At 40.6% G+C, this 105768-nt stretch overlaps 3 protein-coding genes and 1 long non-coding RNA gene across 5 annotated transcripts; 2 read left to right on the top strand and 2 right to left on the bottom strand.

The window, feature by feature from the left end:
• Nucleotides 1-6240: 6240 nt before the first annotated feature.
• CTXN2 (cortexin 2) lies at nucleotides 6241-11703 on the bottom strand. Of its 2 annotated transcripts, XM_049812437.1 has the most exons (3): nucleotides 11420-11703; nucleotides 8466-8521; nucleotides 6241-6639 (listed from the first exon to the last, which is right to left on the bottom strand). In XM_049812437.1, the coding sequence occupies exon 3, from the start codon at nucleotides 6583-6585 to the stop codon at nucleotides 6337-6339; it is 249 nt and encodes an 82-aa protein (XP_049668394.1). In that variant the 5' UTR covers nucleotides 6586-6639; nucleotides 8466-8521; nucleotides 11420-11703; the 3' UTR covers nucleotides 6241-6336. The 2 variants fall into 2 exon arrangements, with proteins under 2 accessions (XP_049668394.1, XP_049668393.1); XM_049812436.1 differs by lacking the exon at nucleotides 8466-8521.
• An 8588-nt stretch (nucleotides 11704-20291) lies between these two features.
• On the top strand, nucleotides 20292-38894 carry MYEF2 (myelin expression factor 2). The gene is made up of 17 exons (XM_049812300.1): nucleotides 20292-20599; nucleotides 25133-25362; nucleotides 26578-26630; nucleotides 27909-27916; nucleotides 28022-28115; nucleotides 28981-29172; nucleotides 29852-30005; nucleotides 30425-30474; nucleotides 30561-30624; nucleotides 30775-30876; nucleotides 31076-31126; nucleotides 31202-31270; nucleotides 31546-31644; nucleotides 34608-34679; nucleotides 35897-36105; nucleotides 36216-36267; nucleotides 38077-38894. Exons 1-17 carry the CDS (start codon nucleotides 20367-20369, stop codon nucleotides 38238-38240), a joined length of 1896 nt encoding a protein of 631 aa, XP_049668257.1. The 5' UTR covers nucleotides 20292-20366; the 3' UTR covers nucleotides 38241-38894.
• Nucleotides 38895-38962: 68 nt separating this feature from the next.
• Nucleotides 38963-47614, bottom strand: SLC24A5 (solute carrier family 24 member 5). The gene is made up of 9 exons (XM_049812301.1): nucleotides 47515-47614; nucleotides 46967-47146; nucleotides 45464-45547; nucleotides 45276-45379; nucleotides 44854-44954; nucleotides 43776-44059; nucleotides 42823-43029; nucleotides 39844-39945; nucleotides 38963-39285 (listed from the first exon to the last, which is right to left on the bottom strand). The coding sequence occupies exons 1-9, from the start codon at nucleotides 47612-47614 to the stop codon at nucleotides 38963-38965; spliced, it is 1485 nt and encodes a 494-aa protein (XP_049668258.1).
• On the top strand, nucleotides 45294-46222 carry LOC126043615 (uncharacterized). The gene is made up of 2 exons (XR_007507483.1): nucleotides 45294-45401; nucleotides 45946-46222. It is a non-coding gene; the product is annotated as an uncharacterized LOC126043615 (long non-coding RNA).
• Nucleotides 47615-105768: the final 58154 nt, after the last annotated feature.

The raw sequence follows: 105768 nt of genomic DNA, 5'->3' as shown, positions 1-105768 counted from the left end.
AGTTAGATAAATTTTCCACCATAAGCTCTCCCCCACGTCACCAATTTTCCATGAGACTGTCATCCTATGACTTGTTGAGTAAAAAGAAATAGTTGATTCAGAAAATGAGTTTGTGGGGATGTTTCTTTCCATATGTGATGGATGCACTCAGCCCCTTAACCAAACTAGCGGTTAGTTTGGTACAGGCTCCAAAGGAGGTAGAGACCTAAGCCATAAATGGGCTAACAACTCCTCTGGTTTCAATCTGTTCTCTGAAAACCCACAAAGGAGCAGAGTGACACAGTGAGCATCGATGCATTTGAGCTTGGAACACCAATCATGCGATTAACACATGAATAGCGGGTGGCTTTTCCAAGACACATTTATCAAGGAACAAAGAAAGTTGTGGGTACAAGGAGTCTCATGCATACCTTTTCCATCGCATGTAATTTGACTACAAGCCAACCACTTTATTCCATAAATATGACAGCCTAAGTGAGCCTTCTTTGAGCTCTCCTGGCTAGGTAGACTGGCTGCATGGCGGTGATCTCCCCTTGAGCCGGGACACCTCTCAAGGTTGCTCCTCAAGGCAGAGAGACGTTTTACCAGCAGCAGATCTTTGGTAAGCGACCAATATCATGCATAACCTTGTAGTATGTTAACTTTGATTTGTGCCTTGGTAGTTTTTAATCATTGTTCAAATGATTGTGCTGCACAGTAATAGAGTGCACCTTGCCGTCGAACTTTGTTAAGTTGCACTTTTACATGTTAAAACCACTTTTACTAATACCTTTGACAGTGATTCTTTAAGTGATCTAAATCACACATTCACTACAAATTGGTGTAGTCGGTAGGATCCTAAATCAGGATTCGCAACACCGTCTATATAAAATGGACTTTGGATCAGATTCTAAGTATCTAAAATTGGTTTTCAAATATAGTATTTCTCTTAATAATGCAATGTTTAATTGAAGCCAGTGAAAGTGTAGGCAGTACAAGGGATATGACACAAGATTCCATGAAGTCCATTTACTGTTTATGTTCCACTTAAGTATTATGATACCATGTATATTTCTCTCATAGTCTAGAATTAAATTTGTATTAAAAGCTTGAGTCAAATACATTTTTTTAAAATAACTACAAAAGCTAGGCTTTAAATTGTCAGTAGTTCCAGGACGGCAACAATTTATGAGCAGGAAATTAAGATACAGCAAATTATTCTTTTTTTTTTTATGTAAATAAAATTAATGTAATATGAAGGAATAAATAGACAACTGAAACAGATCCAAAACCAGCATTGGGTTTCCTAAATTATAATGGAGGACATAAATGACTATGGTAAAGTAGCAATTATTGAGAAATATTAACAATAGTCCTAGGCATTGGAAGGTTCATAGAATTTTACTCTCAATTTTACATTTGTGCACTCAAAACACCCTTTAAGATGATTGAAAGAAATTGTTGTAAGTCATAGAATCACGCAGGTTGGAAGGATCCTTAGGAGCTTATCTAGTCCAACCTCCCACTCAAAGCAGAGGGAACATTGAATGTAAATCAGGTTACATAGGGCTCTTACCAGTCAGGTCTTGACATCCTTCAAGGGCAGATTCCACAGCCTGCCTTGTCAGCCTATTCTAATACTTATTTGTCAAAGTGGGTTTTTTTCCTGTATACCCAGTTGGAACCTTCTGTGTGTCACTCTATGACCATCGCCTCTCACTCTCCTGCTGTGTACTTCAGTAAAGAGCGTGGCTCTGCCTTGTCAGTAACCTCCTCGTGAGTATTGGGGGGCTGCTTAGGTTCCTCTAATGCCTTTTCTTCTTCTCATTAAACAAGCCCTGTTCCCTTATAGGGCAGATGGTCCTACCCTTCACCATCTTGGTGGCCCTCCATCAGACACACAAGTTTATCAACATCTTTCTTACATGGGCAGATGTGGGGGGGGGACCAGTAGACAAGCTTAGAAACTGGGTTCCAGGTGCAGTCTGATGAGTGCTGAATAGGGGGGAATGATCACTTTGCTTGATCTACTGGCTATGGTCCTGTTAACACAGCCCAGGACACTGTTCACCTTCATTGCTCCTAGGGCATGGTGCTGACTCCTCCGTGGCCTGCTCTTCACCAGGTCGCTTCCAGGAGAGTTGCTCCCTGCCAGTGAGGCCCCAGCCTGTATGGTGCAGGGGTTTATTCTGTCTGAGCTACAGGATTTGCATTTGTCCTTGTTCAATGTCATGAGATTCCTGTTGGCCTGTTCCTCTAGCATGTCTAGGTCCTTCTGAGTGGCAGCTCATAGAGAGATGAACGGATAGCTGTACAATCTGCTTCCAACCTCCACTTTCCCACACAGACTCCCTCAAAAAAACCAAACAAGCGGACAAAAACCCCAAGAGCAAAAGGGGTACTTGTATTTAAGGCCTTTAGTGGGTTAAGTACCTTTGCAGCAACTTACAGGATGGCCTATATGGCCCTGAAATGAGTCATTGACACAACGGCAATCCATATGTCTCGAAACATACTTCTAAGGAGATAAGGGAGTGTGATTGTATAGACCTGTATAATTCAGTAGGAGTCCAGGTCTTTTCAAACTGACTAAAACAGAGCATGCTTAGACATTGAAACTCTGCAAGTGTATGTAAAAGCAGAAAGTTTTAGAAACAAAATATATCTTTATAAAGAAATATATGAACTGAAAATCTGCGTAAATAAGCCCATTAGAGGCATTTTTTCAAGTTTTGTGCTTTCATAAGAAGTTGCACTAGATGATCTCCAGAGATTTTTTCCAATTTAAATTTCTCAATGATTTTGTGAAATGCATTTGGCCCTTTGGCACTGAAAGATAAAATACTGCATCAATATTTATACCTCAGCAATGTAAATTTTCTCTAAAATCACATATCAAAATTATAATTTGAAGAGCTAATAATCAAATGTCCTCCATCTTCAGTATGAGATATAGCTAAAGCTATTTTCTTGCTTCTTTCATCAGCTATAGATTATACTCTGCTATCACCTCTCTTCTATGATACCACTTTATAACCCTCTTATATTTATGTTGGTTTTCCTGCTTAATGTTTTCTAAGCCTCACAGCAACATGTTACATTTACTCAGTTCATTTTACTTCTGCTGGGTTTGGATGATCAATATTATTATTATTATTATTATTATTATTATTATTACTAATACTACACATTTCTGATCATAATAGTGTTCTGCTTCATTCAGCCTTTTAAAGTTGTAAGGAAGTGTTTCATCTTCAGGCATGAAGGAGCAAAAATCTTTTGTCATTAAGGTCAGTGAAACTAGGGTTGTTTCCATCCCTGTGACTGAGTGAAATCCCAATTCTTTGATGGCAGTGAGACTTTTGCTACCAAGTAAAATGATTCTGTAATTTCACTGTCTTATTTCCATAACATTACTATTTTGCTATGAAGAGAAAAGTCTCTTACCTTTCTGCTGTTCTTGAAAATAATGCTTTGATTTTCACAGTGTATTTCCAGAGGTCTCTCCACTGTTATTTGCTATTAATTTTGTGTTTAGTATTCAAGCATTACATATAAATGATCAAGTTTACCTTATTCAGGATAATTTAACTTACCATTCAGTCCTGTGTTTTTAGGGAAGGACAATCTGCCTCTTTTATTCATGCATGTAGTGTGTCCCTCTCTTTGAGGCATTACAGACTCTACCTTATTGGCCAGATTTTTCTCCTGCTTAATATACTGAACAGGCCATCCAATCCCTCTCTTTCAAAACATTTCTAGATGGTGATTTAGAAAGGCATTCTAGCTTGTTAACTATTAACCAGCAAATGTACCTATCCATTACAATTACTGGGTTTATGGCATTGCAAAATTTCTAAAGGGGCCTGAAATACTTTTGTTATCTCCATTTCCCTCCCAGCTATGCCTCTGTGCATGGATCATGATCTCCCTATTTTTCAGTTCTGCATATATAGTAACAGAGATAATGAGAGTTTAGGCTTCTGCTCAGTGCATTTTATGCAGAAGAGATTCCAGTGAAGTCAGCGGCATCAGTCATTGGTGGGTCCTCTTGTCCCACCTGTGTTTTTGAACCATTTGCTCCTAACCCCATTCAAAGTTTTACTCTGTATATTTAAGGAAAACCTTTGAAAAATTATGTTCTGTGTATTCTTTCTGGGAAGGCCGACTCCCTTATCTTTTGGAGGTGCAGAGAAGGGCAGGCAGGAAATGATGAAGATTTGTAATCATAAGGGAATTTGATAATTGCTTCCAGCGATAGATTGGGTCAAGAACAAAAGTTGTAAGACAGTATTGGGGTTCTTTGGGTATGTTTGCTGTGTTTGCTGTGTAGTTTAGAGATAACTGAACTATATTTAACTCAGATAACTTAAGTACCTTCAGCACTCTAACCTGACAGCACGTTGCTCAGCTGTGCTGATTAGGTGTACATAAAAAGAATGGCAGTGTCAGGTCTCTGCAGTGGATGATCCTATCCAGCAATAACAGATCACATGAATCAGCGTACTGATAATCTACCTTTGATTTTGTGGCTAAGTTAACTAGGATAAATGCAATATAATGAATCTTTGAGGGTCTGGCATCTTTTATTATGCAGAATCTGAAGCAGTTTGAAAGCTCTTACATTCACAAAATTGTTTATGTTTTATCATTCAACTGGACCAGTGTAGATTAGTGTTGGCTGTTCCTCGCTTATATTCTTCAGACAGGAGATTCATGTCCTTCCCTGTACAATCAAGTATTTTGTGTTCCAAATGGTACTTGAGGTCTGCTGTTCCGCTGGCTGCTTATGCCTAGTACGTAGGGCAAAAGGGACAATATGTATTTTTCAGAATACATGCAAAAGAAACCAACTGCTGTAACTGATCTCCTTGTCTTTGCTCCTCGTTGCAAACAGAGCTGTTTAGCAAAAGTGACAGTGCTTAAAATTCTAATGCCAACCTTCTTAAAAACTGAATTGAATTTCTGTCAAGTACTGTCACACTTGCTAAACAGCTGTGTACATGAAGGTCACCTTGAATACCCAGATTTGAGTCTCTGCTTTAACTGTTCTTCTGCCTTGATAGGATCTCCTATGACCAATTCTTCAGTTTGACAGTCCAGATCATACACTGTGCAGAGTTGTAGGAGCACAAACAGAAGAACCAGCTATGGAGAAGGGCTGGAGAGTACAGAGATCTCCAGTCAGCTCTGGCCCTGTGTCCCTTTCAGGGGCTGGGTACAAATGGGTATGCAGCATGACTGTCTCTGCTTTGGCCTTGCCAAGCTGGTGTAATTACTGCAGGGAGCTGTTAATCAGAGAGTTTAAGTTCCAGTTTAAACTGAATCATCTTCCCTAACCAAGTGGAGTAAAAAACTGACATGCCTTGACCAATTCAGCTAGACTGTAAGATTGGTTACTTAACATTCACTTTTTCTCTTTCACCTAAAATCTTTAATGATATGGGAGACATTGGTGGACTGGGACTGTGGTGGTGTTGGTTCAGGCTGGAGTTCTGAGCAGGTAATATGTTTTGTATTGTTGAATGTTTGTAGAATCAAAAATTTCCTTAATGGTGTTTGTTTCCCTTCCACTAATTCTGTTTGACTTTCTGTCACTGTAGAGCAGGAGAAGGGAGACCTATCAAAAAAATACTCTCATATGAGCTACACACTGTTTGCAGAGGACCACATCAAGTTCCACACAGGAGAAGCAATGTACGCTTTCCTTGTAAAGTCAGTAGTACAGCACCTGCTCTTCTTGGAAGGTGAGAGCTGAGTTAGCAATTGACGTGATCTTTAGCTTTCCTGTTATTTCTTATTGGTAGTGCATGGACCAACCCTTGTTCCTCTCATCTCAGCAACATGGACACACACCTCTTGTAGGCACCTCCTCTGAGCCACAACCATTTGTTGTCCTCCACTTTTGCATTCTCAGTATACAAGTACAGTCTCTGATTTTCAGAAAATGGTGTCAGAGGAGGGAGGGAGGGAGTTACCACTTAAGCATTCACCACCATTCATGAGCCTATCTTTTGTCCTTCACTTTTCTCTCCAGCCTATCATGAGATACAGTAGAAATGAGATCCTCCCCTGAAGAGGCAGATATCATCTGATTCTTAAAATACTTTTTGGCTATGATAACTTTCCAGTGAATTGTTTATTGTAGTATTTCTTTGCTGTTAACCACCTACCATTCCACTGTTCCTCAAATAAAAGCAACATGAAGTACCTTTTGAGTTTGCAACAAATATTTATTTAACAAAATGGATGCCACCAACATATCTCCAAAATGCAGGTATGTATAACAAATATAACAACAGTTGGTTTCCAAAATGAAATCAACATCAAATTTAAGGCAGGATATTCTGTGAATTTTCATGCAAGAGCATATTCAAATGTTCCTTTATCCAACCCCTCAACTTCATCTTCCCACGTAGAAGAAGGCATACTACTGTAGGGGTCTAGCAAGATTTTGAAGCATCTGATAATTAGAAGTCCCAAGAAAACACACAAAATCCCCACAAAGGCAAAGCCAGTTTTTTGCTCTAAAGTCAGAGGGAAGGCAGACATTTCGTTGACACTCATGCTGGCTGAAGTGTTGCTGCAGTAATTACTGCTCATCATTGGGTATCACATCCTGGTGACTCTGTGGGATTTTCACCTCTATTGCTTCTTTGCCTGCATAGAAAAGTAGAATCGGTTTGGTTAGGTCTAAATAGGGTGTGTATATCTGAGCTGCAACACACCAACTTTTGGAAATGAAAACCAGCTTGGATTTTAGTAGCATGCTGTTGTTTTTTCACATGTAAATTAATGTCATAAAATTGCGACTTTTAGCCTCTACACACCATCCACTTACTGGCATCTGTGATGAGACAGCAAAGTCATAATTTTCTGGCTTTCTGTCTCCTCAAAACAGAGCAATTTCAGCACATGGCTGTCGCAAACAGTGTTTTGTCAGACTGGGCACAATCCTACAGATTCTGATTTGGCAATACTCACCAAGGTCTCCAACTGGAGAAACCAGTATGTTTTGTGAAATGGCTTTACACCTCAGTCCTTAAACTAGTTAAACTCGCACTGACCTCAAAGGGAGTGTCAGCCAAATAATGTGGATTTTGCTCATGTAATTTAGCTTATAAATCTAAATAAATAGATACAACTTGTAAAATAAAACACTGTGTGTGCAATTTTAGTGAAGTCTTGGGCTCCATTTTCAGAAAAATGCTGTATGCATTTTGAGCTTGTAAGAAAGTGAGCATATTGGTAAAATTGTCCCTTCACCTTCCTCTATACATGTCCACTCTTGTGTACTTGAGGAAGGATTGGTGGGAGAAGAGATGTAACAGAAGTAAATTCCCTTCCCTAAAGCTTGCTTTCATTTGTTTCTTCTACGTGGTCTTCCCCATTAAATACATACATATCCTGCCATTTTTACAGGCCTAGCAAACACCAGGACTGACCATGCTCCTCGTGGAACTTAGGGGACTGACCCTGATCTGTGTCCTATGGAGGCAGGATGCTTGAGCATCTCCAGCCTGCTGTTGCCACCAGGAGACCTCTCTGTGTTTCCAGCCAGGAGAGACTTTTATTTTTGTCATTTTAAGATCTTATGTATAGATTTTAGTTGGCGGTGGGAATCGTTTCGCTTTATTTTAGGTTTTCCATCAGATATTGAAATCGCATCTTTCTTTTGTCTTTATAGACAGCAGGAGAACTGGAAGGACTGGGATATCAGAAGTGCCAAAGGACAAAGGCATTTTCATTCTAAGGTTGCAGCCTGAGGTTTTTTGGCTCTTGCTAACACCTATTTAACTAAGGCACCTTGGGAAAACTCTTTGTTAACAATTCAACCGTCTTTCCCCCCAGGGAATTCCCAGTATCCATTTATTTCTTGGCAGGGTAATTAGGCCACTCAGAGCTCTGTGCTGCCATGGCTACACTGCTTCAGGTACCTGCACTGCTAGCCAGTTTAAAGGGAGCTCCAGTATCTCTATACTGCAGTCATGGCTGAAAGTAGCTGTATCCTGACATAGCCTACAATTAATAACAACAGGGAAAGTAAAAATAAGATTTGGTATTCCTGAGAAGACAGAAATGGACAGAACTTTTATCCTGTTCAGTGTCTCCTTTCTCACTTCAGAATTTGTGGGATTTTTGAATATTATCCTAAAGAACGAAAATTTTAAAACAAGGATTAAAAGGGCAAGGCACAAGTCGCTTTCTTTTTGCAATAACCCTCAATATAGTAGGTATTAAATAATATGGTTTCTTATCACAGTCTTTACACGTTTGCCAGAGCATAACAACCAACATTCTGTTTATTCTATAGAGCTGCGTATGAGATCCTTCCTTGTTTTGAATGATATTCTGCTCTTTGGGTCATGCTGTTTTAACTCCTGTTAAGTTGGAGAAAAGATTAAGATACAGCCTATGGGAATTAGAAGTAATGTCAACAACAATCAATATTTATTTTCTGAAAATATATCATAGATAAAGCCCACCTGCTGTACAGATTTTCATTGGGCATACTTCCAATTTTTCTATTAAGTTTGACCTTCTGTAGGAAAAAAAAAAAAATCACAGAAAGTTCAATATCACAAATTTATGTCACAAATCAGTTGATTTGAACAAGAGCCAGTCAAGCAAAAAAATTACCTTCCAAAAGTCCTAGGACACTGGGTTATAAAAATTAAATTAAAGGCTTATACTAGAAAATGATATCTTGACACTACCTGGGAAAGCCAGACCCAAACCCCCAATTTCTATCTTGAAAGACACAGAGAGAAATCATAGGGATAGGCTAGCCATGGAGAACCCTGCATTTGAGCTGAGTCCAGCAAAATATGTATGTGTTTGAGGTGACGTTTCTTCACGATAGATAGTCATATTCTAAGAATATGACTTCCAGTCTTACTAATTTTGCAGGTTACACACTGGAATTAGTGGGATTTGTTTGTAGAATTTGTGCTTGTCAGGAGACGTTATGGGACAGATCTCTGTGCAAGGCTTGACTGATGCTGAAACAGGGAGTGGTAAGAAATGGATATCTTGGTCTTATTTGGCAAGAGTTTGGCTGAAAGAGCTGCATGAGAAAACAGTAGGCATTTTGCTGGGGGGGGGGTGGGGGGAGAGGGGCGGGATTCATTCTGGGAAACTCTAATATGCAGCTTTGTGTTCTCTTCCTTGTCCTGAATTTCGGAAATTGTAACTGAAGCCTTAAAGTTCACAGAACATTTGCTCTAATTATGTATTACCAAAACTGCGGTACCAAGACTGACCTTGAGCGCCTTTTTATTGTTTTCATATTTTAGTGCTGCATACCGGTTAGATGTCCTCTCCCAGTTAGTCAGATATCCTTTCATCTGCTGCAGTGTATGTGTCAAGTCATGAGTCAGAAGACTATGAATACTAACGAACATGGCCTGGATCCAAAAATCCTTGAAAATAACCTTTAGGGCAGTATGATGGGGACAGGCATTATATCAGTTAGAATCTGCAGAGTCATTTTATAGGGGCTGGCCTCAGACTGATCTCTCCTGACTTTTCTTATAGGTGAAGACTCTACTCATCCTTTGATTCATTGCCAATATAAAAACACTGGCATAAAGAAAGGCTCCTTAACATCCTGCTGTGAAGTGAAAGGCCATTGGAGGCCCTTGTGAGGCCAAAAGAAACAATTGGAGTCCTAGAGAAAATAGAAATGGGGAAAATTGCTTAGCACGTAGACCACTGAGGTAAGGAAAATGGACATATGAGCTGGGGATGCTGGCTGCACCTATGGAGGGTGAAGGGGAACACCATGGCCACTAAGTATTGTGGGGCAGGTGGAAAAAAGGTGTTGAAACTCTTAGGCTAGCAGCATCACCAGGCCAACTCTGCTAATATTTGGTGTGGATTGAAGATCCCAGCCCCAGCTCTTTGGTGGTTTGGGTCTCTCTTTTTTTCAGACCCAGCCTTTACCCTCATGTTTTCAGAGATACTAAGAAGATTAAGAAAGTAGCCAGTAAGTGTTAAATAAAGACTTACTCGATAATCTTCCTTGCATTTTGGGTTTCAGTCCTTCCCTCACTGAACCCCCTGTAGTTTTTTGGGTTTTTTTGTAATGGCTCAGTACTGGAAATGAGTACCTTTAACATCTGCTCAAGCTGGGAGCATTCATCCTCTTGACATGATTAAGTCTCAGGTGCCTGAAAACTCACTTCGTAAACGATAGCGTGTAACAAAATGGACTAAATCAGTTGCCATCTGTTCTCCCCTTGGATGTCTGCAGCCCAACTGCTGGCTCGTGGATCTAGTCATTCTGAAGGTACTTCAAACGGCTTCAGTCCTGAGCTTGTGTTTGAGTGACAGCAACCCTGACTTGAAAAGGTGTTAGTGTGGTTAGGGACATAAACAGGCATCTTCTGTGAGTTTCAGAAGCACCTCATTTGCACTTAACTATCTGGTCAAGGAAACTGAACTGTATTCCAGGAATGCTATTGCAGGAATTGGGCATAGGAGGTGGTAGGGTGAAAAGATTAGCAATGGAGACGACCTAATGAAATAGAAATCGGCATGAATTTGGAATTCTCCAAAGGGTCTGAGCTATCTGAGTTAACAACACATGGCCAGAAATGCTGCAAAACCAGCGCTATGATCACACAGCCAACCTGTCATGCTCATGTGCACATGGCATGCCTGTATTCTCTAAATTGCTAGGGAGAAGACGGTCTCTTCAGGGTAAGGTTTATAAAACAACATACAGGGAGGTGTAAGGTAGGAAGGCCAGGGCATGGATGCCCAGCAAACGAAGGCATGGCTAACTGTTCCGCAAGGAGAGCAAAGCCCCACAAAACCAGGCAGTGTTTTTGCAGCACAGTAACTCAGGGTGCAGGCAACACTTCTTCACATAAACGGCACTCCCCTGCAAAGAAGCAGCAGCCGGGCAGTGACACTTCCAGCCTTCAGACAAGCAATGAATTGCAAAAATGAGATTTTCTCGTTAGTAAATACACAAGCCTGGAGTCTGCATTGGATAAGAGCTCGTGTGCCGTGAATTCGCATGTGTGGTCTAGATTCGGATACTATAGGGAGGCAGGAAAATAAAACGTTCACTGGCATCATCCTTAACTTGTGGACGTGGGAAAGCGTTGCCTGCTTCCCCGGGGACGGAGGCTGCGAGAGACCGAGCACCTGCAAAGCAATTGTTGCTGTAGGATTGCGCGCACAGCCTGCGCTTGCATCGGCCCCGCTCTCCCTGGGAGGGCAGATTTACGCGCTCGCCCTCCCTCTGCCCCTCGGCCGACCGCCCCCCGTGCCTCCCCACCGCCCCAGGGGTGCCCCTCGCCCGCAGGGAGGTGCGGGCCGGGCGGTGCCGCAAGATCAGCCCCGCCGCGCCTCCCCCCCCACCCCCCGCCTTGCCCGGCCCGGCCCGGCCCGGCCCGGCCCGGCTCTCCGCGCCGCCCGCGCTACGAACCCTTCTCCTCCGCGCCCGCGCTGCCCATGGTGGCGGAGCGCGGAGCCTTCCGCGGCTCCGGGCCCGCTTCGCCGGCTGTCGACAGCCCGGGCTGGAGCCCCGACGGCTCGCACGGCTCCGGCTCCGGCCCCGGGGGACGGGCGGTGGTCCCGGGCGGCGGGGGCGACTCGCCCGGCCCCCCCTCGCCGCCCGGCGATGCGACCCCGCCGGGAGAGGCTCAAAGCGCCCTAATTAAAAAATTAAACACGGGCGCTGCTGCTGCTGCCACCGCCTCCTCCTCCTCCTCCTCCTCCTCCTCCTCCCCGCCCGCCCCCTTCCACCGCTATTCAGCCGCGCTCCTCTCCAGCCCCCCTTTGCACGGATTAAACTGAGGAGCGTGGAAACTTCCTGCAAAACACTACGTGCGGCGCATCGGTAAGGGCCCGGCCCCGGGCCGCTGCGGAGCGGTGCGGGAGCAGCCCTCCCCCTCCCCGCTCCCCCGCCGCCCAGGCCGGGTATCGGGGCCTCAGAGGCTGGGTGGTCCCTGCAGCCACGGAGGACCGGGCTGCGGTACCCGCAGGAGCGGGGCGGCCGCCCTCCCGGAGCCGGGAGCCCCGGTACCGGCGGGCGGCGGGGCGCCGTTGACCGAGCGGCGCAGCGCTGCCGCCGCTGCGGGAGCGGGACCTGTAGAGCCGCGCTGGGCGCGGCGGGGCTGAGCTGCTCGCCGTGGAAGAGCCACCGTGCCATCGGCCAGCAGGGCTTTACGCGCTGATGCCCGGTTGCTTTGCGTGGTGAGCGAAAAGCCTCTCGGGCTGCAGTTGCAGCGTGGCCTCGGGTCCTCCCAGTAGCTCTAAGAGTAATAATAGTTAACGGATAGGACATGTGGCGACGTATAGCTGGGAGGTGCTGTTGGTGCAGAAGCCTAGACCTCGCTCGATGCCCTTTCATTAGCTGCGTTTAGCCGATGCTCGTTGTATATTAGAGAGGCTTCCGTTTGCCACAACAGCAGGTGTTTAAGGCGGAGAAGGAAAGAGGATTTCTTTTCCCAAAGCTGCATCTGTATATTGCACTAATAAACAGCAAATCTGTTTCAAATGGTAGTGGTTCCATACTTGTATGCCACCCCGGTGAACACGCCCCTGCAGGGGTGCACGTGGGTCAGTGGGACAGGACTGGATCATAGTGCCACGCATCACGAGATTTTTGAGGCTACTGCAGAGCTACTAGCAGAATTTGTTCTCTACAAAATAATTTTAAAACTCCACCTGTTTGTTGCTGCATGCAATAACGCTAGGATAGGTTAAACCTTTTTTCCTCCTATTGCGAGCTGGGGTTTTGCGCTGCCAGCCATTTTAATGCCCGATTCTTCTGCTGTGTCTGCAGTGGGCTTCTGAGCACTGGGTAGTCTCAAAAAAAAGCTTTCTCCTGCTAACAGAACTCATGGTTAAACTGATGGTTAACCGTGCACTCGCTAATGGTTAGTAGTTTGATCTTCTAATGTTGCAGCATCAGGCATGTGGTAAACAATGCCTGTTGCTGAAATTATAAGTCAAGCTAATTTTTGAAGTGCGTCTCATACTTAAAGATCCCTGAAAACTTTATAAATAGATTGTTTTAAATAGTATAAGATTGTGCTTTCAGAATATGTATTTAAAGAGCCTCTTCTCTTCCTAAGGAGCTCTAGTTTTCTTTTTTAGCCCTGTCCCTGATTTACTTGGGGTCCCATCAAGGTCTCTCGCTAGCGGGAAACAGCTATGGCTTGGGATTTTGGGATGAACAAACACACAAGGGCTCAGAATTACATGATGCCCCCTCAACATAGCACAACTGTTTTGGGAGAGTGACGTAAATTCAGACTTCTCTGATAGTTGTTGAGCATTGCTCTACTTGGAGAACCTTACTGTAAGTAGGTCTTTGGAGTAGCCAGAACCACTATGTCTGCTCTGGCTGGGAACGAGGGGCAATATTAACAGTAGAAACTCATAACCTCTGAGTGGATGCGTCTTGCCTCTTTTGTCAGATTTTGGGCATGGATGCTGGGTCTTTCACTACCATTTCTCCTGGAAAAGGTTTACTTGTGGGATCTTCCTCTCTATAGATATGATATCCTTTCCTCTCATTATTCTGGTAGGAGTGAATGTTAAGAGGTTTTGGTTTTTTAATCGTGAAATAATTGCCCCTCTTGTACTATGGGGTGGCAGAGGTTGCTGAAATCAAGAGATTATTTCTAGGAATCTGACACTCATGTTCTATTTTAAAGACTTTACTTTTGGTTTTATGTGTTGGAGATCCACTTTTCATGGAAATGAAACTGGAAAAGAAACTGGCACCAGCAACAGGGAATAAGCCTCCTTCTTCAGCTACCAGTAATCAGCAGACAAGTAACACTGTTTGTTTCTGTTCGAAAGGTTATATTTTAAAATGGAAAAGTGATGGAATGAATTAATCTTTTCCTGTATTTCATTGCTTTTTCACTTGAAAGTCGCTAGTTTTGCTCTTGCACAGGAACAGTGATTTTCTGTAAGGCAAATGGGATAGCAGTGTATATACAACGGTTCTGGATAAATGGAAAACGGAGCATTCACTGCTCTTTCAGTTTCTTTATCAGGCTCCATCTTCTTTGTATTCAACAGAACAATAACTGTTACTTCCATCTGACTTCAATCATATTTGCTATTGGTTCAATCCTTATTTTGAGGAGTGTTGTGTGTCCTCAAAGGAGAGCCCATGAACAGAAACAGAGATTTTATAATCATCTAATAATTCGGTACATGGACCTTGCAAATTCAACTGGCCTAATTTAAGGTTGGGTAGTACGCTTAAAGCCAAGTGGGGGGGGGGGGCAATGAGTGAAAGGCAATAGGGAACTCTTAGAGCTATTAGCTGGTTAATAGTTTTCGATGTTTAAGGATCATTTGAGTGGTGTAAGTGTCAAGAAATTGTAACTATTGTAAGGGATAACCACCTCCATTGTAACTTGCTTTTCAGTTTAGCTTTAAACAGCTCTTTGATTGCCCCTTCACAAGCAAACTCTCCCTTTCTTTAGTTCCTAGAAATTTCAAATGGGCTGACGAGGGTAGAGTCAGCGAAGAATAGTGTGCACAGAAGAAACAGATCAAGTTGAAACTCCCCTCCTAAGCAAATTTAAGCAAGTCTAAGCAAGTTCATGAGAACATGCGTCATCAGAAGGCAATAGTATATGGGGGAGGTAAAAGCAGTAATAGAGGGGGCACAGTGAAAGAGAGAGGCTTATATATTAATTTATGTATTGATCAGAATTGCAAGTGGGAATTATTTTATGTAGTTTAATTCAGGGTATTTAACGTTTTAAAAAGGATAAACACCTCTGTTCTACCATGGTTTTTTCTGTAGTCTTAAAAGAGCTAAATCTCTCTTTGTGCTTGTCCAAAGGCCATGCTTTTACTAGCTGTTGCCTTCGCTGGTGGCTTAAACGTGTTGGTCTACAGTCCCGGAGGTCCGTAGGGTACTCCTCTGATGACTGCCAGGAACGAGACAGAAAAACAAGTTCTACAAATCAATCTCCCCATGGTAATAACTGAACAGGCCCACTCTTCACATAGGCAAAGCTTAGGGATTCAGAAACTGAAGAAGGTTGAAAATCATGGCTTTCAAGTCTGGCACACATCCGTGTTAGTGTTGGGGAAGGTGGAAGAGTGCATGCATAGAGTGAAAACCAACACTGCCACCTGGTGTGAGTGGGACAGGAGAGTTGGTCCGTGAGGAGGGCAAATGTCCCCAGGTGTGTCCCCAGCTCCTCCACCTCGGGGTTGGGGCAAACCCCTGGCCAACAGGGAGAGGGCAAGGGGCTTCTTAAGGCCTTAGACGGGATGGGTTCTCTTTAGATCTGCAGGAGGGAGGTGTTTACTGCCTCACTGTGAAAGGGGGAGGTGGTGGGTGTGTTAGGGACACTCAGCCTATCTTTAGGGACCACATGTGTTGTGGAAGGAAGGAAGGACCAAAATGCAAGCAGGTTGCTCGGTTTTTTTCTTTTGTAACTTCAGCAGCTAGAGTAATGATCTGGGGGAAGAGGGGACAAGGTGAATTGTTTCCATATAGGACCAGTAAAAGTGCTACCAAAAGTCTGGTGTTATGCAGCCTTTTAGGGGTAAAAAAATATATGATTAAGTTTTAGGCTCTTAAGCTGTGGTCAAGAGTTGCATGACACTGCAAAAAAAATTTTTTTAATGAGAATTAGGGAGATTTAAGTCTTCAGTAGGGGAAAGAGGTTAGATGCCTGCAGATCAAGTAGAGCAGGTCTCCTGTGTGACTGATCCTACGCTGTGGGTATAGGATGCTGCACAGTTTTTCTGGTTATAAATATACAACACACAGAGCAAAAGCCTCAGCACAAAGTTTCATTGCTGTAGCAGGCATCTGTACTATCTTTTGTCTGGAGCGGGGGTGGGGTGGGGGTGGGTGGGTCTGAGCCAGTTAGTGTTATTGAAGACTTATTCGGGATGGGGGAGGGGGAGCAAGAAAGTCAGAGAAGGCAAACTGGAAAGGTGTCGGAAGGACATTGGGAGCGATGGAAGAAGCAATCAGCACCGCAGCTGCAGGTGTGAAGGTCTGTGCACTAGGTGGGCTCTAGCTGCGAAATGGCTGTGCTCTGCTCTGCTGCAGCGAGTCTGGAAGATGCCTGCCGGCAGACAGGCTGTTGCATTTGATAGTTTGCCCTTTTGAAGTGTCAAATGTTTTGTCTTCCAAAGTAAAAAAAAAAAACAAACCAACAACGCGTTTCTCAGACTGGAAAGATCATGTTTAATTGCAAAAAGAGCGTTTGGGGAAGATAATATTTGCTTTACTTCAGGTCCATTATAGCTACGCAAAAGAGGGTGTCAGTTGCAGAGTAGGGTTAATTTTTTTTTTTTAGCACAAAGTAAAGTAGTGTAGGTTGGGTGCAGCCTTAGGCAATGCAGACTGGTTTGGAAATACTTGTGGCTGTGCAAAAAGGAATCTTTTAATGAGCTGCAAAAGTCAAATGACTTACAAAACAAATCTGTTGTTAAAGCAACACTTCTCCAGCTGTACTCAGGGCTTTCTGGAGCAGGGACAGGGTCTAGAAAATGCTAATCGTGTTTAGGTGCCATAGCAAACAAAACAAGAAAAAAATATTTGCAACATATTCGCCGTGCGGGCATCATATAGACGAGAACAATGTCTGACTGAAAACAGTCATTTACAAAAAAAGTCAAAGGATTTAAAATGTATGAGGCTCAGAAGTCCCATTCTCTGAAGTTCCATGCAAACTGACTTTCAGGAATATAGACCTTTTTACAAGTCCTACCTGATGAAAGTGTTCATGAACTGCTTTTGATCGTGACTTAACTGGAAACAAAATTAACACCAATATTGAGGTAAACCAAAGACCAATTAAAATGATCCTTTCAAAAAGGATGGTGATACATATTTGGTCATTAGCAAGTTGAGAGCAATGACTTATTTGTCAGTGAGGACTTGAGACTTGAATTTACTGGAGAGTTACCGTATTGAAAAGAATGGTGAGACTTGGAACACATTTAATTATTTTAGCTCCGTAACTACTACTTTTACAAGAGAATTCTAAGAGTAGTTCCTTTACAGTTGCTTATATTTAGATATATATATGCAAGAACACTAATAATATTCCATTATCCTCAGCTCCCTGTGTAAATTAGTGCTGTCAGCTCTCTGCTTGCCAAGAATATACAGCCATAATGCCTTACACCCTACTCGTAACTGAGAAACACTATTTACATTAGGAGACAACGAGAGGAATTTGTTAGACAGCAGATCAGAACACTTTTAACAGTTTTGTACTAAATGAGGGATCCCCTTGTAACAGGAACATTCCTCAGAGACCACGTCTCTCTTCTGTAAGGACATGAACAGGTTGTTCATGTTCCTGTCATGAAAAGAGGTGGAAGAGATGGTGGAAGCCCATGTATCAAAAGATAATTTTAAAATATTCTCAGGAGGGATCGGTAGTGTGTAACAAAGGAAACTTTCTTAGCACAAATACAAGCATAGAAAGATACTCTTTTTCCTTTTTTCACTTACTATGCCAAGTAGCTTTTTACATTGTTATTTCAATCCTTTCCTAGGGAAAAACTTCAACTTTTTTCAACACAGTTTTGTAGACCAGAGAAATCCCACTTTTTAATCCCAATTCACCCATCAGCTCCCTAACAGCTCTTTGTGGCATTGCTCTCCCATTCTTATTATTGTTCTTTGAAGACAGAAATACTGAGTGATTACCTGTGAGACTTCTAGAAAAGGATGCAAGACTCCCATAAAAAACCTGAAACAGGCAACTGAGGTAAACAGAATGCTATAAATAGGAGTTCTGGTGTGAGGGGGACAGGGCAAAGCTAGTAGCACTCCCCCAGGCTTTAAGTTAAACTGTGCCCCTATGCAAATCTAACACAAAACACCTCTACATTTAGAGATGTGTATCACTGTATGGATTACACAGTTATCAGTATTTATTACAAAACACATTGAGTGACAACTAATTTTACTGGTACAAAACTGTGTGCGTGCTGGGTGAAAAAGGCATACAAACTTGAGAAGGTAGCAGCTGAAATACCCAGCAGATGATTCGGAACAAGTAGGCAAACCGTGTGTAAGAAAGTTGATAATTCTTCCTGTTACTAGCATCCACAGGCCCATGAGCATAGGAATTCAGCGTCAGCTGCTTGGTGCCATAATGCTGGGTTAGGGTGTATAGGATTCCAACACCTGAGATGCTCTGTGCAAAACACAGTCAAACAGAGGTCTGGTAACAGGGTTTAGTAACCTGAACACGGGAATTACTTCCTTTCATCCTGTAGAAGTGAGAGCTGTAAAATGTAATGACAGCAATTTCGAGTAAACATTAACTATTTCAGTGATTATTATTATCACAAATAGCAACTTATTTATCTAACTGAGGTTAATGTGTGAACAGAATTACACCTTTTATCAATCCTCTAGACATGCCTTTCTACCTTCATCTGGGACGTAGGTTATTAGAGTGTTTCATAGTATCTTTGAGCTTTCTCCAAAAATCTCAGGTGTTACTAACACCTGGTGTGACAGTCATGAGGACAGACAGACAAGAGAGTCCCAGCAGCTCATAAGGAGTTTACTTCCAAAACTTAACTTTTGTCTAGGTCAGTGATTCTTGCCAGAAATGCACTCCAATAAAGATGTGGAACCTCTGTACTGCTCAGCTTTTCTTAACCTTCATTTACGGTTTCCTTGAAAGAAGTGCATGGATTCCAGTGGGTCAGGAACCAGGAGCCCCTAATCTAAATTCACTGCAGAGGACTGAATGGTTTTCCTTATATAGTAGGTGTTGATGTACCATTTGGTGACCCCTTTAGAAATACTTTGGTACTTGTGGTTCGTGAAAGGATTAAACTTTGTCCAAATGATATAAATTCTTTTTTTTCCTTTAAAAATATTGTTTAAAACCCTATTTTTTTCCCCCAAGTGATAGAAAGAAATTGGGATTGAAGCTGAGAGAAATACGTTGCAGATTCTACCTCGTAAATAAATGAAGGTCTTCCAGGATGAAAGAATGCAAAATGTTTAGTAGTGTGTGTGTGTGTGTGTGGCATGGACCTATGTAATTTTGAAATTTTATATTGGAATTACAACTATTCTGATTAAATTGTTATTTATATTTAAGAATAAAACAAATGTCCATCTAGAAGCTTCCAATGCTCTAATTATAACTGGACTTGCAGCTTAACCAGCCCAGTAGTTTTATACGTTCAGACATATAATCTGAACATCCACAGATGTGTGTCCTCAATCACATCGACAGTTGGAGTAGAATTTAGGTGCAAGCTGATAGCTTTTTAGCCAATACTAGAAGAGTGTCCCAGCACCCCTAAGCAGGCGAGGGATAAGGGTCGTCCGTATATTTGGTCTGCAAATTGTCTCAACACAGGTTAAGGGGTGATTCAGGAGCCTTCATTTCCTCATGAATGCGGGGATCTTCTTACCACTGGAAGTACTGAAATGTTTGGAAAAGGACCATACAACATCTTGTAGGCAGGACTGCTTTACTTGTGCCTACGCTGATTTTTGAAGGAACAAGGAGACTATAAGCGTAGGAAACATGCAAGGCAAATTTTGTTTTAAGAGATCATGACTTCAATTCGTTGAGTGTTCCTGGCATCAAATTTGAATAAGAAGTTACGGTCTATTTTCTGAAGTAGAGAGAAAGCAGTGACCGCGGTGACCGGCTTTGGAACGCAGATGGTCCCCAAACAACTGGCACGGCGCTCCTCGGTTAAATTAAGGGTCAAGCAGGCATTTGCCGGGGTGGACGGCATTATTGGATACGTAGAGGTGAAGAGCTGAGAGCGTGCAGTAGCTTCTTTATTGTCAGCGCCCTACAGCTCTGCAGATATTCCTGAGCTTTACGAAACTGGCGTTTGTGAGGTGCCTGCGCTCCCGCCAAGCGCTTGTCCGGGGGCTCAGTCATCCCGGGCGGGGTCACGGGCCACTGCGAGCGGCGGTTGGTTTCGAATTAGGGGAATTTGCAGATGGCGGGTAGCGCCGTTTCGGGAGATGGCCCGGCCTGGGGTGGGAACGACTAAATACCGGGGAGCTTCGGGCAGAGCTGCCCGGCGGCGAGCGGTCCGCGGCAGCACCCGAGGCTCACTCGCGGCCGCTGGGCCACGCACTCTCGCGTGGGACGCGGCCGCGCTGTGCCGCTCCTGAGGCGGAGGCGCCCGCCGCGGCTGCGGGGCGGCCATGGCGACCGCGGGCCCGGCGGCCCAGCGGCGTCGCCATGGCAACCCGTAAAGCCTCCTGGCGCGTCCCCTCCTCCTCCTCCTCCTCCCCCCCGCCCGCCGCCGCCGCCGCCGCTGCAAGCCCCGTTCTCGCGAGACTTGTCCGGCCCGGCGCGGCGAGGCCGAGGCGCTCCGGGCCCTTTTCAAACCCAGCGGTAGCGGGGCCGCGGCCCGGCTACGAAATGGCGGAGAACGACAAGCCGGAGGCTGCGGCCGCCGCGCCGCAGCGCGGAGCCGAGGAGGCCGCCGCCGCCGTCGCCAGCCAGCCGCCGGCACAGCAACAGCAACCGCAGCAGCAACAGCCGCCGCCGCAACAGCAGCCGCCACAACAGCCTCCGCGGGACGAGGAGGCGGCGGCGGCGGCGACAGCGGCAGCAACCGAGAGCGGCGGGGGCAGCGCTAATGGCGTCAAAATGTGTGTGCAGGGCCGGGCCGGGCGGAGGCGGGGGGTCAGCGCGGCCGGGGAAGCGCGGGGCTGCGGCGGGCCCGCCTAGGCCGCGGCGGGGGGAAGGCGGCCGGCCCCCTCCTCCCCCGCGCCCCGCCGGGCTCCTCCCCCGCCGGGGACCGGAGTCGCCCCCGGCGCTGCGCCGCCCGAGCGCGGAGCCGGCGGTGGGTGTGCAGTGAGAGGCGGACGGGGCCGGGGCCGGGGCCGAAGCCGAAGCGGTGGGGCGGCGAGGGAGGCATTTCCCGCCGCGGTGAGCTCCGGCAGGGTGTGCGGAGGAAGCCTAGCTTGGGTGCGGGGGAAGGTGAAGTTTCTTGGTGAACTCGCCGAGGGCTGGGCGTCTGCCTGGGGAGCTGCAGGTGCCGGCGGTGTGACACCGCGCCGGCCGGCGGGAGGCTGAGCCCCAGCCGCCCCGCCGGCGTGAGCCTCCGGGCCGCTCTGACGGGCTCTGCTCGGGCCGGTTCTCACAGAAGCGTTCTGGGTCGCTCCTGGTTTTGTTTACGTTTCCACTTCTCACCGTAGTGGTGTGTTGCGCAAAGCCTTTGAACTAGTCTTTGTTCACGTGGGAGAGGTAAGGCGGCCCTGTATGGATTTAATTTTTATATACAAACGAACAAACAAAGCCCCCCACGTACGTGCACAAGCTTTTCTTGGCCTGAAAGGAACGTAGTATAAGGGAGCCAGAAGTACCGGCTCTCTAGAACAATACCGTGAATAACCTTTTACGGGTTTGGTTGTTCTTGATGTTAGGCTTCGACGACGGTCGTCATTCTTTACATGGACTAGGTTTTGGCCTCGTATCATTGGAATTTCAGTATCTCTTCTAATCTCATTCACGTCTTGGAGGGAAGATAAATTGATAGGAGTCTCACTGTTGCAGTACATCAAAGCTGTTGAGATCTGTGAAGTTTTGACATGTTCTAAGCAGCCCAGGTCTGATACTGTTGTGTTTAAAAAAATGCACGTGGGCTCAAGTTCAGTATAAAGCTGGTGGAATAAAGGCATACTTCATGCCTCTGCTTGACTCCCTGTGAAATTCAAATAGTTTACAAGTTATAAATTTCACATTACCATAAAACAGCAGTTTGTTTTGGGTTTTGGTGTTGGTTTTTTTTTATTTTTTATTCCCTGAGCCTGGCCCTCAGCTTCCAAACTACAGAAATTGTGTTTGAATTTTCGCAGGAAGATTGTGACCCTTTTGCACCTTTGAGGTATATAACATTTTCTTGCCTTTTGGGGTTGCTACTGTTAAAATAATGACTTAATTTCTCTGTATCCCACCTATGTCAGCAATTTTCTTCTTTTCCCTCCAAAAGTAATTAGAAGCAAATGAAAAATCCCAGCCATTCTGCAAGGTAGAAATCACAACTTCAAGTTTGAAAATAATGCAGAGTTCTTGGTAACAGAGTTTCAAATCTTATTCTTTCACATACAGTTTCCAGTCTTCCCCAAAACACGTGTACAAGGGATTAAGCAGTCAGTGTGCAGGTGAAACGTGCTACTTAAAGTATTTTGGTAACCAGGTTTGCTTAGCACTCAGATTAAATTGGAGAGGAAACCTGGTCTGAACTTCCACGCTTCCCTAAGTTTATTGTGTTGAGCAGTGGAACTGTTCAGTGCAATGAAGTTAAACTGATCTATGTCCTTTAGAATTGCATGTTGTGGACTTCTTGCATTTCTGTCTCTGCTGATCATCTTATTTGTATGGACACTTGTGAGCAGAGGAGTAGAAGTTTGTTTTAAAAAAAATCAGCTCGTAGGGCTTTCATGTTGATTTATCTTGTGCTTATTTTTTAGGCTTCTAGTTTTGTATATGGAAAACTTGTCTTTTGTTTCCAAAACTTTACAGAAGTTCAAAGGCATTATTTTTCAAAAGGTAAAAATTGCTCTTTCTAATCAATGAGGACATGCTGTTTTTTAAGAAATTATTGCAGACACCTGTTTTTCAACCCTAGAAATCTGCTAGTGATTTCACATGCAAATATTAGTTAAATGTATCAAATGATCAGTTCATACAAAAGGTAAAGAGTAGAAATTACTATTGTTTTTACCCCAAGGAAATGCCATTTCCTAATTTCTGAGGCTGGCTTTTCTGTGATCTGTAGGTGACTAACGTGGCATTGCTTTGAATGTATTATTTGATTGAAATGATTTTTAATATTGAAGGAGGGGGGTAAGAGCTACATCTACAAAAGGATCTCTGCCTCCAGCTTGTTCACTGGCCTGGGTTGGTTTTGGCAGATGAGTTTTGCAAGAAGGATTTTTTTTTTTTTTTAATTAATCCTCTATTTTCAGGAGACTGGCTGTGATCCCCAGACTAAGTGAAGTGTCTTCTTTTTCCCAGATTTAAGAGTATGCCAGACTCGCATCCTCTGTGCTCTTTACTGGTTTGTACAGCCAGGTCTTCTAGAGCCTGTGGATTCCATATGTGGAGACCTGGCTCTTCCTGTGCACTACACTGAGCACCCAGGGGCTGTTCCATAATCCTTTAAGCAGAAAAGAGCTTAAAAGGCTAAAGAGAATCCATTGCTCTAATCTTAAAACTTAAGGAAGAACTCGGATTTTTAGTGGGCGTCTCATTGGGCAGGAGTTTTGCATTTGCAAATGGGACTGGATTGGAAGGAACTGATCTGACTGGAAAACCTGATACTCTGCTCTTTCCCTACCCTCTCCCTCCAGTTCCCTACATTGTTCCCTCCATTTCACTTCATTACACAGCCACAGAAGAATGATATTGCCAGAACAGACAGGATGGTGTGGAGGAGGGATGATGCAGAGGGAAGCTGGAGGATGCTTGAACCAGATAACTCTTGTTTTAAATTTTACAAATACTTAGCCCAGAGGAGTGTCCAGTTGCTAATCTTCTTTTAATCCACTTGTAAACAAACACAAGGACTGTGGAGTTCATATCATATCAGTACTTCAAAATTTGGGAAAAAGTCATGGGAGAAATATGGATGTATTTTAATTTATTCCTCCCTGAAGAGTGCCCATGCCTGAGTAGATAATACGTTTTGCTTCCTGAAAGGCTACTTGCATGTGCTCTTGAGTGCAAGACTGCCACTTACTCACTGTTTTGTTAATAACTGTGCAGAGAGCTGAAAATACTAATTTCAATTACTCAAAATCAGTGATCTTGACATATGTTGTGGTTGTAAAACTGAAATGCCTGTTTTGGCCAATATTACTCCAGAAACCTTCCAAAGAGTCAAAATGAGGTGAAAAACTAAGCTTTCTGAAATGTAGGAAAAATTGTAAAGATAGCAAAGTAATTTAAGAAGGAGGTGACAGTCCTGTAGGACATTTCTGTAATTGTTCTAACCAAAATAAACATTTGTGTAAAATACTTTTAAAGTTTCTCATTAACTGTGGTGAGATTTGAACTCGACATTGATGTGTATCTCTAAGTAGCATCTGTTCAGTGGATCACATTTGTGTGGGTTTATCACTTCAGTTGATTCTTTCAGTTCAGCGGTTCACCTTTTTTAAAGCAACAATTCAGGCACCTTAATCCTCTGTTAGCATGCTAAATCACCTTGTGATAGTAACACTATCAAGAGTGCTAAAGAGTTTTGGATATTTCTTCTAATTCTGTTCAAAGTGTATAGTTTCATCAAAGTTGAGATTTGATCTGCTTTAAAAGAGAGGAAGCAAATTTTTCCTGCATTTTTATCTAAAAATAAAAGATTTTAAAAGGAGAGCAGCTGCTGTTGCTAAATTTTGGAAAGCGTGAGGGCCAGAACTCTATTTTGTTGTTGTTTCTAGTGGATGATACCTGGTGACTTAATTAGTCTTAGATGCAGAGCATGTCTCAATGCAGCTATTTCCTATGCATTTAGCAAGTTTTCAGACTCTAGTAGTGTTAAGCAGTGAAAGAGCATTTGTTGTTCTTAATTGAACTTCAATTTCTGTCTAAAAGCAGTCTGGCATAAATTGTGAATAAAAATAATTTATGTGGTAAATAAAATGTAATTTGATTTACAACCTATTAGAGTTGATTTTTGTATATTATTGTTGCATTGAATGAAGTATACCAGGCTGTTCCATAAGTTAGACCATTTCAACACTCACTTCTGTAGTGAATATCGTGTAACTTAGGCAAGTCTGATGTGAAAATTATTGAAGCACCAAAGCCTGGATGCTGTAGCTTATTTTTCAGCTGAGTCGTTGTATTTTGATATTTGTAGTCGTTTCATAGTACCACCTTGCTGAATCTTGACAGACATAGCGGCAGTGGAGTGCAACTGGAGTAGCAATATGTGCTTGCTTTACTTACTGTAGTGAATAAATCTATTATATTATTTTTGTTCTAGATAAGACAACTTGTTTTGGCATTAGGCTGGTAACATGAGTTTATTTTTCCTAATTTGAAAAGCAGCATTTGAGTTCTAATAGCATAGGAGGTATACCGTTATATATAGGAGGTATAATAGTCTAGTGATCCAACACAAGACTAATATTTTTTTGTTTGGTGTTTTTTTTTTGTTTGTTTGTTTTTTACTGTAGGGATAATGATGAGACAGCAAAAGATGAGAAAGCACTTGTGAAAGAGAAGTACGTTGCAAAACCGAAGGCAATCCCTTCTCTTGGAAACAAGAATAGATTCCACCCCTATTCAAAGGACAAGAATGCAGGCACTGGAGAGAAGAAGGCTATTAATCGTAATAGAGTTTTTATTAGCAACATCCCGTATGACATGAAGTGGCAAGCTATTAAAGATCTTATGAGAGAGAAAGGTAACTTATTCCTTATAATACACTTCACATAGAAAGGGGTAGAACTTAAATGCAATGTATATGTCCTTTGAGCCACACAGATTTGATTTGACTTCTTTTTGGTTTTTTTGGCCTTTACTTGGTACATCTATCTCCCTTCCCCCTCTTTCATCTGAGACAATTGCATTGCAGGGTAGGATGGGTAAATGAAGTGCTTACAATCTTCTGCCATTCTAGTGTGACAGTAGAGAGTATATGCATGACCTCATGACTTCTTAAAGAGATTGTGTTTTGTCTAGTTGTAGTCTTTGTAGTTTTTTTTTTTAAGGGCTATTGTATTTAAGCAACACATTTAGTGTGTTAACATGAATAATAAAGGACGTCTTTCAAAAGTTGTTTTGTATTTCTTTGGTGGAATCTGGCTGTGGAATTAACTTTGTCTGCATTGTCACTACTGCCATGACTGTTTGTCTGGAGATTTGTATTAAAAGCTTGTTACTATTGTTGCAGTTCTGATAGAGTAATCTTACTACCCCAAATGCTTTATTTTAAGTTTGGGGTAAAATAATGCTAATACATGAATTCTGTAAAAAGTTAGTTTTGTGTTTTCCTTGAAAAAAAATTGATTCTTCAAAAGTAATGCAAAGCACACTTGGCTTTTAGGCTGTGAAAAATGCCAAAACCCCCCTTCTGTAACTGCTGGTTTATCTGTTGTAAGGTGACATGACTATTTGATTGGTTTATTTACTGAAACTTCCTACTTTAGAAAGTGAGTGGCTTGCTGTGAAATATTTGATGTGTAAATTTGGTTATTATTGAAGGCAAACTTATGATTGAAGACATTCAGGTAGAAAGTCACCTTAAAACAGGTGTTGTGAGTAGGATGATAAATGTAACACTTTCCAGTGAACGTTGATGTTTCATTTGTCAGGTTAAGGGACTGTGTATATCTGAATTTGTTCACCAACTATATCATACTGGCCAAAATATGATCTGTAGTATGAATTAGGTTAAATATAGTTGTTTGTTTTTAGCTTTTGAGAATGTGGCTGCTGCATATTTCTGAAAACTAGCTAAATTATATAGCCTTTGACAGGAGGTATGCTGGTCTGGTTTTGATTGTTGGTGAATAATAGGTGCTTCTCTGTAGAGTTGTGCACAGGGGCACAGTAAAGAAAGATACTGGTGTTTAAATGCATTGTCTCTTGGTATTTTCCCTTTGTATGTCTTATGTAGTTGGTGAGGTTACATACGTGGAGCTGTTTAAGGATGCTGAAGGAAAATCAAGGGTAAGTGCCGTGGGCAACAATCTGCTAGAGGTTTAAAAGTTCCTCAGCAGTTTTATTTTTGTATAATACCTGTACCAGTTATTGGAAAGTAAGTTTCATTTTTACACTGATTTTCATTAAGATAGCCTTGAGGATTTTGTATTAGAAGTAGTCTGACCCTTTCATGCAACTCAAACTAGCTGGCTGTAAAGGACAAAATACTTCTGTAAACGTTAACAAGTGGCATTTACTTAATTCTTCTTTTTAGCCAACATCTGTGTTTTGGTACAAATCTGTTTCATATAAAGGACGTTCAATAAACCACTGATTTTATTTAAGTTTTGTTAGCATAGTATTCTCTGCTTAGGGCAAATGAGTATAAAACGTTAGTTAAGAATATACTGTTTGAATTGCCTGATTTGACAGCTTTGCAGGGTTGGTACTCTAAACACTGGATTAATGTATTTGCTTTCTTAAAACTAAATGGATGGATATGGTTGGTAGCCAACAGAGTGCCAGCAATGAGGCACTAAGAGTGAAGATTGTTAAAGCTCCTTTGTCTTCTTAAAAGTAGTCAAAAGTTTGGCCAATAGTAGCTCTGAACCTGCAGTGAGAACATGAGAAATGCAGGTTTGAGTCTTAACTGAGGTTGTATTAATTGTTGTAAATTACTTTCTTTAATGCTTGTTAAAACTAAAACATGCTGTTAGCTTTGCTTTACTTAAAGCAATCCTCAACTCTTTGCTTTATTAGAAGGATTCTGGTGCAGTCAATAAGGTTATTTTCTTACAAAGTAATTTCTCAATTATGCTAGTAATACTGAAGAGGTATGTAGACTCCTTGTTCATTGTACTGGTATACTTGATGTAGGTAGATTTGAATTTTGTAGTCAGTGGGCAGCTTTTAATGACACGATGAGTGTCTTGATTGGTTTTTGGTTATGTTTTTGTTTTTTGGGTTTTTTTTTCTTTCCACCCTTTCCGCCCCACCTCCTCTTCCCAGTTGTCCTTACATAGATCTGTGTGGCATTTTTCTAATTCTGGTTTGGCTCAAAGAGAATAAAAGATAATATATTCTCTTGCATTTGAAAGGTTTGTATGTGGAGAAAGTAGGAGAAATTCAGCTTGCCTACCAGTAAAGAGCATGTATTATGGATTTTGAAGCTGAAAATAACTTGAATAGTTATTTAACAGTGAACTGGGATCTTTAACTGGAATCTTAAATGCTCTATCGTATGTGCTGATTGACTTTTTTTTTATTTTTCTCTTTACATATGATGACAAATCATCATGGATGTAGGGTTGTGGGTAAGTTTCTTTTTCTATGTCTGTAGAAACACTATCCAAACATTCTTTTAATTTTAACATTTTAAACTTTTATTTTAATACTCTAAATGTTTTGTTCCCTCTAAGTGTCGTTGAATTCAAAGATGAAGAATTTGTTAAGAAAGCATTAGAGACTATGAACAAATATGATCTTAGTGGAAGACCCCTGAATATTAAAGAGGTATGGTTATTGCTGCTGTTTTTATTTTGAAATAGTGAAGATACTATAACTGCTGAGATGACAATACAGTGTTTAGAGCATCTTAGTTGTGTAATTTCCAGTTTAATTTTTTTATGACACTTTCTAAACGGGCTAAAATGCCTCTTGGCTTGCGGAAGGTCTTGATACTATTCCAGCTGAACTCAGAAAGTGTGTCCTAATGTCTAAATAATCTAATACTGTTTTTCTTTAAAAAAACTTTAACTTCATATTCTTACCTTAGTGTCATCAGGTCTTTTCCAACCTAAATGATTCTATGTTTACATTGCTTACCTGCTTCAAAATATGAGGCAGAATGAGCTGAGTATCAGACCACTACATATGTGCAAAAATGGGGCTGGAAGTAGAGAACTTGTGCTGACTGGCAAGTGAAATTAATGTCAACATTTCTGTTGTAGTTTTGTAGTATATGACAGTGTCTGATGCAGTTCTTTTTGTCCTGTTACAACTTTAATAATGGTATTAATAAATAAGTAAAAAAAATAATTAAATTAATTCAGTTCTTGGAAGAAGGTGCTAGACTGACAGTCCTTTAGATTGAAATCTTTTCTACTTGTCCATAGGCTAGGTACAGCATGTGAAGTGGCAGTGCACGCTTCCTCAACAAGTGCTTTGCCAATATGCCTCAACCCTCATCTGAAAGGACCCACCTCTAGAGGTGAGGGAATTAGGTCTCCATGCTAATTCAGTTCTTGATCCCTCTGACATGGACAAGGATATTAGTTGATAATGTTGATGGGTTTATGTAGAATTTCAAATAGTACCTTTTTGTTTGTTGCCAGTCCTCTTGATGATTAAGTTGGCTTTATTTTTGCCCGTGTTTCAGGACCCTGAAGGTGAACATGCTCGTAGGGCATTGCAGCGTGTAGGAGGACAGTTTCCAGGAGGACATGGACCTGATGTGGCACCTGGAATAATGAACTTACCACCTTCTATTCTCAATAATCCAAACATTCCTCCTGAGGTTATCAGTAACTTGCAGGCAGGCAGGCTTGGGTCCACTATTTTTGTTGCTAATGTAAGTTTAAAACTGTATTTTGTAACTGTAATATTTGATCTTTGTAAACAGTCTTGTATTACTGCATAATTCAGTTTTTATATAAAGAGGAAATAGGAAATGTTAGTTCACAGTTAGTATATTCAACTAAAAATGCTGGCTAGGTATTCAGATTTTGGACATGAAAGATACGTTAAACTCTTGAAGCTGACAGGCACTTTTAATTATTGCACAGTCGTCTGGTGATTCAAAAAAATAATACCTCTTTTCGCTATCTATTTCCAATTGCATTTCTTTTTTTAATTAAATATACGCTTCAGTTTATCTTGCTAGTTACTTTAGACTAAATTAAACTGTTAACATTTGTTGGAAGTACTTCATAAGTTCGGTATTTGCACAAAAGACTACTATGTCTGCAAGGGCACTTGTGGGAATACAGCTGCTCTTAACAAGAACCCATCCATTTCTCAATGTTAATATGTTAATTAAAGTAAAATATATATAAGCAGTATGAACTGTTGGTTTTAGTTGACATTTTTTTACTTGGTTGCAGTGTGTGTATATTACAAAATCCTGGCTATTTACATATATCAAGCATTTTGTGAAGCTGAAGAGTTAAAACAATCTAGAAAATCTCTTCCAAATGTAATGGCAGAACAGAAATGTGCACTGAAATCACTAATGTATTTCTGTGTGTAAGCTTGACTTTAAAGTTGGCTGGAAGAAACTGAAGGAGGTATTCAGCATTGCTGGAACCGTAAAGCGTGCAGACATCAAAGAAGATAAAGATGGCAAGAGTCGAGGAATGGGAACAGTTACCTTTGAACAAGCAATTGAAGCTGTTCAAGCAATATGTATCCTTGGTTTTGAAAAATAATTGATCAAATATAGTTCAGCCTTGAATGGCCTCTGATTGATAGCATAGTTTTGCAAGTGGAGCTTATTTATCTTGTAGCTAGTATATAGGGACTAGAGTGTAATACTGTGCAGATTACATTTTTAATAGTGACTGAGTTTACTGCTAGAGTCTAAAAAGGTGTTCCTGATAATGTTGAACAAGCTTAAAATGTGTGGGAATGTGACGTGTGAAACTAACTTTTATATACCTAACAGCTTGTATAGTTTATTTTGGCCTTTGAATTGGCATTCTGAAGATTAGGTAAGGAAAGATAAGACTCCTAAAAATGGTACAGAAATAAAATAAGTTTTTACAGTGATTCTTCTGAAATAAATTGTCTTCTGTAGTTGGATTCCTTGACTTGCATTTCTTCAGCTATGTTCAATGGACAATTCCTGTTTGATAGGCCCATGCATGTAAAAATGGTAAGTTGCTTACATTCCTTTCTACCTTAAATGTCTCTGCCAAAACATTGAAAGGATCATAGCATAACATCCTTGTTTTTTATCAGGATGACAAATCAATTCCTCATGAAGATTTCCGTGTTGCAGACAGCAAAACCTCACAATTACCTCGTGAGTGCACACGCTCTTTTCTACTCCTTGCACTTAATATATGTTGATATAGAGTCTTGGAACAGCTTAGTAGTACTTTTGCTTACTGTAGTCTCTTCATGATAACAGGAGAAAATCTTCCTCCTGGTGATACTTCTTTTTGTTTTCAAGGTGGTCTTGGTGGCATTGGTATGGGACTTGGACCAGGTGGACAGCCCATCAGTGCAACACAATTGAGCATGGGTGGTGGAATGGGGAGCATGGGTCCAGGAGGTAAATCTCTGTTCTTCATTTGTAAGTTTTACAGAGCTTTAGGTTTAAAATTGTCATTTCTGTGTTTGGAAGATTGACATACTCTTGACAAAGCAAGCCTTGTGTAATGTGCTTTTGAGATGTTAACTGTCTTTGTGTTTCCTAAATCCCTTAGGATCTTACCTGTCTTCTAAATGGTGTTTGTCTTTTTGGTTTAAAGGTATGGGAATAGACGGTCCAGGATTTGGCGGAATGAATAGAATGGGAGGCGGTACGTGCAGTGAAGTTCTTCGCATTAAGTATTTTTTTTAATATTATATAGAAAACACTCTTCCTTATTTTACAGGACTTCCTGGATTTCGTGGAATGGAAGGAATGCCTAACATGGGAGGATTTGGAGTCAGCCGAATGGGAGGTAGGTAAACACTGTTTCCCGTACACTTAGTAAGTTTGCTAATGCTTATTTATTAAAAGCTCTTCCTTTAGCGATGGGTTCAAATGAAATACAGTCGGTGGCATGAATGAAGGCATAGGAACTGGTGTGGGAGTTAAGTATTTAATAGGTGTGTCTGATGTGTGCGTTTAAACCCACTTCTATTTAAACAAGCACCTGTGAAACAAGTGTTGTATGAACATCAACCTAAATGTATATAACAGAATATTTCTGTTTTTTTGCTTTGTTCTCTGCAGAAATGTTCCGTGGTGGAATGGGAGGAAACATGGACAGAGATTTTGGTCGGGGTGACATGGCATTGAACCGTGGTTTTGGAGATTCTTTTGGAAGGATGGGTATGGTAACTGTTAAATTTCCTGTGGCAAATTGCAACATAGTATTGGAAGACTTACACTAAAAGAAGAGGAGACCTGGTTTCATTCGGTCATCTTCCTTTGTCCCCTCTCCCCCAGTCATTACTATAAGGATGTATTCTGAGCATTTATTATAGCCAGTGCTTAGGACCGAGGTTAAAGTGTAGGTGGTTTTTTCCATCTGTAACATATAAACAAAATAGCAGTTTGAGGAAAGCTTTTAGCTTAATACTGTTAACTTTGTAAGGTATTAAGTCTTTTTGATATTAAAGTATATGCTTCTGGTAATCCTGAACAAGCTGCCCAGGAGCCTGCTTTTGCACATGCATGCTGGAAAACTGTTTTTACTGCAAATAAGGTAGTGTTGGATAGGAACGGTGAATTTTGGTGCCCTCTGTTTTCTTCCTGTATTCTGAGCTCAGGCAGCTCAAAGGGATTTATTGGCCTTTTCTGTAACTGAGCCAGCTTTGTTTTATTTATAGATGATGTCTTGTTGACAAAGTTCATTTTTTACCTTTGGGTTCCCTCAAATGACATAATCCTCTGTCTTAAGAGGCCTGGAGGTGCTTAACAGTAGAGCCTTCTTGCACTTTGTTACATACTGTTACTGGGATGAATGCATTACAGGAGACAGGTTTTCTTCTTCCTCCTCCCTGTTTTTCTCCCTTTCCCCCTCCCTTAATTCCCCACTGTGAAAGAGAAGAGCTGCTAAGAGCATAAGGTTCATCTGGTATAAAAGTTGAATTTTTTTTCTTTCCTTTTTTTTTTTTCTTAAATTTGGGCAAGTCATGACAAAGGATAACTCTTGTGCTTCTCTTCGAGCACTGATAGTTGTGTAGAAGTGATAAGAATGCAATAAGGTTGTCAGTTGAGTGAGTTAGTCTTAAAGTCTTAACATCTTAGAAATCAAGTGTATGCTTTCACTATGTCTACTTGCAACATAGGCTAAACATCTGTTTCTTGAGTGAAAAGCCACTTCAGTTATAAATGTTCATGCAACCAATAGACTTCCAAGTCTTCTGGTAACACACATTGGTTTTGAAATACATGATCATGGCCACTGTGAGAAACTGATGTGGGAATCATTCAGTAGATCCAGCAAGCTTCAGCTTATAACCTGTTAGCAATCTTACAATTTTAACACTGTTCTGAGAACCAAGATAAGGGTTTCCCAACTTATCCTTAAATAATGGAAGGAAATTGTAGGGATTTACAAATACAATAGTTAACAGATGTTGTGTTTAATCAGGGAAGACCTTGGTGTACTCCTATTACAATATATAGGTTAATGGTATCTTAAAAGGAAATGCTGTGAGTACATTTGGCTTTAGTACTCTGCCAGTTTCAAGGAGGGTGACTTAAGACAGTCTTTGAATGGGCTATGGCATCAATTAGTGAAAATGAGGATGTTTGATTTGCAGCAGAATTGTTGGAGTTGCCATTTAAATTGCCAAAATTTTGCAGTATCCAGAAAATCAAAGGTTGTGTCATAGAGCATCTCCGAGCACATAATTTTTTGTTGGTGAAAAGCCAGTGGGGGAAAAAGTACAGGTAAAGGATGTCTCTAAGGTCAGAAATAGCTGAAATCTTACTAGGATTATTTGAGCTTTCAGGTTATTTTTTTGGTCTTGTTTTGGGTGGTTTGGGGATTTTTTCTGTTTGTTTTGTTGTTTTGTTTTTGTTGGGTTTTTTCCTTTTTTGAAGTGCATGTTAGATTGTTGGGGAGACTTCCCCTCCTCCCCCCTTTAAAAGAGAGTGGATATAACTGGGATGCACTCACAAACAACAACGGTTTTCTAGCTCTGGAAAAGTGGGGATTTTTTTTCCCCCTACAATCCTTTTTAAGGGTAAAGAGCCAGTCATGTTGACAGCAATCTCAAAATTTGACTTGGTGTTTCACTGCAAGACCCTCTCTGGCCTAATGAATAAGTATTAAGATCTTCCTTGTATGCAAACTGTTGGCTGAAGTACTGGGAGTAATCCCGCTGGTATTGAAAATCAGTAGTTTTTTTTAAACAGGCTAGTCCATATGTTTTGAGGTCTTGGTATGGCTATGACAGCCTGTTGTCTGAGAGGAGACAAATATTTCCCACAAGAGACTGGCAGGGAACAATTGTTGCTGTTTTCAACCGTGTGGCGAAAACAGATCTAATGGAAGACTCAGCAGTGACCTTTTTTTAGATATTAAAACAATGGTGTCTAGCCTAAAGATGACAGTTATTGATCTATTTTGCCATAAGTAAAAACTGAGCTGTTTCTTTTAGATATGAAAAATCAAGCAAGAAAAATGCAGCTGACAGTTCCACTCTGTTCTGCAGTGACAGGAATGTAGTTCTTTTGAGCTTCTAAATTCTAGAAGCTCCTTTGGGATTACTTTCCTGAATATTGGCACTTCAGTGAAAAGAATTCTTTTTACTGCACTCCAGAATCAGTCTCTGATACCATTCTGGAGATTCCATGGTTCTGCCAAATAGCTTTTATTAAGTATCTATTCCCTTTCTCACTTTTTCCCACTAAATTCCATTAATTCACTCTTCATATGCAGTAAAGAAAGACATGGGGAGAGCTGCTCCTAGCTTTTACATTGGTTTCTTAAAAATGGGAAAAACTAGGGCAAATAAGATGAACCCTTCAGTTTTGAGGCTGTTTTTCCCAATGTGAGAAATGGCTTATTTAGTTTTAAGATGTTTGTGCTGCTGGTAGACTGTCAGAGGGGAGAAGAGCTAGAAAGAAATCAGAGCAGCTTAAATCCCATAATAAAGATGGAGGAACTAACTTACTGGATGTTTCCTATTTAGTCTGAATAATAAAGGCACATGTTAAAGTATTCTGTAGAAAAGAATTGCCAGGTAACAATGAGATCAGTGCACTTCATCAGTGTGTGCTTTGCTACTGTTGTCACTAACTGGTGTTTTCAGTGTATGTCACTTTTTTTTTCTGTTTAGGTGGTGCAATGATTGGTGTTTTTGCAGGAGGAATGGGAGCGCCTAGCATGGGCCCAGTAAGATCTGGAATGAGTAGGTTAACCTGTTTCAATAGAATGTAAATGCGTAGGCAATGTAACGATACAGTGTACATGTAATTGTATCGGAGGATTTTGTTGTAGTGTAGTGTCTTGCCAGTGTTGGAAGAAGTAGAAATCTTGTTGCATGTGACTGCGAGTCTAATAGTTTTTGAAGCTGTTTTGTTGAGATAAAAGTTCAGAGGAAAACTTGCTAATATGGTCTCTCCCTTAATCTTAGTTTTGAAATGGTTTTAACTCCTGGTTTGGAGGAAGAAGTGATTCAAGTAAACTTGCGTTCCAGATTTTTAAAAAGACAAATAGGCACAGTTATTTGTGTGAACCTAATGAAGTTGAACTTCAGTAACCTCTCATCATTGAAATAAAAAATCAGCCTTGAATTTCAGATTATCACTCAGTTTAATTTTGTGCAAAGCTGCAATACTGAGTTTGTATTACAGCAAATGTCTGAGTTCCTCAGGCTAGAGCAGATGAGAAACTAAAATCTTGCTATTGGCAATCTTGAGAGGCATAAGGCTTAAAGGGAAGGTCCCTCATGAACGATCTTGGTAGTTTTGCTTTACATTAATTTTTTAATTATGAATCCAGAAAGATTATAATAGGATATTTGAATGTCATTGATCATAGTTCTTTATATAATATACATTAATGTATTTCATTGCATGTGTTGTAGGAAAGTCCATGCTCTTTACAGTACTTGCAGTAACGTTTGTTCTTTGCAAAATATGCTTTCTTCAGAAGATTGTGTCATTAAGTGTGGCTGCATTAAGTAAAGCTGAATGTGAATGCAGGAAGGAAAATAATAGTGTATACGGTCAAATTATCTGTATCTCAACATTGCTGCAGTTATTTACTTGATCTCTTTTTGGTACAGAGTATCAGATTTTTATTAATTAAACTGTACAGCCTTTAAATCTTAATTCTTTACTTGTGTTCAACATTTTACTACATTAGATGGTGTGACTAAGCTTGATGCAGTTTGTTTTTTACTTTTAGAACTGACACTATGTATCTTCTAATACTTTGGCTTAAAATATTAGCCATGCTACTAGATAAACCACTGTGCATGTATGAAGTTATGTTTTGTATTACAGCAGTTTCATTAAAGCTATTTTTCTCCAGACACAAAAGAATTTTTTTATTTTATTTTTCTTGTGCATCTATTACGAAAAAGAGATTTTTATTTTATCCTACTTTTCTTTTTCTGTGTAGGTGGTGGAATGGGTGGTATGAACAGTATGGCTGGAGGAATGGGAATGGGGATGGATCGGATGAGTTCTGGTTTTGATCGAATGGGACCAGCTATGGGTGGAGGCCTGGACAGGAACATCGATATCGATCGAGGATTTGTGCCTGGCCCAATGGGAAGTGGCATGAGAGAGAGATTAGGCTCTAAAGGCAACCAGATATTTGTGAGAAATGTAAGCATTTGAATACATAGAAACCATGAGCTTGCTTTGTGTGCATGTTTGATGACATGCTCTTTTTCTCTCTGTACTATTTTGTTATTAATAATGCTTTTATATTCTAGCTTCCTTTTGACTTGACCTGGCAGAAGCTAAAGGAGAAATTCAGTCAATGTGGTATGTATATGAATCTTATCCGTGCTCAGCTCCATCGACTTCATGTTTTAAATGGTGTTCATTAGATAAGGAGAGGAAGACAAGGTTGTTGCTTAATCCTTAAGAAGAGTCTGGCTAGCCTAATCTTTCTTATTTACCCCACCTTTCCTGAGTTATATAAATCATTTTTAGGCATGACATAACACATGAGACCAAGGTACAGTATGGGTTATGTTGGCTCTGAGTGCTTATCTGCTATAAACTTTAACCCATTCCATTAATAAAATTACTTTTTGAGCTTTTTCTTTTTTGAAGCAGGTATTATGTATCCTCTGACCAACACAGAGTATATAATGTAGCATTTATTTTGAGGCAAATGCATGCAGGGGCCTGGGCCTGTCCAGGTTATGCATTACTTCCAGAAATGGTGCTGCTTCAAATCAGAGTTAGTAATTTTGCCAAAGTGGTGATTTGTTTTTTTTGCAAATGGATAATCCTGATTAGCATATTTGCAGGCTGTAACACTTCCTCTTTAAGAAATAAAGGCCCTTTTTATGTAAGATAAAGGATTGCTACAAATATCCAATAATTCTTTTTATCTAATTCAGAAAAGTTGTCTTCTCACAGAAGTGAGTGGGTGTAGAAATATGATTGTTTTGTTTTGAAAATGCACTTTCAGAATGGAAGGCTCTAACTGAATTACAGGATAGCTTTTCTTATTTTGGAGAGACAGAAAAGACAAATAATTTAAAACGTACTACTGGTACCTAAGACAGTCTTCATACAGCTATTTGCGGATTTGATATAAATTAGAACTTGCAGTACAACAATGAAAAATTTTTAGGTGTTCAGATTTTTTTTGCAGCTGGAGGATATAGCAAAACAGGTTCTCTTTTTTTTTTTTGGTCTTAACTGCCTGGGCAACTTTCAGATAGTTGAGAATTTTTCCTTCCAACTAACAGATGTAGTGATTATTTTGAATTGTTTTTAAGAATTATAAGCACAAATACTAGCAACAGACTGTATTCATGCCCATATTGTATGGAAATATAAAGACCATGTCTCCATGTGTTCAATTTCTTTCAATGAAAGTCCAGTCTCCTATTATATGGTATTTAAAAATAAAAACCTATGTATTTTAGGGAAAAGTTTCTTGTTCCTAGTGGCATTTGGGGGCTCAGGAGTGGTGTGCTACAACTTATCATGAGCAAAAACTCATTAGCTCCAGGCACTGAACATTCTCTGAGGTACCAAGATACTTAAATAAAAATGTTGCCTCATCAGTTGAGAACCTCAAGAAAACACTGCAGGAATTGAATAGTGCATGCTACTTTTCCACCACTCCTAACCTGGTAACTTTACTGTTTTAAAGGCTCTAAGTTTGCTCTGCAGCTTATTTACAAAATTGATTGATTGTTGTGATTGCTTGATATGTTGCTGTGATGAAAATGGTGGACTGGATTGAACTATAATGCAGTTAACGCCTGTCAGTGGTCACACTTCTGGCAGCATTGGTAAATGAAACACAAAACTTCCCCTTAGCCGTAAAGGGCATTTTGTTTCAAACCTGAGGTCAAATACAGGCACACTTCATTTTACTCTAGTGTAAAGGAAAGATCTGAAACAGTGGATCTTAATTTGGATTCTTCACTGCTGTTTTGCCCTGTCACCTTCCCTGAATGAGTGAATATACCATCAGTCTGAAAGCGCTAATATCATGTGTCCCCCTAGATCATATTTAAAAATGCTTTTTTATCACTTCTGATGAGTTCTTTAAGTTGTTAGTGCACTGAAGACTTGAAATAACTGCTGTTTAACTTATTTATTCAGGTCATGTAATGTTTGCAGAAATAAAAATGGAGAATGGAAAATCAAAGGGCTGTGGAACAGTCAGATTTGACTCACCAGAATCTGCTGAAAAGGCCTGTAGGATAATGAACGGCATAAAAATCAGTGGCAGAGAAATTGATGTACGCTTGGATCGCAATGCATAATTTAAAACTGTGTGTTCAGGAACATTCCTATGTCTGTTTAGCTTCTCTATCCTAGTAAGTCATTTTTAGTAACATTGTATGCTTACAAAAGCTGTAAAAAGGAACTTTTAAATCCCACCAGCCTTTAACAGTATAGTGTTTAATATACTGTGATACTTGTTAACTGAATCTTACTATGTTTGGTTTTTAAAGACAATTTGCCTGATTTTTGTTGTTTTTTTAGAGGCACTGAGCACCTGCAGGTCCCTATAGACCATAGAAGCTTTGGATGCTCAGCGCCTTTGGAAAATTAGGCCAAGTGTCTCTAGTCATTCAGTTTAAATGAATGGTTATACTGTTTTTAATAAAATAAGCCATTTTCTCTGTTAATCTCAAGATCGCATAGTGGGATTTGTTTAGTGTTTTCTGATTTTTCTCCCCCACCCCAGCGTGTATCAAAATTGTAATGTAAAAATTGGATGTCTTTTTTTCAGAATTTTGGTTTTATATGTGCGTTGTAGTCATACTGTAATTCTTGACTCTAAAAGGAAGGGCTCCAATTAGGCTGTGATGTTTTCGTTCTACTTAATATTACTTTAATGACATGATTTAGTTCTGTAAATAAGATTAGAGCCCAATGGGAGTTTTGAGTTTGTTTTTTTTTTTTTTTTTATTTTGACTAAATGAAGAAACTGATCTTTCTCTCCTGCTTTTATTTTCATCAGTATAATCACTGATTAAAACTAGTTACCACAGACCCTTGTAGGATTGTTCCCTATGATGCCAAGTTCATATAAAATTGATACTATAGTAAATACTAAGTACAGTACAAGACAAATTGCTCCCAATTTTTTATCTATTTTCCAGCCATTCAGGTGAACTGCCAGAAAAATAAAAACAACAGAACAGATAAGAGAAATGGTTGTGTATGTCAAACCACTGCTGTTCACTTCAATGGGTCCTGATGTATTTATGAAGGCAGTTTTTATAAACCAGGGTATTCCCAAACAGAGCATGTCAAATACATTGGATCCTAAAATGTTAGACATAGCCATATCTCCATTTCCTGTAAAAGAAGAAATACAAATAAGTCTGCTTAATTGTATTGTATGAAATTGCCAAACTGTTTTGGAGGAACAGACTGTCAGCCCTCAACTTCTCACAGAGCACCCTTTTCAGACTTTTCACTGAAGGGACTATAGTCACGATTCCACAGAACATGGTTTTGGGTACCACAAGGATAAAAAAAAATTTCTCCCTAAATCACCAGCATCTGCACGGTTGCACTTAAAATAAGCTAGACAGGCTACTATAAAATCCAGTCATGTTTAAAATACCAAGACCTACAGTTGTGTTTTGCAGTAAAATGTAACACTTGATCAACAACAAATCAAACCAATCTAGAATACTTCTCTGAGATACTCTGAGAGGTTTTTAAATGTCTGAGCCACAGCTTCTTCAGGTAAGCTATTTATTTATTATTAGTAAACTTAAGCTCTAGAATCTGGAGCAAAAATTCTGAAGTTACTCCTTGAATTTCTGGAACTGTTGACTAGAATTCTTTTTTTTTATAGTACCTTTTAAACACATCCATTGGAATGAGCCTGAATACTAAAATCTTTACCTTTTCGAGCCACCAGCACACTTGCAACTGTATCTGGTACACTTGTTCCTGCTGCTAGTAATGTGAGACCCATTACTGACTCTGGAATTCCCAGTGTTTCACCTGCAGTTGATAAATAACGGTAGAAAATGCAAGCATGTTTTTAGTTTAAGTTTCACCTAAAGAAATTGCTTTGGACTTTGCTGGAGAAAGGATTGGTAATCATACAGTAATTTCGAAAGGAATCTGTCAGCTAACTTGACCAAATATGAAGTGATTGAACCATGAAGTAGTTAAAAACAAGAACAACAACAAAGAAATATCATCCTGTCCTTGTTCTTCAATCAAATAAAAAAGGAATTGTAGTATAGTAACCATCTTAACAAGTTTCTCAAAGACCTGAGTGGAATGTCTCCAGTGGTCAAGACAATACCAATTATTAATTTTTTCTTTCAGATACAGTAGAAGTTTAAATATCTAACAATTTGCTCCTTTTTTTTTTCTGAATGTAATAGTCTTCTATGTTGTTGGGCATCTCATTGTTAGTGCTCAAAAGTCTCATGAAGCAATAACTCTTACAATCACCCACTCTCTTTAAAGGGGAAGAAAAAAAGCACATGAATTTTCTTGGAGAGGAGCGTCACTAAGATCATTATTACAATACTATCTCAACTAAATGGCTTTAATATTTCACTCCAGTTAGAAAGTTCTTGTGTTGGATTCAGAAGAATCAAAATGCAGAATTTTTATATGACTTCTAAATGCAAGTAATCCTTTAGAAGTGTGAGTTTCTTTAGGTAAATACTGGTTTAAATTAAGAAAAGTTTTAAATTGTTACTAAAGCAGCAGCTTATTTTTCCCCGCTTTTTTTTTTAGCCCCACATATCCTGTGAGCATATTAATTTCTCACTTAGAATACAGGGATTCAGGTCTTCAGACTGGTTTTAGCAGTTGTACTATTCACAACCATCAATATATCATCAATACATCTATTCAAACTATTAAGTAATTTGTTTTTCTTAACCTTTTTTGTTCACTAAAAAGTATCTTATTTTTTTATTGAAATCTGAATTCTTACTTGCAATATTTGGACACTAATAAGAACAGTTTTCTTAAAATAAGAGGCAGTACTCTGTAAGCTAGGTCAGCAGTACTTGCCTAGTACATACCAGCTTAGTCTAGATCAGCCAGTAAATTTATATTTGAAGCTATTTGTTGGTTCAGAGGGGCTAACATGATCCTGTTGCAGAATTTGTACTGGTATTTATTCTTCCATCACTCCTAATATGAGAGATGTGTAGGACGAGGGACCAACAAGATCAGCTTTTATAAACTATCCAGGCTGGAAAATAATGGTTCATGCCAAGCAAACTGAGGTGAAATACGAATGAACCATTCTTATGTATCCAACAGTAATTTCTAGTCCTCTGAAGGTTATAAGATAGAATACAAACTCAGGTGAATCTAATTTTTCTCTTTTTGTTAGGTAAATTTATCTTCTATTTAATGTGTAGGGTTTTTTTCTGGCAACTGACCAGAATGAGAGAATGGTCTTATTTTTCTAGCTTTTAGTTAATTTTGTGTATCAGTAGCAATATCTTGCTATAAGTAGTCAAATTTTCTTTGCTAGCAACAAAAAGGTGTACTAAGTTAGGTTTGTTCTTGGCCATCAAAATTTAGACCCCAGCTATGATACCTTTGTGACGTTCTGATAGGCTGTTTATGCAACAATAGAATCTGAGTCATCCTTCATGAAAGAGCCTGGACTTGAATGTAATGTGTGTGTAATTTTTAGTGGTTTAATATGCAAATAGAACATATTTGACCTAGAAGTAGTGGGCTAAAGACCCCAGTACTCTGTGATGACTCTTCAAAGTGGACTAACGCTAATACACTATTTGAATCTCTCTTGCTTTCATATGAATTAGTGCTTTGTCTAGTAGAACAGCAATAACTTTCATTTGAATCCTGTTTCAAAGGCTTCTAGCATTCAGACAGTAAACTCTTGGTCTTTAGATACAAGTGGAAAATTGTTTGACCAAGGAGTGAACCTGGTGGGTGTTATATCCAGCGATCTACTAGTAATTTCTCAAAGGTTTACCAAATGTGTAGGACTGTTTCTGCACCTAACAAGGAGTTATTCATTGAACTTAAGTTGAAAACAAGTTTAGGATGCTGAACTAGCAGAATATTCGAGTAGGATTAGTGAGCTATAATGTGGAAATGGCAAGCTTTGTAACCTTTCTTGTTTAGAGGTTTGTTTTCTGCTTGTTCTTAAAATTAAAAACTGGATTGTTCTTGAGCTGACTGGAGAAACTGTGAAGTGAGGAGACCTTTAATAACTTAAGATACTTTTAAGAGAATATTTTTACATGCAAGTTCATACCCCTTCTCTTACTTCAATGCAATTATTTTACTGCTTCACTTTACGATGCAGATTTGTAAGAGGTATGCATACACACCCCCCAAGAATACTTAATAAAATAGTACAAAAATTTAGGAGGGTTTTTTGACAGTTAATTTAATGCCAAATCCGTTACTATTTTGTGTTCAAGAAAAATACAGGTGTAGAAATAACGGATCTTTTGCAGAATCCTGAACCTTTAATTCCAGTCTTGGTGGATTCCATGTTTATCAGGCTTCAGCTTGACAAGTTTATTGCTGTGTATCTAATTGTTTCACTTGATGAAGCAGTTTAATGAAACTGTCTCTTTTTAAATATAGGCTGGTTTTTGTAGGTATGTAAACAAATTCTTCATCTGATGGCAAGCAGTCTGAAGCAGCTAAGCTCTAAAGTGGTTTTCATTAGATGGAAGAAGGTGGCAAACTAAGTATTCAAATATAAGTTGGTTTTGTTTGTTGTGTTTTTTTACAGTAAAATACATGTTGCTAAACTGGCTGTTAGTTGTGGAAAGGAAAACTCTTCACAGGGAGAAAACTCTTTTTTCAGTGATTCTCGATTGGTTGATTCTGTATAGCAGCAGCACTTTAGGTACCTACCTGCTATTGTTATCATCCATACAAGAACATAAGTTATTGCCGAAATCCATGCTGCTGAAATTAAAAATGTCACCATGAACCAGTTCCTCCAAAACTGTCTTCTGCAATCCGGTATAGTCAAATAGAGTAGTGTAATAATAGGAAGGGATAACACCCACAAAATTCTCTTTATATCTGCTTCAGGCATGGTGAAGACACTTGGATGATCTGTGGAAGAAAAAGTAACTATTTTAAATTGTAGCTTTAAGTTTGAATCGGTAGCATACAGTCATTACTGGCCTTTACTTGTGAGAATACTGAAAAAAGTTTCAGAACTTCCTCAAGGTCTACGTGTAGTCTTACCCAGTACCTACATCACACTGGACAAAACTCTGAAACCAAATGTTCTTTATTACCATGTCACTAGGAGAGAACCTAAGGTGGATGAAAAATGAACTTTTCTATAAAGGTTTATACAAAGTGTTTACCAAGAGTAAGTACCGACTGCTGTTCTTGCCTAAGTAAAGAGGAAATTGATGATCTGTGGCCACAGCATAGCTATTTCTTTACTTCTGATATCATGCATATTTTGGGCTGTGAACCTGCTGCTGTCATAAGAAAACAGTATATATTAGTACAGTACCAGTGTGTCTTTCAGCTGATACTGCATTTTACAAGCAGTGTTGATGAGAAGTTTCAAATGTCAACAGCAAAGACTGATGGAAGTCTGCTGTTCTAATATGGCACAAATGAGCAACTTTCCTAGCATTCCTCTAGCAACTAACTTCATATAAATACCACCACTCTGATTTTGCTGAATGTTATATTCCAGGGAAGAACAATGATTTACTTAAATACTATGCTGGAGTTCTTTTGTGAACAAAATCTTAATAATATCTCAGAATCTACTCTTTATTAGAACTGATGCAGACAGGCATGCAGAGTGCTAGAGACAACTGTAATAATACTTGTACCTTCAGAGATCTCATCAAGCCCATGCAAGCTTGATGAAAGTTGACTATAGTCCAGCTCATCTTGAAAAATTCCACTATCTGTTCTTGACTGTTGACGAATTAGAGGTCCGCTCTCTTCCCTCCATCCAATCAGCGGCTGCTGCTCAGCATTCTCTTCCATAGCTTTTGTAAAACACGTACAGCAGGGACTGAACTTTTTCATGAGGTATTGGTTGATTTTAATGTCAAAACATAGTACCAGAATATAACACCCATATATCAATAATAAGGATGCACTTTCATACCTAGAATGAAAAATAGATTTTATATAACATGTAATATAAAAACCCCCAACTCTTTAACTCATTAAAATGGCTGGCGTAAAGAGAGCAAGAGAGAAGATTTGCATGAATAGCGAAAGGAAAACACACAAAAGCACTTATTTGCAGTTGTATGGCCAGTGTCATGGAAGTTTGAGTGTCCCCGTGTCTTTCAGCAGTTTGATTAATTCCCCTCCCCTGCAGAATCTTGTTTGTGTATTGTATAGCTGCATGTTATCCAGGGGATCTTACTGATTGAACATCTTGCTGATGTTTGCAAAATTGAGTCTTCATATGATGGTTAAAGAGAGGGATAGTGTGTGCTGTTTTGAGTTAGAAACTTCAGAGACTTAGTGCTGGACCTGACTTGTTGAGGCAACAGGAGTTTCAGCCTTGACAGAAGAGAGTTGAAACATCAGAAGCTCATGATCTGCTTCTGGCAGACAAATGTTTTATCAGTGATGCTATCAAAGGAAAGTCTCAGGAGGAGGAAACTATATGAAGACTAATTGCTATGCCAAAACAGTTACAGAAATTGTGACGTCTGTACAGACAAACCTATGCAGATCAAACTTTATAAATATGCAGGGTTTGAATGTTTAGGTAATAATCTTTGCAAGCATTGTGACTTTCTATGTTTTTTAAAGCCAACAGAATGTTTATTTCTGTTAGTGAATGGCAGTTCAGGCTACTTGAAGTTTGGGGTTTGGGTTTGTTTTTCAAAACACTGTCTCACTAATCTCCAGTCAACATGAATTCAACACTACTTGTGCTCTTACCAGTAAATTCTGTTGTCAGATATCATCGCAAGGACGGCCGCTACACTAATTGTATATGCCAGACAGTCTCTAAACAGCGGCCAACAGGATAGCCTCGAAACCTGCAGATCACAGATTCATTTACTTTTCTTAAACTTGTCTGTAATACTTTCACTAAGTGCTGTAAATGCTGCATCAATATGTTGTTTCTATACTATGTAAAAATTTAAGATTCTTAGGAATGACTTAAGTATGATATTTAACAAGTTAGTGTTTTTAAAAACTTTCATAGCAAGTTATCTTAAAACTGATTACATGCTGGTTTTGCTACTAAATAATAAACTTGGCAGTTGTCATAGTAAGTCTCTCTTGGCTTTTGTTGGCAAATCAGAAAGGATAACCATTTGGCTCTTAGGAGTAGAACTATCAAAGTTGACACATACCACGCTGGAAAACAGCCCACAAGCTGCAGAAATACCAAGAAGATTATAGATTGCTGATCCAAGGATGGTGCTGACGCCGATATCACCCTTTGTCACGAAGACTCCTATAAGGAAAATGACTCTCTGGTATGTTTCAGTTTGGCATGCAAGGAAAAGAATTCTAGATTCAAAACGTATGTGTCTCTTACCTAGAAAAGCAGTGACAAGCTCTGGAGCAGAACTTCCAGCAGCCATAAAAGTTGCTCCAGCAACATCCTGAGAGAGGCCAAGGCCTGAGGATAGAGCAAAAGAATTGCTTAAAAAAATAAATACTTCAGTAGTCTGTACCCTTTACTTGCATTAGTATATAATGTTAGAAGCTACTACAGTTTAATAGAATGAACTTTGCTTACTTTCATACAGTTAATGCATATATTTGAAACTGGTAAAATAATATATTGAAAGCATAGCCTCATTTATTGGGCTAATTTATTTCTAACTTTATTACAGAAATTAGTTTAAATACCAGAAAATTATTGACAATACAAGAGATTTGGGCATGATCTTAAAATGTAAAATAGGCATATGTATGTGGACTTTAACTCTGTTTCATACAGGTAATTGTGGGGAATTCCTTGGACTCTAGTGTGATATTGCTACATGATCCATGTCAAGTCTATCTATCTTCCAGGGAAATCCATGCTACTGTGTCTTCACATACCAGAAATACTAGTTAAATTCAAACCAGTGCTGCGATCTTAAAAAATTTTCACTTCGCACGGACAGTATAAGAGCCTGTGTCTTGCTTGAATGAAATGAGATTTTTGTTCTGGTAAGTTGACTGTTTCTGAAATGTAACTCACTCTGTGCATCAAGTTCTGCACACTAAGAACAGGGACGTATGGCTAACTATGGAAAAAGTCTGACAAATGCTTATTTATCATCAATAAAAAAATATCAGCTCTACAGCAATGTTTAAGCTTACATCTTCTGTAAGTGTTCTGGTTTGGGGAATGTTTTCCAGTGCTCAGGGGTGAGTTTCCCTAGGGAATTTTTTTAATTCTTGGCAATGAAACTTGGCTGAACTCTTGGCCAAGACCATCTCTTTAATTCAGTGGTCATCTGAAGCCAGAGGAATTATTGCAGGTTGATTAGATTTCATAGAACAGTTGTAACTGTGGTATTCCTTTCCCTCCTGTGTCATACTTTTAATATGTAAATGGTAGCTCACCCTGATACTTGTTCACTATGAGAGAAATACAGAAACTTGAGCAAGATACTTAATTCCCATGTTTTAGTATAGAGAGGGTTTGGGGTTTCTTTGGTTTCTTGGTTTGGTGTCATCCACCTGTCCTGCCCCCTTTATTTCTTTTACTCGGAACCTGGACATATTACTGCTCACCCCAAAGTTACATCATCAAGTTTAGTTAATACTGAGGAGGTTTTAAGATTTTTCTCTAGGCACAAGGAAAGTGAATTATAAAGGAATGCCTGTGCAGAGTGTACTCAGAGTGTGTTTTTTTCAATATAATATTGATCCATTGTACTAGATTAAATATGGTATTGATAAGTCCTAACTATGCATAGAGACTCTGAAATTTCTTTAGTTTTGTCTCCAGAGCACTCTAACGTTGAAGCTTGTTTTTTTTAAAGAGAACGCTCTACACCAAGCTGCTTAGTTCTACAGGCGAGAGATCAGGATGTTCACTTACATTCACTGATGATCTCTAGAGAAGGTAGGAAATAATCATCGCAGACAATGGACACTGCCAGAAACATGTAAAGTATAATTATGAAATAGATAACGATTCCTCCGTCCTTTCTCTCCTGCGGTGTAAAAAATCCTTCAGGAAACTCCGATGAAGAAGAAAGGACGCAACCTGTCCCGTTTTCTGAAAATTGAGTACAAAGGTGTTACGCATCCTAATATACCGTTCAATTGTTCAGGCTGCAGAAGTCCTCCGGATTAGAACTATAAACGGAGGGACGGCTTCCGTGGATTCCCGTCTTTCAAATAGAGCTATTTTTTCGTTCAGGGACGAGGCCAGCCGCAGCAGCGCGGCCGAAGCCGCAGCCCCTCTCGTCGAAACGCCGCGCACCTGGGCGGGGGGGGGGAGGGGGCTTAGACGGCTCTCGGAGCCGCTGACCGCAGGTGCGGGGGCAGAGCCGACGGCGGGACGGGCCGTACCCCTGTGCCAGCAGCCCCGGCCCGGCCCGGTCCCGTCCCCCCCCGCCCCGGCCCGGCGGGACGGCTCCCTACCTGCGTCTGCGGGCGGGCGCTGGGCCCGCGCTCCCCGCTGCCAGGCCGCCAGACACAGCAGCAGCAGCAGCAGCGTCCGCCGCCGCGCGCCCGCCCTCATCTCGCCGGCCCCGGCGCGGCTCTGGGCGCGGGCGGGTGGCAGCCGGCGCTAGGGACGGCAGGGTCACGTGAGGGCCGCGCCCGCCGCCGCCCCCGCCCCGCCCCGCCTCGCCTCGTGCTGCTCCCCCTCAGAGGGGATCGGCGGGGCGTCCCGCCAGCCCGGCCGCCGAGCTTGAGCTCCGCCGGGCAGCGTGAGGGGGCCGGGGCGGGGGAGCTCGCCTCAGGCTCCCGGGGGCTTGCGGGCAAGGACCTCCCGCGGCTGGGCCCGTGTGCGAGGAGCCAGGCGGGGTGCCGCTCTCCGGCCGCGGCCGTCGCCGGCTCCCGCTTGGCGTTTGCGGGGCGGACGCAAGGCTCGGGCCGTCAGGAGAGCGCTGCGGTGCGAGCTGCCGACCGACCGCGCGAGCGTTTGCAGAGGTAGAAGGTGAATTCAAGGCTGCTCCCCTGTGTCTTTTTTTCTGCCGCGACAGCGTCTGTTCATTCCCACCCATCTACCGAAATTCCCGCGCTGGGCTGCGCGAACGCGGCGCTCGCTCGTCCTTCGCTGGGGCAGGAGATGTTCACGCTGTTGAGGTGAAGGTACTCGGGGAGGGCGAAGCCCGAGACCTGCCACACAATCCCTTCCTTCAGACCCGGCTCACTGAACTTCTTTGTCTGGTGACCTTTCCACAACGAAGTCATGTGTGTAATTGAGGATTAAATAGCAACATACAGTCTTTTAGCAAGATGGCTTTGTGAAGTCGTACCCCCGCCCCTCCTCCCCGGTCACTGGTTTCTCAGAAATAGAGCGAGCTGTGTTTCTATCGAAACACTTACAGACGCGTCTCCGTAAACATTTTCAACCCCGTTATGCCAAACGACATTTTGAGGTGCCCGTGTTATTACTAATCGTTTGTTAGGTGCGGGGCCGATGCTTACATTCGCGAGAAACAAGGGCAAATTGGAAAATATTGTCTTGCTTTATTGCATCTAATCCCTCCAAACTCTTCTTGTTCCTTTTATCCATGGTGTTTGGCTAATATGTGATCAGCCTCTCTCTAGGCTACAGGAGATGAGATAAGGTAAAAAAAGTGGCTATTTTTCTTCCGGATTGAATCAAACAGAATCACATGGCCACCTTTAGAATACGAACACTGGCTCTCAGAGAAAAATTTTCTGGAACAACAAATTCTGCAGCAATTGCTGTTGCCTATTTCTGACCCCGCTGTGGCACAGAATGCTTTTCACCAGAGCAAGGATGATATTAATGACCAAGATATTTAGGGGTGACAACTAACTTTCAGAAATGAGTTCTCCATGCTCCCTGAAAAGCAGACTGCAGCAGAGTTATGGCAGCTGCTGCTTCAGCTTTACAGGAGAAAATAAATCATTTTGGTCTTGAAAGATTTAAGGATTTTCTTCTGAATCCCACTTTACACCAGAGTAAAACAGTACGAAGTTTCCTGTCTAAATTACTGGTGGCTCTTTCCTTACATAGGTCAACAGAAAGGGTTTCGTTATCAAGGTAAGTGGCGTCCTTGCCACTGCCTCTCTTCCTTACAGCTTATCATTTGCCAACTCTTAAAACCTCAGCACAGTTTTCTAATATCAGCTGCTTCATTTCCATTTAGATATTTTTTGATGGCGTGCTCTTTTTTTATTGCTTTAAATTACTTACAAGCCTGCCGTTCTGATGGGAATGAGTTCTCTGGTACAGCAACGTGCTTGCTGTGTAGTTAGGAAAGCTCAGTCATGCGATTTCAGGATTTGAAGGTTTTGCTATGCTCTGGTTTTGCTCTGTGTTCAAGCTTTAATTCCTTTCTATAGGCACCCCCTCTCCACGCATAGCTGAAGCAAAGCCAGAGCTTTGATCTTACTGAAGACTGAAGCCCACTTAGTTTGCCGAGAAGTTGAGTAAGGTTGCTGCGCTCATGCCTGCCTTGCTAAGCACACCCCTGGAGAGAGCGACAAACAGAAAAAAAGCCCCCATAGTCTCCCAGCATGAGGAACCACGCGCTACATATCTGCATGCTTGACCCAGTGCAAAAATACAGCCAGCCAGAGTGTGTTTTGGTCTCAGTGTGGCTGGCTGCCTGGTTTGGGCTATTTCAGTCAGGAGAGCATTCTGTAAAGCTGAGGTGGGTCAGCTAATAGTACAGATTTAATGTGTGCTGCTGCATTTAGTGGCTGCTGTTGAGATAAAGGCCTACTCTCCTTAGTAGTAAAAATAGTAGATACATTTTTCAGAGCTTCTGGAGGAGAGGGAAGGGCAGGTGTTTGCTCATCAGGTTGCTAACACTAATGCTCTACCGCCCACAGGGATGTGCTGGAAGGCTCCTACGGCTGCCCTAGCACAAGCCTCTTAAAGGATGAGGTACCATCAAACTACAGCAGCTGCAGCTCCTTTCCCAGTGACCGTATTCTGGTGTGAACTGGCGGCTGTACATCTGAATGCCCCATTCAATTGAGGACAGGGAGTTGTTTTGCTGCCCCTTAAAGCAAAAGGAGGATGGACTGTCTAGAGGTCTGACTCTAGCTCTGTGCTCTTTAGGGGGGAGGTGGGAGAAAACCTGCGTTGGGACCAGCTGTTACGTCTCCACACAGCAGGTACTCATTTTCTTGTGAGTGGGATAGGACTTCAGTACTTCCATACAAGTCCAAGAAGGATTTTTCTATAAGCAGTGAATTTGCTTAGTATTGTTTGAGGTTTTTCTCTCCCACCTTCTTTGTAATGTCAGCAGGCAGGACATGGATAGTGAGGAAAAAAGCAGGTGAGTTTATCAGAACTTAAGGGGAGCATGAGTCCTTGTTGGTAGGATCCAGTCCTCAGATAGAAAAGATATGGGGATGGCATGATGAACCCATGACTAGTGTAAAAACAACAACAAAAATATTTTTGCACAGGCTGGGGTCCAGTCTTGCTGGGGTAAGAAAAAGGAGGTAGACATCCTAGTAAGTGATCTGTAGCTAGCTTAGGTATAGGTGATCGTATGTACCTGTGCAGGAATTCTGGCTTCCTTAATTGCAAATGCACTTGTAATTTTTCTTCTAACTCAAGCTGTGACCTATTGTTTCAACCACAGTTCAGTGTCTGCGTCACTCTTCCCTTGTGGTTTTGGGTTTCTTTTTTTTTGTAGTGGTCTGTGGAAAATTAGCCCAGTCTGGGTTTGGATGAGTGCACTCGGACAGCCCCAGGGCTGATAGGAGTGCAGCTTGGTGTTAGCTGTACCCTAGTGTTATGGCTCCTGTCCCTGTATGCGGACCCTGTGTGCAGCTGTGCTTTTCTCATGTGATGGTCTGTGCATGTATACATCATTTATGCTCCCAGTCACAGCACCTAATGTACTGGGAATCAAAATAAGTGAAGAGGTTTTCATCCTCAAAAAAACCAAACCCAAACTCCAACGTTCTTGTGATAATCTGGTGTTATCCCTATTTAGCAGAAAAAAAGCTGAGGGTGAAGAGGGAACTATCTGGCCTACTGCTGTGACAGGAGGCTGTGCTAGCGCTGTTCAGAAGGTTGGTTTCCTCACTCCCTTTCTTCTGTTTGTGCTGCTCTTGTGGCTTCTTTGGAGGCTAGAGTAACTATCTGTGTAAAATGGTGGTCTTTAAAAGAGCGGATAGAATAAATTCTCTTACCCTGAGGTGCTCAGATATCACCCTAAGGTGATGAGATAGATACTTACTGTTGCAAAGTTAAAATGAGTCTCTTCAGTGTAACTCCATTATTCTTCATTTAAAAGATAAATACACCGTCATTGTCAGACCAGATATTCCCCTTTGTCAGCATTTCATGGCTCACTTCCTGGATCTAGATAGATTGATGATAGCTGTTTAATATTCTTCCCTCCATAACCAGCGATTTGAGAGTTGCCAACTCTCATGATGGCTGCTGTTTTTCTTAAAGCATCAGCTTGATGTACATTAGCCATACAAGAATCCTAGTTTGCTTTCTCTTTCTTTCAAATAAATAGTTGTAGAGAAGGCTTGAAAATGGGAATCTGAACATCTGATGCTGGAGGCAAATAAACACATGATAATATTATTTTCAGGCTAGTCTCATGACTTGAGGAAGGGGTGATAGGTTAATTCAGGGCTTCAGAACAGCGTCAAAGGGAAGGATTTGATTTCTGACCCTTAGCTCCCTGAAGTACACAAAAGCCAAATGCTCTTGCTGTGAATAACTCTGAAGATCACTGGAAGATACGACTCAACTGCAATCCCTGGTAACGACCAGGAAAGCTGCTGAGCTGTGAAGGAATGGTGTGTGGTAGCCAGCACAAGCTTGTGAGAGTCATATTTTTTCTAGGACTCTTGGCCTTCATGTTTTGACCTTGCACGTGTGGTGGATGGTTTTTATTGACTCTAAGCTGTGAAGTTGTAAAGAGTGTACGTTTTCAGGTGGTCTGTAATTAGACTTCAGTGCTTGTGCATCTGTGAGCTAAATGCAGGAAGCTTCCACCTTTTCAGTTGTGCCGCTGGGATGCCTTCAGCTGTATTTCAGTCACTAAGAGTAAGCAACAAGGTTATTTTTGGCAGGCAGACCATGGAAGCATTCAGGTTACGTAACCGAGGGGAGGTAGGTGCGGGTGGGAAGTTGTTGAGGCTGTTCTCTTCTGTGGGGGTTGCAGTTGTAGAATATTTTTCTTGTAAGCTGTGTATTAAAGTCACTCCCTGTGATCGTGTGGATTGTAGCCTGACAAAGGCATAGCTTGACTTAGGGCTACACAGTGTCAAAAAAGCTAGAAACGCCTTGGCAGGATTTTTTTGCTTTCTTGTTCTCAAGTGAATGCCTGCTGAAAGGACAGTGTACTATTGTTAGTTGGAGAAGATTGAATCTGTTCATTTTGGTGCCTGGGGATTTCTATTTTCCCAGTAATTCAAGTGGACAAAATTGTGCCTCCCATCTTTGGGCCCAAAGACCTCTCCCACTTCATCTGCTGTCTCTTTGGTGAAGCTCTACGCTAGTTCTCATGGTCTTAGCTTGCTCGCCGGATGGTTTGATTCTCTGTTCAGGACATTGAAGGAATCTTTCAAACTGAACATGAAACATGTCCTAGATTAAATGTTTTTAAGATTTAAGTCAGTAAGAACTTCTCCAGTAGTATTTGAATGCTCCTCCATGTTAACTGCTTTCCTTTGGTCAAAAGTCCTCATTAAGGCAATTGGAATGTATCGTAAATGTCAGTGCTTGTGGTATCACTAAACTGAATGTCTGATGGTGGTTCACTATCTAGACTGATCACATCAGAAAATCTTGCTGCAAAGGCTAGATACACCTATATATATTGCCTATATATAAATACACCTATATATACAGGGAGAGCAGGGCTGTTGCTAGCCAGTAACAATGCTGTAAAGAAACTTCTTTGTCTAGTTCTTGTTTGGTATCTCAATATACCCAGTGCCTTTAGAACATCTTAAGGCTGTGAAGCTCAGAAGGCTGCACAGAGTCTCAAAAGGATAGAAAACTGTGCATGCTCTGCAAATAGAGCCAGCATGCTTCAAGCATGTAAGTCAAGTGTTTGCATGCAGGATGGTGAAAGAATGGAGCAAAATGTTGAGGTTTGTAAGGGGAGTCCTATGGATAATAGTAACATTGCATGATCACCTGAGGTTGCTCTGTTCCATCCCTCCAGCAGTTTGTGTACAGACCAAATACATATCTACCTCTTCTATTTCTTATACACTGTTATGTCAGTGGGGCACGTAAATACACCACAAAACACATGGGAGGGTAGATACTGTCAATGAGTGAGTCACATTTTTCTTTGATAAAAGCTTGTTAGTGTGTGGGGGTTTTTTTGTTGGTTTTGTTGTGGGTTGTTTTGTTTTGTTTGGTTTTTTCTCCTCCCCTCTCAACTATGCAAGGTCTTGTTTCTGTGGACAAAGGAGAACCAAAGAGCAGAAAACTGCGTCCTTGCCTGCAATTTCTAAGCTTGTCTTTTCCTGCCAGTTTTGTGCACCAAGGAGTTTGGTCCTTCTCAGTGACTTTTGCTTCCCCTTGTTTTCTTTATTCTTCCTGTTGGCACAGACACTTGAACAAACAGTTGTGCTTGTACTTACACTGAAGCATACCCTTGTTTTTCCCACTCTTTCAAGTCTGTGTTTTCTATTACTTTTTTTTACTTTAGCTCTCACTCTGGCAGTCTTGAGGCTTGGCTTCATCCACCGCCTGCCATCCTTTCAGTGTACTTCTCTTGAATCATTTCAGAGATCAAGAAGTGTGTTAAAGTCTGTGTGTCACAGCCTCTGTGGTTTCAGTGAGTCTTCTGGGTTTGTTAAAGTTTTGCTGTTTTATTTCATTGTCTTGCTAATGAAACAGTCTAGCTGCTCTGGCAACTTTCAGCTGACCTTGAGTTTGCAAGTACTTAGGAATTTACATTCTACATAAATAAAATTGAAATTACTATTCTAATGATTATAATATTATTCTTATGGTTATTGCCTGCAAGTTCTGTAACCTCAGTGATATCTCGTGAGATAAAACAAACTCTTAGTACATAAGTGTCTGTATATAAACAGCATCAAATCGTGTTTTCTCCAATGCAATTGCTTCTTTTCATGTATTTCCGTAACTGAACAAGCATTAGAAAAATAATTATTATTGACATACTAGAGAAAAGACACATTTAATTCTATCTTATAGGCTACCAAGTTGTTTCATGAGATAACATCAGCATGTACTAACGTTATTTACAATCTAATAGGTGTTGTTGATTTAAGGATGTTTCTCTGTTTCAGAAATTGATTGCTAAAAGACAGTGTGTTGCAAAGTACTACTTGTGTATGTTGGATTGTGTTACTGTGCATCAGCCTAGAGGAGGCTCCTTGCATTTTAAAGTACCTTCAGGTTTTGGTGCAGTATCTGTGATGCTAACCTTTTGTTACTTTGTGCATGTTGCGATATGCTCCAGGAAATTCTCTCTTCCTCCCTGCACCCCTGTGCTGTCTTAGGGGTGAGGCCAGCAGGGAAAAAAAGCGGCTTGCTTTTTGGCTGTGCTTTTGCTGGGGAGAGGAAAAGGGTGGAGTGGAGAACAATTTTCTCAGGAGCTGGAGCATGGGCCTTTGTGTTAGCCTGGCTAGACAGTGAAGCATAAGCCTGTTGTGTTTTCTGCTGTGAAGAGGGAGGGCAACAAATTGAAGAGCAGAAACTTCTGGTAAAACATAGTTGAGTGGCTGTATGCCAAAAAGATGGTCTAGATAGATAGCTCTGTGAACTTGGGGTTTATGAAAACTGGCTGAAATTCAGCTGGAACTTCTTGATAAATTGGTTCTCCCAGTTTATACTTTGGGTAGAGTCCATGTAAGTTATATCCAGACTAATATACAAGTTATACATGTGTGCAAATGCCTGCCTTTCCTCTGGAAACACTGTAAGCTTTACATGAGGATGAAGGCGCAAAATCAATTCTGTGCTTCTGTTGAGGAGATGACAGAACTATTACTGCTCAAACTAAGCAGTGCAGACAACTGAAGCATAAAATTCTTGCAAACTCTGAGAATGTGTCTCTTTAGAGAGCTTTGGTGCAGTCCCCCACTGCTTCCTTGTGAAATATCTCATCACCAGAAATGCAGTTTGTGTTTTTTCAGAGGACTCTGCTTCTCCCAAGCTCACATGAACTGCTGGTGAGTTACTACTGATTATTCCTTCACAGTTCTAACTTTAAAAATCTCTGCTGTGAAATGGAAAATATTTAAAACCTCACACATTTAATAGTAATCCTCTCATTGCTATATATTCTGGAGCACAATGTTTTTAATATTCTAAGGCAACTTTAAAGTTTTATCAGACCTTAAGAAATGAATGTATTGATGTCTTAATTGCTGGCACAGGATATATAGATAATACTGTATCTTTCACAAGAAGCATGTTGTGCTGACAGAGGAACTGATGTGATAGAGCTGAAACTTTTTCCCCTCAGGATAGAACAATTATTATATCCTTATGTCACTAAAATTGGTTTCTCATATTCTCACATATCATGAACTCTCTATGATTTAGGGTTTTCTCATCCATTTTAAAAGCTTCTAGCTTACGCGTCTGTTCCCTGGCCACTAGAAGCACCATTTCATTGTGGTCAGTTGTCACTAACAAACATAATCGGCAACCGTGGAGATTATGTGTGTAGTATATGCAAGTTTACATGACTTCTCCCATGGGCCATTCTCCTTGTAAGCAGAGGATGGAAATGGCAGCCAGGTCTCCAGCTGCTGTCCTGTTCCTGCTTTCCAAGAAAGCTGTTTCAGTACTGACTGGTTTACTGATAAACATTTTTTACAAACAATTCCTGGCTTACCTTTTCCTGGATCATTTTTAGATGTTCCCATCCATTGCCAAAGATTTCTCAGCTAGAGCTTGACTGTATGAATAGCTGATTCAGCATAACAGGCTGGAAGCCACCAGCAGGGAATAAAAAATGGTGGGGAAATAAGGAAGTGCATCAGCTAGAAATGGAATAGACACTCTGTTGATGACAACTGGTGAATCCAGTGGATCTGTTTTCAGATGCTTTGTCTCTAATCTGTTATGGCCCCCTGTGAGCCTCTGCACTCTCAACTTGAATGAGAACAGCTGGTTCAGAGGTCATTATAAATGTAAAGCTAGTATTTTCCTTTTTCAAGTCTGGTGCTGCTGAACTTCATCTGCCACACTGAGAAATTTGTAGTTAAATGGACAGAGTTTTTTCGCCATATTTTCCCATCTGTTTGGGGAGAAGCAGTGGTGACAGCTTCAGCTTTGTGAACTATTTCTACAATTTCACCAACAATATAATTTCCATTAGCTGGAAATACATCTTTATTTGTTGCTGTTTGAAGAGCTTGGGCTGGGCTGGGCTAAGACTGTGTGGAGCCTCTCATTGTGCTTTTCTGGTGCTTATGCCCACTAAAGCCAAGGCAAAATCACTTGGAATCAAGGAATGGCTTTAGGTGGGTTCTTTTGTTTTCCTGTGAAAACTTTGAGAGATCAAATACAATCCTCTGGTCAACATGAAGGAGGAAACAGTGTCTCCTAGAGAAGAGTTGAATGTGTACATCTGTGCTCCCTTGGAATTTAGGGACACTGACCTGTATTCTGCTAAAGAATGAAGGGTGTAGAAGAGTATTTGGCAATACTCAGCTGTCCCGGAACTGGCCATTTTCTAGGTAGTGCAAATTACTATTTTTTTTTTTTTTTTTTTTAAATTTCCTACTATGCTTATTCTGATTCTGTGGAGGAGTGATGTATGTTTTACATAAAAAATGTGTCTGGTGTTTTGTGTCCCCGTCCCCCCCTTTTCTCTTGAAGTGACCAATGAGTGTGCCCACTCTAATTCTTCTACTCAGTTTAACAGTACCTAGTGTTGAAGACCCTTCTAATTCAAGGTGAGGGACTCTGTCCTTACAGCCCAAACTGTGCATTCTTCAGTTCCTTTCTGGGATCTTTTTAAAGGTGGATCCTCCTGAAGGACTTCCTTGAACTTTTTTTTCTAGTTTAATCTCCTGCCTGTCTAATGATTTGATACTCTTGGTAAGATACCTTGCACAATCTCTAACCTTCAAGACAGGACACACAATTGGCAATATAACACTCAAGGCTTTTAAAAGCCCTGCTTGGAAATACTTTTTTTCATATGCTTTCCGATTTAAGTATTTCTTTCAATTTTACAGAAGCAATAGAGAACATTATGCAAATTTAAACAGGCTTTAAAAATGTTCAGTTTAGTTGTCCTTGAGATCTTTAGCAGTGGATCTGCTTAATGGGATATCTGCTGTCCAAGAATTTGAATGTGTTATAGACTCCAGTCCAATTCCATAACTGTGGGTGTTTGACCTTTGGATACTCGAGGGTATCCAGCTGCTTTCCAGCTGCTGCCCTGAAATAGGTCCTGCTATGTCTGCTAGCCTGACATTAGTGTCTTGGGTAGTCTGAGGTTTCAATGCTAATCAAGATAACTAATGTTTAGGTATCCGAGTTGAGCACTTAAGTTATTGTCATTATGTGAGGTGTTTTTTGTTTGTTTGTTTTGTTTGTTTTTTAAAGATAAACTGGTTTTAGTCTCTTCCCTGTTCTGATGTGCAAAACAGTGCTACAGATAGGACCTTGTTTGCAGCAAAATTTGTTCTTGTGAACTGCTATCATCTGTTGGAGCCAGGAGCCCACTGCTGTGCAAATCAGTTTATTGCTGTGAAGTTATGCCAGCTCTGACCAAACCGCAAAGGGATTACTAAATATTATAAAATTTTTCAGTGAATTCCTGCATTCCTCTTTACCCGGCTCCCAGCTTCCCAGGTTCTAAATGTTAAAAGCCAGCCACAGGTTGGATCCAGTAGCAATAAACTACTTTGGCAGTTCTCTTGGAGCAGATGCAGAGCAGTGAGGCTTAGGGAAGAGAAAGAGTATTGCTGCAAACTTGCACAAACAAAAATGTTTTTGCTTTTGACTTCCAGCACAGTTTAGAACGATTTCCCCCCCTCTCTCTGTTAAAGTTCTGCACTTGGGAATGTTACACAGTTTTCTGACGGAACTAGCAAATAGAAATATGCTTGTGCCTGCACCCAAATCTGGGGCCAAGCAGACTGTGACTCTTGGCTGATTGAAATATAAATCCTGGTGTCTGGAAAATCCAGATCTAAATACAGCCCTAAAGACCTATCAGTGCATTATTCATAGCACCAGATTGCTTGTGGGGAGGGAGAAAAAATATCATTGTTGTTTCCATAGTCACTAAAAACTAATGGAAAATGCTGTAGAAAGAATTTTTTTAAAAACTCAGACAATGCTCTTACTAAGGTATTTCCTGAACCTATAGTGAAACAAAATAGTTTAAAGCTTAGTCTATCAGCCTTCTTGTGCTGGCAGGACAGTGAAGACAGCAAAGTAAATCCATATGCTGAGTATTTGTAATGAACAAGCAGGGGCACAAAAAATGATGTGGTGACCACTTACTGACTTGCTATCTTGCATGCATTTGACTTTGATTTTAATAAGAATGTGGTTGCCTCTTACTGTCTTTGTTATATATCAAGAGGAGACATTAGTGTGTTTCTATTAGCACCCTCTATTCACATGCTTACCTCTTGTTAGTGCTGATGTTATATACTATAAATGCATCTCATGCATTTCACTTATGTGGTTGTGTAGTGCTTTGCTTGGGCAGTATATTTAGCAAATTGTGTAGTCAAATGATTATGTTAGACTGAATGGTTGACGTCTAGTACACAAATAATTATGACACTAAACTTACTATGTATGAGCTGGAGCCATAGCTGATTTCAGTGACAGATGGAAAACTCCACTGAACCTTTATTGGCCATATGCCATTTCTGAGTGTTGGCCAACAACAAGATTTGTTGCTAATATATAATGATTTAAACAGTAAAAAGAGCAGCTGCACTTTGATTTTTGGTGCCTTTACTACAGGTTTTTCTGGAGCTTTTGAATATCTACTGCTGCTTTCTAATGCAAAGCTGTCACTTCTAGTCTGTGAGAGGAGACTTTATCTTCCCAGCACTATCTGTGGTAGAATTTTTATATTTTGATACTTATAACTAAAGCTCTCCTCTGCCTTTTATTGCATTATTAAGTTGACAGCATAAAAATCTCCCTGCAACATGGGGCTGGCAATGGTTTGTAAGAAGCTGGCTCTCTTGTGTAGCACCATAACAGAGCTTTTTTTAGGCTGTCAGTAAATCTTATGTTTTATGGCCTGCCTGAGGACTGGGAGACCAGCATTCCTCCAGCTGTTCAGAGAAGACAACTTTCAAAGCATAGTTCACTGAGAGGAACCGCATGTGTCATTCATCATATTACCAGGACAGTGTTTGCAAATGTGAGTATGTCAATATAAACTGCAATCATTATCTATGCAGAACATGTCATAGTGTTTCCATTACTGCTGGCAGAGCAGAGAACTTGCTGCCGTGCAACGCTTTGACCTTCGTTCCTCCTGAAGAGGGTTTCACTGTATTGTCCTTTGTCAATCTGCTCGCTCTGATATTCATCCAGAGAAAAGCAAGATTGGAATCTGGAAAGCAGAACCATTCTGGCCCTGGGCTCAGCAGCAAAAAGCATGGTAAGGAAGGTACATGACAAGGAAGCACATTCCAATAGAACTTCATACATATATTTTTTTGGAAAAAGAACAGTTCATTTTATAAAATTTGTATTATGCAATCTTGAATACAAATAAAACTGGCTAAACATTTGTCTGTCCTGGGCAGCATCAATCTGCACTGCATTGAGAAGTACTCCAGAGGTTTCTAGGATGTGTTTGACTAATTTTGTTGGTCAGATAACAATCATCATGTTGCTTCTGTGCCAAGGGAGGCATGAAGTGGTCATTGCATAAAGTGTTTTTTATTGCAGAAGGCAAGCAGGTAGGGAAGAGAGCAGTTAGGACCTGTATGCTTCTTGCACCTCCTTGGAAATGGGTAAGAAATGAGATTAATGTTACTTTCCCCTTTCTGTGACAGCTCGTATGGAGAGAGTTACAAACACTCAGCCGGGTGCCTACAACCATGGTTTTGTTCCTGACCAGCTCATGGGACATGCTGTGTGTTGGACTGGCTTGCACAGCCTTGGTGCACGAGGGCAGTATTTCACATCAGCTGGCTGTGGCTGAGCTCTGCATGGCTGGACAGCCTCTGGGTCTCAAGCCTGGTTGCTAATATTCTGTTATGATGCTGTCTGTAGTGCTGATATGCTCTTGGATTGTATCAAAGACTACCTTTCTCATCTGCCTAGGTGTCCTGCCACCTGTTGCTAGAGCAGTTGTTTCCAGTAGGGTAAGCCAAGTGATTTATCCATCCAAAGCCTAAAACATTAATTTATTTCTTCACCCAATAGTAGAAGGTAACCAAAGGAAGGACCTCTGTGCATTTATTGCATCTTTGACCTTTCTTTGTAGTGTTTGCATGCCAGCTGACTCCAGGTCTTGCAGGTGGGATTGGTTGCTGACTGCTGCATGCTCTGAAAGTGTCAGTGTGTTGGCCCTGCTCATCCCTTCCTTTCACAGACCAATGTTTTGTTATGTTTGTTTATTTGTTTATTTTTCTTGTATCTCCTCCTTTAGCTTTGGAAAAGCAGCTATGTAACTGCTGGCTGCAGGCAGGTTGTTTCTTCACAACTAATAGCCTGTCTGTTGTAGTTTGAATGTTTGTTGGGATGCTCCTTATCTAGGTCATAGTTTTTCTTTCTTGTCAGATTCTTCCTGCACCCCTCTTTGATCTTACCTACAGCAAGCTATCTGTCTCACAGTCAAGCAGAGCTATGCAGAATATTTGTAAAGTGATACAGATATTTCCCACTTTGTCACATCTCGTAGAGCATTGGACCCATGTGAAACCCACATCAGCCATAGGGATAGAAAACAGTGTAATTTTTATTTGTATTGGAAATGAGAAGTAACAGATAGATCTAATTCTGAGAAACGTTTATAGCTGGCTGTGTTACCAATCTGAAATTGTACCTACTGGGGAATAATTCTCCCAGTGATGTGGATGTCCTTAGTGTATCATCTGTGAGCTGCATGCTCTTTCAGAATGTCCTGTGCGTGTTTTTATCTTGCATAGTTGGTGCATGACACCTTGTGCATCTGTGCAGCACAGGCCAATCACCTTCTTCCATTTCTGACAATATTTTTACGTGTTTTTGATGCCACCTTCCTCTAGTGTCTTGTGATAAATCAAGCTGAGTCTTATTCATATGTAGAATAGCTGCCCTGTTCTTTACTGGTGTCATGGTTTAAGCCCAGCCATCAACAAAGCACCATGAGGCCACTCACTCACTCCCACCCCCCACCTCCCCCCACAGTGGGATGATGAGGAGAAAATATAACGTAAAGCTCATGGGTCAAGACAAGGACAAGGCGGTATCACTCCCCACTTATGGTCACAGGCAAAAGACAAGCTTAACTTGGGTAAAAAACCAAAATCAATTTAATTTACTACCAATCAAATCAAAACGAGGTTAATGAGAAGTAAACCCAAACCTTAGAACACCTTCCCCCCACCCCTCCCTCCTTCCCAGGGTCAACTCCACTCCCCATTTTCTCTACCTCCTTCCCCTCAGCAACACAGGGGGATGGGGAATGGGAGTGTTGGTCGGTTCATCACATGTTGTTTCTGCCGCTCTTTCCTCCTCAGGGGGAGGACTCCTCACTCTCTTCCCTTGCTCCAGCATGGGGTCCCTCCCACAGGAGACAGTCCTTCATGAACTTCTCCAACGTGAGTCCTTCCCATGGGCTGCAGTTCTTCACAAACTGCTCCAGCATGGGTCCCTTCCACGGGCTGCAGTCCTTCAGGAGCACACTGCTCCAGCACGGGCTTTCCCATGGAGTCACGGCCTTCTCTGGGGGCATCCACCTGCTCCGGCGTGGGCTCCTCCACGGGCTGCAGGTGGGCATCTGCTCCACTGTTTGCCTCCATGGGCTGCAGGGGGACAGCCTGCTGTCCCACCATGGGCTGCAGGGGCATCCCTTCCTCTGGCATACCTCCTCCCCCTCCTTCTTCAGGGACCTTGGTGTCTGCACAGGTGTTTCTCTCACATCCCACTCCTCTCTCCGCTGCAGGTTCCCCTTCCTAAATCTGTTCTCCCAGAGGCGCTACCACTGTCACTGATTCAGTTGGCCTTGGCCAGAGGTGCGTCCGACTTGGAGCCAGTGGAGTTTCTAGCAGCGTCTCACAGGAGCCACCCCTGTAGCCCCCTCCCCTGCTACCAAAACCTGGGCCACACAAACCCAAACCAACTGTTCTTTTGGTTTCATGGTGGTTGGTTTTTTTGTTTGTTTGGGTTTTTTTTGTTTTTTTTTCGTTGTTGTTGTGACGTTTATTCCCCAGGGTTGAAAGACTCTCTTATCCAGGTGTTTGTGGTTAGGCACAAGCTGTTGATCGTAGAGCACTTGTGCTTTCCTTATGTTGTACAGTTCCCTAATGCCCATTAATGTCACTGACTACATCATCTGCCCTCTTTGTAACATTTGCTGGCATCAGTGTAAGTTGGTCTAAAAACTAGTTAAATGAGGTAGTATGCTTTGCTATAAGGAAATACATACCAGCTTACACTTTGAGAGTTTAAAGGCTACAGCTATTTTTCAGATAATTTGTGTCCACATAGATTATCCAAAACTAAGGGAAAGAAGGGTTCTTTTAAAAGCTGTTGGGAAGATTAGTGAAGGTTGTTCCCCCCTTTTCCCCAAGTCATTGTCATGTACTTCCCATTGATGTTTATAGGCAGTTGTGCGTGCCGTCAAACAGGAAAGGATCAGATAACAGGGAATTATTAGGCAAGCTATAAAGTTCTACAGTTTCCTTTTTCCTCACCAAATTTGTTCTTGTTTCATATAAAAAATTGAAATTATTTCTGTCTGGCAGGTGTACCGTGGGTAGTGTTTAGCCATGGTTAGCAACATCTCTTTGTGATGTTATTGCATACCAAGACCAGTGATTTACAACTTCAAGGTAAGGATCCTTGGCACCATCATTGCCGTGTATGAAACAATTAAAAATGTGATGATTCTTGAGATGACATGTACAAAAATGAAAGCACTTTGCTAGAAAGCAGGACTTGCTGGTGTCAGCTCATGATTAGTATTTGTTGTCTTTAAAGGCCCAAAGTTATTGCAGTCTTGCCTTTTTGAACACAGCAACCTCTCAGTGTGATGGGCACGACTCATGCTTGGTTGAGTGCTGTGGCTGCAATTTCTGTTCAGCTGGTACTCATGCAGAATGAGTGTGTTAAGATCTTCAGCCAGATCTTGTTGAGCGGTCATGCCAAGCATGTCTTTAAAATCCAGTGGTGGGAGTAGAGACTTATAACAGGTAAAGAAACAGTGTATGGTGAATGTTTCTGTAACTGTAATTACTGTACTTTGACCTTCATAAGATGGGAAGAGTTTTCTGTATTGAAGGTTTGTGATGACTTGGAGGGGGATGACAAATAATTCTTACTATTCTTTGTGACTCTTCTGCACCCACTGTGATTTCTAGGGTTTGTGCTATTAGCAGCCTTCACTTGGCAGGTGAATGGTGGGAAGGGGGTCTCTGGAGTGGTGCTGTGTAGTAGTCATTTGGTGTTTGCTCCAGGCACATGTGTATTATCTCGTTTATTCCTGAGCAGATATGTTTTCTCCTTGCCTTTTGGCAGCTCACCCCACTATTTCCTTCTGTGTTTTGTTATACAACTCCTACACAGGTATGTGCTGTGTGAGTCTGTACGTGTGTGCAGGTGGATACCTCACAGCTATCTGGAGAAAGCGACCACGCAAAGCACGGAGAGCAGTGTGATAAACAAATGCACCATTCCTGGATGGGACCCAGGAGCATAGTTGGCTCTGCTAATGCCTGGCTGAATGAATTTAGCAATTCCCTCCCATATCCATGGCCTTTAAAATGAGGACAGTGTCAATGTTCTGTGTAGGGGTAAAAAATTGTAACGTCTAAAGGTGTTACTGAGAAGTCATTTTCTTGATTATGCTGTACATGGCAAACGAAACAGGAACAAATGATCAAGTGTTTTCTAACAGCTTTGACAGGAGATGGCATCTGTTGAAGTCCAGGTGGATTTATTAGTGGAGTAACCCTGTCTCCCCGGAGCTTGCTGCTGCCACATGCTGCCTCATTCTGCGTTCCCTATTGGAGTGCATACAAGTGCAGTGTGCAAATGACATTTAATTATTGTTAACAGTTTTAAGGAAAAAATTAAGTTCTTAGTTCCATACCAATGTTGATGATAGATACACCTATATTGATACAGACACTTATACATGTATATTTTTATAGAGATAGAATATACATAGTGAATAAAAAAGATGAGCAGATGATCAGATTTGTGCATTTGAGTACCTTTGATTTCCTTCTCCTGCACTGAATGGGATATGCTATATAATGAAAATATTTCATGAGAGAAAATTTTACAAACCAAATCCTGGTGACCTTTAGTTCCTAATCTCAAAGCTGCCAATAGAGATCCAGCTGCTTAGGAGCTGTATCCAACAGCAGACAAATCTCAGGTGCAAGCAGAGTGGTTATTAATCAGCAGCTGTGCTTATGAACATTTGTAGTTATTCTCCCCCCCGCCTTTTTTTTTCTTAAGTAGTAAAAAATTCATACTTTTTAACCACATTGGATTAATAGAGATAGGAAAGCTTGTTTGGGGTGGTTTGTTGTTGATTGTTTTTGGTTTATTTCTATTTTTATTTTGGACAATAATACGATTTATAAGCTGACCAGTGTGGGAATAGTGCTGTCCTCTGTTGCCTAGAATCTTATGCTATATGCATATATCAGACTCTGACATTATGAGAACACCCACCTTTAACTGAAGTGATAGGTCCTGTGCTTTTACAGTAGAAATAACTATGCTCTGATGTTGTATCAAGTTCTGAAGAGACATAATCTTCTCTGTTAATCAAATACTTAAGTTTCTAGGTCATTGTGAATCTAGCTATTTATCTATGTATGTAAATGATACTTGCTACCATAGCACTCTGTTTGAAATAGAAACAATCACAGCCAGATACTCTTAAATATTTTGTTCTCGGGTAACTAGCTTGTTTGAATAGACAGTAAGGTTGTGCATGTAAAACAAATGATGTTTTTTCTGAGGTTTCTGTTTGCTTTAGGTATATCTCTACCATTGCATACCCAAACGCACAGTGAGGACATTTGGGGAATTTAAGAGCTCTCAGAAAGCAAATGTTCCATCACAACTAATGTTCTCCTCCTGCTGAGAACAATACCTTAGGATATCAAAATGAATAGCAGCAATGAAAGCAAAACAACATTTATTTGCCCAAAAGTGTTGAGCATCAATGTGAAATAACTTAGAACTTGTTCCTGCTTAAGACTTTTAAAAATATTTTTTATTTGTACAGTTTTTTTGATCCCTTTCCTCTGTTGACCTTGAAAGCACTGGTTATTTATTAGCATAATATGATTACATGCCTATCTGCAGGGTTTAAGTTGAAAATTGGAACCTTGCAATAATTTGGCTAAAAACTACTAGAGCGTTCAGCCAGCTGTCAAAATTTTAAGAGAAACCATATTAAGCGAAAACAAGCTGTAGCTGTTTAACTGATATCTAAACGCAGTCAGCATAGCTACCTGGGTAGGTGGCACTTTGGCTGGCTTAATTTGCTGGCTACAGATATGAATTATTAGCAAAATGCAATTTTGTGACAGCTTACACACTGTGGGCCGTGGACACGTCTCAGTCCACATGTGCAGCTTGTATTGTAGCCAAATTAGATGCATTTATAATTCATTCACTCTCCCTCCTTCCCTCCCTCCCTCCCTCCCTCCCTCTCTCTCTTCTCACACTTTCACTCTCTATTCTGTACAATCTGTATTTGTAACTTAGATGGACCAGGGCTCTGTTAATTACATGTCCAGGAAAGCATTGCTTGCTATCACCTTATGGATTCCTTATAGATGTAAGTGGCTAAGAACTGATTAAAAACAGCAGAAATAGCAGCAGCAGTACTGTTACCTAAAAAGTGATTGTAGTTTGTTTAAATGGTGGGCTTTACCTTTGAAAAAAAAAAACAACCTCCAAAACCGAAACCATTCTGCTTTTTATGTGGATGACTAAGTGTTGCTAATTCCCAGCTGGCCAGCACAGCGGATACATGCCAGAACTTGCCTAATACCCTCTCTGGGTCCTAAAGGTAATTCATTTTAAAGGCAGAAGCAGTCAGTAGTACTGGTAAGTAATTCTTTTGCTTTATTTGCATTTCTTTTCCCTTGTAATATAATGGCTGTTGATATCTTTAAATCTATCAAAACCATTGTATTATCAGAATCTTGCTTGGAAAGTGTGTGCAGCCTTGTTGAGTTGCATATTACAGAATTATCTTGTTTGATTTCTGTTGCCTGCAGAATGTGCGTCATGTAAATATTTACAGTAGACATATGGACAAGTTTCCTTCTTCTGTAAAGTTGAACAAAGGCCAAAGTGGTACCAGTGCACTTAGTTACCTAGAAGTAGTTGTGTATGTTTGAGGAAACAGTCTCACTCTGTTACAAGGACTTACCTGAGTTTGAAAAACCCTGAACTGCTCTGTGATCAGGGAGACTTCAGTATCCAAGCAGGTGAAAGTAGCTCTAAAGCTTTTATGTCGCGTGTGTTTTTGGTTTTGTTTTTTTGTGTTTGGTTTGTTTTTTTTATTATTATTATTTTTTAATTTTTGTTTTTCTAAATGGAAAACCCATGCATCCTTGGTATTGAGCTTAGCAACTAGCAATGTAAATACTGGTCTGTTTTCTCTCGCATGTTTCAAATTGCCCCTCTGAAATGCTACATACTGAGTGCTATAAACACATGGTAATTTACTTAGAAGCACTTACTGTATTTTGTTTCAAAACATGAGGTGAATCTGCAATGTTTCATAAACATATTTTTCTTTTTCTCAAGTAATCTCTAATGCTATATCAAATATCTTAATATTTGGTAATTAATTCAGAACTGGACAGAGTCTTGTAGCAATAGACCATAAACATCCTTCTTCTGTTGCTTCTTTTTAAGCTCTTGACACGCCACTATTTCAATGTGATGTGGGGAAAACAGCACTGAAGCCTGTTAAATCATTCATTTGCATCCTCTGAAGCCCAGATTTGAGAGAGAGAGGGGTTTCTTCATCTTGTCTGTGGCTGGAAGTTCAAGAATCTCATATTTTCATTGCTTCTGGATCTTCCACCCAAGATCAGTGAAAGTGGGGTCCTTGACTGGTGGGTTGATGCCAAAAGCTTCAGTTATTGTTCAAAGTGTGTAGTGTTGACAGTGGTCATGCCTGACTGCTGTCAGGGTTGAAGCTGAGCCTCATCTTGCTTAGCTTCGTCTCTCTATTGTGGTTTTGGCTTGATGATTTTTGGCTTGATTTCTTTTGTTTTGTTTTCTTCCACTTATTCCAGAGAGGATCTGTATTTGTTTAGCCTTTTGCTCAGCTTTTGTCAACCTTGACTCAAGTTTTGAGGTGGAAAGGGGCTATTTTAATTCAAGTCCTGACAGCTAAGAGTCACTGCGGTGACTGTTTTCTGGTGACCCTCCTTGATGACTTTAGACTTATTGCCCTGTCAGGAAGACAGTAGGGGCTTTCACTGCATTTGCAGTTTTATTAAGCAAGACTTTCTTGGAGGATGTTTCCGGCAGGGGAAAAAGGTTTTGTATTTGTAAAAGGAAGGAAGTTTGTATTTGTTCCGCTGAACCACCAGCTACCCTCTCATGGTTGGTAGCCAGAAGACCAGTACTGCCTTTCTTGCATATCATGTTCTTCTACCTACCTTCAAGCCTCCTTTCTGGCAGAGGATTTTGCTCAGCTTTTAACAAGATAGTCTTAATTAAGTTGTCTGCAATTTCACCAGCAGTGAGAAAACTATTATAAACATTGATTTAAAGTTTTACTCACTGGTTTGTTGCAAACAATTTCTTACGGAGATGCCTTCTTTCTGGATTTATTTGACTAGTGTACAATTGATTGCTGAGGTGCTATGTAATTAGCAAGAACTAAACTAAGTATATCAAGCTTATGCCAGACTGTCAAGCACTTTGTGAAAATGAATTCAGATAGACAAGGAGAAAACATTCCTGAAAGATGTGGAAAATAAAGATGGGAAGTGGTCCATATGTTCCCAGCAGCAAGCCCCTTCCATTTCTAAGACAACCTTGGAGGACCTTTAAGTCCCTTTACTAATGGCAGACTTGTAGGTTACTGCCTTGGACTAAATCTCCTCCTCTCATCCAAGCTGCTTCTTGGACACTAAATTTCCCTGATTTTCTTTAATACATCACTTTCTTGGAGTGGCTGGATTCAGTCTCCCTCTGTGGCCTGAAGTGCCCACTACTGAGTCATCACAAGGCTGACTGCTGTGGCTCCTGTGTGCTGGAACAAACAGTTGCAGCAATTTAGATGTCATTGCCCTGCAGTGATTTGCTGTGCTCCCTCAGCTAGTGGTTTCCTTCCTGCAGGAGAGTTTGTGTAAGAGAATGCAGCTACTCCATTTCACAGTCCAGCACCTTAGATCACTTTTAGATCAAACTAATCCATGTCCATGTGTTTCACGCAGGGGTGTATGTGGTGTTCTGTGAACTATAGTATAAGGACAAAGTGTTGGAACAGCGAGGTCCACCTTAAAGCAGCTCCAGCCCATACCAATCAGATGATGCCCATAGGCTCTGTGGTTGTAGAGAAACAGGATCACTACCATAGTAAGGCACTTGGGAGGCACTAGTAGTACAGCTGTGCTGCTTCGGATACTTGGTACCCAGAGAAAGCACAATTTTGCATCGCGGTCAAATTATAGTCCTTTCTGCATGATATTCAAAGGATGCTTCCGGAAACAAACACTGAAGTGCATGGCTGACAGAATTCTGGCTCCCCAGGAGCTTGTTGAGTGAACAGTAATCTCAGCCCCCATCACGTGTGTATTGTGTGGTCCCTTGGCTTCTCTTACCTGGCAGGATTTGAGATTCACAAGGATTCCATTTCTGCACCTTGTGAAAGCAGGATTCCTGCTGGTTTCAATACCTTACTCATTCATAAAAAGTGGACCTGGCAGGGAGATTTGAAGTGTGGTGGGAAATGCATACATGTGTCTGTGATTAAAACAGACTTTGTATTCTGGAAGTCATCCAGCCAGCAGGCTAGTTTCTGGTGAATTTTGTAATTCCCCTCCTACAGTTCTGCACTCCCCTTCCAACAGCATTTTGCTAACATGGTGCAATAGGCTGCATCCTCAACTAGTACAACTCAAATCATAGCAGCTGAATGAAGGTAAGGTTGTGCAGCATCGTTTTTCAAGCCTGGCACCTTTGACAGTTCTTTCAAGAGAGAGTTTCATAATTCAAGTCAGTTTTTCAAGGCCCGGGTTGCTTACCCATGGGCTGTGTGTGGTCTACCAGGGTAATTAATCTGGCCAGATTCCTGGGATAATTTGGAAGAGGTCTGTAGGCAAAAGAAGTGGTTCTTTAGCTGGGGTAGCCTGCTCCTAGCTATCTCCTTTCTGCTGTCTTTCCCCCTTATCATGTTATCGTGTGTGAACAGTATATTTGTTTGTGATGGGGCATGGAAGGCTGAAGCATGTGGCCCTGCATTTAATTAGTGTCAGGTAATAGCTGGACAAAACTGGACTTGCATTAGTCAGGAGACTTCTGATGTTCTTTTGACTACCTGCAAGCAATGGGGCTTAAACAAGGGTATGCATCAAATCTTTACTGCTCTTCCAAAATTGCAGGAAAACAGTGCAAATATAACTGGGGTAAATACATTTTATCTGCCAATGAGGAGCAGGAACTTTATTCAGATGAGTGCTATTTACCTGCACAGGATGTGTGTTTTCTCCAACAGCAACACATCTGCTCCTTAGACATGCAGAAACACCTTCCAGGTGGGGGCAGAATCCAAACCTGAGCCAGTGGTGTCTTCCCACTGTATGTCTGCTGATATTTCCCTAGGTGTGGCAGTTTTCAAACCAAAGAATAGTTTTAGGTTAACCCCTTAATTTTCTAGACTCTCTAGACAACAAAGACTGTTACCTTTCTGCTTGGGAAAGGTGTTAAGCTACTCACCTCTCAGAAGGCAGAAAGGTGAGCTGAGGTAGGAGCAGTATAGATGATGTATTCCTGTTGGAGTAGTGGGAGTCCAAGGAAAGAATCTTCCCTTTTTTTCTCTCCAGTTCTTGATATTGTCAAGTATTCAGTGCAGTTTTTTCCTGTGTGCAGGTGGGAGCACAGGTTCTTTGATACCACTGAGACTTCATGCTTCCCCATGTATTGGTGTTCTGTCTTCTGCAAAGTCTGGAAAATAATAAACCCTTGAGTTGGACAAAACAAACTTCAGCAAAGAAATTGTGTCCGCTGTATCAATAGAGGGGAATTGTGCAGCTGAGGAAGAGGTCACACTTAATCAGAGATCTGGTCTTAAATTACTTGTTTACTTGTTCCTAACTGTCATGAAGGTCTGCAAACTCTCTCTCCTTCTAAATTGCTTGAAGTGGAGGCTACAGCCAGCTTGTGTGCCTTGAAGATTGGGTCACAAATCTGTAATGTTGGCTGGCATAACCCATCTGATTTCCCCCCCACCCCATACCTGGATGAAATGATGCCTACTCCCTGTTTCAGCCCAAGCCACCAGCTAGCAGAGCCTTAGGGGACAGTTTGCAGTTGACATCTGCTCTGTTCTCTCTAGAGGCATATGGCTGTGATCCTAAAGCTGCCAGGTTCCTCTGGGCAGGTTCTGAGTGGTGCAGACACCTTGCATGTGGATCCATCCCATGTCCTAAACAAAGTCTCCCTCCCTGTGTGTAGAAGCAGCCTCTCCCACTTCCTCTGGATGCCCTCCTACCAGCTTGCCTACTGCTAGTTATGGGCTGTTCAGCTCATGTAAATCTAGTTAATTACTTTTTCAGAATTAAAGTGGTTATAATTTGATCAACTTTCCTTTGCAAGTACATTAATGCTTTACTTTTGATTGAGAGTGTTTACAGAGGGGGGTCTGCATTTAATGATTCAATTTTGAAAGCTAATTCAGGTTAATATTCTTCAGCACGTGTTGCTCTTCCTGTCCTGTCCTGTATACTTCCTCAGGATTTTAATTCTTGCAATATGGGAAAAGCCTGAAATCATGAACCTTAGCCTGGGATAGCAAAAGCAAAAAAAAGCTTAAGAGAGTAGTGAGAAAATGGTTTTACTAACCCCATATTCACTTCCTGATATTGGATAAATTGCATGTCTGTGGACCCATCTGGCACTGCAGGGGAGTAATATCCTTTATGACAAAGACATTTTACTTAAGGTTTTCTTCCAGCTCTGGTCCAGAAAGGGGAAATTGATTTAGCCTGTGATGTTAGAAACAAAAATCAAGGAGTGTTGAGACAGAGGGCAAGCTGCACTGTGACACCTTCTGTGCATTCAGACTAGGAACAGGATCCTTTCCCTATTGCAGTGATCTCCTCTTCACATCTGTTGCTCCCTTCTTACTTGAACACATGCAAAGTCACATGTGCTGTGCTGACAGCACTGCAATTGTTCTCCTAGAATCAAAGGACTCCTCATATGAGCTCCTCTGCTCTTGCTGTAAATGCCAGTGCACAGGGGACAAAGCTCTAGACTCATTTCATCCCAAGAGGAAGCCTTTGGAAGAAAAAGGTTTTTGCTGGGAGTGTTTGGTAACAGTATCCTAAGGGGAAATATTTTTTTCTTCTGTTGATGCCAATCTGACTTGCTTTTGTAGCTGGCAGCAGTTTCTATAAAACTAGTATTTCTGAGTGAAAAGACAAGGACCTTTGTGAAGTTTGTTTTAGACCCTTTGTCTCACATGGGGAAGTGGGACACAGTAACTAGGTTGTGCCTGTTGTGTACCTGATGTGTAAAATGATAACAGCTTGTTCATAAAGTGCCAGAGGCTGTAGTCCATTCCTAAGTAGAAGGTTAGGACTTAAAAATACTAGGTTTTGAGGTTGCACTTAGTGGTTTTTCCTTTGAGAGACACCCTCGTGCTACAGCATTCGTGAATACTGCATAGCTCCCTGGACAACAACTTCTCTTTTCCTCTGATTCTGTGGTTGGAAGCTCCCTGTGGAGCAGGAGGGCTGCACAGACAATGATCATGTCTGGACCGAACTTCTACTTGGAGGATCTTGTTTTAAATTCTTTTTGCTCATTTGGGCTTATGTAGCTCACGTGATTTCTTCTCTCCAGTGACCAACAGCCACAGTGTTCATGACAGTAGTGTATCAGCCCTTCTTTCTGGGGAGTAGTAGGCCTGCCAAAGGTAGTCCAAAACTCTGACAGAAATGTGTTTTCCTGGCGTAAGTGGTTCATATGAATCAAAATGTCTTGTCAAATTAGGGACATTGATTAGGGACATTGTTTTGGAAGAAAATTAGAAAAAATTCTGGTGATGTCATTCTCATTTCACCTTTTGGGAATCAAAAGTTACTCTCTCTCTCTCTCTCTCTCTCTCTCAAATTTTTCTCCTAAATCGGAAGCAGCTTTTCATTCTAAAGCTTTTTTGTGTTTGTACAACATATAACTGAAGTGAGAAACAGACATTTAGATTGCGTTGTAATAATTTTACGGGAAACTGTTTCATAAATTTCCATTTAAGTTTGGCAGAAAGCCAAAGGCTTGAAAGCTCAGAACCTTTCATGAAGTCAAACCTCTGATCTTCACACAGCTTTCATGCTTGTCCCTGCAGTGGCTTCCACCTAGATTATTGCAGTATACTGCAGCGAGGAATACACATGCAGATCAGCAAAAGCTTCGGCCTAGTGTGAGGTGTCTGCTCCTCTCCATATGAACACCTGTGTTTTCACTTGTGTGATGCTGAAGTTTGGCAGTGACAATTAGCTGATAATGTGATCCTGTTGCTTGCTGATGACTCTGTCAAAATTATTGACTGTCATGCTTGGAGCATGAATGAAGAATTTAGTGATTATTCTGAGCAATCGTATGAAATGAAGTTTGAGAAATCCCGAATCTCTATGATATAGGCTCATTCAAATCATCTGTCAGTGCAGTGCTACAGGTGCACCACAGGAGAACTTATCTAAAAGAGGAACTGAAGTTGACTTTCTCTACTATCGAAGTCTGAAATTTTGTCTCTTGAAGCTCGGACTTAGCTTGTGGAAGTTGTTTCACATGGTACGCAAGTGGAACTTGTTCCATGACTATTATGGGAGCTACATTGATGGGTAACTTTTAATACTCATATTTCTCTCTTCTTATCTGAAGAAGAAATCTCACATTTTTTTCTTCACATATTGTAACTTCTCTCAGAGCTTTGGGGGACCCAAATACACACAAAAGCAGGCGTAATTCTTCATGCCTGCTGTTACAAATACTCCCCTGAAAAATCGTAATAGGAAGAATGAAGATTGGTGCATTCATTAGGAGAAGCAGCTTGCTAGCACCAAAACATGATGCAGAACCTCCTTCTTCCTGAGGCTGCTAGTTCACATGCAATTGCACATTTATACTCTCTGAGGGATTGAAAAAAAGACTCTTGAAATGCCAGGATGCCCATTATGAAGCTATCAGGCTGGAAAGCTGCCATTTATTAGATTAATATGAGTCTGGCCAATTTTTCAAAACACACTATATAAAAAGAACAATGCTTAGTGCTTTATGTTTTTAAGGTGCTTTCAGCCATTCATGAAATCATCCTCAGAGATACAGAAGATGTGCTTAAGCAGAATTTGGAAAGCATTCAGTTCAGGATTTATTTAGTCATTGTAGAAGCCAGTGAGACTCTGGTTCTCAAACATTATTAATATTCTTCCTTTCTCTTTGCCCCCACTGTCATCTTTATTAGAGACTTGTAAACACAGTGGGAGATGTCCAACTGATCCACTGTTGCAGAAGCACTAGGAGAAGGTGCCAGGGCAGAGCTTGCTGTGGTTGGTAAGACTGGCCAGGAGAGAAGGTGCCCTGCAGAAGAGGGATGTTACATGCTTGTCCTGAGTGTTGCTCTTCGTACAGCTTGACCCGATCTCCCGTCTCTGGGGGGTCTGGAGTGGCCTCCCAGGCTTGCCTGAGCCAAAAGTACTCTGCTGTTCCTCTTTAGACTCACTCACTTACTTTCTTAATTTTCCAGTTTTTCTTCCACCTAGGACTAAGGAGCAGGGGCAGGTGGCGAGACAGGCAGCTACTCTGTCACATGAGGTCAGGAGGGACTTAGAGTGCCACCAAAGCAGGAGGTACATGGGTAGAAAAAGCAGTAACGGGGCTTGAGGTGGTGCCTTCCCCTCTAGATGTTCCCTGTACTTTCTGCTGCCTTTTGCCTTTTAGGCTACTTCAACTCCTGGCTTAGCTCTGCTGCCTTCTTCCAGATACAGCCTAGGTCTGCTGCTGCTGTTGTTTCAGCATAATGATTTGTGCTGAGAACAAAAACTGCGCATGAACTGTGCTTTGTCCGTAGGTGTACGAGTGCAGGAGCGTCCAGCAGGGAGCAGAGCTGTAGAGACAGACTGACCTTCCCTTGCACCTTCCCTGCAGCACAAAGGGCAATGAGAAATAACCCAACTACCTCAAATGGCGTCCGGTACAAAACATGCTTTGCTTTAACAATTGCCCTTATTTTGGCATTAATGTATTAGGAGAAAAACTGTCAGGATATTGGAATAGGAGGTTAAAGACCTGAAAAGTGGAAAATGATGCTTCAGGTGACAATGAGAAAGGGCATTCAGAGCCTTAACAAAACTTTTAGGCTGGTTGGCGAGTTGCTTCATTCTTTGTATTCTTTTCAGTTTATAAAATGAATCAGAGATTAAAGATTATCACATTCCTTTCTCACAGTTTTAGCCATTTAATATAAACACTTTACAGATGAATTAGGAGTGTTGCTTTGCCTAAGAAAGTTGGCAACATGAGAAGTTTTTATGAAATTTTCCTTACATGTTTAGAATAGCAATAAGCATGCAGTATTTCATCCTGTTTTAATGGTCTGGATGTGGCTGCCTGGACATACAATGCCCTGGGAAAATCTCACACTGCTAGATGTGTTTTCATTCTATATCAGACCTTTCTTCTTTCCAGCCCTCTCCCCCAGTTCTAAGGCTTTTCATTGAATGGAAAGTTAATATTTGAGAAATTCAGTATTTTTATTTTACTAATGTAAAATCATAAATATAATCCTACAGTTTTGGTACAACTGAAAATCAAATCACTAGAACAAAATAACATAAATTTTCTTGCTTCAGTACTCGTCAATGGAGTTCAGCGATTGAACTATTCTTGCAAAATGTTCGGACATTTAATAAAACTACATTTCCCACAGAGAATGTAGTTCTGGCTCACTTTGGCTTTCTAAGACTAGTGCTAGCCAGCAGCAATCCTATTGACTTTACCTAAGATCTGGGGTACCGTTTAAAGCAAAAGCTTCAGTGTGTTTACATGTTTGTGCATTTCTGAGAGTGATGCTTTATATAACTTCAGGGACCTTATCAGCAAGAAGGAATAGAGAAACAGAAGCAAATTTGGGTTGCTGAGTGGAGTGCTATACAAAACAATGATAACAACAAAATTACATATTGATAGCATTGGCAAGTGTGATTTTTTTTTATTATTATTATTATTTTATTCTTGTAGTAGCCAAAATTCATGGCTTTATGCATCATGATGGTTGAAACCAGTTATTAAATTGGCACTCTGAGTGATAAGGAGAAAGAAGATTGATCTGTAATAGCAAAAACGAGCAGTCTTGGATCTTAGCTGGTGGTAGTATTTTTTATCCCTGGTGTAGGTTACAGATTCTGGTCCATTCATTCTGTAAGCTTATTTTTTACTGCTAACATATCTTTATGCCTTCTTTTTCTTTTAATTTGAAGACTTAGAGCAGTATTTTTACTGTCTATAAATGAGCGTTTCTTTCAAATACGCCCTGATGTAAAATGCTAAGAGGGTTAGCTTTGGCTTTTTTCTTTACCTACTGTATACTTTTTCTGACATGTTAGATTAACTTTCAGCCGCCGGCCAATCTGTCAAAGAAACAGGGAATGTCTCCTGCTATGACAGATTTGCCAGAGGCTGAGGTTTGAAACAAGCTGGGTATTGCTTCTTACACAAAAGTAATTTCTCCCTACTGAAGAGAGCTATCACTGAATCAGATGAACAGAAGCCTCTGACTTGCATTACTAGGTTCTGATCAGAAAATCTGCAACAGGCATTTTTTTTAATAAACTTACATGCCACAAAGAAGCTTTGGCAGTATAACTGTGGGAGAACTTTCAGCAATATAAGGTCAAAATAATTTCCTCAAGGATATCAGGAATCCAATATATATTTAAAAAACTTTCCTTGGTTGACTTCAGTATTGTTATCATGTCGGATGAATATAGTGCTGCAAAGATAGACCCATAGGTCAGACCTCAACACACAGGCAGGACCTGCACTATCATCCTAGCATCTGCTCCAAAAATAACCACCCCACTCCTTAAAACTGACTCAATTTACTGTATGAGCTGCATGAAATTGTGCCCTCTACACCCCAGTTGTTCTGCCTTGGCTGTAGTGCTGAGGGGCTAGAAGATGCTGTGCATCCTGAGCTTCCCTTTGCAGCACAGCTTCTTCCAAGGGGATATCAGTAACCAGCTCTCAAAGCAAGTCCAACTGTGTAACAAAGCCTGGGATCTTTGCAGAAGTGGTGAAACAGGAATATCTATTACAGGCGTCCCCTAAGAAGCGATCTAGACAATCGCACAACAGCTACAGTGCTGCTGGGCAGCTCGCGGGGTGAAATGAAGTCACAGTTCGTTCAGCTGGGGCTCCTTTTGTGGCGGACTGCTGTTTTCTCTCTTCAGGACTGGCTGGCAGAGGGTGTGTGAATTGCACAGGGAGCATTATGAGACAAAAGGGAGGATTAGGCCGGGAGCCCTTGCTGACTCTTTTGCCTTCCGTGATAAGAGTGTCCGACTCTTCAAGCAGTGCACTGTATAGACTGGAAAAGTGGCATCAGTCTTTTGTTTTACCAGACTTTGGTACCCCTTACATGCAAGCCATACTCTAGGATAGTATAAGAAGTATGTTTTATTGAGCTTGATGAAGGAATTAATAGGTATCCTCCTCAGGCATGTGTCATAATAAAGAGCTGACTTAGGCACATGTAATGGACCCCTTCTGGCATTGGAATAACTGAAGCTATGCCCATTTCCACAGACTAATTTAGGTCAGTACAGCTGTATTAGGTTATGCCAGCCAAGGATCTGGCCCAATTAAATTGGAATAACAAACCATGCTAATTTTAAGACTTTCTCCAGAAATGCATGTCTCTGCTGTATTACCTACAGATCACAAAGTTCATTAAGTGGCTGGTTATAATTTAAATTCCCCTTTATAAAGTGAAATACCTATTTTGATTTTGCTTAAAAAATATATATATATATATTTGTAAATGTTGTGATGATGATACTAATTTATATTATCATAGCTCTCAGAGGTTCCAGTTTCCCCTTACAGCTGCATGAAAACACAATGTAATTCAAAGGGATGTGGGGAGGTAGGAAGTACAGCACAATACTGTTTCTTTACTAAAGTCCTTGCTGCCAGGTGGAGTCCCTGGGTGTGTTTTAAGAAGAAAACACTGTTTGTCTTTTCACATGTGGTAGGCTTCTGAGGAATAAGAAAGCCCAGAAGCTTGCAGGTTTAAAAGTTCTAGGAACACCAAAAAAAGGTTTCACATCTACTTGAAGTTGCAGAGAATGAAGTGTCAATGTGGGCTAGGGATCTCCTTCTGCTGGGTCCCCACATGGGCCCCTGCAGTGTGACTGGATGTCATAGAAAAGGTGCAGGAAAAGAGGATATCTCTTGCTTTTTCTTTTTGAGGTGACCAAAACATAAGCAACAGAAATAAGCAAGAGAGTGTTTTCACCCTGAAAGCTGGGTTCAGCTTTGGTACCTTGTGGTATTGCTGGTGATGTAAAAATACAGTGAATTGCAGGACAAAAAAAAGAAGAAAAAAAAGAGGGAACACAGAATTTTTTTCAACCTACAGGAAACAGCTGCTGGAAGATCATAGCAAGAGACTTTATTTGACAGAATCATATAGGACTGTTTCATTTTGAAAGTGTGCAGGGCTTTAGTGACAATTGTATAGGAATGTGTTTGTAAAAGAGATGTCATAGGAAATGTGTGGCAGCTTGTTTTAAGTATATGCCACCAGATACTGAGGGACGGTTATTTCACGCTGAAATGGCTTTGAAGGCAGATGACTTTGGGCACAGAGGGCCCCTAAAAAGGCTTAGAAGGTACAGGATTTGCCCTTTAAATTTTTTTTACAGCTATTTTGCAAGTCCTGAGAAAGAAGACTGAATTTTAAAGCATATTCAGGACAATTTTATTTTAATCTTAAACAACAATAATAATAATAAAAAAAATATCTGTAAGCACATAAACAGTGAGGATCTGCTGCAGAGTATCTCAGAAAGGATGCTGAAGTTGAGTTTGACAGAACCAGGAGAGTTTTTCATTCAAGTAACACTAATATTTTACACTTATTGGCATGTGTTCAGTTCTGCTTTGGTGTAAGTTACTTCAGATTAGGGGAAAAGTGATCAAACTTCATGGATAATGAGATCAGAGAAGAGCTTTTCTAGCTACAAACAGCCCACTCTGATCCAGCAGTAAAGTTACTTTAGACTAGGACCCAAAGGAGAAAATAAATAAAGTCTTTCTGGGTTGCAATTTTGCTTGGGATTTCTAGTGTCATAGCAGTCATTTGCATCCTAGCCATACTATCAGTTTGGAAAAGAGAGAGTTTTAGAGTAGTTCACTGGATTGGGTTGATGGAGGGATTAATGTCTAATCCTCATTTAATTCAGTTCAGGCAATGCCTAATACTGTTTTGTGGACCTCAGATCAGGTCCTACAAATTCCAGATATATTTGCTTTGTGGGCACAGGGTGGCAGGTTACAGGTGCTATTTTTTGCTGGAGGTGGTGAAAGTCAGTGTTAAAATGCTTTAATTTGAATCTTAATGCTACATGCTCCAAACGCAGTGGAGTATCTAAGGAGGAGGAAAAGGGAGACACAAAGGAAACAGTTATCATAGAAATTTGTTTTCTGAAAATAGATGTTAAAGCACATTTAGCATCTGTGCAGTAGACTCGTAGAGGATTGCAGCATGTGTCAAGAAGGACCAGGAGATCTGAGGCTCAGAAGTCATCGTGATGGCTCCTTTGAGTTTAAAAAGTTAAGTCAAACAGTAGGAAGATGGCTGAAAGGAGACAGCTACCTGTCCTGATGGGGACTACAGAGAGCAGGCAAGGCTGAGTTGCATGGGTGTTGTGAAAGCTCTAAGAGGGCAGAATAACTCTTGTTTTACACTGGGAAGGTAAAAAGAGAGGAATAGTCAAAAGATGGTCAAAAACGGGAAAAATGCATGTTGAGAATACAATGAGGGGGACAAAACCCACCTAAATAAATGAGGGAGACGGCAAAGAATGGTGTAAATGGAGTTTGGCTTCAGTTATTTTTGTTCCCTTCCCTGAAGCTGGAACACAGAAGAGAAAGCTCCTCACCTGCCTAGGAGGGGCTAAGAAATTGTAAACCAGCCAGGGTCTTGGTCTGGGCCCCTGAACAGAAAAGGTACAAAGGAAAAGTGTGCACTGTAGGATTCTTCAAGTGAGGCGCTCCATGCTGGAAGTGAACAGCAGAAAGGTTAATGTGGCCCTTTCATAAAGAAGATGTGTGCAGAATAGTAATTTGCTGTGGAACGAATTAGCTGCAAAAGGCAGGGCAGGGGAGAGGCTGAGCCCTGGGCTCTAACACAAGTTGAGGGAAGTGCCTCTAAAGAGCCAGCTGTCAACTTGCAATTCAGAGGTCCCTCAACGCAAAGCACCTTTTTGCTCCTTGCTGGGCTGATCTAGACCAGCCTGGTTTCCAGGGTGCAGGTGTGGAATAGATGTCTAAAGGGGCTACTGGAGCCATTAGGTTTACCAAAAGAGAGGAAAACTCCCTCTTTCTTCCTACAGGAGAGCTGGCAGAAGATTTCACATTTGACCTGGGGTGGCACAGCAGTGCCTTAATGCAGCTAAAATTTTTAGCCCACTGCCAGTATATATGTGCCTGCAGTCAGAGCTGAGCAGTACAAGCCATCTTGCTGGCAAACACACCAACCTGGAAATTGTACCATATGTCATAGCTTCTTCTTATTAAAAAACCAGAAGAGAGCTGGGAGGAGAAATAAGAACAAAACTACCTGAATTAAATGTGCAGATTAAATCCTTGATGCAAAATGCATGCTGTGAAAATGTCTCCAGCCTTGCAAAACTGCGAACTTGATAGGTCTCACACCCCTCCTTGTTTGTATTGCCCCAATTCTCTGCAGTTTTAATAACTGCATGAAGAAGAGCATTCATAGTTACCTTTATGGTTATGCTGCCATCAGAACAGGAGAGATGCAGCTAGCCATTGATACTGTGAATCTACCATGTTCATCCTGCTGCAGATTATCAACAAATGGCCTTTCAATATTTTTATACATTTAGTCACCATCAGAATTAATCATCAGATAAGTTATACTGACATGGTGTAGTCTAAACTCTTTGTTGTGACTTCTACTTTACAAATAAATAATTGCTTCTGGCAAATATTGATTGCTGTTGGTTGAACAGGGCACCTGATGTCTGCTTGTGGACTGGAAGGCACCTTATTCATCTGCAGACATTCTGTGTGGCTGCATCATTTAGGTGCAGATTCTAGCACACAGTAGTGGTGCCACCGTGATTTTTATTCTCCTGAATGTATCTAGGACCACAGCCTTATCTCTTCAAACAGGCTAAATGGACAAGATTGTAAACCCCAATAAACAGATGTTGATGGTGGCGGCTTTTGTGCTTGTTCTGCCTGCTGCTCTCACTGGTATGCTGTGAAATCTTAGGAGACTAAATTACACTTTTGAAAAATAAATGAACAAAGTAAATGATGTGCTGTGATACCCTTGACTGGGCTCTTTAATAGCATTTGTTTGCTTACTTGCTAATTTGCAAGGTCTGGTAATTTGTGATCGGCCTCCCAGTCGTTAGCGTGAATTAGTGCGGTTCTATTATATCAGAGGGACAAGAAAGTCAATAAGAAAGAGAGAAGCATCCCACGCTATTGAAGCTGTAGGAAAATGGCTTGAATGTCTTTGCACTGTTTAGTGTGGCACTTATCGCAAAACTATTTCATATTAGTTTAGTTCTTAGTTCATTCCCTTGCATGTAAATAACTGTCCAAAAAAGAAAAGTGTCTCCTAGTCTTTGGTGAAGGTGATCTCTTCTTATTGTTTGTTTGAATACCTCCATTGTGGGCCTTTTATCATTTTTATGATGGTGTAAGAAATGTCATCTATGTAGCATCTGTACAAGGTTTGCTGAAAATTAAGCTGGTTTAGAGCACTGTATTTCAAATCTGTCATAGCGATTTCAGTGGTGATGTTCTTTCATTTGAACAAAATTATTCTGAGGTTTTTATGTGTTCAGGGTTTTTTTTGGTTTGTTTGGTTTTGGTTTTTTTTTTGAGAGGGGAGAGGTGGGGAATGCTATCTCTTGACAAAGTCCTTAAAACATCCAGTTTGAAACCCAGTAAAGTTATTGTCTTACAAAACTTATCTGGCTTTTTAAAAACTCTAGTGGACAACACTTCATGTGGCCCGTCATCAAGCCATTCCTTTCTGACACTTTGCACAAAAGGATGATCTTTCAGTCATAAATGTAGTGATGAGAGCTCTCAGAAATGTCTTTTCGAGCACTTCCCAGTTTTTCTTGGATATTCTGGAAAGGTCATTTGTTATCATAACCTTAAAAGAAAAGTGTTGTTTAAAAGCAAGACATTAAGTAATAATTCTTTATGATATTTAACCAGTTTTCAAAATAGAGATCTCAAAGTTTCGATCCATGAATGCATACTGAATAAACTAGACATAGCCACGTATGTTAAGAAGTCAGTCCTCTATTGCTGGAAGCCAAGAGAAAAGTTGCTGTTTTCTCTCTCAAGAACAAGAGTAATTTATGGGGTGATTCTCTGGACTGTATTCTGTAAGAAATGAGAAGGAATAGAATAATGCATCTGAAGAACAGGACCAGTAAAATTAGATGTTGTCCTTGTCTTGGAATTATTGCTGCCAATGAAACTGTATTTGTTAGTGCATTTTTTTTTTTTGCTGCTCAGAGCCCTCTAATTGCAGGTTTTGCTTCTGAGGCTAGTGACAGACAAGGTTATCCAGTGTTTGCAGTTGATTCCCCTTTCCATCTGTCACTTGATCCTCTGTTCCTATAGATGCCAGATGAATATTTCTTCCTCATTTTCTAGCTCCTTTTCTTCTGTAATATGCTGATGCATAGTTTCATATTTAAAATTCCTAATATAATATAAACCAGCTTGAATATAGAACACACTTTGTTGAGGGGCAACTTTATTTTCCTTTATTGTTCAGCTGACTAAGGAAGAAAACAGTAAGGTGAATTTCTCCAGGGACACATTAGGATTAGCTGGAGATGCAGGCAAGTTCCTTCCCTTCCCCTCTAAGGCTGGTTACGGGCTGGTTTACACAAGTTTTACTGGCCTGATTTTTGGTTTTACAGTTTAAGGTTCCCCTTTATTCATGGTTCATGGACAGAAGTAGAATCAGTTATACTGATACAGTAATTTTGTGCCAGTTTAAAACTGTGAACACCTGGGAATGGAAGGGGATGAGTTGTAATCTACTGTTAAAATTGCACTGGAAAATGTTTTAGTTTTAGTGAGAGTTATCTGATGTACTTAGCTGAGAGATTTTTCTGTTTCTGAATGAGGTAGACGGTTTCATTGCTGCCATATGTCTTAGCCTCTTCTTATCTTAGCTTTATTATACAACCTCCATTATCACAGAATCTAAATCATGCACACTTACTAATGGGCTGTTTTTACCAGTTGTCTGCGAGGCCACTATAAAGATGGAAAACAGGATCACTTGACTAGTTAAGGGCCAAGTTTGGATCACCTAATAGCTGTGTCTAGTTTAGGTATGCCAATTAATACTGAATTTAAATGCAGGAAAGCAGTTGGTGATTGAAAGTGCCAGATCTAGACTGTCTGCAGGCAAGTAACAAACTGGGGAGCCGAGTTCTGGTGGTCCCAGGTAGAAGGTTGCTTTGACTTCTCAAAGCTTTCTGTAGTTACACTTCAGTAAGAAACGTTCAGTGCAGTGCACGGTCTGAGCAGTGCCTCGACCTCAGTCCTAGCTACCTGATCTCTTGATGGAGCAGAGGCTTGAACCTGAGCACACATCTATGAATGTCAGAACATCCATCTTGTCTGGTAAGGACCCTTCATGTCTAGCTATGTTTTGTAATAACAAACAGGAGGATGGGGTTGTCTGGTTACATTGCCTTTACAAGGTGCAGGGTATTTCTTGTTGTAGCGACATGCATATATTATGTTTCGGTTTTCTGTATCATGACCGAAACTTCATGCTGAGGTTTTTCTCTGGGTGTCCCCAAAACTGCAGGTTGATCTATTAGGATTACAAAGAATTGTCAATTTTATTAATTTATTTTTTTTTATTATAGAAAAAAAAATAATCAATGTGGCCCATGCTAGTCAGAGGAGATGTTTCACAACAGCCTGCCAGAAATGACCAGGCTTTCACTAATCTTAAGGGGAAAAGACTGGGTTACAGTGGATGTCACAGAGCTTTTGATTCCTCACTGCTAAGGCAATCAAGGCAGCCCAGGGCACTGGGGAACAGAAATGCTCAGTGAATGCAGATTTCTGAATTAAACTGTTTTACATATGGCTTCAAGAAGAAGACGGGTGAAAATTCACCTTCACAATGGCAGTCTGATGTAGAATGAGGCATGCTGAAATGCTAGACTGCTTGTGTTTGCAGCCTGTCTTTGGGGAATCATCTTTTTGTGCTTTTTTGGGGGGGAGGTCAAGTGGGTGGAAGGGATGAGAAGCATTGTTAGATTCAATCAGCTCTTAACCTAACTAAGCTGGAAAAGTATATATATATGTGTGTGTGTGTGAGAATGTATATATAAAACATATGTATGCATATAATTGCTGTTCCACTCCTGTTTGTAGACATCATAGTGCTTCCTGCTGTACCACTTCAATGTAACTACTATGTTGTTTACCCAAGTACATATATTATCAGTTTTATTCTTCTCCTTGTGTGACTTCTCTGTAAACCTTTCTAGTCTGGATGTCTGTTGCTTTTTTCCATCAGTCTACACCCATCCTGGTACTTTCTTTGTCCTTTAAAAAAATATGTTGGAAACCATTTCATTAAACTGTAAACCTGTCCAGTCTGTAAATGCTATGTCTGTTCTTCTAATGTCCTGGTATCTCACAGATTGGTCTGAACAGGCTGGGTACACAGCATATCTGCTGCTGTTTAGTGTGTTCAGGGCACAGCGCTGCTTTGACTGCACCACAGCCAGGCTTGGAATAGTCTTCTTTATTCAGACCAAATATATTAACATTTGAAAAATTATTCTGCAAGACTCACCTAAAAAGATGAGAGGAAAAACCATCATTAGTGAAATAGTGTGAAACTCCTGTGCAACATCTGTGCCAATTTTTGGTTTCTTCTTAGTTTAACTCTGATTTGCTAGCCATTGTAGGTATGTTGTTTGGCTAATGCCTGAGGCAAGGTTTGATGGTGTGGGGAGGATTAGGGGAATATATGCTTCCCTGACTGTGTCTTGAAAAGATAGCGTCTCTCCTGCAGGGTTCTTCAGGCAACATTTGTGCAAGCAAAGCTACTTTTGTTTTTTTATGACTTTATTTTTAATTCAAAGGTGAACTGCAGTAATGGCCTTAGCAGAGAGTTTCTCTTTTTTTCCAAAATATATACCTATGCTTTTTTTCAAACTCTACATTATACCTGATAGTTTCGTTGAGTGATATTTTAGCTATTCAAAAGCTATTTTTACTATTCAAGGATTGTGATACTGACTCATGTGATACGTTATGCCAGTCTTATCACCTGTAGTCACAAATGTAATGCACTTCTCAAATTTGCCTCGTAGTGGCCTTGCTCCCAAGGGTATTCCAAGTTCTAGTTAATATTTGCAGAGTATTTCCACGTTCTGAATTTCAGAATGGCAATGTAAATGCCTCCTGAACAGGGTGTCTGTGACCTTTAACTCCCCGGACCATTTTAGAAAGATTTGAGAAGACTCTTCAGAGCTTGTGAATCCATGTATATATTAAACCATGCAGACTGAAGAAGCTGTTGTGAAGGAACAAAACTAAAACTTTGTTCCCCAGCCAAGGACAGTTTAACGTTCATATTAGCACATTTTGGACGATGGATAGCTTGATGTCTGAGGTCATATATTTTTTAAAGTAGCCATACTGTGTCACATTTCTTTTTGATCTGTGCTTAAATTTTCATTTTCTTTTATATGTTGCTGGCTGAAGGCCACTAGTTTTCTATCATGAGAAATGGTTGCTGAATCAGATTTGCTATTTTTCCCCAGCTCTGAAGAGATGTGCATTATCAAAGCAGGTGTTTTGTTTAGAATAAGAGAGGACATGGTTCTGTAGGGAATACACTTAGCAAAGCAATGTCATAAATAGGTCTTGCATCAGTGTTTGCTGTAATGTCTTGATGTGTCATCATGAATTATATATTATTTCAGATTTATCATTTCTTCCACTGATAAGGGACATTGCTTCTTTGAGTGAGTTTTCTTCATGGCTTAAAAGATTTACTGATACATTGAAATTCCCTGTATTGGAGATTCAGATGAACTTTGGAAACTTGAGATAAGAACTATAAATCTACTATAAAATAGGAAGTCATTTCTCAAAGTGTGTATTTATTGACAGAGTTTGTACTAGCTTATTCTTCTGCTTCTCATTTGTGTCCATCAGAAGAGGTTTTCTTTTCAACAGTATGAACAAAAAGTGAAAAATATAATGTGGGTTGTACAATGTATAGGTAATTTGTCAAGAAAGTAGTAGTCTTCACCAGAGCATCACCAGGTGTTGCCTCAAAGGGGTAATTGCAGAAAGGGTATTCTCCTGTAAGTCTCTCAAGTACTGCTCTCAGGTTTTGTTCTTTTGAAATGCTATGCAATTGGGGGTGTTTTTAAATACCTGCCTAGATGTAAGTCCTTATTTTGGAGTCTTTACACTAATGTTCTTAAAAACTCTAGGCTAGAGAGCTTCATTTAATTTAAGTTCTTTATGCAAAGTTGGCTTCACTTAGGCACATTTGAAAATAAGATCACTTGGTGGGTGGCATTAAGGGCAGCAGGCAGAGAAGCCACTATAGAGCTTTCATCAAAAAACGCCAACTCTACCTTTTAGATGGAAGGAGACGTAGCATATCCTTCATCTAACCTGCCAAGACCTAATCTCTAAGATCTATCCAAGACATAACTTGCATGGGAGAGCAACAGGGACAGTATTAGACCATGCAACCTGCCACTGGATCCCCAACAGGAAAATTGTACCTGAGGATCTACACATATAAGCAAGACCCTGAACTCCTCCAGACTGTGAGCAGATTCATGCAAGGACATTCTGAAAGCTGTGTAAAGTAATTTTTCTTTCCTGGCATTAGTAGGATTTTAATCAGTGTAAAGCTACTGATAATGATATACTTGAGCTTGATTTTTGAAATTGTTGTGGTTTAACCCCAGCCAGCAACTAAGCACCACGCAGCCACTCACTCACTTCCCTCCCACCCAGTGGGATGGGGGAGAGAATCAGAAAAAAAGTAAAACTTGTGTGTTGAGATAAGAACAGTTTAATAGAACAGAAAGGAAGAAACTAATAATGATAATAATAACACTAATAAAATGACAATAATAATTATAAAAGGACTGAAATATACAAAACAAGTGATGCACAATGCAACTGCTCTCCACTCGCCAACCGATGCCCAGTTACTTCCTGAGCAGCAATTCCCCCCGGCCAACTCCCCCCAGTTTATATACTGGGCATGGCATCACACGGTATGGAATACCCCGTTGGCCTGTTTGGGTCAGCTGCCCTGGCTGTGTCCCCTCCCAACTTCTTGTGCCCCTCCAGCTTTCTCGCTGGCTGGGCATGAGAAGCTGAAAAATCCTTGACTTTAGACTAAACACTACTTAGCAACAACTGAAAACACCAGTTTGTTATCAACATTCCTCTCTACTGAACCCGAAACATAGCACTGTACCAGCTACTAGGAAGAAAGTTAACTCTATCCCAGCTGAAACCAGGGCATAAATGTTAAACTTTTAAAAAATGTTTAATGAAGGTTGGGCTGTGGAAATGAATGAGTGAAGAACATCTCATTTCTAGCAGCTGTTTTTCTCTGATCCCAATTGAGATGCATTTTTTTTCCGCCTTCTAGCTCCTTTTATTTTGTAAAATATTGACACAGAAATTGATATTGAAATTTTGTAACAGAATTTCATAACAAGCAGCTTACATACAGAATCTGTCTTCTGTTCAGGTCTGCTTTCATCCCATTTTATGGTTCAACTGAGTTAAAGATAAGATTCAGATGACTTCCCCTGGGGACCTATTAGATCCAACTGGAGACTTCTCAGTATCACTTCCCTGCCTTTTACCCAAGGGCAGATTAGGCGCTGGTTTACCCCACTGTACTGATATAGCTATGGTAACCCTGCCAAGGTGCTTTGTATTGCTGTGACTTCATCTGCTGTGTTAGTTCTGGCCACTGAAAAATGTGGCAATGTGTTTTAACTTTGTTCATATTGCCAAAAAGAAAGCTCTTTCAGACAATATAAGCCTCAAGACACAATGCCAGTATTAAAGCAGTAAGTCTCCCTCTTTACGCCACACCCTCTCCCCCAGGCACTCAATCATCTGTCAGCTGACGTGGGCATTATGGACAAATCTATTGAAACTCAGAGTCACATTGCAAAATGCACATACCGAACAGAGAGTTTCCCCATTACAGTTGTGGGGTAATTCAGATAAGTCATCTTTGATCCAGTTGTACAGTGGCGGGGGGACGAGTAGAAACATGTTGTGTGTGAGAGGCAAGGAATGCTCAAATTTAGCAGCTGATAGAATGAAGAAAAAGAATGTAAGAATACTTCCCCCACCCACCAGCTCCATCCAGAGCTTAAAATCCAAACCTTTCAGATCCGGCTATTTATCTGTGAGACTTTTAAGGACAATCGGTACTCATTAAATATTGGAGCAATCTAAATAAAGATAGCATCACTTCCTATGCTTTCTAGTTACTAAAGACCTTGCTCTTCAGCAGTAGCAGGTTCCTTGGCATCTGTGCAAACTGTCCAAGGTAAGCACCAGTAGCTCTAAGCTGCTGCTGTTTAGCTTGGGTGCAGCCTCCCTGGATGCATCTTGATAATTTTCAGAGCCAAGCTAGCTCCTGCCTGGCCAGTTTGACACATGTGCATCTGTGCATCTCCCCACAGATGCAAGGGTAATGCTGTGCGTTGGTGTGTGTTGTGGGCTGTTGCAGTGCTTGTGAAGTCCAGGGCTGTCTCTGCATGTAGATCTCCCCCAACTACAGAAGCCTCTTACTTCCATAAAGTTTATGGTTGGATTGGATTTTGCTTCTCAAAATAAATTCACTCTGCTGAGATTTCCTAACTGCACTTCTAAAGTTTGTACAAATGGAGGTTTTCTGATTTTGTTTTAAGTGTCAGTCTTTTACTTCAGAAGATGCGAAACTGTAAGGGGGAGACTGAATCTTGGACAGTCACGATCAAGCATTCAGTTTGCTGCTCAGCTGGGGATGAGTGGTAAACTTCTAGTTATGGGACATCACTACATGGAAAAATGACAATGCCATCTTTTAGTACAATAACAACACTTAGATGGTCCTATGTTATTAAATGGTACCAAATGATAGACAGAATAAAGAAGTTTTGATATTTTAGTGTCTCTCACTGAACTTAGAAAGCAGGAATTGTTAAGCTCTTTGGAGCTTTAGATCACACACTGACTGGCTGCTGGGATCAAGAGGAATTGATTTTTGGCTACACTAGGTGCCATAAGAAGAAAACAAGGATGTTTTCTTTCTACAATTGGTTATAAAGGATGAAAGCACTCAGTGATGTACAGCAATGAATTGGACCAGTGATGAATTCTTATGTCTGTCTGAATATGTGGTGTGTGTAGAAATGGGAGCAAAAGAAAATCTCTTTCTTTGGGGGAGTCGGGAGGGGCTGTCATTTTGTGGGGGTGGGGGGTGGGTGGGGGAATTGTTTTGTTTTGCTGCAGATCTAAACCTAGGCGAATTTACAGGGATGTCTTTTGAGATGGTCTTGTCCTAGGCTTCCCAGCTCAGACTAGGTCAAAGCTGATTTTACTCTTTCTGTCAGACTTTTTGACTGTGATTCTGGCAGGAGACTCATGCAGACACAGTGGTCTGTCTGCATAGAGCTGCTTGCAGTAACAGGACCTGTATTTTTTCATTTTGTCTTCCATAATTGGAAATAAATCCTCTAGATTGAAAATAGAATGTATTGCTTGTTGCATATAGGGGAAAGTCTGACCAATGTAATAGTGTTGTATTTTTATATTTGCTGAGATGAATTGATTCACTTTCTTGCATTTCATTTGCAGAGCTACTTTCTAGCTCTGCTCAGCTGGACAAGATGAGGAGAATGGCATCCAAGTAGGAATTTTCTTACCCAAATCTGTAAGCTGTTTTCAGCATTGCTGATGTGCAAGCTGCTGTTGTGTTCCAACACAGTATAGGTGAATTTAAATTAAGAAAACTATTGCTGAATTTTTAAAGACAGAATTTGTTATCCTAAATTTTAGTGTGTTATATTTCCGTATGTCAAGACTGATTCTTCTTTGACTTCATGCCAATATAACTGGCAGCTTCACTCAATCCAGGATTCACCCATCAGTAATTAGTTTGATGAGAGTCAGCAAAGTATCTGTTTTTCCTCTACTACAATGCATACATTCACCTTGCTAGTGTATTAATAGCACTGACGTATTTGTCTGGATCTTGATAAATGCAGTGAGATAAAGGTTGTGTATGAATATAAAACACCCACAGCTGCTGTAGGCTTAATCTCTTTGCCCAGCAAGGTATAATTTGCATGTGTAGCCCAGTGGCATGAATGTATTTTAGGTAGTCTTCTGTGTCTGATACAGAAGGTGTGAATTATTACAGCCACTAGAAACAAACCTTAGTGCTTTATTCAAGTTGGCGCATGACGTGCTTTTAGCTATGGAGATCCCTAGTGTGCTGCACGTGGGTGGCAGTTGCCTATTGGTGTCAGATATTTTCATAAGCAGTGTACAGAGGAGTACACTGAAGTGTGGGACAAGAAATGTATTTTATTGAATGTTACTTCAGCTTTTGCAGTAGTGAACTGAAACCAGTAAACAAAAATTGAGCATGTTGCAAACTGATACACAACCGATGTCCTGGCATTTGTGCAGACTGTCCTGGGGATTCACCAGTGGGGAGCATCTGCAAGATGCTCTAAGCATCTGCAGGATTCTGAGTAGAGCTGGCCGCTGCTTGCCCAGCTCAGCATGCAGGCAAACAAGCTGTTCCATGTGTTCATCTCCCTGCAGGAGTGCTGTAAATGCTGTTAGTCTCTGTAGTGCTTGTAAAGTCCAGGTCGCCTTTGCAGATAGGTCTCATTCAACCTTAGGAGTCTCTCTGTCCCCATAAAAATTAGGACTAGGGCTAGGTTTGTTTGCATCTTAAAATGAAGGTTTGGAGCACAAGATGTGGCTGTTGTAGCAGACCTAGCTCCAGTGGCTGTCCTAGCTCAATCTCTATTTACACAGAATGGAATAATTTGGCTGTGTTAATCTGAAACAGGCAGTGTGGGAAAAAGGTGCCCTCTGCATTTGTAGATTACTTGTTTTATTTTCTTTCACTGTGGTGATGGTTGCTAATGTTATGTAAAATATCAATTAATCAGACAGAACCCATGGGAATCAGGGAAGTTCAAAGCCCAGCTGCCTTCAAGAGACCCCGTAACCCCTTAAGGGAGTAAAGTTTGGCAGACTTTGTAGGTTTACTGTGTCCCTAGTCAAAAAGTTGTGCTGGTTGGCATGCTGATGGGAGTATAATTGAATAAATATGACACAGTATTTGCAATCATCTGATTTAAAACAAAGAAAAAAAGTCAAATACACCGTTCAGAGAAAAAGGATCTGATAAAAGGAATTGTTTTTTTCCCTAAGACTTCCTGTTTTGTTTGGTTTTGTATTTACTACTAGTATTGTATGTTCATGGGAATATAAACTTGTAAACTATCTGGACCCAAGAGGTGAGACTTTCCGTATTTCACTGAGAGCTCTGTAAAATAAAGTCCTTCCAAATGTGTTGCCCGAGTATGGTAGCTACATGCCAAACCCCTGATTCTGTGTGAACTGTGGTTATGGACTACTTTTCTCCTCCACTGCGCCAAGCTTTATTGTATTGTTTCAAGTCTCTTCTAAAATATTTTCTCAGTTTACCCTTTCTTGAGCTCTTGTTATAAAGAACTACTTATAAAGCCGCCATGGAACTGAGAATAAGCATCGTACAGCTAAAACCGCAGATTTCCCTAACTTGCAAGAGAAAAGCACAGCTGTGTGAGGTATTTTGACCTCTCTGAATGTTGACATGATGGTCTTGGATGAGGATTCATGGACTTGTTTACAAGAATAACTTTAACCTTTGCATTATGGGAGTGGAAATGTTATACAGTGAGGATTCAAAGAGGTCTTGTATTTCCTGCAGTGGATCCTTGTGCTCTGAAGGCTATGAAGCAAGACCTCTTATTTTTTTTCTCTGCACAAGGCGCTGGTTTATGTGCCTGTATTACTCTCTGAACGATAGGAATAATGAAAGAAGGTTAAGAAACAGGATGAAGTGCCACTCTGGCAAGCACCACGTAACTGTGGGTTTCTGGCCTCTCGGACTGCGGTGTTATTTTCTGCGCGTAGTGGGGACCCAGCGGCTGTGATTTAGTGCCTTCCTGGCACTCACACCTGAAGGTGGCAGCACCTTCCTGTTCTATGGGTTGTGGTGGCCGGTTTCCAGTGTGATTGGGAAACTGAAAATTAAAAGCAAGATCTTCCCACCCCCTTTTTAAGGTAAACGTTCTCTTTTTCGACGATGTAAATGTGAGGCAGGGCTTGTTCGACACCTGTCAGACTGGCTTGTTCTTTCTCCATTCGCTTTAAACAAGGCGTTTCCCTTTGGTTCTGGGTCAGTTTTTCTCCTTGTATTTTAATCCACTCTGTTCTCAGACTTCCAAAGTCTAATGTCTGTTTGAAGGTAGAAGCAGGGACTTGGGGAAGGGCTCTCTGAAACATCAGCAGTAAATGGGTATTGAGAAAACTATGCATCATTTCTACTTCTGTTCAAATACATGTAATGTTGTTGGACCCTGAAAAAGTCCAAAATAGCTGGAAACGAATTGAGTAACGTTTTGAATTTTAACAATGTCATTCCGATTTCCTTAGGATCTTCGTTCTCTGAATTAAGGCAGTTAGAGAGACATTGTTATCAACTTGAATAATAAATGTGTTGCATTAATATGTGAATATTAATAAGAGCAATTAAGTAAAAAGAGTCTTATATTTGTTCCAGCAAGATAAAAAGCCAACAGAGCAATAGCAAAACAGTGGCAGAAATCAGAATAGTAAGAGAACTAGTTCTAGAAAATACTGAGAGATGACCAAGGATTTTTTTTTTTTTAATTTAACTACATTAACTACTATTAAACTTGGGCTGCCTTTTCATTAAAACGTCAAATTGGATCTCTAGCTTGTCTCAAGGCTTGCACCATCAGTGCACACTCTCATAAGGATCATCTTCCAGCAAAGACACAGGGCAACCGCTGCTGCACCTCATTGCTGGGTGTTTAAATCAGAGCCTGCAAGAGGACCGAGTGTAGGCAATGCCCAGAGACAGAGGGGATGGAAAGATGCTCATATGACCACCCACAATAAGCCCGATCAGCCAAGGAAGAGATGGAAGCAGGTATCCAATGTCTCTTGTATTGGTTTTCTCTGCTCAGGGATTGCCTTTTCATGGAGGATTCACAGCTACACAATTAGAGCAGCCTTCCAGTGCATGATGCAGCTAGAGAGGTATTCAGTCTACTGTGTTTCTCTACTGGTGGTAGGTAAAGTCACTGTTCCAGAAGGACACTACCAATATTACTTGGGATAATACTGTAGCTTTATCTGCCTGGCTGCTGTCCAGTAACTGCTGCTTATCTTGGCAATGATATCAGACTGCATCTTTAGATTTGCCCGTTGCATTGGAAAATGAGGTGTGTTTTCTATACCTGTATCAGGGATTGTATTATACATACTAAATCTTTTCTTAAAAGAAATGTGAACAGTACCCTTTTCTTGTGCAAAGGATCCATAATACTCCTCTACAGCTTTTCTTCTGTTAGATGAGACTAAGAAATGCCACAATTTTGGATGTCTAACTCCTCTTCCTTCGTAACAGTGTGGAAGATCAAAATTCAAAATACATTGTTCATGCTGTTGGGAAATAGCAGTACATTTGTGACAATGACACAGGTTCAGCCCACAGAATTCAAGTGCCATACTTGCCAGGAACCTGAATGGTACGCAACAAAACACTGGTTGTGGATACAAGGCATTTTTGTCTAATGCAGCTCAATCTAGGCTGTAACAGATTTGAAATTGGGCTTCAGACATGGACTGTAGAATCCTTGGGAGGGTGATTAAAATAGGAGGTCCCTCACCATCCATGTATTTAAAGCCTTTTATTCTAATGTCTTCAAACACACTACAAAAATGTTCTGCTGTAGTCTTCATGTTCAATTACCATCATCTCCCAGTTACATGCCTCTTGTGCATGTAACTTTGATGTGAATTACCAGAATTATCCTGCATGTGCACATATCCTTGTTAAAATATATGGGTCAGTGCTGCTCTGTCCTCTGCTAATAGTACTGACTCTCATCTATATCCACTGCTCTCTCTAGAAATTGAAATAATACCCCTGGCCAGTTTTACTATTGTGCCTAGAAAGTACAGTACCTATGGGGATGTGTCCTGCCACAAAGAACTGACACTGAAGTTAACAAAATACCATGTGCAGCATTTGAGGGTTTGCTTTGGTCTGTGTTTGCAAGGTATTTTTGTCCTCATACATAGGTTGATTGTTGGTATGTCTTCCAGAATAGAAAAAAACCTGAGAAGTATTCATTTTCCTGTTTGGTGGTGAGATGAGTGTAAAGGTGTTGACAAGATGAAACTCTCTCCTGTCATATTAGTACAGTTGTCAAAAGCTAACCCCTCTAGGCACCTTAATGACTCCCTAGTGAAAATGGAGCTGAAAAGCCTGGTCTCCTCCTTGGTCTTATAGTAATATTGCAATGATGCATCTGTTCAGTGTGTAATTGTGTGAAGATGTCCAACAGTGGGACTCCATAGGGTCGGCTGCAGTGTCTCATGATCTGATTCAGGCTAGAAAGCAGGAACAAACATTACTATGGATTAACTCCTAGTTATCTTTAACATTGTCCCAGTATGGGATTTCCCATACTTAGGAAGTACTGCTATTTTATGTTTTGTTTCCTATTTCAAAGCAATTTTAACATGAACTGAGATTTCAAAATAAACTTTTATTATGAGTCGAAACAAAACATTTAATCTGCATAACATTAGAGTATTCATTCCCACAATTCCCTTCAGTATTTGTCTGCTAGAATTGGAGAATCTGCAAGACTTATCTTCAACCTCTCTTCAAAGCTCCTAGTACCCACCTGGAACAGCAGGTTGTGTGCATGCAGATAAGTCTTGAAGGATGAATATAGTTATTAGCTGTGGTTATTTGAACATCACTGTTCATGTCTAGTTCCTTTGTATCACACACGCTGAGTAGAGAGCAAAAGATTCAACTGTTTGGAGATGAAAAGAATAAAAGTTTGGGGTGAATAATACTTAAGTGTCCTGTAGTCTTCCCCTCCCAGCCCTTTTCAGTCCACTTCTGTAATTTGTTGTTTTACCACAGGGATGTAAAGTAGGAACAAGTAGACCAGACTTGTTGATGGAATCTAGTCCTTTGCTGCCATAGGCCACTATATCATGTAATCCTGTCAATGAAGCTATCAAGTTCTTTCTTGCCCATCTTGCTACCTTTGACTTTTCTGCTTCTCTTTTGATGCCTAGAATTCACCTAGGTGTCCTTTGCTAATTATGCAAAGCAACATCTCTGCACATACAAACAAAGTGAATACACAAACCACAGGTTTTAGTGCGGAAGTGCCCAATTTTGAAAAGGCCTGTCTTCAACAAATTAAAGTTAAAGGGGAAAAAAAGTGTTCTTTCTATGACTATTAAGATGTGAGGTTGGAGCAGACCCTTTGATGGAGCTGAGGCTACCCTGCTTTTACTGTGTTTTTGTCTCAGAGTTGCTACTACAAAAGTGGTGAATATATTTGAAATAGAAGCATCTTGTGGAAAAATCTCGTATTCTTTGCTTCTTATCTGATTAATGCTTTTTTTGAACACTGTGTGACACAATATTCAGTTATTTAGTTATTGTTATCTATCAACTGTCATGTGAATTAATTCTGAATTATGGTTTCTTGATAAAATCCAGATGAACATACAATTCCTTTTCACTTAGATTTAGGTATGTAACACATGACACTAATTTATCTGTCTGGCTACAGAACTGGTACAATGAAAGTCCCTTTTGGTGCCTCTTCAGTTTGTTGTAGAAAGCAGAACTGGGATGTGGAGACCCATTTCTTGTGAATTGTTTTCCTCCAGAAGGTAAAAATCTCAAAATGGTCTTGACTGAAGAATTTTTCACCAGAAAATCCCAACTTAGCAACAGTAATCATGGAACCATGGTGGTTCCATCAGTGTTTGACAGGAAGTCATGCTTTGCTGATAGGGAAACATTTCTATCTTTCACAATTTAGAGTGTAGTTAACATGAAACCAATAACAAAATACTTTGGGATAGTCCCAGGTTATGACTCCTGGGAGTCAGAAGTGGAATTTTGGCAGATTCGTCTTCAACAATTTCTCCTTAGATGACCCTGCTGAATGTGAAGCAGCACCAAACTGGCATTCAATTAATTATGCAGAGCCTATTTTACTGTAGAAATTTTTTTCGGGTTGTATGCAGTTAATTTTATATGGCACAAAAATGTTCAGTTACAAGTGAGTCCAAGATGGTGCTGAACATTTTTGCTCTTTCTGGCTTCTGTGATTAATGAAGTTAACACAGCATCTTTTAGGTTTAGGACCTTATGATTTCTGATAGAGATATAAAAATATTTTTCATACAATGCTTTCCCCAAGGTTCTTTGGTACTCATGGTGTTAGTGATGAAAGCTGGGATTTTTCAAATAATGCAAAACCTGAAAAAGCAACCCACCAAAACAAAAACAATCCCAAAATTTTCCAACACCATTGACCTTTCAGGGAAACCAGGAACTAGGAAGTATTTCTATAGATTAAATAATGGACCATAGTACAGTCTGTAATACTTACATAGTGAATACATACATTGTTATTTTTCTTTGGAGAATTGTTCTGATTTCAAGAAGTTGATGCCTTATCTAAATGACAGGATCGCACATTCAAGGCTGCATGAGAAAATACTGAACAGTGACATGTGTCTTTGTTTTTGCATTCAGCTGACTTTTTTACCATGATCAAAATTGATCAATAAGTTGAAATATTACTGCAAAGTCACAGCATAGTCAAAATGGAGTGTTACTTTGACTATTCAGAAGCCTGCTTTTTTAGCAATGTGCTATGATGGTAAAAGAATTTGTGGGATCTAAATATTTAAACAGCATTTCACCAAACAAAAGCTGGGAAAGCTACAGTGATAGTTTCTGCATCTTTCATTGCTATTCTTTTTAGATTGAAAGAGCAGGTCACTTAATGGTATAACGTAATATCAGACACCCTGTTTCCTCAATAATAAAATGGGGATAATACTGCAAAGGACTGTGTTGTGGTGATTCATCTTTATAAAGTTCTACCAAAATGGTAGGCGTTATTAGCATCCCATGTGATTACAGTGACAGGATGATACGGTAGTTTGTCTGAATTGCTATTAAGTGGTACTGAAAGTCTCTCAACCCCCCCTGTTCCTTCTGGATTTCCAGACACCAGAGATTTAGAAGAGTTTGGATAAACATCTGGACTGAACTGAACTCTGTCTCTTTTAAAGGTTACCTTAAATGACAGATGAAGGAACCTTATATTGAGATAACCTTCTATCTGAAGAATCTCAAAGTATTACAGGAATCAATATGCAAACTATATATATTATAGCAGCTCTGTCAAGTTAGGGCACTGTTTGGCAAAACACAAACATAACAATATGTGATAGAAATCAAAATGGGAAAACACAATGTTAAACTCAAAATACTGGGAGAATGTAGTCAGAGAGAAAGTAATCATCAACTGGGACCTGGCAGGAAATTGGGAGGTGTAGCTTCTTTTCCCACACAATGTACCATGTGAATTGGGGTCTGAACTTAAAGGCTCAGAAATGCCTTTATGGCTTGTGTGAAAAATTGCAACTCCAGGGACAAGCAGTTTGCTGGGATGCAGGTTAAATAATGTTTCGTATAGAAGAATCACAACTGCCTGTTTGTCAGCATAACATCACAAACCCCATGCATTTTAAACTGTTACATCGTTGACAAAAAGTGCTGCTTACCAGATTGTTTGGAGCACTTACAGCAGCAATGTCTTTGGAAGGTGATGCCTTCTTTAACCTTGCTCATTTTGACTGAGCTGAGATTGCAGTACATGTCTGAGAGCACTTACATTTAAAACAATAAAAATAAATGTTTTACAAATATATTTAATCTTAAAAAAAATTAAGCATGGAGAAATGTTGACTAGCTTTTAAGAAATTGCTTCTTTTACTTTTGACTTTGTGCAACTGCCTGGTTTTGACTATGTTCTCTGCTGCAGAGACTTGATGCAGCTAATCTGAACCAGCAAAAGGTATGTCTCATCCTGCCTTGTTGCTCTGATAAAGACACTGGTAAGAGTGGTCTTAACCAGACTATCGCTTCTAATTTTCTCATCTTCTAGCTAAACAATGAAGCTTGAGAAATTATGCTTTCTGCTTTTCAACTACACAAACCTATCAGTGCTCAACAATACGTCAGAGGATTTGCTGTAAATCTTAACTATCTAAAATATTGTCCAGGGTTTAATATTTCAGTGGAGCTGCTCGCAGAGATGAAAATGATAGAAGTTCTGTGTTCGTTTGCATGATTTTTATCTAATTATCATAGCCAGGCTGTCACCAGACAGTTTGTATCTTAGTTCTCTCTCTGGTACAAAAGGCACGTGACTAACTAGTGATTTACACTGTGCTATGCTAAAATTCTTGCAAGTGGCAATTTAGAAATAGCAATTTAGAAGCTGATCAGTGAAAGCTGGTTGTGCTGAATCAGTCAAAATGTTACACTCATTCCCATTTAATGGATTTGCTGAAATTAATTATTTAAATGTCCAATGATTCTCTTTCCATCTTCAGAACAATCTGTTTTCAAGTGGTCCTAAATGAACATAAACACATGTTTTCCTTCCTTCCCATTTTAAATATTTCACCAAGTTTTCCTGTCACTGTGATAATTAAAGAAATTGATAATATGTCTTTAGAGGAAGGCCAAAGGGCCCTAAAGGGCAGTATCTGTTCTTTTCAATCACTGCTTAGCATTTGCCAATAAATAAAGAAATGCTTCTTAAAGTCAGGAAAAGGATTAATCTACATATACTACCCATTGTGTGAGTGCCTATCATCTGGCATAGGATCTTGTGCTTAGCCTTCCTTAAGGCCATGGCCCACTTCCAAACGTTTGAAGTCCTGTGGATTTATCTGGAACTTGGTTCCTAAAAACTTTATGAATCTAAGATTTTGTTAGTGAGTAGAAAGGCATCATCAGAGAAGTGGTTAATGAATTTAGGTGATTAAAGAATGCTCAATAGTCCAGGTTTGTAAATAAGTGAATGCAGAACTCTAAAGACAATTGTTAAGACCTGTAGTGCTCAAGGAAGTAAACCTGGGATGATATTCCTATAACTAATAACCTGAATTTGCAAGCCTGACCCACATTTTTATGTATGTCTCCTCCAGAGCAGAGATAAGTGATGTTGTTTGATAGTATTTAACTCCAGTGAGACCATGTAGGACTGGTCTGATGGCTTGAGAAGAAACTTCAGTTGTAACTGAAGGATTTCTTCTTGTTTCATTTGTGTCAAGGCCAAGCATGAGCCTCAAAGGAGGCTGAACACTGCTTTTTCAGGAGGTAACAAATAGAAACAGGTTGATTTCATAAGACTTAAAAAGAAGAACTCTAAGCATGCCTGCTGCTGATGGTAATGGCTCCTTCTCTGACGGTTTGAAGACAACCAGGAGCCTTTGATATGAGAACCATAATTGATTACAAATCATCTTACATTAGAAGAACAAAAGACAATTTGCAGACTCACAAGTCAGAGTGTGTCCTATTGCTGCAACATGACCTCAAAACAATATTCTGTATGTTAGTTTTCTCTAGGGATATTACAGAAAGGATAAGCTTCAGAGAACTCTGTGCTTGAAGGGTGCAACAATGATCTAAAGAAGTGTTTGTATTCAGCCAATACAAAAAGGAGGTAAGCATGGCCTCATAATCCTATCTTCATAGTAGTAAAGCAAACAAGAGTATTGCTAAAAGTATCCAATAACATGTTTTTTGTAAAAATTCCTTTGTAGTAATATTTCTCAATATAGGCTGTAGTCATTGTGTCCCCCTTTTTTCACTCCCATATATTGCTTTAACTCAAAGCATGTAGTATTAAATTTTCTTCTAAAAAATCAAGGTTGTGACGTGGGTTTTCTTCCCCTTCCTCACTTCTAGAAAACAACTGCTTTAAGCGGTGGAGACTACTTGACCAATTTGTTATGCTTTTTTTGAAAAGCTTCAGTGGAATTTTGAAATTTTTACTTTCAAAAATATGCTCAGTTTGTTTACTAGCAGGAACATGTTAAAGACTAGACCTACTCTGATCAGTTTTACATGAGCTACAGCATCAATGGGTGTGCCGGGCTTTTTCTAACCTGGGTAAAAGTTTGCTGCCCTGATGTGTCACGTCCTGTTCATTGCGTTCAGGTCTTCCCCCTGTGCCCAGCCTAACCTCATATAACTGTTCACAGGCCTCTTTCCAGATTATCTGTTTGGAACTGTATGCTGTGTAATTTGGGTGAATGAACTTAAAATCAGACGAGGTGAGGTGAATTTATTTGAAAACCTGTACATAGGAAGAATCCCAGTTGATGGGCCTTAGTTATTTTCTGTTAAACCTTCTAAAACTGTCAATATGTTTAGTTAATCTTTGGAATTACCTACCAAATAGACTTTGAATGAATACAGGTAATAAAGTGATATTTTTGTGAATACAAATATCTATCTCAATCAAGCAAGCCCAATTATCTTTCAGTATGACCATCTTTAACTGTAAAGATTTTCCTAAGAACTAGTGGGCCACTCCTGAGCTGGATCATGCCAGCCGATCACTTCAGTGCTTAGTTTGCAAGGTCCAGATGGTGGCAAGCTGCAAATGGATATTTCTGCAGCTGAAATATCTATCCCCTTGGCAGACTCAAGAGACACTGGTTCTGGCAGATTTAGACTTGTCTCTGGCTATTTAGCACAGTTGTACAGTTAATGGGCTGTTGGACAATTTTGTCAAACTTGCTATTTTCTGGTGACTCGATTATAATTCTGGGAAAGGACCGCACAGTTAGCCATTTGTGAATAATTGGAAATCCTCTTGAGATCTCAAGAAAAACACTTTCATTGTTAAATAGGGTTGATTTGCCTGTTTATTTAGGTATCCTAGATAGAATCTCAATACCGACCTTTGAATGCTTCATATATTTCTCCAAATTGGATTTTGCCTTTGTGTGTGTGTCCGATGTGTTTTAGGAGGGCAAGGTCTTAATTACTGTTATTATGCCTAGTTTACCATACGATTATAGCTGATGTAATTAAAATGGGGACTTTACAAATGCAAAAGGCAAATCTACAGGTTTTATGTGCTCACATGTACGTTTTTTGTGCACATCCACAGGCTTATAAATAGACCTTGGACATCAAAATTCTTGACTAGCCTCAAACCAAAGTAAAACCTAACTTATCCTCCAATTACTGTCCTAAATACAAATCTTCCATGAGAAACCTATTTTCGGTAGCTATCAGGCTTGTAGATGAGAGCAGTGTCATTGAAAAGAGACGTGATCTAGCTACCCAGTAGGACAGACCTCACCTCTTTTCGCACTGCAATATCCTGATACAATCACAGTCATTCTGTCTGGAGTGTTTGAAGTTGTTTTGGACAGTTCTGCCATGAGCTAGGAAGTTAAAACCTTCATATTCCTCTAAGACTTGCATTATGATTGCCCAGCTTTACAAATAGAAATGCATACAAATAGCACTGATAACAGTTTTAAGACACGTGGCCCATGTTGAATGCACAACAATGTAACATTAAAGATATGTGTTGTCTCTGGATGAAGATGGTATGAATGACTTGCTTGTGTCTTCCTAAGCCTGTGTAATGGGGGTCTGAAATACAGATAACATCAGGTAAAAAGATAGATGTAATACATACCCACACAGAAAAACATTTGCTTGAGAGAGATTGTCCAATGGTTGGGAAAACACAACTTATATTTTCAGACTGAATTGTTTTAAAAATCTAGATGATCCTGGGATTGGTATTCTGTCTAGCACACTGGCATTTTGCTGTATTTTCCTCTCTCAATATAGTTTAATCTGTATTAAAGCACTGTGCTGTCACAACGTTCATAAATTATTACACAGCCAGCCAATAGAAATTACATAAATACTGCAAATATAATCGTCTGTTCTTAGCAGAAAGTCTTAAAGGACTTTTAAACTAGTTACAACAGAAAGTGGTAATCCTTCTATTAAAACTTTCTTACCATGTTATAAGTTCACTGTTATGCAACATTTTTCACTTTGTCAGCTGAAAACTGTTTTTCCAAAAGTAATCTAGACCTTGCTTTGCTGAGATGGAAATAAAGGGAAGTTTGTCTTGACTAAGTGCTCTGTTTTCCTGTGACTCTGAGCAAGTAGTAGTTAGAATGAAACATTGGAAACAACAGTAATTTACTAATCAGGAGAAAAATGGTTGTTACTGAAACATACCCCATGTTTACTGCAAAATTGATTTAAAGCACATTTTAAAATAACAGCTCAAGAAAAATAGGCTCACAGTGGGCTCCAAAGTCTAAATGCAACATTTGCATATATATAATTAAGTGCTGCAGAATGGACTTTGCTCATTGAGGTCTTTTAAGGGCAGAGAAGATAGCAAGGAATGTGTTGCTGAATTAAACTGCCTTTGGAAGTCTGAGGAGCACTGAGCTCCTGATCAGGCTTGTCATTGCCCTTGTGGAAGGCACTGAAGCAAAGAAAATGATGGAAGTAAACCTAAATTCTATGATACCTTCACCCAAGCCCTAGACTGTGCTTTTACTGGATTTTTAATGACCACAGTACTAAAACAAAATTAGCTTAAATTACCACTGGTGCCCTCACAAAATAAAGATGAGAAGGGAAGAATTATACAGTGCTAGTGCTTTTCTTGGAACAAACGGAATCAAACACAGCTGTTAATCAGAAGTACACAGAGGTACACAGTCCACTATCCAGGAGAATGAATAGCTGAAGAAATGAGATCAAGCAAAAACCAAAGCAAAGAGAAGTAGTTCGGCATACACTCCTCTGCAAAGCTCGTGGAGAAGGAAGCAGGGGGAGCTTTAAAGAGCCTTGGCAGAGTGGAGCCTAAAGCAGTGCTACATGAGATATGGGGGTGAGATAAGGACAGAGCTTGATTAATCCATAGCATGAGTTATCCACTCCTAGATCATCAACAGTTGACAAAATTTGAGCACAGGTAACATAAAGGGGAGATATGTTAATTGTCACCTGTGACATAAGTTATATACAGGGATAAGCTCCACTCTGACAGGCTTGGTGGTAGAGAGAAAAGAACTGAAAGTTGTTGCCAGGAGCCAGTTTCCAAAGAAAATGAATTTCAAAAGTTTGTGTGGCAAACAGCAAAAGTTATCATGAGTAGTCTTCTCCCTTTTTGCATTTGTGTACATCCTGCTTTTATACCCGTATGTACTTCATGTGGTAATAAATATTCAAAGATTGCTTTACAGTGGTTGCAGCCAAGTTGATGCTGGTTATTCCAGATGGAAAGATCATTGCATCTCAAGGTACTGTAACAAAAGACTTGGCAGTTCATAAGTAGTGTTCCTGCTGGGAGCAGGTGTCTTCAGTTTGACAAGATTGCACTTTATCCATGAGTGCTTGAAAAGCACTATAGCTGGTAGCAGGTCAAACAGGTCTGAATTTTTAAAGAGAGTGTTGTAAGACTTCAGTAATGAGCTTGAGGTGGTGAACAATGACATGCAAAACTAATTACCTGTTTACTAACGTCACAATAATTCAGCCATTTGTCTTGACTGGAGCCATGCTGAGCCTCGGCTCCTTCTGCCAAGCCTACTTTCCAGCCATTGAGTGATTGTATGTGAACTGTTTTGCTAGAAGGTGCCAAAAAAGAAGAAAAAAAGAAGAAAAAAAGGAGGGAAAAGGGAATTCATTTAACTGCTACAACCTAGATTTTAATTTACTGACCACATAAGAGATTTAGGGGTTAGATTTGCTTATATGCAAGACATGTCTCTGTGGGAGCAGTGTGTTTTCACTGAAGAGCATAAACCGGACACCCAGCAGAAGAGTTAATTATCTGAGTGCTAATGTTCTCAGACAAATACGTAATGCATCATAAGTATTAGCAATGAAGTGCTGGCTGGCAGCGTAAAATCAAATTACCTCTAGAAGTTTTATTGTTGAAATGTGATTGCTACACTTTGCAAAGACCCAGGTTACAAACAGACACCCAAGAGCAGGGGGCCTGTGAAGCTGTGGTGAATTTCTCACCAGGAATTGCACGCGAACTGCTTTCAGTTGCTGAAACTATGTGTTTGTGACTGTGGGCTGCAGTAGTTGGGGTTAGATTGGCAACTTCATATGGTTCTCTGACCTGGTGAACTCAATAGTTATCCCACTATAAAACAACAAAAAGTAATTTTAAAGAAAAGTGTAAAAGGCTGGCATTTTTGTCTTTGTTCAGCAAACTCTTTGGCCACACTGGTTTATAGTTCATAAATCAGAACTTTTGTGTGATTTGGTTGATCTGGATATGCTGCTTTTCTTTGTGTCAAGGGTTTAACCTTCTATAATTCAGTATAAAATTAACCTCTGAAGTAAACTGTATGTATTTCAAACTGCTGGGATTTAGTCAGCAAATAGGTGCACAACACTTTGCTATCTGCTCGGTTCCCCACCCCACTGAAATTGGAGGATCTCTTTCTTGTGGTTTCAGCGGACATTAGGTCAGATGTTAATTTTACTATGAGTAGGAATGCTGCATTATGACCACTGAAAGTAAAATGATGGATTACGCTTAGGGCTAGCAACTGGGCAAAAATCGCCAACTAAAGGCGAGGAAAATGTGCCATAGATCAAAAAAATTGAGCTTCTTTGCTTAATGTGTGTGTGTCCAAAGGATGTGTTCTGAGAGACTAGTACCTGTCTGAGAAATGAAAATCCCTTTCTTCCTTGAATAGTAATAATTTAAAAAGAGTACTTGAGGCTCAACAGCAGAACAACTAGGGGACTCTGGAGTGTTTTCCATGAATTCTATTTCTATCCATTCTTATTTTTAAAGACTTCATCTTCTACAAATCAGTCTCCTGAATTATTAAGCATGTATTTTATGCAAATAGCTTAATAATACTGAACAAGGAAGCATTCTCTCACCTTACCCAAGTATAGGAGATAAGGTGTGTGATTTGGAACTAGATTTTATAACAGGTGTCAGTGCCTAAAGTTGGATTTAAATAAAAAGAAAAGCTCTGATCCAGCTCAGTTGCCACCTGGCCCCACAGCTGCCTCGGTTCCAGGAATATATTTTTAGTACTGACATTCTTGAGCTTCTTGAAGTGCACTGTAAACATCTAGAAAGCTCCATATCAGAGCATTCCACTGCCCAGGACTTATCCCAACGTGATCAGGAGCAGACAGCGGAATTCCTCCATCTGTCTCCCCTGAGCAGCCTACTTTGGCTGATGTTTATAGCACATGCAGCATGCAGTGAGAGTGGTGGGCTCTCTGCTGAGCATGCTGTCTGTGCGCTAAGGAAGTCAGTAAAGTTTTTGACCAGGGTAAGAGAGCTGTTCCTGGGAGTGTTATCTAATTGGTCTCAGGTATCATCCGCAATGTTAGCTGAACCAAGGTGGTGATAGTTGGGGGGGCAGTAATGACAGCTGCCAGCAATAACCTCACCCCTGATGCAGCTAGATGCAGAAAAGGATGTCTGTGTATGGTCTAATTTGTTAAGCAAAGTATCAGAGCATGAGGGGACGGATAGTGTCTTGGTATTAAGATTGGGGAGTTACTTGTTAACTACTTGGCGATTTTATGTAATGACCCATATTAATGTTGGTGGTCTTTTTTTACTTTTTTTTAGTTAGGTGTTGTTGAGATGGAAGATGGTTTTCTGGTGGTGCAAGAGCATTCTGAGCTGTGGATCACAAGCTGGGACACATAATTAACTTCAGTTTCAGTCCTGAGGAAAGCTTTCCTGGATTTCAGGTGGCTTCCTGTCCTTCCCATTTCCTTTTTGCTAGTACTATGGAGTTTCTGGCTGAGTATG

The sequence above is a fragment of the Accipiter gentilis genome, chromosome 10 (assembly GCF_929443795.1).
Source record: "Accipiter gentilis chromosome 10, bAccGen1.1, whole genome shotgun sequence".
In the NCBI taxonomy this organism is placed as follows: Eukaryota; Metazoa; Chordata; class Aves; order Accipitriformes; family Accipitridae; genus Astur; species Astur gentilis.
This window is presented reverse-complemented; position numbering and strand designations above follow the sequence as displayed.

What these genes read in the sequence shown, in the direction of transcription:
- CTXN2 (XM_049812437.1), bottom strand. Translation starts at nt 6,585, where the DNA reads ATGATGAGCAGTAATTACTGCAGCAACACTTCAGCCAGCATGAGTGTC.
- MYEF2 (XM_049812300.1), top strand. Translation starts at nt 20,367, where the DNA reads ATGGCGGAGAACGACAAGCCGGAGGCTGCGGCCGCCGCGCCGCAGCGC. An exon ending in AGATCTTATGAGAGAGAAAG is followed by an intron (nt 25,363 to 26,577) that starts GTAACTTATTCC and finishes TGTCTTATGTAG; the next exon opens with TTGGTGAGGTTACATACGTG. An exon ending in TGAAGCTGTTCAAGCAATAT is followed by an intron (nt 30,006 to 30,424) that starts GTATCCTTGGTT and finishes GCATTTCTTCAG; the next exon opens with CTATGTTCAATGGACAATTC.
- SLC24A5 (XM_049812301.1), bottom strand. Translation starts at nt 47,614, where the DNA reads ATGAGGGCGGGCGCGCGGCGGCGGACGCTGCTGCTGCTGCTGCTGTGT. An exon ending in GCGCCCGCCCGCAGACGCAG is followed by an intron (nt 47,147 to 47,514) that starts GTAGGGAGCCGT and finishes CTCAATTTTCAG; the next exon opens with AAAACGGGACAGGTTGCGTC. An exon ending in ATGGATGATAACAATAGCAG is followed by an intron (nt 39,946 to 42,822) that starts GTAGGTACCTAA and finishes TATCAACTGCAG; the next exon opens with GTGAAACACTGGGAATTCCA.